The sequence below is a fragment of the Ascaphus truei genome, chromosome 1, assembly GCF_040206685.1.
Source record: "Ascaphus truei isolate aAscTru1 chromosome 1, aAscTru1.hap1, whole genome shotgun sequence".
In the NCBI taxonomy this organism is placed as follows: Eukaryota; Metazoa; Chordata; class Amphibia; order Anura; family Ascaphidae; genus Ascaphus; species Ascaphus truei.
This window is the reverse complement of record NC_134483.1, coordinates 548179779-548323957: the sequence shown is the minus strand read 5'-3', so window position 1 is coordinate 548323957 and position 144179 is coordinate 548179779. Positions and strand designations below refer to the sequence as shown.

The 144179-nt window shown below is 41.4% G+C and overlaps 2 protein-coding genes and 1 long non-coding RNA gene across 4 annotated transcripts; 1 reads left to right on the top strand and 2 right to left on the bottom strand.

Moving 5' to 3' along the window:
• Positions 1-38630: 38630 nt before the first annotated feature.
• On the bottom strand, positions 38631-97673 carry LOC142465907 (vomeronasal type-2 receptor 26-like). The gene is made up of 6 exons (XM_075570386.1): positions 97078-97673; positions 90160-90451; positions 73229-74062; positions 49599-49826; positions 41096-41219; positions 38631-39538 (listed from the first exon to the last, which is right to left on the bottom strand). The coding sequence occupies exons 1-6, from the start codon at positions 97671-97673 to the stop codon at positions 38631-38633; spliced, it is 2982 nt and encodes a 993-aa protein (XP_075426501.1).
• Positions 97674-114474: 16801 nt separating this feature from the next.
• On the top strand, positions 114475-116250 carry LOC142472321 (uncharacterized). Its single transcript, XM_075579357.1, has 2 exons — positions 114475-114786; positions 115150-116250. The coding sequence occupies exons 1-2, from the start codon at positions 114690-114692 to the stop codon at positions 116226-116228; spliced, it is 1176 nt and encodes a 391-aa protein (XP_075435472.1). The 5' UTR covers positions 114475-114689; the 3' UTR covers positions 116229-116250.
• Positions 115093-120838, bottom strand: LOC142472328 (uncharacterized). 2 transcript variants are annotated; one of them, XR_012789656.1, is made up of 5 exons: positions 120737-120838; positions 118265-118419; positions 117183-117238; positions 115519-115689; positions 115094-115373 (listed from the first exon to the last, which is right to left on the bottom strand). It is a non-coding gene; the product is annotated as an uncharacterized LOC142472328 (long non-coding RNA). The 2 variants fall into 2 exon arrangements; XR_012789655.1 differs by having other exon boundaries at positions 115093-115689.
• Between the last annotated feature and the right edge of the window lie 23341 nt (positions 120839-144179).

The following is a 144179-nucleotide window of genomic DNA, read 5'->3' as shown; positions in this document are numbered from 1 at the left end:
CATCTCCTCTCTCAATGAACTACTGTACTGTACACAGAATGAGGAAGAAGATAAAGACGGAAACAATTATATTACTATATATATATTATAAATTATATATTATTAAATAATATTATTTTCAATCTGCATTATTCATGTTTATCCACCGGCCCTCAATTTCCATCTGACAGAAGAACTTAATAAGACTGCATTATGTATTATTCATGATTATTTTTATATTTGTATTTTTTGGTTCCTAATAAAATAAAATAAATATTTATTTACATTCATGCTAATCATAATCATTGACAACAACCTTCCCCCCCACACACCTACAGTACACCAAAGAAAAAGAATGAATGACAAAACAACATGAATCAGTTAATGGTTTTTTAACTCTCAATTCTCACAGTGCTGTGCAAATCAGATTTACATATCAAAATCGAGAAGGGATTTTTCCAAAGCGTTACCGCAAACAAAGCCTCAAAGAGTTGGAGGGGGGGGAGGGGTGGGGTGAGTCATGCGCAGTAATCAGCTAGCTCCCATCTCAAAGAGGATTACACGCAGGCGCAGTGAGGTGACGCTCGGCTAGGGACGGATTAAAAACACAATGACAAGCTTCAGAAACTGAATGACTCTATAGAGGTAAAGAGGAAAAAAGGGGGAGCACAGGTTTGAGAGGTGATAGGAAAATAATACAGATTCAATGTGAATAAATCAAATGTTCCTGAATTGATAGGAGCAGGGATGGTGGTGTGTAAAATATTATAAACACTTACACGGCCTTGTGTAAATGCTGTCACGTAAGAGTCTTTTTCCTCTCCTCCTTCTTCCTTCTTTTTCTTTCTTCTTTTTTCTTCTTTCTGTAGTGCTTCTTCTGCTTTGGTCCGAATAAACGTCTCTTCCGTGTCTCAACGAGTTTCAGTTATGGTGTCACCCTCGGAGCAAGAGATAAGAATTTAGGGACAAAAATTTGTACAATATAACACACCCTATTCAGATGGTTGGAACAATAAATGCAGAAAATACTGCAAACACTCACACGGGCAAGTGTGAGTGTATTCTTAGAGGGGGTATCTTTATCCTCCTCACGGGTGAGAGTTCACACATAGAGCTCTAATCCTCCAGATAATGCACCATTGATGGGGAAAAGGGAAATGAATATAACAAAGTTAAAACAAAGATACTCACACGGCCACGTGTGAGTTCACACTGTCGTTAGGTATCTTTAAAACTCCTTCCTTAAAGTCCAACACTGCTGTCCAGTGGAAATGTTCTGAGTGCACCTGAAAGGTTCATTAAACCAAGAACAGGTTCAGATTAGTCTTATGGCCTAACAAAACAGAATTGCTTTCGACTATGTTTTAGCTTCAAAAGGAGGGGTATGTGCCCTAATTAAAGAACAATGTTGTGTTTTCATTCAAGATCAGTGTAGCAATGTGCAGCATGAACTAGATGAAATAGAAGAGATAAAAAAAAAAGGCTTACAAAGAGAAGTGACAGAATATCACCCATTGGGGTTAGGTGGATGGCTTAGATCACTTGGAGCAAAAACTTGTGAATGCTTTGGTGTGTGTGGGGGTGTTACTTGTTGTCATATATGTGTGTCATGTGTTGCAGAGGTAGGATCCACAAATGTGCTACCGCCTCCTCCAATCTGATGCCTCTCTTTGCAGATGCCAGAAACAGCAGTCCCTTGAAGAAAGAAGATGCCGATCACAGTTATTCAACTCCAAAAGACATGTTGGGGCCACAGCGCCTTACGAGACTATGACAGTGAAGGGCACGCGCCCTTGTCCTCTGAGTTATACCAATGAGCAGTATCAGATGATGGAGCACCCCAGTATACAATACGAGTCTGTCTATGTGTCCCTGGACTAACATCATAACCTTAATTCTCAAAAGCGATGTTTTAAGAATAAAAAAGGAGGGAACTGACACAGTGAGAATATGATGCAAGGAGGGGGGGAGGTCTGACATAACAGCACTGGGATCTAAGCAGCCATTTTAAGTCAGCATCCATCTTAGGTGCCTGATATTGTCATCCATTTTGGGTTTTGTTTGAATGAACGGGGCATGAGAATGGAAGAGATTTTGTTTTGCTTCTAATTTTTAAGTGATAACAAGCTGTCCAGCTAACCACAAAAACCTTGAAGAGGGGAGAAAAGTGCGAATGTTATGAAAATAAAATATAGATAACAAGAACGTCTCGCATTCCGAGGGAGGTTCCCATGAAATCTTGTATATAGAGTAAAGGTCACCGGTCTGTATAAGGAATATTAGCTGAGTCATTTCATTTTTAATATGGATCTCATAGTAATGCTATTAACTCCATGTGTCCATGTTCATATTCTGTTTATCTTATATGCTTACGTAGTGATGCACACGCAACCTCGTATAGGGGGCGTGGGCTTAGTATTTTGGGTATAAATAGGGCCTGTATGCCAGTATTTCGTTGGGGGAGTTTTATTTTGAAACTCCCTTCTATGTGTTGTGACAAACGCCCCTCTTTTGTAGCGCTGACGTCTGTCTGGGTTCTTCCCGACACAGTCTTCTAGGGTTATTTATACAAAAACAGGATCATGCAAAGTATTATGCTGCTTAACTCAGGCTTCTGCCTGCTTTATTTTCATCCAAGTAAGGGACTGCAGCTTTAACATGTGTAGGCAAGAGGCACTCAGATATTTACATTCAGCGGTTTACTCATATCAGTGTTACAGTATTTCCCACACTGTTATTTCAAGTAACAAGAAACCAAATTATATAAACAAAATCCTATCCCTTTCAGGGATCTAACTACACATCATAATCAGCCTCTAACTGCTGCTGAGCCAATTAACCTGGTTCCCCAGTTTAAAACAATGCCCTCTTATTTAGGGTCACCAGATAAAGCATAGAGTCTATTAGATACAGCAGTAAACATGTGTTTGTCTTATCTGTTCGTGGTGGGAACTCGGTCCCAAGTGTCCAGGCAAATCCTCTGGTACTGTGATACTTGAAGGGGCCGTCCACCCCGAACTGGATGCAGGGGAGCAGCGACACCCCCAGCCCCAGGCTCTAAGGAGAGAGAGTGAAATGCAAACTCTCTGCTCTAAATACCTGTGCTAGTGATTAGGAGAGCAGGTGAGGGAGAACTAGACACATTGTAATCTGTGGTCTGGATTTTCCATCCACCAGCCTGAGTTAATGTGAAGCTGTGGAATGGATCATTAACTATTTCTGCACTTTCTGATCTAAAACGTGGCAGAAAGCTGCCTAATATCTTTGGACTATGTCACATATCCCCCTCCCCAGCTCACACCTACTGGGGTGAACGGCCATGGACCTCACTGGGGTGAGCGTCCTACCTGAAATATTTGAGCTAACTCCCCAGTACAATATTAAGCATTCACATGATACGAATATTAATGTTTTCACAGCAATTATGGACAATATGACGAAACCTAAGAGACTATACTTGGCAAACATATTTTGTTGCCCTCTATTAGGGAACTATTTTCAAAAATATATTTCTAGCAACCAATTACTATAACCCAGGATATGATAAACATACTCATAAAACTGGACAGTTTCTATTACCTCCCTGGGTTTTTTTCTTTTCTAGAATAGGAACGTCATTATATATTTACCAACCACAAAGGGCATTTTTTTCCTATATTGTAAGCTACAAATATATATATATATATATTTATTTATTTATTTTAAACTACAGCCTTTCTTAAGGGCCGTCAACCCTGTATATTAATTTGTAGTTTAGCTACATTTTCAACACAGAGAAACAATATAACATTGCAATATTGACAAAATGCTTATTCTAGAGGCCTAATATAGCATAACTACACTAGCTTATTTGCATAGTTAAGTGTCCGTGACATAGTCCACACGTGTAAAAAAAAAAAATCGGTCAGTTCCCCCAACATTTTTTTTCCCCTTGACTTCCAGTCCATTACATCCTCTGACTTTATTTAATAGCCCGCTGCATCCTGCAAATGACTGGTCTGTTTTTTCAGCCACTGATGAGACACTCGGACCGGATTCTCCTTGGCTCCACAGCGTGGTCCAGAGTGGCAAGATCTGGAACTATTCAGGCGCCGTGTTGACCTTCGTTGCTTTTTCTTTTCAATCTTTGATTTCCGTTTTGGGGCCATTACCATGCCTTTGGGTTTTGGAGACCTAGTTGCTTCTGTACAAACGTAGTCCATATTAACAACGTCATCAGGATCTGTCAACAAGTTTGTGTTTTCAGGAACTCTAGGCAAAGTTGAAAGTGAAAGTTGTCCACTTGGCTAAAACATCTTCTGTGTTGGCCTGGGTGTGTTCACTTGTTTGATAATCTTCTGGGCAACGTAAATGAAATTGAGGATCTGGATTTTGAATCCCAGATCAGGGAGTATATTCTCAGGAGGGTGCCTATCTGTTTCTGGAATAACAGCAGCACAATCAAAGTCAATTCTTTCTCCTTCCTCTTTGCCATCAGTGAGGGCATTGACTTTACGTGTATAGGAACGTACAGCTTGCTTGGTTAGGAGGTAGGATTGAAAGCCCGACTGAACCCCTTTAGCAGCTTCTCTCATGTCCTGGTAGCGTCTTTGTTGCTGTCCTTCTTTATTTCTTTTTCCACTCAGTGCGGCTGCTAATTCAACTTCTTTGGAGTTGAGTTGCGACTCCATGTCTGTCATCTGTTTAAGAGCAAGGTTTAACTTTGTTTCATTTTCTCTATTCTTGACCTGCAGCTGCAGGTGCTCCTCCCGGGTCTTGTCCAGCTCCAGCAGCAGCCGGGCCCCCTCATTTGCCGTGTGGTCCAGCTGCTTGTGGATATCGGCCATCTCGCTTTCATAGCGCAATGTCAGGCAGACCACCTGACGGACGGACATCTCCTCCCTTTCGGCGCACTGTATCTCACGCTCAGCCATCTGCTTCTGCAGCTCTTCCTGCATTTATAATTTTTCCTGAATCAATTGCTTCTCCACTTTTCCTGCTTGGTGAAGCTTCTTATCACCTTCACTGATCTGGTCAGTCAAGTCTGAATTTTTTTGTGTAAGAATTACATTCTCTCTCTTTACAGTCTCTAAATTACTCAGGGCATTCTCATAGGTTTCTTTCAATATTCCCAACTCTGTAATCAGCCCGTGGCCCTCCAGGCGTAAGTGTTGCACCTCTGCTGAGCGCGTGAACCTCTTGCAGAACCTTCCCGTATTTCTGTTTTAGGATAGCAATCGATTTGTCAGACTTAATTTGTTTTTCATCCATGGTGGCAATTATGGTGTTGGCCTTTTCCAGACTAGTCGTCACCTCTTCCAGCTCACTCCGTAGAGAGACTCTGTTTTCTTCAAAGCCTCGTGCTCTTGTAAAGCTGGGAGTATACACCTCTGTAACTCTGCGTTCGCTTCTCGCTCCTTCTTGAATCCCTGCCACAGGACTTCATAATCATGGCAGGCAACTTGGAGTGCAGAAACACAAGCCTCTTTGCCCTGGATCAAGGACTCAGCTTCCCTTTGCTCCTCCTTTTCCTTGGCCACTGTTCCCGTGACAATTCTGCCGGTCACTCCGGTCTGCAGCACATCTCGGCGCCTTTCTGATGCATGTCCTGACAGCGCAGGTTCAAGTGGCTCGGTCACTTCCCCTGTGACTTGAGGAACAGTTTTCTTTTTCTTCTTCTTTCTTTTTGCTTTATTAGCTCCAGAGATATCAGTGGTACTGGGCACACACTCACTGGTAGCTTCCACATCTTGCTTGCACTCACAGGGCGTTGCTTGCTTTTGCAGCTGTTTGTCTTTGAAAATTTGGGGGCACACATCTTCCAAGTGACCTACTTCATGACAGGCCCAGCATACTAAATTCATCTGTGGGTACGGCTCTCCTCCAGGGGCCACATACGAGTCGTCATCATCATCGTATGGCCTGAAGGGACACTGTTTTTCATGATTATGTACATTACAAAACAAACATTTCACGTCGGCAATTTTTAGAAACCCGGCAGGGACAATTTGCTAGCTGCAATTTCACTCACTTCAGCAACTTACATACAGCACTTGCTAGATGCAATTTTCACTTTCTTCAGCAAAACATTTTGGTTTTCTGTTTGGGTTCAAGGTGCTATTGCATCCACACTTCACACATTCTCTGTGTATGCTAGAATAGAAGCACAACTGGATATACACAGTGGGACAGACTTCACTCATAGCATCTGTACTTTACTTCAGCTGGGCGGCCATTTTAAACCCCCGCATTTATTTTCAAACCCACAGACGTTTAGTGTCGACCCGCATTCTCCACCATATGCGCCCCTCTTTTGTAGCGCTGACGTCTGTCTGGGTTCTTCCCGACACAGTCTTCTAGGGTTATTTATACAAAAACAGGATCATGCAAAGTATTATGCCGCTTAACGCAGGCTTCTGCCTGCTTTATTTTCATCCAAGTAAGGGACTGCAGCTTTAACATGTGTAGGCAAGAGGCACTCAGATATTTACATTCAGTGGTTTACTCATATCAGTGTTATAGTATTCCCCACGCTGCTATTTCAAGTAACAAGAACCCAAATTATATAAACAAAATCCTATCCCTTTCAGGGATCTAACTACACATCATAATCACCCTCTTATTTAGGGTCACCAGATAAAGCATACAGTCTATTAGATACGGTAGTAAACATGTGTTTGTCTTATCTGTTCATGGTGGGAACTCGGTCCCAAGTGTCCAGGCAAATCCTCGAGTACTGTGATAATTGAAGGGGCCGTCCAACCCGAACTGGATGCAGGGGAGCAGCGACACCCCCAGCCCCCAGGCTCTAAGGAGAAAGAGTGAAATGCAAACCTCTCTGCTCTAAATACCTGTGCTAGTGATTAGGAGAGCAGGTGAGGGAGAACTAGACACATTGTAATCTGTGGTCTGGATTTTCCATCCACCAGCCTGAGTTAATGTGAAGCTGTGGAATGGATCATTTTTAACTACTATCTTTCCTTGCCCCTCTCTCCCTAAGGAACTACCGAAGAAGGTATTTCTACCCATAACCCTTGTGGCTCCTGCGCTCCAACTCGAGGTTAAAGCCTTCATCGACTCCGGGTCTGGTGGCAACTTTCTTGATCACGCCTTTGCTTGCAACAACCAGATTCCTCTAGTCAAAAAGAAGTCACCCATCGGCCTCGAGGCCATTGATGGTCGACCGCTTCAACCAGCATTCATCATTTGGGAGACCATGCCACTTAAATTGACCACCGCGGATGGTCATACCGAGGTAATTGTCCTTGACGTTTTCCACTCCCCTACTGTCCAGGTTATACTGGGATTGCCGTGGCTGCAGCTTCACAACCCGCGTATTGATTGAACCAATGTTTTGATGATCCAATGAACTGACACTCCAGAGAAATTGGTTCCTCCTTCTGTTTTCTCACTCTGCCTTGCCAAAGGTATATCATGAATACTTAGATGTCTTCAATAAAACTCCCGTTGATTTAATTCCTGGAATCATTCTCCCTAAATCTAAATCGAATCCCTTATCTGTGCCCGAGATGGAAGAGATGACAGCCTACATCCAGGAGAATCTTAAGAAAGGGTTCATCCGGAATTCTTCTTCTTCGTTCATCATACCAAATTGGTTCTCTCTCGGCTTCGTGCTAATCGCCTTTACGCGAAAATGGAGAAATGTTTGTTCCATCAATCTTCCACAGCCTTCTTGGGCTATATAATTTCTGACAAAGGCTTTATCATGGACCCCGCGAAATTGAAGACTGTACTTGATTGGCCATTACTGAACTCTCTCAAGGCCGTGCAGTGCTTCCTTGGCTTTGCCAATTACTATCGGAAGCTCATCCGTAACGTCTCCACTATTGCTCTGCCTATCACTGCTCTCACCAAGAAAGGTGCTGATCCGACTGTCTGGTCCCCTGAAGCCATCAAAGCCTTTGACTTTCTAAAAAAAGCCTTTGTGTCCACCCCTATCCTTTGGCATCTGGATACTTCCCTTCCTTTCACTCTCGAAGTAGGTGCCTCGGATGTGGGAGCCAGTGCAGTGCTTTCTCAGAGATCCTCCCCACAGGAGAAACTCTATCCGTGTGGATTCTTTTCCAGAAAATTTTCTTCGGCCGAGAGAAATTATGATGTCGGGAACCGCGAGCTGTTGGCAATCAAATTGGCTCTCCAAGAATGGAGAAATCTCCTCAAAGGTACCAAAGAGCCAGTAGCCATCCTCACCGACCACAAAAACTTATTGTACATCGAGGGGGCTCGTCATTTGGGATCCCGTCAAGCTCATTGGGCCTTGTTCTTTTCAAGGTTCAATAATACTATTTCTTACATTCCGGGCACCAAGAATATCAAGGCCGATGCTCTATCTCGTCAGTTCTCCACCGAGAACGAATCTAACAAATCCTCGGAGTCAATTCTTCCTGCTAAGTGTATTATTGCTGCCAATTACTAATTCAGCTACTCTAGCCGACGTTTTTTCCAAGGAAATTTTCAGGTTACACGGTGTGCCAATTTCCATTGTTTCTGACAGAGGTACTCAATTCATCTCTAAGTTTTGGCGAGCTTTTTCTCAAAGACTTGGCATTTCCCTTCTATTCTCCTCGGGTTATCACCCACAAACCAACGGGCAGACGGAGAGGATGAATCAGACGCTGGAAAAATATCTTAGATGCTTCGTGTCTGAATCATAGTACAATTGGGTTGACCTGTTACCCTGGGCTGAGTTTGCTATCAACTCATTAAAAAACGAATCCACGCAAGAGTCGCCGTTTTTCATTAACTATGGATTCCACTCCAGCAGTCTTCCCCTCTGCTCCCTCCCCTCTGGTGTTCCCGCAGCAGATTCTCACATATCAAGCCTTCAAAATTCCTGGAAAAGGATTATAAAAACCTTGCAAAATTCCGTTCTAAGACAAAAGACGCAAGCGGATCGGCGATGCCAAGTGGGCCCAGAGTTCAAACCCGGAGACAGTCTGTGGCTGTCCTCCAGGAATATTAAACTCAAGACCCCTTCTCAGAAATTGGCTGCAAGATTCTTAGGTCCTTTCAAGATTCTCGAAAGGATCAACCCGGTCGCTTACCGTCTTGCACTTCCTTCCACCATGAAGATCCCTTCGGTGTTCCATGCATCTCTACTGAAACCTGTGATCCAGAACCTTCATTTTCCGGACCGTCCTCGTAGGCCTAATCCTGTCGTTATTCAAGGACAGCAAGAGTTTGAAATTCAATCCTTACTCGATTCTTGTTGGTCCTGGGGTAAACTCCAGTTCCTCGTACACTGGAAAGGATACGGTCCAGAGGAACGCTCTTGGATACCTTCTCACCATGTCCATGCCCCAACTCTCCTCAGGCAGTTCTGTCGGAAGTTCCCTCATAAACCTTGGGAGGATCGTCCGGAGTCCGATCCTCAAGGGGGGGACACTGTAACAGATCGGGGGACTTGCTCTTCCCAGCGTGTCCCCGTCACCTCGGTCCCTCCGGCTAACCCTTTCCTTACCCTTGCGGCCCCTACCCCGCTCCCTTGCGGCGCGCTCGGCGCACTCCCATTCACGGTCCGCACACTCGCGCGGTTCTCCCGCTGTGCGCGAGCGTTCCCGGTCCCTGGTCTCCCGTCAGGGGACTCACACCCCTCGGCGCACCTCCGCTCCTTCCCCCTCTCTTACACTTCAGCCGAGCACCTCCTCCGCGATGCTTCCACCACGCTCTGGCACTCGCGTATTGCGCGCACGTGACCGCGTTACAGAGGGCACGCGCGCACGCGCTCTATTGACCAATTCTCCCCTGATACTGGTTCCGTCCCTCGGAGCTTACAGGCCATTACCCTAGATTACTTCCCTGTCTCCTCCCCTACTCTCACACACCTATCCCTGCAAGCTCCCAGACAAACCCCTGCTCCACCCCTTCCTGCTATTTGTCCTCCCTCCTTTATAACCCCAGTCTGCCCTCTGCTTCCTTGCTCTACATAGCTTTCCTGTAGCTCCTGTGTGTGCAGTGTCTATGCCCAGCTCCCTTGTCTTTTACAGCTCTGGTTCCTGTCCCTGCCCTTGTTTGGATTCGCTTGACTTGAACTTGAACTCTGCTTTGGACTTTTGACTATGCTGCCTTCTCCTGCCCTTGAACCTTGGCTATTGGACATTACTATGCTGTTCCCTCCTATCCATGGACTCTGGCTATTGGACAACTACCTTCCGACCTCTGGCGCCCCGGACTCAGCAAGTATAACGTTAACCCTTTCTCACCAGGCCCGGCAACGCAATTACCACACTCCGGGCACGCCCTCACTGCTGTGGGTGCGTGTTATACCCTTACCCACCTCAGTACTGGGGACTGGCCAGGTCTGCGGGCATACAGGCGTTACACTCCCTATGTCATTTAGAGGGAGGTTTGAGGGGATATTTATAGAACTTGAAGCTCTAATAATAAAAGTTTTTGCTCTTTCACTCTCACTAAAGCCAGATTTCAGGGATTCGGCAATCACCAACGGATTGCAGGCTTTGAAGAATCCGTCGGGTGAACTTTCAATGATAGAAAAGAAACACGAATCTGCTTTTTTGAGATTAATCCGTGGAATTCCGAGGCTGGAAGGAAACGGCCAATCCGCAGTGGAATCGAATTTCGGGGAACATTCTCCCCATCTCTTTATATTACCCCATTAATGATAGAAATACTGCATGGGTTAGAGAGATAACACATGCCTTTCCATTCTTTTCAATTAAACTGCGGCTTTTATTCTGTTGAATCGGTGTAGCGTAAACACGTGGCATTGCTTTAACGGGTGCATTAATGTCTGCTACATCTGTAATTGATCCAAGATGTTTACTTGTCACTGTGTTAATAGAAGGAAATCTATACATCGGCTGACACGTTTTCCATGGCCATTTTTCAGCAAATGTAAATAAAAATAAACCAGGAAACTAAAGTGTGGCAGGGCCTTAACCCCTGTCTAAAGGGGATCCAAATACAAAGCCTGGATCTGTCTGAGGAGCTGGTTAATTGCAGCTACAGTCAATTAGCAAAACTCTGGTTACTGCTGCGACACACTTTATTCGAGCAAATACCCAGTATGTACCTGGCAGATACCTGGAATGCGCCGCTCCTCAACTCTGACAAGCCGCGTTGCGTTTGCCTTCCCAGCCACGGTTCATTTTGGGAAAAAATATATATCAATGTGGCGCTCTAAAATTATATTCCTATATAAACAAGTGCATATAAATAAGGTGATACTAATACAAACATGTGAATGCCATCAGGAAATGTGTTTCTGTTTTACATGACTTTGCGCTTCCCGATGATCTTCCCTTCCAGCAACGGTTCATGCCTTGCTGACGGGCGGCTGATCTGTTAAATGATAATGATCAGGATTTAATAGGCTGCAATGCTTCGCGTGTCCACCAGATGGCATAAATTCATGAATTGTAATGCAGTATATATATACAGTACTGTATATACACAGTATATATATATATATATATATATATATATATATATATATACTGTATAACAACAACCCCTATAACCCCTAACATACAGTACTGTACACATACAGTACTGTATATGCACATACATAAATGATACTATGGGCCGGCGGGGGCGAGATGTGTTTGCAGCAGAGAGAGATCCGCTGCTCTCTCTCTGCGCAAACATCGGCACATTAAAAAATATTTTAAATACATTTTTATTTATAGTGTAGATGTGCAAGGGGTCTCGGGAGCTGAACCGTACTGGTTTCAGGTCAGGGGACCGCCTGCTCCCCGAGATACAGCCCCCTTTATGAGGTGCCGGTATCCCTCTGCGTTTAAAGGTCCCGATCACGTGATCGCGGCCTGTAAACCAAGCAGAGCAGAGGGATACCTGCCCCCCCTAAAGGGGCCTGTATCTCGGGGAGCAGGGGGTCCCCGGACCTAAAACCACAGCGGTTCTGCTCCGGAGACCCTCTGCACATGTACAGTATAAATAAAAAACATATATAAATAAACACTCGTTCTTTACCTTAGCGGCAATGCGCTATGGTAAAGAAGCAGCATTTCTGTATTTTTAATAATATTGTACAGTGAGCAGGGGGTTCCCTGAGCCAGAAATCTAAACTCAGGGGGCCCCCTGCTCCTGCTCAATATTATTAAAAATACAGAAATGCTGCTTCATTACCATAGCGTATAGCCGCTAAGGCAATGAAGGGGTTAACCCACCGTGCCCGCTTTATTGTGGGTAGCGGGGGTGGGTGAAGGGGGTATTTGGCCCTTGGTGTGAGTTTAGGACTTGCGGGGGGGTTGCGGGTGCACTTAACCCCTTCACGACCGTAGCAGTTAATACCGCTACGGTCATGAAGGGGTTAAGCCCTCCCGCTACCCCCCCGCAAGCCCTAAACAAGCACCGTTGGGGCTAATACCCCCTTCACCCACCCCCGCTACCCACAATAAAAAAAACTCACACACAGCAGCCGCCAAAAAAAAATAAAATAAATCGAAATAAATAAATAAATAAATAAATGACTATAAATAAATACATTTGAAATACATTTTTATTTATAGTGTAGATGTGCAGGGGGTCTCCGGAGCTGAACCGCACTGGTTTCAGGTCCGGGGACCCCCTGCTCCCCGAGATACAGCCCCCTTTATGAGGTGCCGGTATCCCTCTGCGTTTAAAGGGCCCGATCACGTGATCGCGGCCTGTAAACCAAGCAGAGCAGAGGGATACCGGCAATCCCTAAAGGGGCCTGTATCTCGGGGAGCAATGAAGGGGCTGCTGTGCGTGAATTTTTTTTATTGTGGGTAGTGGGGGTGGGTGAAGGGGGTATTAGCCCCATCGGTGGTTGTTCAGGGCTTGCGGGGGGGTAGCGGGTGCACTTAACCCTTCACGACTGTAGCGGTATTAACTGCTACGGTTGTGAAGGGGTTAAGTGCACCCGCAACCCCCCCGCAAGTCCTAAACTCACACCAAGGGCCAAACACCCCCTTCACCCATCCCCGCTACGACAATAAAAAAAATTCACGCACAGCAGCCCCACAATTAATAAATAAATCTAAATAAATAAATAAATACATGAAGAGAAATAAATATATACTGTAAATATATACTGTATATATATACAGTATATATATAATAACAATCCCTATACATATACAGTATATACTGTGTATATATATACTGTATATATATATATATATATATATATGTATATACTGTATATATATATATACTGTGTGCATATATATATATGTATATACTGTAGATATATACTGTATATATATACAGTATATATATAATGACAATCCATATACATATACAGTATATACTGTGTATATATATACTGTATATATATATATATACAGTATATATATACACAGTATATATATATATACACACAGTATATACACAGTATATACACACACATGATGAACCAATATACAAATACATGTAGAATGGTTATCAAAATCATACTGTCCTACAAATAACGCTTCTCCATACAGACAATAATAATAATCCATTTAATAATCCTAACTGATCTTACAATATAAAACATAACATTCCAATCCACACAGTACATTGCATTTACATTGTATAAATGATGCATAAAATCTATGCACCATATACATTCTGCAAATGAATGTTAACAATATCATTGCAAGCTACTGTACCAGTAAATACAAACACTTCCAAACAAGTCAACTATTTTAACCAATCAAGTAAACAAAAATCAATATATACTGTAAGTACCAACCAGAAAAAAACAATTTAAAACCAAAGCTAACCCTTACAATACCAAGGATTACATCTATCTAATTGTAAAAAACATTATACTTTATACACACATTGAAGCATTGCAATAAACAACATACAGTACTGTACATCCCCTGTATCTCCCTGCCTTCAGTGTAATCTGTTTAAAGCCCCCTCCCCCCTAATGTTTCTGTTAAACAGATTACACTGAAGGCAGAGAGATTTAAAGCCCCCTCCCCCCTAATGTTTCTGTTAAACAGATTACACTGAAGGCAGAGAGATTTAAAGCCCCCTCCCCCCTAATGTTTCTGTTAAACAGATTACACTGAAGGCAGAGAGATTTAAAGCCCCCTCCCCCGTAATGTTTCTGTTAAACAGATTACACTGAAGGCAGAGAGATTTAACAGAAATATTAGGGGGGAGGGGGCTTTAAACAGATTACACTGAAGGCAGAGAGATTTAAAGCCCCCTCCCCCCTAATGTTTCTGTTAAATCTCCCTCCCTGCCTGCATTGCTGTGAGTGCAGTGTATGTAAATGTGGAGGGGGGGGGGACCCAATGTGCATACTGTGAGGTCTAAACACCCTCACCCCCTACCCACATACCGTTACCCCCCCATCCTGGCCATGGCCCCTCCGCTTCTGCAAAACAGACACAAAAATTAAAACATCCAAAGTAATGTCCCCTAACCCCTTAATCACCATAGCGGTTATTAACCGCTACAGTCATTAAGGGGTTAACCCACCCTCACCCACCACTCGGGATGCCTACATACCCTCCCACACTAACCCCCCCACCCCCGTGAGGCCTAACCACCCAGTCAGTACCCACAAGGGAGGCCTACCCACATACCGTTGGGGAAACACCCCACCCCCAGTACCCACAATAAAAACAGTACAATGACCCACAATAAACAGCATTATATTTATTAAATACATTACCCACCCCCTGTGCCCCCCCCCCCATAAATACAAGATTTATCCTTTTACATACAGGGTTCATAACGCAGCCCCACGCTAGTCCCCGGTGGGCTGGCAGGGCACCTGGACAGACCTACAGTTTACCAGCAGCCCTTTTTACACAGGTTCTGGAGGCCTGCTGGTGGATCTTGCCAGCACCATGGCCCCCAGGTGGTCTCCTTGGGACACCGTGGGCCACAATTGGGTCCCCACGGTAGGCCCGCGGATGTCTGGGAGCCCCAGGACAAACCTACAGGTGTCTGCGGGGCCTCGGGTGGTTCCCTCGGGGGTCTGGGGAACTAACGAGTGCTCACTATGGGTCCACGGTGCCCCCACAGAAGTGGGACCACACACATCATCCCCGCACCTGCGGATCGGCGGTGCCCCCACGCAAGTGGGACCACACATCGTCACCCCCACAGACTACGGGTCGGCGGTTGCACCACAGATGTGAAACCACCGCTTCATCCCCGCATGTGTCACCCGTGGAACCACCAGCCTGATACCCTTGGGATACCCGAGGATACCCACAGGTGGTCTCCAGAGGTCCCACGCAGAACCACGGAACCAACCCTGAATGTAAAAAAATTAAACCTGGCCTATACATTCAATACATACACCCTCCCCCCCAACACCTACAGTACAATAATGTGCAAAATAACTATTATCCAGATATGGATAATAGATTATTTGCCCATTATTAAAAACATTAACTAGCATATTCAAATAAATAAAGTACTACTGACCTCATCAATACGAAGTGTCCGTCGCCAGCGCCTTCCTTCTCTTGCCCACACAATACATAGCCAATACCAAGCCAATACATTGCAAGTACATTCAGATATCTATTAACCCCTTAAACACCTTATCGGATAATAACCGCAAAGGTAATTAAGGGGTTAAGCCACATTGGCCCGATACCCACCCTTCACCCATGAATTTGTACAGTGGCTTCATCATGCAACTATATATATATATATATACTGTATATATATACAGAGAGAGAGAGAGAGAGAGAGAGAGAGAGAGAGAGAGAGAGAGAGAGAGAGAGAGAGATACAGTATATAAATATATATATACACACACACATGATGAGCCAATATACAGTACAAATAAATGTAGAAGGGTTATCAAAACCATACTGTCCTACAACCAAACACTTCTCCATACATACACACTAAATTAAAATCAATTTCCTTTAATATTCATAACTGATCTCAATCTAAATCATCACAAAACCTCTGAAAAGCCATTTAAACAACTCACATTCCAATATAAATGATGCCTAAATATCTATGCACCATCTACATTCTGCAAATTAATCAACCAAGTAAACAAAAATCAATTAGCAATCATTATTTACATCCCTAAACAATTGACACTACATCCCGAACAATGAAACCATTAACAAATTCACGCCTAGAGCAGAACAATTAAGCCTTTGAAAAAATATAAGTACCGACAAAAATACAACCAAGCCTATCCCTGACCTTCCTCAAACACACAATACAATACCAAGGAATACATCTATCTAATTTTAAAATACTTTAAACTCACAATAAAGCATAGCAGCATACACAAAATAATTTAAAACACATCTAATCCAGCTTTTAAAACATCATCATTTCTTACTCTGTATGTACCAGTATATATCTCTCTAGACATATATACATACATACATACAGTGGCAAGAAATGATATACCACAAAAATAAATAAATACACATGTTAAAAAACCTTTTGAAAAAATTAACAAGTTAAATAAAATACATTTCTTTAGTTAACTTACCATTACTTGCCCCCACCGATTCCCGTTGCGCAGCTTACTCACGAACCAATCCACGATCAGGAACCCATAAAATAAAAAACCATAAAATAATAAACATTAAACTAAAAATCCAAATCAATCTACGGGTCTTCTATCTGTAATCCATCTTCATCTGTGTTCTTCTTTCTTCTATCTTCCCCGGAGGTCCTTCCTCCGCGGCGTCTGGCTTCAAAATGAGACGACATAGGCTTTTAAAGGCCTATGACGTCACATTTTGCGTCATGGTTCCCACGCTCCTGATTGGGCCGTGAAAACCATGTGTTTTGGCCGACAAAAAAAAAATGATGACGTCACTTAAAGGGAATGAAAGCACAGCCAATCACAATGGCTTTGCTTCAATTGCCTTTAAGATGACGTCATGAAAAGGCACATGGCCGCCCTCACATGTTATGGTAGCCAATCAGAGCGTGGGAACTTTATCCTTACTCTGATTGGCTCTGGTATACCATGTGTCAGGGGCTTGGGGGAGAAAGGATGTGACATCAATGAAAACCTGTCACGTGGTACAGCAGCCAATCAGAGTATGGATGGAGTTCCCACGCTCTGATTGGCTGCCGTACCACGTGACAGGTTTTCATTGACGTCACATCCTTTCTCCCCCAAGCCCCTGACACATGGTATACCAGAGCCAGTCAGAGTAGGGATAAAGTTCCCACGCTCTGATTGGCTACCATACCATGTGAGGGCGGCCATGTGCCTTTTCATGACGTTAACTTAAAGGCAATTGAATCAAAGCCATTCTGATTGGCTGTGCTTTCATTCCCTTTAAGTGACGTCATCATTTTTTTTTTGTCGGCCAAAACACATCGTTTTCACAGCCCAGTCAGGACCGTGGGAACCATGACGCAAAATGTGACGTCATAGGCCTTTAAAAGCCTATGTCGTCTCATTTTGAAGCCAGACGCCGCGGAGGAAGGACCTCCGGGCAAGAAAGAAGACCAGGGCCTGGCCGCAGACGGGGAGAAGACCCCGCCCCGCCCCGCTGGAAGGAGATAGAAGAAAGAAGAACACAGATGAAGATGGATTACAGATAGAAGACCCGTGGATTGATTTGTATTTTTAGTTTAATGTTTATTATTTTATGGTTTTTTATTTTATGGGTTCCTGATCGTGGATTGGTTCGTGAGTAAGCTGCGCAACGGGAATCGGTGGGGGCAAGTAATGGTAAGTTAACTAAAGAAATGTATTTTATTTAACTTGTTAATTTTTTCAAAAGGTTTTTTAACATGTGTATTTATTTATTTTTGTGGTATATCATTTCTTGCCACTGTATGTATGTATGTATATATGTCTAGAGAGATATATACTGGTACATACAGAGTAAGAAATGATGATGTTTTAAAAGCTGGATTAGATGTGTTTTAAATTATTTTGTGTATGCTGCTATGCTTTATTGTGAGTTTAAAGTATTTTAAAATTAGATAGATGTATTCCTTGGTATTGTATTGTGTGTTTGAGGAAGGTCAGGGATAGGCTTGGTTGTATTTTTGTCGGTACTTATATTTTTTCAAAGGCTTAATTGTTCTGCTCTAGGCGTGAATTTGTTAATGGTTTCATTGTTCGGGATGTAGCGTCAATTGTTTAGGGATGTAAATAATGATTGCTAATTGATTTTTGTTTACTTGGTTGATTAATTTGCAGAATGTAGATGGTGCATAGATATTTAGGCATCATTTATATTGGAATGTGAGTTGTTTAAATGGCTTTTCAGAGGTTTTGTGATGATTTAGATTGAGAGATCAGTTATGAATATTAAAGGAAATTGATTTTAATTTAGTGTGTATGTATGGAGAAGTGTTTGGTTGTAGGACAGTATGGTTTTGATAACCCTTCTACATTTATTTGTACTGTATATTGGCTCATCATGTGTGTGTGTGTATATATATATATATATATATATATATATATATATATATATATATATACTGTATCTCTCTCTCTCTCTCTCTCTCTCTCTCTCTCTCTCTCTGTATATATACACTGGCGACACACTTTATTCGAGCTTGGCTAGTCCCACGAATTCGGGTATACCCGGGTGTATTGAGGTTTATGACTGTTTTCTGCCCGAGTGCATTGAGTTATTTTCCAAGCAGGGATTGAAGCATTTTATTCCCGCTGGCTGCAATACTGCACAGTATATATATATATACTGCATTACAATTCATGAATTTATGCCATCTGGTAGACACGCGAAGCATTGCAGCCTATTAAATCCTAATCATTATCATTTAACAGATCAGCCGCCCGTCAGCCAGGCATGAACCCAGGCTGGGAAGGCAAATGCAACGGGGCTTGTCAGAGGTGAGGAGTGGCGCATTCCAGGTATCTGCCAGGTACATACCGGGTATTTGCTCGAATAAAGTGTGTCGGTGCAGTATACAGTATATATATATATATATATAGTTGCATGATGAAGCCACTGTACAAATTCATGGGTGAAGGGTGGGTATCGGGCCAATGTGGTTTAAACCCTTAATTACCTTTGCGGTTATTATCCGATAAGGTGTTTAAGGGGTTAATAGATATCTGAATGTACTTGCAATGTATTGGCTTGGTATTGGCTATGTATTGTGTGGGCAAGAGAAGGAAGGCGCTGGCGACGGACACTTCGTATTGATGAGGTCAGTAGTACTTTATTTATTTGAATATGCTAGTTAATGTTTTTAATAATGGGCAAATAATCTATTATCCATATCTGGATAATAGTTATTTTGCACATTATTGTACTGTAGGTGTTGGGGGGGAGGGTGTATTTATTGAATGTATAGGCCAGGTTTATTTTTTTTACATTCAGGGTTGGTTCCGTGGTTCTGCGTGGGACCTCTGGAGACCACCTGTGGGTATCCTCGGGTATCCCAAGGGTATCAGGCTGGTGGTTCCACGGGTGACACATGCGGGGATGAAGCGGTGGTTTCACATCTGTGGGGGCACCGCCGACCCGTAGTCTGCGGGGATGACGATGTGTGGTCCCACTTGCGTGGGGGCACCGCCGATCCGCAGGTGCGGGGATGATGTGTGTGGTCCTACTTCTGTGGGGGCACCGTGGACCCATAGTGAGCACTCGTGAGTTCCCCAGACCCCCGAGGGAACCACCCGAGGCCCCGCAGACACCTGTGGGTTTGACCCGGGGCTCCCAGACATCCGCGGGCCTACCGTGGGGACCCAATTGTGGCCCACGGTGTCCCAAGGAGACCACCTGGGGGCCATGGTGCTGGCAGGATCCACCAGCAGGCCTCCAGAACATGTGTAAAAAGGGCTGCTTGTAAACTGTAGGTCTGTCCAGGTGCCCTGCCAGCCCACCGGGGACTAGCGTGGGGCTGCGTTATGAACCCTGTATGTAAAAGGATAAATCTTGTATTTATGGGGGGGGGGCACAGGGGGTGGGTAATGTATTTAATAAATATAATGCTGTTTATTGTGGGTCATTGTACTGTTTTTATTGTGGGTACTGGGGGTGGGGTGTTTCCCCAACGGTATGTGGGTAGGCCTCCCTTGTGGGTACTGACTGGGTGGTTAGGCCTCACGGGGGGGGGGTGGTTAGTGTGGGAGGGTATGTAGGCATCTCGAGTGGTGGTGGAGGGTGGGTTAACCCCTTAATGACTGTAGCGGTTAATAACCGCTATGGTGATTAAGGGGTTAGGGGACATTACTTTGGATGTTTCAATTTTTGTGTCTGTTTTGCAGAAGTGGAGGGGCCATGGCCAGGATGGGGGGGGTAACGGTATGTGGGTAGTGGGTGAGGGTGGTTAGACCTCACAGTATGCACATTGGGTCCCCCCCCCACATTTACATACACTGCACTCACAGCAATGCAGGCAGGAGATTTAACAGAAACATTAGGGGGGAGGGGGCTTTAAATCTCTCTGCCTTTAGTGTAATCTGTTTAAAGCCCCCTCCCCCCTAATATTTCTGTTAAATCTCTCTGCCTTCAGTGTAATCTGTTTAACAGAAACATTAGGGGGGAGGGGGCTTTAAATCTCTCTGCCTTCAGTGTAATCTGTTTAACAGAAACATTAGGGGGGAGGGGGCTTTAAATCTCTCTGCCTTCAGTGTAATCTGTTTAACAGAAACATTAGGGGGGAGGGGGCTTTAAATCTCTCTGCCTTCAGTGTAATCTGTTTAACAGAAACATTAAGGGGGAGGGGGCTTTAAACAGATTACACTGAAGGCAGGGAGATACAGGGGATGTACTGTACTGTATGTTGTTTATTGCAATGCTTCAATGTGTGTATAATGTATAATGTTTTTTACAATTAGATAGATGTAATCCTTGGTATTGTAAGGGTTAGCTTTGGTTTTAAATTGTTTTTTTCTGGTTGGTACTTACAGTATATATTGATTTTTGTTTACTTGATTGGTTAAAATAGTTGACTTGTTTGGAAGTGTTTGTATTTACTGGTACAGTAGCTTGCAATGATATTGTTAACATTCATTTGCAGAATGTATATGGTGCATAGATTTTATGCATCATTTATACAATGTAAATGCAATGTACTGTGTGGATTGGAATGTTATGTTTTATATTGTAAGATCAGTTAGGATTATTAAATGGATTATTATTATTGTCTGTATGGAGAAGAGTTATTTGTAGGACAGTATGACTTTGATAACCATTCTACATGTATTTGTATATTGGTTCATGATGTGTGTGTATATACTGTGTGTATATATATATATATATATATATATATATACTGTGTGTGTGTATATATATATATATACACAGTATATATATACACAGTATATACTGTATATGTATAGGGATTGTTATTATATATATACTGTATATATATATACAGTATATATATACAGTATATATTTATTTCTCTTCATGTATTTATTTATTTATTTAGATTTATTTATTAATTGTGGGGCTGCTGTGCGTGAATTTTTTTTATTGTGGGTAGCGGGGATGGGTGAAGGGGGTGTTTGGCCCTTGGTGTGAGTTTAGGACTTGCGGGGGGGTTGTGGGTGCACTTAACCCCTTCACGACCGTAGCAGTTAATACCGCTACGGTTGTGAAGGGGTTAAGTGCACCTGCTACCCCCCGCAAGCCCTAAACAACCACCGATGGGGCTAATACCCCCTTCACCCACCCCCACTACCCACAATAAAAAAAATTCACACACAGCAGCAGCAGCACAATTAATAAATAAATCTAAATAAATAAATAAATAAATGAATATAAATAAATACATTTAAAATACATTTTTATTGATAGTGTAGATGTGCAGAGGGTCTCCGGAGCTGAACCGCTGTGGTTTTGGGTCTGGGGACCCCCTGCTCCCCGAGATACAGGCCCCTTTAGGGGGTGCCGGTATCCCTCTGCTTGGGTTACAGGTCGCGGTCACGTGATTGGGACCTTTAAACCAAGTAGAGGGATACCGGCACCTCATAAAGGGGTTGTATCTCGGGGAGCAGGGGGTCCCCTGACCTGAAACCAACGCGGTTCAGCTCCGGAGACCCCCTGCACATCTACACTATAAATAAAAATGTATTTTAAATGTATTTATTTATAGTCATTTATTTATTTATTTATTTCGATTTATTTATTTATTTTTTGGCGGCTGCTGTGTGTGTATTTTTTTTATTGTGGGTAGTGGGGGTGGGTGAAGGGGGTATTAGCCCCAACGGTGGCTGTTTAGGGCTTGCGGGGGGGTAGCGGGAGGGCTTAACCCCTTCATGACCGTAGCGGTATTAACTGCTACGGCCGTGAAGGGGTTAAGTGCACCCGCAACCCCCCCGCAAGCCCTAAACTCACACCAAGGGCCAAATACCCCCCTCACCCACCCCGCTACCCACAATAAAGCGGGCACGGTGAGTTAACCCCTTCATTGCCTTAGCGGCTATCCGCTATGGTAATGAAGCAGCATTTCTGTATTTTTAATAATATTGTGCAGGAGCTTGGGGGGTCCCTGAGCATTAATTTCTGGCTCAGGGAACCCTCTGCTCACTGTACAATATTATTAAAATACAGAAATGCTGCTTCGTTACCATAGCACATAGCCGCTAAGGTTAAAAACGATTCTTTATTGATGTGTGTGTTTTATTTATACTGTACATGTTCAGAGGGTCTCCGGAGCAGAACCGCTGTGGTTTTAGGTCCGGGGACCCCCTGCTCCCCAAGATACAGGCCCCTTTAGGGGGTGCCGGTATCCCTCTGTTCTGCTTGGTTTACAGGCCGCGATCACGTGATCGGGCCCTTTAAACGCAGAGGGATACCGGCACCTCATAAAGGGGGCTGTATCTCGTGGAGCATTGGGTCCCCGGACCTGAAACCAGTGCGGTTCAGCTCCGGAGACCCCCTGCACATCTACACTATAAATAAAAATGTATTTCAAATGTATTTATTTATAGTCATTTATTTATTTATTTATTTCGATTTATTTATTTATTTTTTGGCGGCTGCTGTGTGTGAGTTTTTTTTTATTGTGGGTAGCGGGGGTGGGTGAAGGGGGTATTAGCCCCAATGGTGCTTGTTTAGGGCTTGCGGGGGGGGTAGCGGGAGGGCTTAACCCCTTCATGACCGTAGCGGTATTAACTGCTACGGTCGTGAAGGGGCTAAGTGCACCCGCAACCCCCCGCAAGTCCTAAACTCACACCAAGGGCCAAATACCCCCTTCACCCACCCCCGCTACCCACAATAAAGCAGGCACGGTGGGTTAACCCCTTCATTGCCTTAGCGGCTATACGCTATGGTAATGAAGCAGCATTTCTGTATTTTTAATAATATTGAGCAGGAGCAGGGGGCCCCCTGAGTTTAGATTTCTGGCTCAGGGAACCCTCTGCTCACTGTACAATATTATTAAAAATACAGAAATGCTGCTTCTTTACCATAGCGCATAGACGCTAAGGTAAAGAACGAGTGTTTATTTATATATGTGTTTTATTTATACTGTACATGTGCAGAGGGTCTCCGGAGCAGAACCGCTGTGGTTTTAGGTCCGGGGATCCCCTGCTCCCCGAGATACAGGCCCCTTTAGGGGGTGCCGGTATCCCTCTGCTCTGCTTGGTTTACAGGCCGCGATCACGTGATCGGGACTTTTAAACTCAGAGGGATACCGGCACCTCATAAAGGGGGCTGTATCTCGGGGATCAGAGGGTCCCCGGACCTGAAACCAGTGCGGTTCAGCTCCCGAGACCCCCTGCACATCTACACTATAAATAAAAATGTATTTAAAATAATTTTTAATGTGCCGATGTTTGCGCAGAGAGAGAGCAGCGGATCTCTCTCTGCTGCAAACACATCTCGCCCCCGCCGGCCCATAGTATCATTTATGTATGTGCATATACAGTACTGTATGTGTACAGTACTGTATGTTAGGGGTTATAGGGGTTGTTGTTATACAGTATATATATTTATATATATACAGTATACAATATATACTGCATTACAATTCATTATAGGGGACGGCTTCAAAGAGAACAGCTCGCAAGCACCCCCATGTGTTTTTACACGGCATTGCAGTATTGCAGCCAGCCGGAATAAAATGCTTCAAAACCTGCCGGGAAAATAACGCTATACACTCCGGCAGAAAACGATCACAAACCTCAATACACCCGAGTATACCCAAATTCGCGGGACTAGCCGAGCGAGAATAAAGTGTGTCGCCACTGTACAGTCAATTAGCAAAACTCCACCTGTCTCATCAGTCAGGTAGAAAGCCTCCTGCATAAACTGCCGGGGATCCCTAGCTCTGAGGAAGTGACGCTGAAGGAGATCCGTAGGAACCAGACCCTCTATTCACAGACATAGCGGTCCCTGGAACCCGCCAGAGGGTTCACCCTATGGACATCAATCCAGACCTGGACTGAGGCAAAGAGCCCTTGATAACAGGTACCTCTTTGTACTTTTGGGTCAGGGGTTGGCAAGAGGACTAGCCTCCCAGCCATGTAGATTTTGACTGGGAAGTGTGAGTCAGCCCTTATAATAGATAGGCCTGTTTGTTTAGTTTCGTTTATTTGTATGCTGCCTTAAAGCAGTGTTGTTTTTGGAAGCTACAGGCTGAATAAAAGCCCAGGTTTATTTTCCACATTATATGTCTCCCTGGTAAAACCTCTGCATTCGTCTCCTACATGTGTTGTTTGAAGTGGGATGAGAGGTGGCCCTTGAATTTCAAAGGGGCCCCGGAGACTGTCTGAAAAATGGTTGGGCTTTTGTGTCCCACAACAGCATGAGAAACAAAACCAAGACCTACAGCGTCAAGTGCAATAGTGACCAGAATAAAAGGGCTACACTTCCAGGCACAAAAGCTACGCTGCGCTGGAGAAAGCTACAATGCCACAGTCTGTCTGACTGTGGGGACCACAACAAGGAATCTCGACCCCCTATACCAAAAGCAGAATCGTAGTGATAAATGCATTAGCGGGTATGTTAATAGCGCAGGGACATGTTAAGCAATACAAGAAATGTATCAATATGTTATTTCAGTGGATAACTCTAGGATACCACAACGTTATTCTCTGTAGTGCACAGGTGCTAGGATTAATATAACGTTAATATATGTTCACTCCTTGAGCACAGACATGCCATTCTAACAGAGGCCCTCACACGTAGTGTTCCGAGACACTACTTATCCAAAACACTCCAAGGATCCGGTGAGTCTCAGTATTATGGAGCTTATGTCCAAGCTGGGAGGGGACAGTTTTAGGTCCCTTTATGTCAGGGAATCATTCTGTGTCTCTAACACAGGAACATTTGCACCTCTAGGTTTGAATGAGTGTGTAGATATAAGCACTCTGGTTTAATTCAGTCTTTACCCATTGTTGCTTTGTGCTCTGGACTCATTGTTCTTTACATTGTGTCATCATCTTAGATTAAACATTTTTAGCCTCCATCTTTGATCTCGTCATTCCCCTTTTCATTAGTATAGTGGTATTATTTAGTAATACAATTTATAGTCATTTTATTTATTTACAATTTGTATACTTTATATTCATTATATATGTTGCACACATTACTATATTAGCTTCCAGTTATCATATCTTAGTTATTTTCCTCAACTCACTATTCCACATCACTTTATTAGTTTTTCATTTTTCTTATGGGTTTTTATTTAATTTTCTTTACATGACTTTAATATATTCTGTTTATTATATTTGTCTGTCATTGTTCTCTATGTATTCTTACTCTCTGTATTGTTATCTGATTGCATTGGGGTGTAAAAGCTGTAAAAATGTTACAACAAAGATTCAGTTATCAAATGAGTTTATTTCAGGTGCACACAGCGGAGACAGCTTCAAAACAAAAAGCTCTCCCCCAGATAACACAGTGTGCCATATATTTATACACTAAAACCTAAAGCTCCACCCCTTTATGGGGGGTGGGCTTGCACGTCACTAAATATTACCTCATTTTGTAATACATAACAATACTAAAGCTGATGTCATTTTGTAATACATAATAAATATATGTAAGCTAAAAATCATTATGGGGTTAAATGTGATGTCAGTTCTGCCACTTGGCACATTGTATGAGAAACTGAGCTTATCTTAGACTACTAACAAGGCTTTCTCATAACTTCTGGCCTGTTTACACTTTCATTTGGAGCTGATTGGATGAGGAAAGATCAATAAAGTCAGCTAGGAGCGAAAACATTCCATTCTCTCTTTCACACAGATTTCTTCACATAGAAAGATGACATTAAAACTCACAAAGACAAGACAAGATGGCGGACTAAAATAATCAAACAAAATGGCTTCTTTAACCCTCATGCTGTTACGTCAGACCCCATAATGTCTCAACTTCGTCAGTCCCTCCTCTTATTCTTTAAAACATTGTTTTTTTGAGAATTATTGGTATGATTTTAGTCCAGAAACACGTTGGAAGGCACAGGGGTGCTCCATCATCTCATAATGCTGCTTGAGGGTATAGGACAGTGCACGAGGGTGCCTGCCATATGTAGTCATAGTCTCGTATGGCGTTGCGGCCAAATTCTTTTCCAGAGTTAGAACACTGTACTTGGCATCTTCATTCTTCAAGGGACTGCTGTAAATTGGTTCTGCAAACAATGGCATCATGTCTGCAGAGGGGGTAGCACATTTGTGGATCATGCCTTTGACAAACATAACACAAACATAGAAGACAACGAGTATCACAATCACACACATTACCGCATTCAAAAATGTTGCTCCTAGTGTTCCTACCAATCCACCCAGCCCCAAAGGGTCCCAGTCTGTGTCACCTTCCTTCCTAAATCTTTCTTGAATTTCTTCTATCTTATCTAACTCATGCCGTACCTTGCCACTCTGATCTTGGATGAAAACAAAACATTGTTCTTTAACTAGGGCACATAAACCTCCTGTTGATGCTAAAATGTAATCTAAAGCCATTCTGTTTTGTAAGGCCATAAGCCTGATCTGGACCTGTTCTTGGTTTAGTGATGCAATAGCTGTAGTGGTGAGATTGAGGACATCATCTAACACATCTGTTAATGTATTAAGCCTGTCATATTGTAACCCAACTCCTACATTTGGGACTAAACTAGCACAAAATTGTTCTTTCCATAAAGTACTTTTGAGCCCTGAAATATTTGGTGTTTTTCTCTTGTTTCTGGTTGTTGGAGGCACTTGATCCATAAATGATTGGTGTTGCTAGTGTGTAAAAATGGATACAAAAATGCTAAAAACCTAATTTTAGGCATGTGACCTTTCTGCTGCTTGCTAAAGAAAATGGCATCTATCTCTACCATCATATATTTTGAGAATTTGCACAACATTCTATTACTGAGAGTTGAAGGGGGTTGGTGTCAGTGGAAGTGAATGCATGATCATCACTCCTGCACGCATTATATACATCATTCACTCAGAAAAACAGAACAAAAAAATGTCTGCTATGGTCAAAAATGGCTGACTTATGATCCTTTCCTTGTGGCTGACACATGCCCCTGGGTGACCCCCTCCTCTCAGTGGGGGTGCAACACACTTCTGGATCAAAGTTTTGCTGCACATGACACATACATAGAGAGTGATGAGTACTGTCAAAACACATACTAGAGCATTCACAAGTCTCACTTCCAGGGAACCAATGAACTTTGTGATGTTTGTGGGTGAGATGGTGAATTAGTGTAGTGTTACCTTGACCATGGTGATAGATATCAGCGATGTATAAGGAACACAGGCAGATGAGTATTGTTGACAAAGCTCTGTAGAGCATCATCATGACAAGCCTGTCATCTCTCTGTGGGTTATACCTTTGCAGACCCAATGGTGCATACATCTTAAAATTCTAACTTAAACACACTATAAAAATTAAAATATTGAAAAAATGAAATGTTCTGATAAGATCAGGCCTCAGCCTGGTGTCTTATTTTCCTCGTTGGTTAACGGTCAAAGTTTATGTCTCGTCAAAACGTTAACTTGATGCGGCTGTGCTTTAGATGACTCTGGTCTTTGGTGGAGCTGAAATGAGCCACGTGGATCCAGGAAGAAATCTCTGACACTTTAATTGCTGTATTGGTGGTTAGTATCGGCCTTTTCATCTGGGATGAAGAGCATGCTTGTGTAGGAACTACTTGACCTTTAACTCTGTGAGACTCAAAAAATATATTAGTGGCATACAATACTTATTAATTGTTTTATTACCAATAGATGGTCCTTAACTTGTTCCTTTGAACCACTGATAGTCATAAGTCATCCCATAAGTGTCTCATTGGGAGATAATTTATACCTAGGAATAAATTCTTGTGTCGATGTGTTTACTACTGTCTTAACATCCGCATATAGACAGAGGTATCTCCTATTAATGCTCCTCATATTTAAAACTAAGCAGCTAATGTGGACTTGACTGTACTACAATCTAAGTTCCTAAGACTTTGGGCCTCAGCCATTGTCAAACCAATTGCTTCCATAATCAACTCTATCCTTTCTGCAGGCCATATCCCTAAGACCTGGAAAACTACCAGAGCTGTCCCAATCTTCAAAAGTGGGGACAAAAACACTGTCTCAAACTACAGACCAATCTCTTCTCTCCATACACACTTGCTCTCATTCATGCCTCACTGTCATCTCCTCCGATGCAAATGGTATTAACCTTTTCATTAAATACTAACTAACCTTAAAACTTGTCCCACAAATCAAGCATCCCAATAGCCTGCACTCATGGCTATTATTCCACACACAGTCACTCCTACCACACCCATTGTGGCCAAGCACTGCCATCCACAGCACTTATTCCCTCACCTGCTATCTCTGTAAATTCCACTCAAACCTTAGATTGTAAGCTCTTAAGGGCAGGGATTTCCTTTCCTATTGTCTGATTTTGCTGCACTTACTATTCTATTCTTTGTGAAGTGCTGAGTACATTTTTGACGCTATATATAAATAAAGTCATACACTACAATACAATACTATCCAAAGTCATGGACAAAAATGTGTTTACTCCCAATTAAACAATTACTATACTAAGACAAATGCCCCTAGCCAATTCCAGTCTGGCCTCCACCCCAAACACTCCCTTGTAACTATTCTGCTAAAAATGTGAAATGCCTTGCATATAATGTATACCCTGCTCACTTATGTAACTGCATTTGCAACTATGTATCACCTGTCCTTTAACTCTATACCTAGAACATATCCAAAAAACGTGAGGTGACTCCCAATGCACCACTTCGTGGCAAAACATTCTACAAATAAATAATAAATGAGCACCTAGGATGTTGTTTGCTTAATCAGCAGAATTAGAATTATATATTATACAGTGATTTTACCAGTAACTACTGCTTATAATAAAATAGAACACCTATGGAAAAAATAAATGGTTAAAAGTTATAAAATACATCACATATTCAGATAATAGTCAAATGCTTTTGTATAGGACTTCACATTAAATTTCTTGTAATATAATCTCTTTGCACAGTGCCGAACACACTGACAGCGTTATTTTTTTTAAAGATACTCAGAGAAAAATTTCAGAGCTTGTTTATCTTGGGCAATTAGCCAGCCCGGGCGTTTCGCCAAAAAGACCTTGAGAGTGCCGAGCAGATAACAAAACAGCTTCTCAGTCTTCTAAATATTAATTACTGAATTGAAACTTCCGCTCAAAGTTAAAAATGGAGCTCTCTCCACAGCAATAAAAACGAAAAAATTTATGGCCTCTCAAAAAATAAAAATATGGCCTCTTAAAAATAAAAATGTGGCCTCTCAAAAATAAAAATATGGACTCTCAAAAATAAAAATATGGGTTCTCAAAAATAAAAATATGGCCTCTCAAACATAAAAATATGGCCTCTCAAAAATAAAAATGGGACAATTAACTAAACTGAGGTTAGATACACATCATATATAATTTAAACAATACGTGTGAGCTTAAAATATTTCCAACATATCCTTATCCTATAGAAATGCAATTGACATGTTTTTACTGGTTTACACATACAGAAACCACAATACAGACACACAAAGAACATAGACACAAACTTTTCTCCTACACAGCTAATCAACTTCTCATAAATAACCTGCTTTTAAAACTAAATTTTTTTTTATGCTCCGGAGCTTTTGAGTTAACTTTTCGTATATCTTTTGCACATTCCTTTTGGAGAAAAGGGGGGGTTTTGTCGCGGTCTGTGCTGCTGTCATTCTGATTCTCTTTCTAGTTGCCATTAGAACAGAAGGAAAAATAATATTTTCTGGTTTAAAAGACCTATTCGTGTGGCCAGTATGAACAAACCTTTTAAATTCCATTCTTTTTCTTCTATTCTCTCTCTTAGGGCAGCTCTGCAATTACTGGCAACATGTCCTACCTTTTTACACTTATAACACTTTCTGTCCCTTCCAAACAATATACACAGTCTCTAATTGTATGCCAATTTCATAAAAATAACCCTCAATACCTACTTCCTCAACACCATCATATGCCTTGAATATCTATCGGCAAATTCACTTGCTATTTCTTTCCTATTCACTTTCTATTTCACTTGTTATTATATTAACTTCTGTCCTGGCAATGGTTAAAATAAATGCAGCGTGACCCTCCTGTCCCTCAACAGAATTCTTTTGCCCCTTATTAACGTAAGGTATGTTTCCCTGCTTATCAATCCCACAGAAAAAGACCCCTCTTTCATTTAAACATCTGCGCAAATTGTTGATAATAGTACAAACAGTGCCATTCACTGGCCAACAAAATATATTTATATTGTCTCTTTTCGTTCTCTGTATTCATTCTTTATTATTTTTGTCTGCAGACACACAATCCTTTGAGAATTTTTGTTTTCCCATTATTCCCCTGTTACAGCAATCAAATGTAATTGACCTGTACAATACTCCTGATACAATAATCAAATTTAATTGACCTGTACAATACTCCTGATACAAAAATCAAATTTAATTGACCTGTACTATACTCCTGATACAATAATACAATTTAATTGACCTGTACTATTTAGCGTTACAATAATCAGCGCAAGCTGATTGCGTACAACTCTTTTGGCGTGTTATTGTTCTGAATAGTGTAAATATGCAAATAAGGACCTGTCACGAGACTGTTCCCCAATCACATTTTTTCACCATAACTATACCAAAGAAAAACTCGAATCACTTCAGCGGGTCCAACCCAGTCCTGATAAACCTTATACTTTTATAACATGGATACAGATAAGACCTTCTAAATAGATATCCATGAATAACTCACTTGGTATGTTAATGACAAGACAGAGCAAATGTACAATCAGGGACCCGTCCTGCTCAGACAACAAAAATATTTATCACAACCCAGACCGGTCTGAAAACAATCCCTTAAGAATACAAATACTCCCTCTCTTCACCAAAATCACCAAAGCTTTTAACGGGACTCTTACCTTAGGCCCTAACATCTCTTAACAACTCTTACACTTTAAAATGAATACAGGAACAGAGAATAATAAACTCACTTGATAAAGCTGGTTTCCGTCACTCAGAGAAACACCCTTTAAGGACCAGCTCTCTACACAGCACTCAAACAATTTTAAACTCAGGCTTTCCTCAAAAGGTGCCATTTACCATAATTCTTATGAGTGCTCAGGTTTGAGTGTCCAAGGAGAGGCCTGTCCAGGTGCTCTGCATCCGAGATATTGGAAACCATCCTCTGCTACCATATGTAAAAGCTGTAAAAATGTTACAACAAAGATTCAGTTATCAAATGAGTTTATTTCAGGTGCACACAGTGGAGACAGCTTCAAAACAAAAAGCTCTCCCCCAGATAACACGGTGTGCCAAATATTTATACCCTAAAACCTAAAGCTCCACCCCTTTATGGGGGGGCTTGCACGTCACTAAATATTACCTCATTTTGTAATACATAACAATACTAAAGCCGATGTCATTTTGTAATACATAATAAATGTATGTAAGCTAAAAATCATTATGGGGTTAAATGGGATGTCAGTTCTGCCACTTGGCACATTGTATGAGAAACTGACCTTATTTTAGACTACTAATGAGGCTTTCTCATAACTTCTGGCCTGTTTACACTTTCATTTGGAGCTGATTGGATGAGGAAAGATCAATAAAGTCAGCTAGGAGCGAAAACATTCCATTCTCTCTTTCACACAGATTTCTTCACATAGAAAGATGACATTAAAACTCACAAAGACAAGACAAGATGGTGGACTAAAATAGTCAAACAAAATGGCTTCTTTGACCCTCATGCTGTTACGTCAGACCCCCTAATGTCTCAACTTCATCAGGGGTCACCATTATAATGCTGTATTATGTATTATTTGTGAGACTTTTACCCTTCTCGGTCAGTCTAACACGTTCTGTCACTTTATTGCTTGATTGTAGCAGACTACTGATTGCACAGTCTGTGTGTACTGTTGCTTAGCAACAGGGGGTATTTAAACCCATGCTACGCTTTAGCCAACCACCTCCTGATGAAGTCACGTAAGTGATGAAATGCACAGGGTTACGTGCAACGACGCCCTGAGCTGGCTGATACGGAGGTGAACACTCTGGGTGGTGGACACTAAATGAACCTTCTGGCAAATCTTTTCCCTCAGTAGAGACCTCACAGGCGTGTTCTGTGTGTGACCCGATACCTCTGCGGGCACCATTGTCACTGCTGGTGAGGAAAAAAGCCTGAACTGTGTGGGACCTGCCTCGCTGACCTCCCCTGTGTCTGTGAGCTTGTTGACTTGTGCAGTAGAGTAAAACACTTACATATGTGATCATTCCTGCTTCACTTGTGATGGAAAGTCCATAGGACGGTTTTATTTTTGATGAAATAATTTTTATACAACATTACGATTTGGAGCTTGTGCATCTTGTTCTTTTTCAGATAATGTTAATTTTGGTTAACGTTGCGTTAAATTGTCTAAGGGAGCTTCATGCATCTTAGTGTTAGTGTGTCGTCATTGCAGCCACATACACAGGTTACAAGTGTAACCACACAAGAGATAGCTATAAATCTATATAGAATACAAATGAATTTACAGTACATTGTAAACATTTATACTTTAAGTATAGTTTATTTCTTTATTTCCAAGTGCTCACAGACTATTGATAAAGCTGTACCTGAATAAATCACTGTAACGGGAGACCAGGACTAACACACCAGGAATCAACTCGCCAGACAGAACTACAGAGTTAATAAAAGTGAATTTATTGGAAAATAATATCCACGACTGTCAAAGACATGAGACATACACTCACCCACTGGGATAACTGGGAAATACCCTGCAGGCCTAGGCGCGGGTAGCTTCGTGAGGAGACTTTCCCCGTTCTGCTCCTATGCAGTGTCTACAGGAACTTGACTTCAGGCTCGGAACCGGCACTGGAACCCACTCTAAGGTAGACACCGGCACAAATGCCTAAGTCTCTGACGGGAATTCTAACCTGGAACTCTACATAACAGGGACCTCCCAACCTCTTATACCCCATGGCACAACATGGATATATTTAGGCAGGGACATTGGCAGGTGCGTCCAATATTATTTAGCCCCCTGATTGGTGGGCTAACTGCAACATAACTTTGGTTACATAAAAAGAGTTACATGGAAAAGGTCAACCTGAACTAGCAACATTTCTCCTGAGTACAGGGTTAACCCCTAGTCCCTGAAGTGCTGGAACCGGGCTGCTCAACACCTAGATATATTCATACAGTAGTGTGGACAGGTAGGGGTAAAGGCAGGCTTATCCTTTATTCAAAGGACCCAAATCTACCCGTATCGGCACAACCACTTCTAGAGAAAATGATCAACAGGATTTTTATTAGGTTCAGCTTCAACTTAAACTTCTCATGTCAAAAAAAGGTAATGGGGACACGTTATAAATAAAAGTTACTTTAACCTCCCATTTACAGGCAAATATCGCAGATGTACATGACCTATAAATCAAAATATTTAAAGCAAACAATTGTAACACAACGTCATTGGTTTAACAGGATCAATTTCTCTTGGTTGAGTAACAGTTGCAGTAAATTGCATTAAAATACATTTCTGTCCTGCTAAATATCCTTATTGATGTTGATGTTTGCCTACAAACTTGGAACTCCAAAGTGATAATGTTTTGATTTCCCCCCGTCTTTCTTTGTTCTGTACCCCAAAATGAAAATCTTAATAAAAAATCTGTGAAAAAAACAAAATACATTTCCAGGGACAGGACTCTTGGACGGGGCATCACCCGCTCCAAGCCAACCCCGGACTACTGGAACAGAGTTCGGAAACCTAAAGGAAAAGATCTCGACGGAAGGACGATCTCGTCAAGACGTCGAGAAAGTATATGCTGTGAAAGGTGTTATGTGTTGTCTATGTCCCCCCCGGTTTCCCCTTTTGTGTGCCCCTCCCTTTTTTTCCCCCCAGGCGAGAGAGTGCCGAACCAGAATAAGTGGAAGAAACACCGCTCCAGAAGTAAGCCCCACAACCAAGGGCATAGTGAGGCATCACAACGAGAGACGGAAAGAAGAATAGAGTTCGGGCCCAGAGAATCAGCAGCTCCATCATCTCACTCCTTCAAATGAATAAAGAACTCAGGCTCGTATCACACAACACTAAGGGGTTCAATAATCCGACCAAACGCAGGATCGCCTTCAGGGATTATAAGCGTAAAGGGGCAGAAATCCTGTTCCTACAAGAAACCCACTTTTCCAAAGATAATTTCCCCAAATTCTTAGATAGAGACTTCCCGACGTACTTCTTGTCCTCCGCAAAGGTCAAGAAAAGAGGGGTAGCTATACTAATTCACAGAGGAATACCGTTCTTACATGACAGGACCTTTATAGATAAGGAGGGACGTTACCTTATAGTGAGAGGGACAATTCAAGGGTTTCCAATTACCTTAGCAACAATCTACGCCCCGAACGAGATAGCTCCGGGTTTTTTTTCTTCCTTCTTTGGAAAACTCAGCAGAGTAGCCAGAGGCAATATCATTGTCGCGGGGGATCTGAATAGAACGTTACGGGAAGACCTTGACAGATGTACAGCTACTAAAAATACACACAGACCCGACGTACTAACACTCAAACAGGGAATACGCGACTGTCAGCTACTCGATATCTGGAGAGAACAACATCAGAGACAGAAAGAATACACCTTCTACTCACACCCACACGACACATATAGTAGGATAGATTACTTCCTTGTATCTAACAGAATGGTCCCTGGGGTCTCTCATACCGAGATCCATGATATTTCATGGTCTGACCATGCATCTATAGAGCTGCGATGCACACTAATCCCACTAGACAGACCCAGAGCGAACTGGAAACTAAACGAAATTCTGCTGAAAATCCCAGCTCTACAGCTAGAAATTGAGCAAAAAATTTCACAATATTTTGAGGAAAATGAGGGGAGCGTGGCCACACACTCTACACTGTGGGAGGCCCATAAGGCTACCCTCAGGGGGGTCATTATGAACCTGGCCGCTAGACGAAAAAAGGAAAGAGAGAGTAAAATCTTGAAGCTAGAGGACCAGCTAGCGAAGCTTTCCTCTCTTCACAAAAAAGACAAAAAAGCCCACACATTGACTCAAATACTAGCCACCAAAACAAGTCTTAACCTCCTCCTCTCCGCCCAGGCTGAGAAGGAATTGGCCTGGTCTAAGCGGAAATTTTTTGAAAAAGCCAACAAGCCTGACACACTACTTGCCAATAAGCTAAAAAATAAGCCCCCAAATAACCACATTCACGCGATTCGGAACCAAAATGGGGACCTTACATCCATCCCAGCAAACATTGCGGGAGAATTTAAAAAATATTACGAAGCACTATATAACGGAGATAAGGTGACCCATAACCCCAAAACAAAAGAAGACCTTAAGACCTTCTTGAAAGAGGCACATTTACCCAGTCTGAAGAGAGGCGATAGGGAGGCACTCCAGTCGGATTTCACGATGGAGGAACTCTCTGGGGTCATAAAAGCGCTAAAACCAGCTAAAGCCCCAGGGCCAGATGGCTTCTCGAATTTATATTATAAGAAATATTTAAAAATCCTAGCTCCTCATATGTTGAAGCTATTCAACGAAATCTTAGCAGGGGCCTCATTCCCAGCACAAATGCTCCAAGCTTCAATAACAGTGATCCATAAACCCGGAAAGGACCCGGCAGACTGTAAGAGCTACCGGCCCATTTCACTGATTAATTCAGACCTCAAAATATATTCTAAACTTATAGCCAACAGGGTGGGTAGCGTTCTTCCCGGGTTAATACACACAGATCAAGTAGGGTTTATCGGAGGTAGACAAGCGGCAGATAACACCAGGAGAATCATTGACCTAATTGATCTGGCCCAAAAAAGAAAAATTCACTCCATGGTGTTAAGTCTAGACGCTGAGAAAGCCTTCGATAGAATAGACTGGCCCTACTTAGCGGAAACACTAAGAGCATTTGGCTTTGAAGGACGCCTCCTGCAGGCCATCTTGGCGCTATACAAAAACCCCACGGCAAGAGTGAGATATCAAGGGTCCCCATCAGAACAATTCGAAATTAAAAGCGGAACTCGTCAGGGATGCCCGCTGTCACCTTTATTGTTCGCTTTATGTATTGAGCCTTTGGCGGCACATATCAGAAATAGCCCAGATATCTCTGGTATCCCACTGGGAGACCAAATGCACAAAGCCGCTCTTTATGCGGATGATGTCATACTCACACTAACCAAACCCCTCACCTCTCTCCCTAATGTATTTAACATACTGGGTAAATTCAACCAAATTTCGGGATTTAAAATCAATCAGTCCAAATCTGAAGCCCTCAATATTAATTTACCAAAAGAAGTCGAAAAACTGATTGACCTCAATTTTCAATTCAAATGGCAACCCTCCGCCATCAAATATTTAGGGGTGTATCTCACAAGGGAGTACAAAACACTATATAATGCAAATTTCCCCAAGATCATAAAGACGCTGGGGGAGGATCTACGAACCTGGATGAAAGGGAGCATATCATGGATTGGGAGGATACATAGCGTGAAAATGAATCTCCTCCCAAAGATGTTATATCTCTTCCAGAGCCTCCCTATTCCTTTAGTACAGGCAGACATCCTCTCCCTCCAGTCAAAAATTATGAAATTTATCTGGAACGGGAAAAACCCAAGAATCAAGAAAGGAATATTAAAACGTCCTACAACAGGCGGAGGATTAGCGGTGCCCTGCTTGTTGGCCTACTATAAAGCAGCCCAATTAGGGCAGATTTTCCAATGGCACACAGACCCAAGCTTACGGAGATGGGTCGAATTGGAGAAAAGTTGTTGTGCACCAATTGAACTCCACAATTTAATCTGGCTACCCAATACCGGGGTACGCAAGATGAACAACCTAACACAGACCATGGTCAATTCGTTAAAAGTCTGGGGGGCCACGAAATTCAAATATAATCTGACCACCAAAACATCGCTAATGACACCAATAGTGGGTAACGCAGATTTCGCTCCGGGCCTGAATAGCAAAAACTTTCTAAAATGGACACAAAATGGATTGTCCCGACTACTAGATCTGGAGAGCAGAAAGACCATACAATCATTTGAGCAAATTAAATCCTCTAAGAATATCCCAAACAGCGAATTTTTTAGGTACCTCCAGATCAGAAATTTCTACAATAAGACGCCAATTCGACCGGCGCGAACAAATTTTGAGCAGCTGTGTTCTAGAGCTACGGACACAAGGGGACTCACATCTAGAATGTACAGGGAAGTGGTCTGTCAGAAGTCGCCTCTAGACAACAGACTGAGTTATATGAGACACTGGGAATCCGATCTAGGCGAGACTTTAGAGGACGATGAATGGGACGAAATTATTAAGGCGGCAGCAAAAAGCTCAATCTGCACCACATTAAAGGAGAACGCATATAAAGTCCTTATGAGATGGTACTACACTCCGACGCGCCTAGCGAAATTTGTAAAAGGCTACTCCCCTCTCTGCCCTAAACAGTGTGGGGAGCCTGCAGATCTCCGACATATGCTGTGGTCTTGCACTAAAGTGGCCCCTATTTGGGAACAAATCAGAGACTGGATTCAGCGGATTCACGATTTAGAGATCCCCTTGGACCCGTGGCTGTTCCTCTTGGGCAGGCGGATCCAGGGTATATCGAATGCGTCGCATAAATTAATCGCGCATTTCGCCACTGCCACAAGATGCGAGATCGCAGCACTATGGAAACAGCAGGAGGTACCAATTATCCCAAAGATCAAAAACAGAATTTGGCACGTCTGCCGGATGGAACAATTAACGAGTTTAGTTAATGACACCGGCACAAACTTTCTAAAAGTCTGGGATCCATGGTTGACCCAGGCAGACATCCCCGGAGTGGAGGCCACCTCAATCCTGCACTAATTAAAATAAATGCGTTCTCCTTTGAGGTCAGATTAGACAAAAAGACATAGTGACGCGCGGAGAACAGACCTTTACACGGCCCCAAGATAAGATAACTCTAATACTAAAAAGAACCCATAGGAGGACCCGCCACATATAAACTCCTTGGTTTTGGCCTATCATTAGGGCCGAGACACAAAGAAAAAGACACGATTTTGCCTGGCCATCCACCCCCCCCCTCCCCCACCCTCTTCCCCTGTTTCCCTGTCTAGTTTGTCTAGTCCTGTATGTACAGCCTCAAATGGTTGAGTCTCAGAGGCAATATGTTATATGTTTACTAAATTTGGAAAGACGATAATGGGCTGTGGAATAATGGCTGTATATGTATTTTTCCAATAAAAAATTTAAAGTTGAAAAAAAAAAAAAATACATTTCCATTACTACCTTTCAACACATATAAGTAGCAGCAATAATTTTAGATGTTAGCCTTTCTAAATAAATAACTTTTTGTGTTTAAATCCGGTCTCAGCAACATAATGTAGCACTTTGGAAAGAATATACAGGACAAAATTCCTGCACTTGATGATAATATGGCAAAAATCTCTACAATAACCATGTTCTTCCCCATAACACTCAAATATGCTGGTATAACAGAGACCCACACACTGCAGAACACCAGCATGCTGAAGGTGATGTACTTGGCTTCATTAAAACTGTCAGGTAATTTCCTAGCGAGGAAAGCTACAATGAAACTCGCAGCTGCAAGGAATCCCAGGTAACCCAGGACAGTGTAAAAGGCAACAACAGAGCCTTCATTACACTGAATAATGATCTTTCCAGGATAAGAGTGTGTGTTAAGCTCCTGGAAGGGGGGAGAAATAGCCAACCAACTAACACTAATTAAAACTTGAATAAACGAACAAATAAAGACCACACAGTTGGATATTTTGACTCCCATCCATTTTTTCCAGGTGTTACCAGGTTTGGTGGCTTTGAAAGCAATGCAAACCATGATAGTCTTGGCCAGCACAGAAGAGACCGCTATGGAGAAGATAATTCCAAAAGAGGTTTGTCTCAGCATGCAGGTTATATCCACAGGACGACCAAGGAACAAGAACACACAGAGGAAGCTCAGCATGATGGAGACGAGGAGGATTAAACTGAGGTTGTGATTATTGGCTTTGACAATGGGAGTGTCCCGGAGTAAAATGAAGATGCGCAAGATAATAGCAGTTATAATAGAAAATAAAACAGAAATAACAGAGAAGATCGCAGCTTTCGGATCCCTTTTGTAGGATAGAAATTCAGTGCTTTTCAGAACACATTTGTTCTTCTTCTCATTTGGCCACTGATCATCTGGACACTTCTGGCAAGATTCACTGTCTGTTGTAAAAGGTAAAAAAGGAGGAACGTTAAAATGCATCTGTAATATTATTATATAAAAAATTTGGGATGACCATCGGGCCTCGGATTTATCTTTATGGGTTGTTTTTTTATAGTTGGGCATTGTCCATTGGATTTCCTCCGAGAGACTTCAGCCCTGAAGATGAGAATGGCCATAATTCTCAGTGGGGTAAGTAGCACAATTTTTTTTACAGGTCATCATTTATTGCCAATGTGTGTATCTACTGTAGGTCCCCATTAAGAAGGTATAGGTAGCCCCAGTGATAATCAATGGCTTTATGGTTGCAATGCATTTTTTAATACAGTACATCTTTTTTCTTATTTGGATTGGCCAAAATTAACATTTGACTAATATGACTATTGGTCATTAGTCTAGAGGGGTGCGGGATTTAGGTTTGTTGGGGGGGGGGGGGGGTCTGGGAGTATATGCCACAAGGGTGATGGTAGAGGTTAACCCCTTAATTGCCTTAATGGTAAAACTTTGCTAGCCATTGAGATAGCGAAGGGGGTAGGTAGTATAGTTGAATATTAATATATTTGTAGGTGATAAAAAAATAGTTATACATATCTGAACTGGATATATAGAATTTAGTCATTTTGATGCCTATCTCGATATTTTTAAAGTCGTGGTAAAGAATAATGGTGTTGCAACGTTGATGTATTGCACCATAAAAATAATACATTTATTTGGCAAATAATACCGAATGTTGATGTATCCAGGCTATAGTGCTCCTAAGTGTTAACCCCTTAGGCTTTGAATACATGCCCCGCATCTCGTACTACTGACGATATCGTTGTTTTCTTCCTCTAATCTCTATGCTGTGGAGAAAATACAAAGGACACAGTGTAGCATTGGTAGTGTAGGAACCTGATGATGGTGTAGGATCCTGATGAGGGGGAAGGACCCTGATGAGGGGATAGGAACATGATGAGGGGGTATGACCCTGATGAGGGGTAAGGAACCTGATGAGAGGGTAGGAACCTGATGAGGGGGTAGGACCCTGATGAGGGGGTAGAAACCTGATGAGGGGGTAGGAACCTGATGAGGGGGTACGAACCTGATGAGGGGGCAGGAACCTGATGAGGGGGATGGTACCTTCACGTTGTTGAAGATTTGACAAATGTGGGCCAAAATATTGAACTAAATGACCCATACTTATGAGAAGAAAAAAACCCATATAGACATTAACGAAATAATTTGACATATTGGATGTGCATTGGGGCTCCTTTTTCTACCTTGGCCACAACATATGAACAAGTTGCTTTCTTCAAAATGAATACTATTTTACAACTACAGATGCAGCGGACATTATTGCAACCCATAGTGCACTTCAGCGGGACATACATGATGTGCCATTGGAAGAAGTGGCCATTGTTTTGAATCAGTGGCACGTGAGCAGGAGGTGGGGCTGTGGCACCATTAAACCTACGGATGTGCACCACAGTTTGCAATACCACTTGCTACATCTGTATATTCTACAGGAGGACCAGCTGCGTCTCCCCATGCAGTATTAAGTACATAGAAAGCTTGTGCACCAGATTGATTGGAAATCTCTCCCATTGAGCATCTTATGCAGTCATAGCAGCAGGCTGGCTGTCCTCTCCGCGAGACTTTTCTATAGCCAGGAAAGCAGTTTTCCGAACATTGAGAGCGAGGAATCTATAACAAATGTGAAAATAAACAAATGTTTTGCAAATACAATTATATGATCAGAATATATTCCCAAATGCACAAGTCGATACTTATCTGTCTGTGTGTTTAGGAGCCTGTGCGAACAGCATCCTCTTCATTTAAAAATAACCAATGGGTTTGTGTTGGTATTTATCATTATTTTTTTAGTAACAGAATCATGACTATATTTGAAGATGTGAATGAAGGAATATACCTATGTTAGAACCCATCTAGCTATTACATTTGTCTTGTCTAAGTATATATTTTTCCTGTGGGTAGGAAATTAAATTGCACAGCCTAATGAATTTTAAGATTTACGATTGTATCTGCTATGATCTCAAGAGTCAGATCTATTCTTTGCTTTTCAGACATGTACAGTACTATCCACAAATATATACAGAAAAGGACTGCGCTTGGGTATGGTGTGACAGCAATAGTATAATAATAAATGATCAGAAAATGTATAAATATATAAAAATCCTAAATGACAATAATAATATTTAACTGTGCAATCAATACGTTCACCAAATGCATATATAGTTATAAAAAGATGTGCTGTGGACCCAATAACAAACTTTTGTCACAAATCCTTTGAAGTCCAAATGAAGTCCAAAAAATGCAAGAAACAGAAAAGCACTGACAGGAAAAAGGCTGCTTCTTTAAAGGGCACAACGACCTCCCTCTCCACCTGCATAGAAAATAGAAGAAAAAAGCACCCAATCCTAGTGCATTACTGTGCAAAAAATGGTTTAATTCCCAATAAAAGGCTCATAAAATGAACTCACAAACATAAAAGATAAAAAAGCATTGTATGAGTAATACTCATGCTCCAAAGGATCTGTAAGCGCTGCTGCTCTGCTACTCTGCTCCGTGACACCACCGCATCCAGTACAGCCCTCGTGTGTCTCTGCAGGAGAATGTCAGGCAGAACTCATAAATCAACGCTGAAGGAATCCACAGCACACCTGGCAGGGGATGAAAACAGTTTAGCTGTTGAAACGCGTAGGGCCAGGCATGATGTGGATTCCTGCAGCGTTTATTTATGAGTTCTGCCTGACATTCTCCGGCTTGCCATTTCCGTGCACGGCGTGACGTCATCTGTTCGTTCCGCCGCAAACACTGTCCCCGGTGGGAACCTAAACTATCTGGAGGTGTGTTCCCGGGGAAAGAATACTGTGAGGAGCCTGATGACGTGCGTTCCTGCTGGCAGAGATACACGAGGGCTGTACTGGATGCAGTGGTGTCACGGAGCAGAGTAGCAGAGCAGCAGCGCTTACAGATCCTTTGGAGCATGAGTATTACTCATACAATGCTTTTTTATCTTTTATGTTTGTGAGTTCATTTTATGAGCCTTTTATTGGGAATTAAACCATTTTTTGCAGAGTAATGCACTAGGATTGGGCGCTTTTTTCTTCTATTTTCTATGTACAGTACTATGTATGATTCCAGGTTCTCCAGTCCATAAAACCAGGGCTATCCAGAGTTATGAGATTAAAGTAATGCAATGTTAATGCCACAATGTGTAAAAATGATTGGGATTAAAGTTAGTTAAACAAACTTGCTCCCTTTATAGAAGGATTTGTGGTTCAGCATAGGGAGGTTCTTTGGGCTTGCTCCCTTTATAGAAGGATTTGTGACTCAGCATAGGGAGGTTCCTTGGGTTTGCTCCCTTTATAGAAGATTTGTGACTCGGCATAGGGAGGTTCCTTGGTTTGCTCCCTTTATAGAAGGATTTGTGGCTCAGCGTAGGGAGGTTCCTTGGGCTTGCTGCCTTTATAGTAGGATTTGTGGCTCAGCATAGGAAGGTTCCTTGGGCTTGCTCCCTTTATAGAAGGATTTGTGACTCGGCATAGGGAGGTTCCTTGGGCTTGCTCCCTTTATAGAAGGATTTGTGGCTCAGCATAGGGAGGTTCCTTGGGGTTGCTCCCTTTATAGAAGGATTTGTGACTCAGCATAGGGAGGTTCCTTGGGTTTGCTCCCTTTATAGAAGGATTTGTGGCTCAGCATAGGGAGGTTCCTTGGGGTTGCTCCCTTTATAGAAGGATTTCTGGCTCAGCATAGGGAGGTTCCTTGGGTTTGCTCCCTTTATAGAAGGATTTGTGGCTCAGCATAGGGAGGTTACTTGGATTTGCTCCCTTTATAGAAGGATTTCTGGCTCAGCATAGGGAGGTTCCTTGGGCTTGCTCCCTTATAGAAGGATTTGTGACTCAGCATAGGGAGGTTCCTTGGGCTTGCTCCCTTTATAGAAGGATTTGTGGCTCAGCATAGAGAGGATCCTTGGGCTTTCTCCCTTTATAGAAGGATTTGTGGTTCAGCATAGGGAGGTTCCTTGGGTTTGCTCCCTTTATAGTAGGATTTGTGACTCAGCATAGGGAGGTTCGTTGGGCTTTCTCCCTTTATAGAAGGAGTTGTGGCTCAGCATAGGGAGGTTCCTTGGGCTTGCTCCCTTTATAGAATGATGTGTGACTCAGCATAGGGAGGTTCCTTGGGCTTGCTCCCTTTATAGAAGGATTTGTGGCTCAGCATAGGGAGGTTCCTTGGGTTTGCTCCCTTATAGAAGGATTTGTGGCTCAGCATAGGAAGGTACCTTGGGTTTGCTCCCTTTATAGAAGGATTTCTGGCTCAGCATAGGGAGGTTCCTTGGGCTTGCTCCCTTTATAGAAGGATTTCCTTCTCAGCATAGGGAGGTTCCTTGGGCTTGCTCCCTTATAGAAGGATTTGTGGTTCAGCATAGGGAGGTTCCTTGGGTTTGCTCCCTTATTGAAGGATTTGTGACTCAGCATATGTCGGTTCCTTTGGCTTGCTCCCTTTATAGAAGGATTTGTGGTTCAGTATAGGGAGGTTCCTTGGGTTTGCTCCCTTATAGAAGGATTTGTGACTCAGCATAGGTAGGTTCCTTGGGGTTGCTCCCTTTATAGAAGGATTTGTGGCTCAGCATAGGGAGGTTCCTTGGGGTTGCTCCCTTTATAGAAGGATTTGTGGCTCAGCATAGGGAGGTTCCTTGGGTTTTCTCCCTTTATAGAAGGATTTGTGGCTCAGCATAGGGAGGTTACTTGGGTTTGCTCCCTTTATAGAAGGATTTGTGGTTCAGCATAGGGAGGTTCCTTGGGCTTGCTCCCTTTATAGAAGGATTTGCGGCTCAGCATAGAGAGGTTCCGTGGGCTTGCTCCCTTTATAGAAGGATTTGTGGCTCAGCATAGGGAGGTTCCTTGGGCTTGCTCCCTTATAGAAGGATTTGTGGCTCAGCATAGGGAGGTTCCATGGGTTTGCTCCCTTATAGAAGGATTTGTGGCTCAGCATAGGGAGGTTCCTTGGGCTTGCTCCCTTTATAGAAGGATTTGTGGCTCAGCATAGGGAGGTTCCTTGGGTTTGCTCCCTTATAGAAGGATTTGTGGCTCAGCATAGGGAGGTTCCGTGGGTTTGCTCCCTTTATAGAAGGATTTCTGGCTCAGCATAGGGAGGTTCCTTGGGATTGCTCCCTTTATAGAAGGATTTGTGACTCAGCATAGGGAGGTTCCTTGCGTTTGCTCTCTTTATAGAAGGATTTCTGGCTCAGCATAGGGAGGTTCCTTGGGCTTGCTCCCTTTATAGAAGGATTTCCTTCTCAGCATATGGAGGTTCCTTGGGCTTGCTCCCTTATTGAAGGATTTGTGGTTCAGCATAGGGAGGTTCCTTGGGCTTGCTCCCTTTATAGAAGGATTTCCTTCTCAGCATAGGGAGGTTCCTTGGGCTTGCTCCCTTATAGAAGGATTTGTGGTTCAGCATAGGGAGGTTCCTTGGGTTTGCTCCCTTATTGAAGGATTTGTGACTCAGCATATGTCGGTTCCTTTGGCTTGCTCCCTTTATAGAAGGATTTGTGGTTCAGTATAGGGAGGTTCCTTGGGTTTGCTCCCTTATAGAAGGATTTGTGACTCAGCATAGGTAGGTTCCTTGGGGTTGCTCCCTTTATAGAAGGATTTGTGGCTCAGCATAGGGAGGTTCCTTGGGGTTGCTCCCTTTATAGAAGGATTTGTGGCTCAGCATAGGGAGGTTCCTTGGGTTTTCTCCCTTTATAGAAGGATTTGTGGCTCAGCATAGGGAGGTTACTTGGGTTTGCTCCCTTTATAGAAGGATTTGTGGTTCAGCATAGGGAGGTTCCTTGGGCTTGCTCCCTTTATAGAAGGATTTGTGGCTCAGCATAGAGAGGTTCCGTGGGCTTGCTCCCTTTATAGAAGGATTTGTGGCTCAGCATAGGGAGGTTCCTTGGGCTTGCTCCCTTATAGAAGGATTTGTGGCTCAGCATAGGGAGGTTCCATGGGTTTGCTCCCTTATAGAAGGATTTGTGGCTCAGCATAGGGAGGTTCCTTGGGCTTGCTCCCTTTATAGAAGGATTTGTGGCTCAGCATAGGGAGGTTCCTTGGGTTTGCTCCCTTATAGAAGGATTTGTGGCTCAGCATAGGGAGGTTCCGTGGGTTTGCTCCCTTTATAGAAGGATTTCTGGCTCAGCATAGGGAGGTTCCTTGGGATTGCTCCCTTTATAGAAGGATTTGTGACTCAGCATAGGGAGGTTCCTTGCGTTTGCTCTCTTTATAGAAGGATTTCTGGCTCAGCATAGGGAGGTTCCTTGGGCTTGCTCCCTTTATAGAAGGATTTCCTTCTCAGCATATGGAGGTTCCTTGGGCTTGCTCCCTTATTGAAGGATTTGTGGTTCAGCATAGGGAGGTTCCTTGGGTTTGCTCCCTTATAGAAGGATTTGTGACTCAGCATAGTGAGGTTCCTTGGGCTTGCTCCCTTTATAGAAGGATTTGTGGCTCAGCATAGGGAGGTTCCTTGGGCTTGCTCCCTTATAGAAGGATTTGTGGCTCAGCATAGGGAGGTTCCTTGGGTTTGCTCCCTTATAGAATGATTTGTGGTTCAGCATAGGGAGGTTCCTTGGGTTTGCTCCCTTATAGAAGGATTTGTGGCTCAGCATAGGGAGGTTCCTTGGGTTTGCTCCCTTATAGAAGGATTTGTGACTCAGCATAGGGAGGTTCCTTGGGCTTGCTCCCTTTATAGAAGGATTTGTGGCTCAGCATAGGGAGGTTCCTTGGGTTTGCTCCCTTTATAGAATGATTTCTGACTTAGCATAGGGAGGTTCCTTGGGTTTTCTCCCTTATAGAAGGATTTGTGACTCAGCATAGGGAGGTTCCTTGGGTTTTCTCCCTTATAGAAGGATTTGTGGTTCAGCATAGGGAGGTTCCTTGGGTTTGCTCCCGTATAGACAGATTTGTGACTCAGTATAGGGAGGTTCCTTGGGTTTGCTCCCTTTATAGAAGGGTTTGTGGCTCAGCATAGGGAGATTCCTTGGGCTTGCTCCCTTTATAGAAGGATTTGTGATTCAGCATAGGGAGGTTCCTTGGGTTTGCTCTCTTTATAGAAGGATTTGTGGCTCAGCATAGGGAGGTTCCTTGGGTTTTCTCCCTTTATAGAAGGATTTGTGACTTAGCATAGGGAGGTTCCTTGGGTTTGCTCCCTTATAGAAGGATTTGTGACTCAGCATAGAGAGGTTCCTTGGGTTTGCTCCCTTTATAGAAGGATTTGTGGCTCAGCATAGGGAGGTTCCTTGGGCTTGCTGCCGTTATAGAAGGATTTGTGGCTCAGCATAGGGAGGTTCCTTGGGCTTGCTCTCTTTATAGAAGGATTTGTGGCTCAGCATAGGGAGGTTCCTTGGGTTTGCTCCCTTATATAGAAGGATTTGTGACTCAGCATAGGGAGGTTCCTTGGGCTTGCTCCCTTTATAGAAGGATTTGTGGCTCAGCATAGGGAGGTTCCTTGGGTTTGCTCCCTTTATAGAAGGATTTGTGACTTAGCATAGGGAGGTTCCTTGGGTTTGCTCCCTTATAGAAGGATTTGTGACTCAGCATAGGGAGGTTCCTTGGGTTTGCTCCCTTTATAGAAGGATTTGTGGCTCAGCATAGGGAGGTTCCTTGGGCTTGCTCCTTTTATAGAAGGATTTGTGGTTCAGCATAGGGAGGTTCCTTGGGTTTGCTCCCTTTATTGAAAAATTTGTGACTCAGCATAGTGAGGTTCCTTGGGCTTGCTCCCTTATAGAAGGATTTGTGGTTCAGCATAGGGAGGTTCCTTGGGCTTGCTCCCTTATAGAAGGATTTGTGACTCAGCATAGGGAGGTTCCTTGGGCTTGCTCCCTTTATAGAAGGATTTGTTGTTCAGCATAGGGAGGTTCCTTGGGCTTGCTCCCTTATAGATGGATTTGTGACTCAGCATAGGAAGGTTCCTTGGGCTTGCTCCCTTTATAGAAGGATTTCTGGCTCAGCATACGGAGGTTCCTTGGGCTTGCTCCCTTATAGAAGGTTTTGTGGCTCAGCATAGGGAGGTTCCTTGGGTTTGCTCCCTTATAGAAGGATTTGTGACTCAGCATTGAGAGGTTCCTTGGGTTTGCTCCCTTATAGAAGGATTTGTGACTTAGCATAGGGAGGTTCCTTGGGTTTGCTCCCTTATAGAAGGATTTGTGACTCGGCATAGAGAGGTTCCTTGGGTTTGCTCCCTTATAGAAGGATTTATGACTTAGCATAGGGAGGTTCCTTGGGCTTGCTCCCTTTATAGAAGGATTTGTGACTCGGCATAGGGAGGTTCCTTGGGTTTGCTCCCTTTATAGAAGGATTTGTGGCTCAGCATAGGGAGGTTCCTTTGGCTTGCTCCCTTTATAGAAGGATTTGTGGCTCAGCATAGGGAGCTCCCTTGGGTTTGCTCCCTTATAGAAGGATTTGTGGTTCAGCATAGGGAGGTTCCATGGGTTTGCTCCCTTTATAGAAGGATTTGTGGTTCAGCATAGGGAGGTTCCGTGGGCTTGCTCCCTTTATAGAAGGATTTGTGGTTCAGCATAGGGAGGTTCCTTGGGTTTGCTCCCTTATAGAAGGATTTGTGGCTCAGCATAGGGAGGTTCCTTGGGTTTGCTCCCTTTATAGAAGGATTTGTGGCTCAGCATAGGGAGGTTCCTTGTGTTTGCTGCCTTATAGAAGGATTTGTGGCTCAGCATAGGGAGGTTCCTTGGGTTTGCTCCCTTATAAAAGGATTTTTGGCTCAGCATAGGGAGGTTCCTTGGGTTTTCTCCCTTATAAAAGGATTTGTGGCTCAGCATAGGGAGGTTCCTTGGGTTTGCTCCCTTTATAGAAGGATTTGTGGCTCAGCATAGGGAGGTTCCTTGGGTTTGCTCCCTTATAAAAGAATTTGTGGCTCAGCATAGGGAGGTTCCTTGGGTTTGCTCCCTTATAGAAGGATTTGTGGCTCAGCATAGGGAGGTTCCTTGGGCTTGCTCCCTTATAAAAGGATTTGTGGCTCAGAATTCTGTAAATCTTTGTTGACTGCGTAATCACTTTACCTTTTAATATTGTTTTATAATATTGTGTGTCATTACTATAAATGAAGAATAACTATGTTGAAGGAGATTTGAATGAAATGATATCATTAACCCTTCCTGTGACTGTATATGGAATACGATCACAGATTTTGTGAGAGCAGCTGCCAGGATATTGATAGAGAAGGTGGTGATTTAGCATTGGCATTTATAGTTCCAAACTCCGGCATTCTCACAGTATAGTCGAATGATTGAATCATCAACATTGCATATCTCCAGCTTTTCTACTAGAAAGTTAGCAATAATCTGGACAGTTTCTAATCTTAATATATTAAACACACACACCAAACACGCACACGCACAAGCACACACACGTACACAGGCACACACATACACAGACACACACACAGACCTACACAAAAACACGCACACTCACACAGAGACACACACACAGAGACAAACACACACGCACAAGCACACACACGCACACACGCACACGCACACAGGCACACAGACACAGAGACACAGAGACACACAGACACAGAGATACAGAGACACTGAGACACTGAGACACTGAGATAAACACACACAAAGAGACAAACACACACACAGAGACAAACACACACACAGAGACAAACACACACACACACAGAGACATAAACACACACAGAGACAAACACACACACACACAGAGACACACACACACACACACACACACACACACAGAGACAAACACACAGACACAGAGACACACACACAGAGACACACACTCACACACACTCACACACACTCACACACTCACACACACTCACACACAACACACACACAGAGACAAACACACACACAGATACAAACAACACACAGAGACAAAAACACACACAGAGACAAACACACACACACAGACACACACTCACACACACTCACACACACTCACACACAACACACACACTATAATATATCATTATTACATACTAGGAGAATGGGGGAATTTCCTGAGTTGAAGATGGTTGGTTACAGTTTATGTGGTGACTGACCTGACTGAGGTTATGCTTCCACATGATGTCACTCTGATTGATGATGAGCTGCTCTCCTTCAGGAGCTGATGTATTGAAGCTTCCAACATGTCTCACCAAGAAGGTCCCATTGGCTAAAACAAACCGGTTTATAATGTGATACAGTGTGGCCATTTCTCCATTCTCATTGAAATATACATCCTCCCCAGTGGGATCCTTGAATCGAACTCCTCGTATAAAATTCTGTACCTATCAGATTGGCAGATTTGTTAATAACAGGTTCATTTATAAGTTGTTATAAACCCATCAGAAAACCCAATTCCTTCTGATTATTGTACTATAGGATATGAGAGAACAGCCTTGATCAAGAATGCAGTAGTAAAGACTTTATGGAGCTTGTTTTTGTAGCTATTCTAGTAGCTCAGATGAGATAATATCAGCTCTGGAATTGCGGGTTTATCAAAGATTCATCTCGCCGGCACTAAAGTGGCGAGATGGGATCTGAGAGCAGGACTTAGAATAAAAAATGCATTTTTCCTGCATCGGATTGAAGCCAGGAGTCTCCGGAGCTGATACCCATTAATTCTATCCGATGCAATAAAAATGCATTTACAGGCTGCTTCATTATATTAGCGGCTAACTGCTAAGGCAATGAATGGGTTAACTACCAGTGTCTGGTTTATTGTGGCTAGCGGGGGTGGGTGAAGGTGGTATTTGGCCCATGGTTGGTGTTTAGGCATAGCGGGGGGGTTGCAGAAGGAACTAACCTCTTAATTACCTTAGCGGTTACTACCGGTAAGGTAATGAAGGGGTTAACCCCTCACGTTACCCACCCAGTAGGTATAAACACCCACCACAGTCCAAATACCACCTTTGCCCATCCCCGCTACCCACAATACACATAAAAACAAATACAAACACAATACTAAGCAATACGCCTATTCATTGTAGAGAAAGGAAATACAAGACGCGCTATCCCAAATGTTCATTAAATCCTTTAACAAATAGCTGTTACAGTATCTCCCTGGAGCTCCTGTTCTCCGGTAATCAGCTGGGTCACTGAAGGAAACAGTCAAACAAAAAAAGGGCGCAAAAGAGGAAACAAAAACAGAATCAGTAACAGTATAATCACATTTATGTAAAAAACACAGGTGATATTCACATCAATGAAAAATCACATTACAAAATAATCACATGGTCCTCAGCCATCCAATATCCGTCACTGTGGTATCACATGCTGCGCAATGACGTCCCCACAACGAGTTTTGCGCCTTTTGCCTTGCTCGCAGTTTGCGGGTATAGCCAGGTATCTTCTCCGTGGAAGGTACCGTGAACTTTCTTAACGTGGAGCGGTCAGGGTAAGCCTTCCGAAGCAGGTACCCTGCACCTAGTTGAGGCAAGAGTCTCCCCCCAGACCTCCAGTTAAGTATTTTGTGTATCATTGGTATATCTGCTGGTCTCACTAGAATAAACCTCATTTTATTCCACTGCGCACCTTGTTCTGCCTTGTGATCTCAGAAGGTAAAAGTGTTAAAAGTACTGGTCTTCCGTGACAGCACTTTTGCCCATTATTGTATTGTACTGTATGGTTGTTGGGGGTAGAGGGGGTGCCCATTCATTCCCATTGAGGTTATTATTGCTCCGATTGAGGGCATACGGTAGGTAACCACAATAGCAATGAATAGGTGTGTGCTAAGAACTTAGCTTCTAGTCTGCGTCCTCGTGGGATAACATAACTGCTAAACAAAAAACAAAGCAGATAAATAAAAAGAAACACTTGTAAACACTTGTATACTTAATTCGCAGGGTGTTGAGGCTATCACACTTTTTTTGCATGCAGATAACACTCTCATTTTGCACAGCAACAATTTATAATTGATAGTATCCTTTTTATATTGAATCACAATTGTGTTTTATTTGAGGGTCAGTTCTATCTCCAGACCACTAAGACAGCCATGGGGACACGTTTTGCACCAAATTATGCGGGACTTTTTATGGAAAACGGGAGCTCGATTTCATCTGCAATATTAATGAATTTAACAAACACCTTAAATATTATCGAAGATATATAGATGATATATTGATTGTTTGGGCAGGGACGTTGGAAGATCTCAATAACTTTATCAGCTATTTGAATCGAAATGGTAGAAATCTTGTACTGATTGGTACAAACCACAGTACTGAGATTAACTTTTTGGATCTCAACTTGAAAATTTAGAACAACAATATCGTTACAAAATACATACTTTAAATAAGTTGATGTAAACTCATACTGTACCTGGATTTCCAGAGCAGTCATTCCAAATGATGGTTGAACAACATCCCATACGGTCAAATGCTACGGGCCAGGAGAAATTGCTCCCAGGTATCAGATTTTGACGAACAATCTGGAGTTTTATCCCAAAAATGTGCTGATTAGGGTTATGATTCAACACTTGTTAATAGGTCCATTCAGAAAAGCAAAGATTATCTTAGACATCAACTGCTGATCTCCAAGAAACAAAAACCACAGTAAATGAGTTTGGTGATACACCATTATTCATTTCAGGGTTTTGTAAGCATGATAACAGAATAATAAAGATCCTAAAGAAGCATTGGGGTGTCCTCCAAATGGACCCTATTCTGCAAGATAAAATCACAAGGAAACCTAAAATAGGATTTAGAAAAGCCAGAAACATTACAAACATTTTGGCTCCCAGTGCATTTAAAAAGGTAACCGTAAATGCACCTTTAAATGAGAACTTCCAATTTAAACCAGTAGGGAACTTCATATGCGGAAAGTGTGTTAAGTGTAAATACATGGTGTTTGATAGAAGCTTATGTGATATTAGACTGGAAAATATCACAGTATTACACAATTTAATTGTCTGACAACGTTTTGTTGTGTATATCATAGATTGTCCATGCAATTTATGGCATGTTGGTAAGACAATTAGGCCACTCAAACCAAGTATTGGAGAACATGTCAATGGAATAAAAAATGCCCAAAGTAATTTGGATAAAGATAAAAAAATTACATAACCTGGATGTTTCATTCCTGAAATAGAATTTGCCTTATCTATAACTGTATGACATCCAGATCCTGTGTTCAGAGTGTTTACTATTTCACATTTTCTTTGCTGTCTATGTTAATGGAGAATAGTTCTGATATTGATTGATTATTATTTATCAAGATTTTATCAATTTTTTTTATCACATCCTTTATTGTGGATGCTTCCATAATAATTATATTTTAATTTATTTTAGATTTATTCAATGGTTATATTTATTATTTTTATATCTGTTTCATTATTCAATATAATATTTGTTGTATTATTAATCATTATTAGTTGAGTGTATTTGTGACAGTGCATATTCTATATATATATATTTACTTTTATATTCTATTGCAGCGCTCCCCCCCCCTTACCTCGGCTCCGGCGTCATGATGTCACATTGCCATGGCAATTTAAAGGGGGTTATGCTGCACTCCACAATGATAAATTAATGTATACAGTTTACCGGTGCTGCTGGTTCAAGGAGGTACCTGTCAGGTATGTTCCAAGGCAATACTCAGGAAGGAAGGATCCAACGCTCCACGGTTTTTTAAATAAAGTTCATTTATTGTGCCACACAACGTTTCGACCAATAGGTCTTTCTCAAGTGAATAGGCATGCACCAATTGAGGAAAAACCCATGGCACCATGACGTTACATGACCTTGCGGCATCATTTAACACAGCGTTTCAATGGCGACGCCCCTCCAGGAACCACCGGAGCCAAGGTAAGTGCAGTTTACAGAGGCCTTCGCCGCTTCCTAGGCACTTAATTTAAGTGCCTTCAGGAAGTGCATGGGGCCTCTGTAAACCCTGCACCCCCCAGTTTGCACACCGCTATTCTATTGTGTCTTTTATATATATTTTTGTATAGTGTCAGCAATTATGTTTTTCTTTCATGGTTTTTTTGCAATATTTGTATTGCTATGTACGTAACCTTTTCTTTTTATTTATGTGCTTTGTTTTTTGTTTAGTAGTTATGCTATGTTTCATGTACTATTTGTATTGCCTTGTATGTAGCCTTAGTAATGCAATGTTCTGATTGGCTGGCTTATTAACTATATCCTGATGCGATCTGGATTTGCATGAAGGTACAAGCCTTCTGGTATTTAAACCCCGCCTTAGAATCATTTAGACTAACCCCTGATGAAGCATCATGAAGGCGCAAAACATGCTGTGGTGACATCATTGCGCAGCACGTGATACCGTGATGACGGCTATTGGACGGCTGCCAATCATCCGCTCTCACGAGCATGCCTACTAGAAGCTAAGTTCTTTGAACACACCTGTTCATTGCTATTGAGGTTACCTATACCCTCAATGGGAGCAATGATAAACTCAATGGGAATGAATGGGCACCCCCTCTACCCCCAACAACCATTCAGTACAGCACAATACAATAATAGGCAAAATTACTGAATTAATGTCATGGGAGGCCAGTACATTTAACACTTTTAACATTTTTACCTTCGTACTAGGCAGAACAAGGTACTTAGTGAAATAAATGAGGTTTATTCTAGTGAGACCAGCAGATATACAAATTATACACAAAATAAAGTAGAATACACACTTAACTTGGGTGTGGGGGGAGTCTATAGCCTCAATTGGGTGCAGGGTGCCTGCTTCGGAAGGCTCCATGTCCAGAAACTTCACGGTACCTTCCTCGGGGAAGATACCTGGCTATACCCGCTAACTGCAAGCAAGGCAAAGCTGGAAATTGGCCGCAAATGCAGAACTTGGTCTCAACTAGGAAGGCTTCTCCGGCAACTCTGTGCTGAGTGCTTTGCTATTCGGAGCAAAGCACTTTTGAAAAACCTGCCAGCGCCTCACCGACCCAAGTTCCAAGACGGATCACGGGCATATCTCGAGAATCCATTTAGAGATTTGTTCGAATAACAGCCGCTGCATCTGTATCACAAAAGGAAACATCATGTTAACTATAATCTATCCCTAGAAGAGAAAAAGCTTCCAAAGGGATGGTGGACAACAAAGACTAGGGGCCTCATGCAGTAAGCGACGATAAGCCCTATCTCGCCAAAAAAGCCTACTGATATTCAGTAAGCCCTGAGAAGTTGTCGAGATAAGGAAAACTCGCCTTTTTTTTGGCGGAATAAAAATCCGCTGACAGCTTGGCGAGAAGCCCTATCTCGCCGCTCATCGACAGTTTTTCAAACTCGCTGTATTCTATTTGCCCCAATCAGCATCTCGCAGCAGATAACAGCTCAAAAATGATGAATTTATCGCCAAATCGCCTCTGCACAAACAGTTTGCAAGAAGCTGGGGACGAGCGGCGAGGAGCGGCGAGACGAGACTTAGAAATAATCAGGCCTTTATTTGATCATAGCTTTAAAGTATGGAGACTATGAAGCTGTGCCATATTATTTAGGATTTGTGATGCCGTGGCCTTAACCCTTTCCGGTCCAATATCGGAATACATCCGATAAAAAAATTTGCCACTTGCGGTCCAATGTTGGATCGGGAGGAGGAGGGAGGAGGGAGGAGGGGGGAAGTTGTGGAGTGAGGCACCGGCAGCAGCACAAGTCCCCTGCATTCCCTTCTCTCAGCAGCCACACTGATCCCCCTCCTCCCCCCCAGCCTTGCACCGATCCGCCCCCCCCCAAACCCTGCACCGATCCGCTCCCCACCCCACAGTGCCGCACCAATCCCCACAGGCAGACAAAGCAGCTGACATCGGAGGTAGGGGCGGGGGGTGTGTGAGCGAATTGTGCGGTGAGTGTGCGCAGTGTGTGGTGATTGTGCGCTGTGAGTGTGTGCAGTGTGCTGTGAGTGTGCACAGTGTTTGCAGTGTGCTGTGAGTGTGTGTAGTGTGCTGTGAGTGTGCGCAGTGTGCTTTGAGTGTGCGCAGTGTACGCTGTGAGTGTGTGCAGTGTGTGCAGTGTGTGCAGTGTGTGCAGTGTGTGCAGTGTACGCAGTGTGCACTGTGAGTGTGTGCAGTGTGTGTGCAGTAAAAAACAGCTGTATGTGTTTTTTTTCCCAAAAAATAAATTAGACTTGCTGGCGCACTTAGTGAAAATTAATTGGACCGCAAAGGGTTAAAAAGAACTATTTTTTATCAATATAAGCGTTTCACTTATTGAACTAATAGTGTCCCGCACAAGTTATTAATGTGTTGAGATATGACTTGCTGATGTTATGATTCTTTACGTGGTACATTAATGTTTACGTTCGCAGGATAGTGCTATCGTAACCTCTTAAAGGTACAGTTCTTACAATAACAAAAATACATGCAGGCATACCCCGCATTAACGTATGCATATATACATACATACCCCGCGTTAACGTACGCAATGGGACCGGAGCACGTATGTAAAGCGAAAATGTACTTAAAGTGAAGCACTCCCTTTTTCCAGTTATTGATGCATGTACTGCACTGCAATCATTATATACGTGCATAACTGGTGTAAATAATGCATGTGTAACAGGCTCTATAGTCTCCCCGCTTGCGCACAGCTTCGGTACAGGTAGGGAGCCGGTATTGCTGTTCAGGACGTGCTGACAGGCGCATGCGTGAGCTGCCGTTTTCCTATTGGTCGATATGTCCTTACTCGCGAGTGTACTTAAAGTGAGTGTCCTCAAACCGGGGTATGCCTGTATATATTAAACTTTGGCATAACTGTTATTACTATCACAAATAAGCAGGCCCTACTTTTGGCATGTCATTTGACAATGTTTTTAATGTATTACGCATTTTCAAAGTTACATCCCCTTCCTCTTCTGATTTGTTTTTTTTTTCATCTCCACCCTCTCTCTATTAGGGTACCAATTGTATCTAGTAACTGGCCACACATACAGATGCAAGGACTACATTTCCCACAATGCTGTGCAATAATGTGATGTAATAATCCTGATCAAGTGACTGATTACAGAACGGATCGCTCATCAGTGTACCAATTCTGTTTCAATTGTGCATATTTAATTTATGCACATAAATAATAATTTTTATTATAAAATTTTATAAACAAATAGAACATTTCAAAATCGGCTTAACAAATCAACATACGTAAATGATTTGGTAACAATGGTCACTAATTAAAAAAAAACTACCCCCATTGCTGACTGTTGCGTACGTTCCAATTATTATTGTTTTTTTTAAATGTAGTTATTAACCAAGGTATATGAAGATTGACGTCACGTGTAAAAAATATGTCATATTGTAATATATTTGAATAGCTAATTAATACATATTCAGATTTTCTAGACACACATTGAACTTATATATTACTGTTTTTTAATTACTTTTGTAACTAATTGAAATTAATTAAGACACGTGACCTACACACATACAGTAGCTACTTAAATTAAATTAATTGCACACTTACTTCGAGGTAGAGATGGCGTTTTCTGAGATGGAGATAGAGGAGATAATGTTGAGAAGGAGAAGACTAGTTTTGGAGGAGAGACAGGGGAGAGAGGAGATGAGAGGAGAGGGCGCGGATAGGAGAGGGCAAGGGAGAGGGAGAGGGGACAGGAGAGACGTGGTGCCCCGTCCATGTCTACATCGTGATTTAACTAGTTTGGACGGGCTTACGGATGAGGAGATAATTAGTCGATATCGCTTTAGCTGCGCAGCAATCTTATCTCTTTATGACAAGATAAGAGAAGATTTAGATTTTGTAACAGCCAGAGGTCGTGCAGTCCCTGGGCTTGTTAAAATGCTGTGCTCATTACATTTTATTGCTTCTGCATCTTTTCAGACAACTGTGGGAACAATAGGCGGGGTCTCGCAGTCATCATTCTCGCGGGCCCTTAGCCAGTTTCTATGTGCACTAACTAGATGCGCTAGGCATTATATACATTTTCCTAGAGAGCAGACAGAGTGGCTGGAAATCAGGAATGGCTTTTACACCATAGCCGGGCTTCCATGCGTGATGGGTGCAATCGATTGCACACATGTTGCTTTGACTCCACCGACTGTAGATGAGCATGTGTACCGTAATAGGAAACTGTAACGCTTGTGCTACCCATGAGCAAGACTGGACCCCGGTACTGAGGTTTGGAAGTAGCAAACCACGCACCCACAACAGCGGGAGCTTGCCTGGCAGGTGGATTGTCAAATGTAGCCGGGTCTGGGTTGGAGAGAGTGGGTTATTCAATACTTGCCAAGGTCTTGGAGTGGAGATTTCAGACTAGTCAAAGTCTGTTAGCCATGGTCTGGGATTGGAGAGATCAGAATCATGGAAGTCCATATAGCCGTGGTCTGGGGTTGAAGAGGTTAGAATATTGAGGTCTGTATAGCCGTGGTCTGGGTTGGAGATTCCCACAAGGTCGAGGGCAAGCTAGGGTCAGTATCCAGAGAGATTCCAAGGTAATGCCGGGTCGGTACACGAAGGGTTAAACTGCAAGGTAAACACAAGGCAAGGAGCAGGTCACAATGGACATAGGCGCTCAAGGCTAGAGGAAGTTATGCTCAGCAATGACTGGGAGTGAGAGCAGGTGTACTTATGGGAAACAGGAACCAGTAGCTAGGGAGGTGGAGTAGAGGCACGGCCTCTGCGGAGGCAAGGATTGGCTGCAGGAGACAAGTGGGCTAATGAATACTTGGCACGTAGCTGGGGAGCGGTGCACGTCGTGATGTGTGCGTGCCACACATGAGAGAAGCGCGTCACATCTTAGGGGGCAGAGCTAAGCTACATGGCACACTAGAAGAGCTGCGCGTGCGTGCGCATGCGCTGGTGCCAGAGCGGAGGTCTGAGATGAGACAGATAAGGAGGGAACCCGTTGCAAAGGACGTGTTCCCCGATACCTTACAGAAGCACTTTCACTCCATGAATGTGCAGGTCGTATGCGATGCCTACATGAAAATTCTGAACGTGGTAGCCAGATTTCCAGGTTCCGGCCACGATTCCTCTATCCTGAGGAACTCATCTGTCTTCCATGCATTTGAAACAGGTCATTTTGGGCATGGTTGGCTGGTGTGTGAGTATAAATAATTAATTTCACTGTTAGGCAACATTTTGTGGTAATGTTGTTTGTTTTATAAGTTTAGTTATTTTAATTATCACATCCATTTTGTCAAATACTCAAAAGTACATAAATATTTTTAAAACTTAATTGTTAGAATGTAGATTAGATTTTTGTTAATAAAAAATCCATGTGTATTTGACATACAATACATCTGTTATGTTAAAAAATAAGATGAGCCATATTTGAATACTACCTATCTAACATCCAAACCTGCCATTTATTATTAAATTTACTATGGATGTTTAATGTCATTAAATAATATGATTTATTAAGGTTTCAAATACAGATATCTGAATGTTTTATGATCTTCTCAGATATGGATAAACACCTCATAAGTTAGATATACAATATGTTTGACATCATAGAACTAGTGTGTCAAAAACAATATATAAGTAGAAATATTTTTACATTGTACTATGTTTTTTAATTATTTGAATATGATGTTTTATAGGTGACCCAGGATATGGGCTCTGACCATGGCTCTTAATCCCACTGGCTAACCCTCAAGTCCCAGCAGAGGAAAGATATAATGTGGCACACGTAACCACTAGGTCTGTTATAGAGAAGACATTTGGACTGTTGAAAAGTCGGTTTAAATGTCTGGATCACTCAGGTGGTGCCCTATAGTACAGGCCTAAAAAGGTGTCTGACACAGTGATTTGTTGGTGCATTCTGCACAATGTTGCACTGCGTCATAGTCTTCAAGACGACATAAGGGAGGGTCTGGAGGAGGACCCTCCTGTCCATGCTGCAGGGGATCAGGAGCAAACAGCCAGTGGGGTGGAGACACGTCTGAATGTGATAAACAACTATTTTTCAGGTAAGCAACAATGTATATGTTAACATGAATATATACATTCATTCATGTTTATTACAATGACATTTTACAAATATTATTATCTTAGGATAGGGATGCCTATAAGCAACTTCTTTGCCCGAGTGTACAAACACATCTGGCTAAGGTATGTGAAGCTCAATGATCTTGTATAAAAACATGTAATAACATGAGTAACATGTGTGCATGAGAGGACTATGTTGAGCATGTACAAGTGTTATGTTCATTTTTGTGTTGTGTATGTGTTAACATTTGGTGTTTCTTAATTTTCAGTCATATTAAACGAATCATCATTGAAGACATCTCTAAAAATGTACGTACATTAAAGTTTAACATTAAATCTATTTTGTTTAACATTATGTACTTTGTGTTAATATCTAAAGAAAATGTTTGGATGAAATATTAACATATGTACCTGACAATTAGATACATTATAACGAACAGAGATAACAAAACATGTATGTCCTTTCTCTAGCAGAAATGGCTTCATTATTATTGACGGCAAAAAACAGGAGATGACGATGAACCTGGGAATAGAAGCTTATAGGTATTTACAGATTTCTTGAAGTGCTTTAAATGTGCTAATTGAACATTTTTTTGCGTTGCCAAAGTCCATTAGTCTCATGTGTCCATGCTCTTTGGGGAGAGGGGGAGGAGAGGGACTTAAACTTAAACGACTCTGTGTAGAATTGTTATGGAACATATTTGTTGACGCGTATGCATGATAAGATTTTACATTAAACCCCAGCACATGCACGAATAGAACACTCTGAACGCACATGCACTACATCACACAGCACCAATTTTTAACACCATCACTTGCCTGGCACAATATGTTGAATGTTTGCCTGTATTTTGATATGCTTCTTAGTAACGCAGTTTACATGTATACATGTTGACATTAATTATTGTCACGGGAGACCAAGACTTATGCACACATTAATACCGGGATTCTGGACTGAGTACACAAGATGAGTAAAATAAATTGTAATTTATTTATTTTCAGACAAACATACAGAATCTTCACAATATACACTTAATAAAACACTGGGATGGGGGAACAAAAACTTATGTCCTTGGAACGAAACAAAGTCGCTGGACACCCCTGCACGCATGCAAGTGGATGCGCAAAAGGATCCGTGTAGCAATTCCTGGCTAGGGGCACAAGTTGCCAGCCCTCTCTCTCAGCCAAATGGACAAAGTTCATTCAGTCCTTACAGGGTTTGTTCGTGAACCCTTAGCTCTAACGAATTCCCGAAGAGGGCATCAATCTTCGTTGCAATGTAGTTTAACCCGTCACACTCTGGAACCGCTGATGCTAACCTTGGATTTTTCTTCATAGTGGAATCAGGTGAATCTCCTAAGGAGAAGCAGGCATTTTTGTGGGGTTCAGGGTCCCATACCTAAGATGCATAACCAATACGCCCGTGGGAACATTTCTCCCACCTATTCCCGACATGCCAGAACTTTGCATAAAGGGCAGAAGTTGCATCCTGAATCGCACGGAGCAGGCGCTAACCTCAAACCTGGGCTCCTTAGCATACCGCGGAGATTTTAAACTAGGATGGAGGGGGGAGGGGAATGAAACAGATAATGAACTAAATGGAATAGATGAGGATACAATGTGGTATGGAGGTAGAATGGGGGCAAGTGCAAGTTTGACAAGCAGTGAGACACCCATAGTAATTACAGATAATACTAGAAAACTTCTAAAGATTAAACCAAGTGGGAGCAGAAAGAAAGGAGCAGATAATAGTACAGGCTGAAAAAAACATAAATGCATGCTTGCTAATGCATGAAGCCTGACAGATAAAATGGGAGAGCTTGAATTAATAGCTGCAAGGGAGCAGTATGATATCATAGACATTACTGAAACATGGTGGGATGAAACTCATGACTGGACTGTTAATTTAGAGGGTTATTCTCTTTTTCGGAAGGATCGAACAAATAGAAGGGGAGGTGGAGTATGTTTATATGTTAAACCGGATCTAAAACCTATTATAAGGGATGATGTTTATGAAGGGAATGATGAAAATGTAGAGACTTTGTGGATAGAAATTAGCAGTGGAGATAAATGTATAAAGAAAATGTTTGTGGGAATATGCTATAAACCACCAAAAATCTGTGAGATTGAGGAAGCTAAAATACTTTTGCAAATGGAGAAGGCATCAAAACTGGGTCATGTTTGCATAATGGGGGATTTTAATTATCCAGACAAAGCCTGGGGCAATAAGATTAGCGTTACAACAAAAGGAAACAGGTTTTTGGGGGTGCTTAAAGACAATTATATGACCCAAATTATTGAGGAACCAACCAGGAGAGGGGCAGTTCTGGATTTGGTCATATCAAACAATGTAGAAGTAATAACAAATATTCAAGTCCTGGAACATTTGGGTAACAGTGATCATAACATGGTCTCATTTGAAATAAATGATCAAAAAACAGATTACTTGGGTTCAACAAAGACCTTAAACTTTAGAAAGGCAGATTTTAATAAACTGAGGTCTAATCTAGTAGTAATACAATGGGATGATGTTTTTGCAGGGAAAAATGTAGAAGATAAATGGGCAGTCTTTAAAACATTTTTAGAAAAGCACACTTATCAGTGTATACCCTTGGGTAATAAGTATAAAAGAAATAACTCAAAACCAATGTGGCTAAATAAACAAGTAGAGGAGGAAAGGGACAAGAAGAGGAAGGCGTTTAGATTCTTTAAGTCAGAAGGGACAGAGACATCGTATCAGAATTATAAGGAATGTTACAAAAATTGCAAAAGGGCAATAAAATTAGCAAAAATGGATAATAAAAAAAGGATTGCAATAGAAAGTAAGGTCAACCCTAAAAAGTTCTTTAAGTACCTTAATAACAAAAAAATGAGAAAAGAAAATATAGAACCCTTTCCGTGTGAGATGGGTAGGCAGATTATTGGAGATAAGGAAAAAGCTGAGGTATTAAATAAATTCTTTGCCTCTGTGTTTACCAGGGAAGAATCAAGTTCAATACTAGTGCCGCAGGAAGAAGCCACAACCTCCATATTAATGAACAATTGGTTAACTGAGGAAGAAGTTCATAAGCGACTTGAAAAAATTAAAGTTAATAAGGCACCTGGCCCCGATGGCATACATCCAAGAGTTCTCAAGGAGTTAAGCTCAGTAATAGCAAAACCATTATATTTAATATTCAAGGACTCCATTTCCACAGGCTCAGTACCACAAGATTGGCGTAAAGCAGATGTGGTGCCTATATTTAAAAAGGGAGCTAGATCACAACCGGGAAATTACAGACCTGTAAGCCTGACTTCAATAGTAGGGAAACTACTTGAAGGTTTAATACGGGATAATATTCAGGAATACCTAATGGAAAAAAAAATTATTAGTAATAGTCAGCATGGATTTATGAAGGATAGATCTTGCCAAATTAAACTTATTTGTTTCTTTGAGGAGGTAAGTAGGAATTTAGACCAGGGTAATGCAGTTGATGTGGTCTACTTAGATTTTGCAAAGGCTTTTGATATGGTTTTACACAAGAGGTTGGTGTACAAAATAAAGAAAATTGGACTCAGTAATAATATATGCACCTGGATTGAAAACTGGTTAAAGGACAGACAACAGAGGGTTGTCATAAATGGAACTTTTTCAGGTTGGGCTAAAGTTGTCAGTGGAGTACCTCAGGGATCGGTACTGGGACCCCTGCTTTTTAACTTGTTTATTAATGACCTTGAGGTTGGGATCGAGAGCAAAGTCTCCATCTTTGCTGATGATACTAAATTGTGTAAGGTACTGTAATAGAATCAGAGCAGGATGTAATTTCTCTTCAGAAGGACTTGGAGAGACTGGAAACGTGGGCAGGTAAATTGCAGATGAGGTTTAATACAGATAAATGTAATGTTATGCATTTGGGATGCAAGAATAAAAAGGCGACTTACAAATGAAATGGAGATATATTGGGGGAATCCTTGATTAGAAAATGCAGCTACTGCATGACATTGGGCACTATTGCTAAGCCTGCTGTCTACAAGCACTCCTAAATCCTTCTTCATCCATAACGACTTTGTTCTTTTGTTGTTAAGATTTGTACTCACCAAAAATGTATTTTTATTTGATAAGAAAATCTATCATCAGATCCAGGGCACGGCCATATGCACCACATGCGCTCCCACCTTCGCCAATCTATATCTGGGCTGGTGGGAGGAGGCTGTGGTGTTCGTGGAGGCCAACGCTAAGTATACAGATCATATTGATCTCAGGATCAGATTCATTGATGACGTGCTGATGCTCTGGTCAGGCACTGAGGAACTATTGAGAAGTTTTATTGACATACTTAACAACAACCCCTTTAACCTTAGACTCACGTTTGAGGTCCATTGGTCCAAAATCAATTTCCTTGACATCACGGTCCATAGGAAGGCTGATGGTAAACTACTGCACCGACACACTTTATTCGAGCAAATACCCAGTATGTACCTGGCAGATACCTGGAATGCGCCGCTCCTCACCTCTGACAAGCCCCGTTGCGTTTGCCTTCCCAGCCTGGGTTCATGCCTGGCTGACGGGCGGCTGATCTGTTAAATGATAATGATTAGGATTTAATAGGCTGCAATGCTTCGCGTGTCTACCAGATGGCATAAATTCATGAATTGTAATGCAGTATATATATATATACTGTGCAGTATTGCAGCCAGCGGGAATAAAATGCTTCAATCCCTGCCTGGAAAATACCTCAATGCACTCGGGCAGAAAACAGTCACAAACCTCAATACACCCGGGTATACCCGAATTCGTGGGACTAGCCGAGCTCGAATAAAGTGTGTCGCCAGTGTAACTACCACGATTTATCGCAAATCAACATCCACCAATAGCCTGGTCATGGCAGATAGTCACCATCCATCCTACATGATTAACAGCATTGCCCTGGGGCAGTTTTTGCATCTCAGACGTAATTGCTCAGAGATCAGTGAGTTTAGGATACAGGCCAAGGACATGATGAGTTGATTTGTCGAAAGGGGGTATAGGAAGAAAATCATCAAGCAAGCCTTCCATCGAGCCCTACATACCCCAAGACCATCACTCCTCACTGATCATGCTAAAACGAATGAAACTGACTAAGGTGTGATACGCTTCATAGGCACTTACAGCAATCAGTGGTCTACACTACACCACATCCTCAGTAAACATTGGCATCTATTGGTGGAGGATCATGATTTTTCGCATGTTTTAAATTCTACACCCACGGTGGTATGCCGCCGTGCAAAAGCCTGAAGGACAGACTGTTCCACAGCCATTACCAGACTCAACCAGCTAGGACATAGCTGGGACCAAAACCCCGTGGCACTTATACGTGTGGCCGCTGTAAGGCATGCCCATTTATTAGGCTTGGCAAGGAGTTTATGGACTCGGAGTCTAAGATCACTTACCAGGTCAATTCCTTCATCAACTGCCTCACCACTGGGGTAGTGTACTTGATTACTTGCAAGTGCGGTATGCAATATGAAGGTGAGACTCATAGGGCCTTCAAAGTGCATTTACTTGAGCATTTGTGCTCAATCTATAACCTACAAGATACACCTGTCGCGAGACATGTCAACGGTACACACAAAGGAGATGCAACTACCCTATGTTTTATGGGTATTGCACATGTCCCTTGGGGCCCACGCAAGAGCAAATAGGACTGTAAATTGCTGAAATGCGAATGCAAATGGATTCACACATTGAACACTTTATCTCCTCATGGTCTTAATGAGGGTTTTCTTTTTTCATCATTTCTTTAAGTCCACATTTTTTTCATGGTATAACATTAATTTGGTTTATTGTACTCAATAAGGTTCTGTGTATCAATATGAGCTTAGTGGGATCCAGGTATACAGTATTGTGAAGATTGAGATAATGTGTGTGGCTATCATCACCTCCATTTTGGCCTAACCGCCATTTTGAGTGTTTGCTTGTATGTAAGCTTATTTGTTCCTGTGAATCTTTGATTCTGCAGAGTATCGGTCCTGGATGTAACTCACCCTTGTGTAATTCCTACAAGGCATGCACAAATTGAAATAGCATTCGTAAGAGGTTTTTCCTGCCTTAGATAATTCTGCTGACCTTGGGTTCTGTTATCTGACAGCTACAGTACACACACAGGGCTGGACACAGTAACTCCCTTATGTCACAAGGTTAAGGGCGGCCCATATTATGGTGATAAGAGGATAATAATATAGCAATGTAAAGCATACACAGGCGGCACACTTTATTCGACTGCGGCTCATTCCGCAAGTCGGGATATGTCCCGGCTTGCGAGCCGCAGCCCCTCGGCGTGCCGCGCATCACCGATGCGCAGTCACGCGTCATCGGGTGCCTGTGCCGCCTGTACGCGTGCCCAGGGCTCCCCGAGGGAGCCCTGGTGTCCGCGGATGTGGGGGACGGCGGTGGGACGTTCCGGGGGACCCGGCAGACCCAGAGAGGAGAGGGGGAAGCCCCGATTGGCGGGCCTCTCCTCCGAGGCTTCGGCGCTCGCCCGAGACATCCCGGCGCGCGCCAGGTTACTGTCGCGGCTGAGACCGGGCAAATGCTCGAATAAACTCGGCCGCGACAGTATTTATATATCAATATGTATTTTTGTATAAGTCATCATATATTATTTATCTCTAAGCCAGCACCCTTAAGGGGCGTATTACTAATTTTTAAATGTATAAAAATGTGATATCAAGCAATATGTTGGCAGAGGCCTGAGTTCCTTGTTGGAATTCTTTTCTCTCAATTGTGCCTTGGTACAGATAAACTCATGTTGTTACTTTTTGAACCCTTGACACATTGATTTTATTTCTACGCTTTGACAGTATGCTATTAACTATTAGAAGGATCCGTTTTGACTTTAATTAGGCGGTTCCGACAGTGTAGCACATTTCTACATCATTATACCTGTTACCCACTGGCCTATCCCATTACGTATTCATGGTGAATAAATAATATATTTTTACAGTATCATCTATATTGACATTTGTGTTCCTCGCAGCCTACTATAATATTACATCATATTATCTCCTTGTACTTGTTGACATGACTCTGACTTTTGCTAGCTCCTCCTACCCCTATGTGTAATTTTGCAGTGCTGGTACTGTTTCTTTCTTTTGTGCTACATGGTAGCCTACAGCTGTTCAGCTATCATTACTTTGTGAGTTGGGAAGCATACCCCTCCCCTCCACACACACCCATGCAACTATTGGTTGCTGACACCCCAGTTAAACTTGCCCTCCGGGCATTTAAACTCCCACATACCATCTGTACATGAATCCTCCTCCCCCTGTGAAGAAGCATGGGAGACGCGCAAAACGGTTGTTGGGGCATAGTGATGTCATCACACTGACGGTCACGGCGGCCGAAACGGAGCGTACACATACAGCTATTCCTTCTAACTGGTGTTTTTGGTATCAGGCTATTGGAACATTGCTCCCATCCACTCGGCGGTCAGGTTGCATACTTCCTGCTCACCATAGTCCATGGGATGTGGCAAATTGCAGCCCTTATAACATACTGTGTACACTATATTTACACCAATGTCTGGTTTACACTATATGTGGTTATGTACTTTACCATTCTTTGCCTGATCACTGGGATATTGAATAGCATCTAGTTGTGACATACTATCACTCAGTCACCATTGCTATCCCCTACTCTTAGCAGGATGAGATCATTTGTTATCTAGCTGTTGCTCTATTGCATGATATTGTAGTGAGGTTATAACCAAGTTATTATATTCTGGTTTCTACATTACTGCAACTCCTGTGTAGTACATTTCTAGTAATATACCAGTACTTATTTCCACTATATCTCCGTTTCGCCCCTAAGGGGACCTTTTTAAATTTAAATTGATATTATAGTTGTCATTTTACATTTTTCATCTGGTTTTATTTTGTATTAAAGGTTACATAATTTTTGTCGTGTTATATTTGGGGTTGTGGGACCTTACAATTGGTCTGTTTCTACTTTGGAATTTGTGGTATCAGTTATTTAACTGTTACTTTATGTACAATATACTATACTATACCTAGAGTGCAACATTAAGGGAGTTTTAGTGACCCCTTGTGCACCAGTTATTGTTTTTCTCTTATGTCTGGTGAGCAAGGTGCTTTTGTGTGATCTTTATCCCTACTTTAGCACAGCTGGCTCAATTAGTGGCTCAGTATGACTGACTCACTAATTGAGCCAGCTGTGCTCAAGTAGGGAAATCCTGAAAATCTGGCCTGTTTGCGGCCCTTGAGGCACTGCTGGTGAATTTAGAGAAGGGAACATCAATTTGAATTTGCTTACAGGAAACCTTTCTAAACTTTTAAACCGAATGCCATTAGTAAATGAGTTTCCAGTAGGTGGATTTTACATAAATTACACTGGGAACAACAATAAATTTATGGGTCATGTGCCTCCACCAACTAATGAAATATGTATAAAAATGTATTTACAGCCCGGAGCAAAAAATTTACAGGGAGGATGTAGCCTTAATTTTACAGTTTTAATTAGTATATTAAAAAATGCTTGCAAAGATTCTTCTTTACCCTGCGGACTCTATTGGCTCTGTGGTAGCAAGGTCCCCTTATTTCACTTCACTTACATGTGAGTATCTGTACTGGTATATACCAGTTTTTAATTGCACTATGTTATATAAGCATATGCTTTGATATTTTAACCCCTTCTGGGCTTATTTCACATAACACTAGTATGCATTTTGCGTAGGGACCTGCTAATGAGATTTACCTTGACGTGTTTAGCAGGCTTGGCATTATTTGATCAAAGGATGTATACCAAAAGTCTCCTTTTTTCTTATAGGTATTTACACCATACATATATTTATATTAACCATTGATTGCTATCCCAAAGGGAGAAGCGCAGGGATTCACTTTCTGTTTTGCACATTTGTATGGCCATTTCCTTCACTAGCTGCATGCTCTTTACATGGAGAAGCGCAGTGATTATATATTTGTCCTCCACCAACTAATGAAATCTGTGTAAAAATGTATTTACAGCCCAGAGCAAAAAATTTACAGGGAGGATGTAGCCTTAATTTTACAGTTTTAATTAGTATATTAAAAAATGCTTGCAAAGATTTTTCTTTACCCTGCGGACTCTATTGGCTCTGTGGTAGGTGGGCCTATAGAGTCTTGCAAAGCGGATGGACAGGCTCTTGTTACTTAGGAAAAGTGGTCCCTGCTTTCACAATCACCAAATAATTATCTACAGGCCATTTCAGAAACAAGAGAGAAACACCCAATACTTCAGGGCTGAAAAGTAGTTGATGGAAAGAAGAGTTTTGTGCTAGTTTATTTTCAGATGTAGGGTTTGGGTTACTATATGACAGGCTCAATGCATCAGCAGATGTATTAGATGATGTTCTCAATCACACAACTACAGCCATTGCATCATTAAACCAAGAACAGGGTCTGATTAGGCATATGGTCTTACAAAACAGAATGGCTTTAGACTATGTTTCAGCTTCAAGAGGAGGTGTATGTGCCCTAATTAAAGAACAATGCTGTGTTTTCATCCAAGATCAGAGTGGCAATTTACAGCATGAACTAGATGAAATAGAAGAGATTCAAGAAAGACTTAGAAAGGGAAGTGATAGAATGGGATCATTTGGGACTAGGCGGATGGCTTGGATCACTGGGAGCGAAACTGATGAATGCTTTGTAGTGTATGTTAATGGTACTTGTTATCATATATGTGTGTGTCACATGTTGCAAAGATATGATCCACAAAGGTGCTACCCCCTCTTCCAATCTTATGCTACTCTTTGCAGATACTAGAAACAGCAGTCCCCTGAAGAAAGAAGATGCCAATCACAATGATCTAAATGGCTTGTGCGTCATTACATATGCGTATAAGATAAACAAAATATGAATATGAGAACATTAGTTTAATAACAGAAATTTGCAAAAATTAATTGAGTCCGCTAAAAAATAATTATGCAAGCTCGCAACCTTTATTATATATACGCAACTTTTCAGTGTCTCCTGTGTTTATGGATTTCTTACAGGGGTACATTTGACCGTGAGACCCTCCCTCTGTATTTCTACCACTTTAAATGTGAGAAATGACTGTTATCTTTATTTCAGTTTCACAACGGCTTATCTCCGTCTCAAGGTTTGCAGCTAGCTAGATGGCTTAATATAAACAAAATGTTCTGAGAGCGAGAGGAAGAAAACATCTTTCTTTCAAACTCAAACTTCCATGCAGACAAACATTAAGTTGGATGACACACAGAAATGAGAATACAGACAGGGACAAAATGCCTGCCAAGATCAGGCAACCAAGATGGATGCTGAGCAAAATGGCTGCTTAGTGCTTTTTACGTCAGACCCCCCTCCTTATATCACATTCTCAACTTTCTCTGTATCCATCTTTCCTGATGACACTAAATTGTGTAAGGTACTGTAGTAGAATCAAAACAGGATGTAATTTCTCTCTACAAAGACTTGGATAGACTGTTAACTTGGGCAGGTAAATGGCAGATACGTTTTAATACAGATAAATGTAAGGTTCTAATAAACACTCAACTTACAATTTAAATGGGGATACATTAGGAGAGTCCTTGATGGTGAAGGATTTAGGAATGTTTGTAGACAGCAGACTTAGCAATAGTGCCCAAAGTTATGCAGTAGCTGCAAAGGCAAACAAGATAGGTTGCAATGGATGGAAGGGAAGTAAACATAATTATGCACCTTTATAAAGCATTAGTAAGGCCACACCTTGAATAGGGAGTACAATTTTGGGCACCACTCCTTAGAAGAGACATTATGGAACTAAAGAAAGTGCAAAGAAGTGCCACCAAATGAATAAAGGGGATGGATAATCTGATTTATGCTATGAAGACAGGCTAGCGAATTTAGATTTGTTTACATTAGGAAAGAGCAGTGTAAGAGGGCATATGATAACTATATATAAATATAATTGGGGACAATAGAAGAGCTTTCAAAATAACTATTTATCCCAAAGACAGTACAAAGGACTCGGAGGCATCCCTTTAGTTTGGAGAAAGGAGATTTCACCAGCAACAAAGGAAAGGGTTCTTTACAGTAAGGGCAATGACAGTGTGGAATTCATTACCCATGGAGACTGTGATGGCAGATACAATAGATTTGTTCAAAAAAAGTTTGGACATCTTATTAGAAAGGAAAGGTATACAGGGATATAACATGGGAAATATGCTGATCCTGGGAGTAATCTGATTGCCAATATTTGGAGTCAGGAAGGAATTTATTTTTCACCTTATGAGATATCATTAGATGATATGTCCCTGGTTTTTTATTTGCCTTCTTCTGGATCAATATACTGTAAGTACGGATATAGGATAATGTATCTGTCATCTAAATGTAGCATCTAAAAGACGTATGTCTTTTTTCAACCTCTTCTACTATGTAACTATGTATTACAAATGGGGTGTGCGGAATATTCCTTCCTATTATTTAATGTGTAATGATAGGCAGTACAAATGGTTATACATTCAAAGGGCCTCATGCAGTAAGCATTCATAAGCCACTTATTGACCACTTATCAGCCAAAATGCCTACTCTGATTCAGTAAACGTCGATAAGTGGGCGATAAATGCCTGATTTGCCAAAAAAACTTTGAACAAAACCAAATCGCCGACTGAGCGGTGATAAGCCACTTATTGACGCTTTTCGGAATGTTCATCAACTCGTGCAATTCTAGTAGTAACGAGTAGGTTATCGACGCCTAGCGCCGCTCTAGAATGGCGATTTTCTCCCCAAATCCAAACGCCAGGAAAAGTTGGCAAGTTGGTGGGGAGAAGCTGGCGATAAGCAGAGAGACAGGACTTAGAAAAAATCAGGCCTTTTTCCTGCATGGATGCTGTTTCATGCCTTCCTGGTGCGTGAGCTTCCTGTTTCCCCGGGAGTCGGAGGGCCAGCGCTTCTAATGGTAAGTAAAATATTGCATGTTTGTAAATGTATTTTTTTTACAGGTTTTACATTTTTTTTTTTTTTGACATTGACTGATAATGTATTAATCTGTACCACTTTAGGGTACAAATCAATACACTAATTATGATTTTTTTTGGCATTTCTCACTTTGTATTGATGGTGATTTTTGCTATGTCAGTTTATTATGTGGATGTAATTGTTTGGTATTTTGATGCTTTATTTAAATTAATTGTTGGCGATTGATTTTCGCTTTTAATTAATGATGTGTTGGCTAATGCTTTTAGATATTTTTTAATAATTAATTTCTTTGTAGATTAATGTTTCAATTAATTAATTGCTATTGTATTAATTAATTGTTATGATTGGTTTCTGGTACAATTAATTTATTGTTGTTTTATTAATTAATTGGTTTGATTGGTTACTGGTTTAATTAATTCATTGTTGATCTGGTTACTGCTTGTATTAATTGCATTAGCTGGCTAGTGTTTCTATTTAGTGATTTTTTGTTGTTGGAGTTTTGTAATGTTTTATTATTGAGTGCTGTAGAGGCTTATCATGCCCATATTATTATATGGATATGATGTACCACTATACTACTCACTGGGTACAGTGTGGGTGATTAGGCCTCCCCGGTGGGTAGTAGGCAGGGTGGGTTAACCCCTTAATTACTATAGCGGTTATTAACCGCTAAGGTGATTAAGGGGTTAGGGGCCATTAGAATATACATATTATGTATGTATGCGTTCTGGCGACGTAGGACAGGGACCTTTAGTATCCTGATGAGGATGCCCTTCATATTACTGTGGTAAGTAGAACTGTATTTTATTTAGTGTATTTATGCTGGTTAATGTTGTGTTTAATAATGGGCAAATAATCTATTATCCATATCTGGATAATAGTTATTTTCCCCATTACTGTACTGTATGTATGTGGTGGTGGTTGAGGTGGTGGTGGTGGTGGGGGGGGGGGGCGTGGGGGGTATTGATTTATTTAATGTAGGCCCATGTTTTATTTGTTGACATATAGGGTTGGTACCTTTGGTCTGCGGGGACCTATGGAGACCACCAGAGGACCCCCGGACACCCCCAGAGACTAATGGCCCATCGTATTAACAGAGCAGGGGTCCCAGGGACTGCCAGGGACCCCCACAGAAAATCCAATGGGCCATTAGTCTGTCTGCAGCATGATCCTAGCATGTACCTGGGTCTTGTTGGTGATTGCCCCAGATTTGTTTTAGAATAATCGTTTGCACTACAGTAGATGTGCAGGGGGTTTCCGGAGTAGAACCACGGACCCCCTGCTTCCCGAGATACTGGCCACGTTATGGGGTGCCGGTATCTCCTATGCATTGGATTCCCACGTCACGTCACCGGGACATTTAAATGCATAGGAGATACCAGCACTCCCTAACAGGGTCTGTATCTCGGGAAGCAGGGGGTCCCCAGACCTCCAACCAACGTGGTTCTGCTCCAGAGAACCCCAGCTCATCTACACTTGGAAGAAAATGTATACTAAAAATCATAAATTTCGGTTGAGATTTTCTCACGGAGAGGCGATCCTATCGCCGGCGGCAACTCGCCGGTTTTGGAAATTTTCCTGTGAGAGGTAATGAAGCTTTTCGGAATACTGTGATACCAACGCTCCAAAAAACGGCGATATAAATGGCCGGGCGATATTTATTTTTAACCTTTACGGCATAGGCCCCTGAGACTTAAAGCTACATACTTGATACTTTCATATAAAACAGACATTAAAGGAAGTTCAGCTCTTAGCTACTTGTTATGTTTAATAATGTTAATATTTTGAGTAAAGCAGAATGTGTTACAGGAGCGCAACCAAAGGGTTTGCTGGGAAGTGTCTGCAATTTGTATATTTACCTGCTGTTTGTATTCATAGTTTTGTTGATGCTTTTTAGCAGGATTCCTAGAGATGGATAAGTGCATTTTGTGCAGAGCATGAGCCATGGCATACACTGCCACGTACACATGGTAAGTGGTTCCAAATCTATGAGTATTGTACACATGATTGCCAGTATCAGTAAGACGTTCCTTCCCGGTGCAGTTGTAGAGATGGACATTGTAAACACTTTCAATGAGCCTGTTCCTATCTTGATTTGATGATAAACATTTCAAATACATTGTCCACATATGTTCAAGTAACTGGTCATGTGGGCGACTTACAGGGTTAACGTTCTCTAAGAAGTTCTTCATGCCTGGGATAATTTTCCTGGGATGTGTAAATGACAGACTGCCATTAAATGGTGTTATGGAGATATTGTTATTATCTCTGTGAAACGTCCAAGTAGCAGGAACAATAAGAGTCTTTTCGGTAATGGCGGCACACTCTTTTCCTACGGAATAAATACAGGACAAGGAAACTGCGCCACAAAGTACAACAACCTGCGAGGTTGAGGTTTGGAGAATTGCAGTGTTTCTAGCATTAAGCTCTCTTCTATTTGTGCTTTGGAGACGAGCTATCTTCAGGATGAACTCAATGCAGATGCCATGATTGGTGGCCTCTTTTTCCAGCTCCTGACTCTGTGTTTCTCCATCCTCATCATCCGATGCAATAATTCCAACCCAGGTCCAGCCAAAATGTCTCAGTAACTTGGAAATTGCTTTGTATTGGATCTGGTCATTTTGATGGGTTTGGAAAAAGGATGGGTAGAAAAGTTTGTTGCCTAGAAGATGGTCTGTTGCACCATAGCTGATCTAAAAAAAATGAAAATGCATCAGTAATCAGAGATGCTAATAACCATCTCAGCTAGTTTGCAGTCACAGTCTATACAGCTGCATGTGCTTAATTTTAACAGTAAAGTAACTCTGAACTAAGAATTTTCTAAACTGGCATCAAGGCCAAAGACAAAGGTCTGGAGGAGGGGTGACCAACTCCAGTCCTTAAGGCAGGTCAGGTTACTCAGTTACTGCATTGACTGAATGGGGACAGTTGCTTGGTGGAAATGCATCCTCTCCCTTCTATCCATCACAGTCATTGCCTGGGCCACTGATTGAGCTACCTGTGCTAAAGCCGGAATATCCTTTAAACCTGACCTGGCTGGTGGCCCTTGAGGATGGAAGTCGGCCACCCCTGGTCTAGATACTGTAAAAGATACTACGCTCTAGCACACCTCATTCATTCATTCATTCATTCATTCATATACATAGGAGTAAAATGTAGCACCCATTGTAAATCTGGGCCAAATACTGTATTCCTGGCACAAGAACTGGTTTTATAACAATAAGAAGAAAAAGGAATGGAAACATGACAACAGTAACACATATTTAATAACAGTTTGTAGGACTTAGTGTGACGTGAGGGGGTAACCAGGCTCTTAATAAAGGTTAAGCCAATTTTTGGATGCCCCTGATCCAAAATTAGGGTTCAAGAAGAGTCAGCTATTGAGCCCATTAGCGTTATATGCATAACCTGTAATTTGCGGTAATAAATAATTGTTATCTTTTTGCCTTTTCAGGGATGCCAGCGAGCGGGTATTGCTAGGGCATGAGTTTCAAGGGGGGTTTTGAGGAGAAATTGTTGTCAGAATGTGCCTAGGTAGTTGGGGTCCAGAGTTGTCGCTTCCCCTAAAAATGTATCCAGGAATCATGCCTGATTCTCGTATATATGTAGGCACATTGTCCTGGCAATATCTCCCCTTGAAAAGGTAACCGAGACTCACCACTAGGGTTCCTTTCTTCAGAACAGCTGTGACGGTGAGGGGGTAACCAGGCTCACTAATAAAGGTCAAGTCCACTTTGTTGCCCCTGATCCATGTTTTGGGGTCCAAGAGTGTTAGCTCTTGGCCTAACTGTTGTATATGTTCTGCCATGCATTGTATGTAAGATATGCGACAAGTTAATAGAAGGTTGAGGAGCGCTCAATGCCAGGTAGAATGTTAAATAACACCAAACCACCATCCAAGGAAAATGATGTCAGAATTAATAAGACGTGTAAGTAATATAGCCAGCAATTGTGGGTAAACACCCCCTGAAGAAGGGTGGTGGGAAGCAAGAAAAAGCCCCCACCATCAATCTCATTGGGGGGTATCCCTGTAGAAAAAATAAAATAATTACTCACAATTCCTGGTGTGGCTGGATGGATATGCTGCTTCCAAATGAAGTCCTTAGACTGCTTCTGACGTCTTGCTTGCTCGCACTTGCGCGGTTGCACATGCCCGGACGTCATGACATCATGACGCATGTTCTTTCGGCGTGAACGGGTAACAGGTAAGAAGGGTATTTATAAGGACTGGTTTTCATTGTATGCTTATCCTTGATAAAGAACGCTAACACGTTCGAAACGTGTTGGATTTTAATGTCTTGATGACTCAATAAATGTATACTTTTGTTACCTGGATCCTCTCTTTGCTCCTACCGGATTGTGCGCTCCTTATATCATCTGCATACCATATACTTCATTTGGAAGCAGTTAGAAAACAGAGATTAGGTAGCGCTAACTAGAAAGATAAAACAATTAATATTGTGCAACCTTAAATGGGGATAATAGTCCACATATAAGGGGCTGCCTGAAATACAATTTCTGACCCCCTTGTCAGGATGATAGCATAGAAAAAAGGATATGTATAACAAGGCGCCTGTAGTTAAAAGGATATATATCCAACCAGTAGGATAGCCAGGGATAGGCTCCAGACGTAGTGATGTGCTTAAAATAAGAGAAAAACACAATACATAGCGTGATACTGTTTGACAAAAAAGGGGGGGGACTACATGCAAACACACAGATATATAACTAATAAGTATCAGCTGAGATACCAGGTGATTGTAAATTTAAAACATTTAATATACATATAATGATATACAGGACATATAGAAAATAAAAAACTGGGTAAAAGGACAATGAAATGCCGATTGGACACATTGCTGCAATGGGTGAACTGCCCACTCACTGGACGGCAGATGTAAACAGGCGGTGGATAAATCTGAGAGTATCCCCTCTCTGCTGCTCAGACAGCTGCTGCAACCGATCCGGTCTGTAGATAGAGCGTAGCACACGCCCGCCGGCGTGTGTGAGTGGAACTTCTCTCAGCTGGCGGTGCAGGACGTGCAAATAGCTTCAGAACGGCTACAGCAGATTCGCCTGGTGTATGAGAATAAACGTCTGCCTGAAACAGCTGATTCATCACCGGATCCGTTCGGGAAGAGGGAAAGCACCCCAGTGCGACAGTGGGAGTCCAAAAATGCCACCCTACACGTTTCGAAAGCGTGCTGCTTTCTTCCTCAGGGGTTCTGTCATTGTGTCCATAATTGTCCGTTATATACGAGTCCATAATTAATCCTAATTCACCTGGCAAGTGTTGCACATGCGCAATGGGCTCTCAGTATAGTTAGTGTTTGTGCTCTGATTAGAGGCACATGCGCATGTGCAATTGGATATTCAAATGGTATGTTACTACATAGTAACTCTCAGCTGAAACAAATAAACACTCTACAACATACTCACATAAAAACAAACAAAAAACAAAAAAAACAAATTGAAAATAAAAGTGATATTTATATCACAATATGGGCCATATGAGGATAAGCCTATAAAAATATGTGTTACATAAACGTATTAAATTATTATATATTATTAATGTGTAAAAAAACTATATGTGTGCAATATAAATATACGCTAAGAAGGTGAGAATATATGTGTTAAATGTACCACGTCTTTATAATGGTGCTCATCCATAGAACTTATACCCCTATACAACAATGTGTAAACAAATGTAAAATATATAGAAAACACCTACAGTGAATATTTAAACTTATTAGTGGTTATACCATACCTCAAAACTTGTGTGTAAATAAGACATACATGACATAATAAACTCAATAAACATTTACATAATATAACGAAATATGCATATTTAAAAAGCAGATAATATCTATCTTTGCACAGAGAACCAGATAACAGTTAATACCTTTATTTATGCACCTAACTTCGATGCAATTTTTGCATGATAGGCCCTATGAGTCATATATATTGGTTATTACAAACCTGGTCATGCAAGAATTTTAAGAGCAAAATGGATACAGTACATCAAATATTAGTTTACCAGAAAAGCTTTTAAATCGAAGTCAACGTTCAGGCCCAGTGGGGATAGAGTGAGAAGTTCATAGATCCAAAAGGATTCTCTCCTCCCCAGTAGGCTCACAACGTTTCCTCCTCTCCAGTTAGGTGTAACATTTTCTATCGCCAAACACTTTAGTCCTGTTGGATTTTGACCATGCACTTGAAGAAAATGATTTGATACGTTATGCGTACAGTAGTTAGCCCTCTTTTTATGTTGTACACATGTTCATATAAGCGTCGCTTGACCGATCTAGTGGTCATGCCCACATACTGCAGACCGCAGGGACATTCAAGTAGATAAATTACGTATGTGCTTTTACATGTGATATGATTTTTAATATTATAATTTTTTGAGGTGTTGTTTGATGTGAAATTGTTTTTTTTTACACTATATTTGCACGCAGTACACCTATTACATGGAAAATATCCTTTATGTGTGATGGTATTGCTTGGAATACTTTGCAATGGGGGACAGCTCAGAGCCAGCTTCTGTCCTATATTTGGTGCTCCAGTAAATACAATCTGGGGATGTTCTGGCAATATACCCTCAAGTTCTTTATCTTTTTTAAGAATAGGCCAATATTTCCTAAAAATTCTTCGTATATTGTGTGCCATTTGGTTGTATTGCGTTACAAAAGCTAAATTTACAGGTTTTGTAGTGTTCTTATTCTTATATTTCAGGAGACTTGACCTCTCCATTGCTGCAACCTCACTTATTATATTATCCAAATTTGAAGAAGAATATTTTCTTTCTATAAATTTTTGTTTTAAATCTTCAGCTTGTGTATGGAACATTTCAACACTTGAACAATTGCGTTTTAATCGAATGAATTGGCCTTTGGGTATATTTTTAACCCATGTAGGGTTATGGTGACTGTGTGCATGTAAGTAATTATTAGCTTGTACTGGTTTAAAGTATGTGCTGGTTTCTATACAGTTATTTTTAGCCGAAATTATAAGATCCAAATACTCTATTGATATAGCACTTGAATTAAATGTGAATGACAGGTTAAGAGTGTTATTATTCATATATTTTTTGAAATCTTCTAGTTGTGACAAAGTGCCCGACCAAATAAAAATAATATCATCGATGTAGCGCCGCCATAGGACCAAACTTGCTCCATAGGGACAGCTGGACCAAATATGATGTTCCTCCCAGCTGCCCATAAATAAATTAGCATAGCTAGGAGCAAATTTGGTACCCATGGCGGTGCCACATACCTGTAGATAATACGTGTTATTGAAATTAAAAAAATTGGGAGATAAAATAAATTTAATACCTGAAATTAAAAATGACTTAAATTCTGTGGAAATAGATTGATCTTTATTTAATGTTTCCAAGATGGCTATGCACCCTTTTTCGTGGTTTATAACTGTGTATAGTGAATTAACATCTGCAGTGACAAAATAATAATGTGATTGCCACTGAATGTCCTTAAGGGTCTGCAGTATGTGGGTTGTGTCCCTTACATAGGAGGGCAACTGCATAACGTATGGTTGTAGTTTACTGTCAATATACTGGGATAAATGGGAGGTAAGGGACTGAATTCCTGATATTATAGGACGGCCGGGGGGAAATTCTAAATTTTTGTGGATTTTGGGTATTATGTAAAATAATGGTATACGTGGATATAAATTATAAAGAAAATCAAACTCTTGTTTGGTGATAATTTGCTTGTCTAGTCCTATAGTGAGAAAATTAAAAGTAATTTTTGATATTGGATAGTTGGCTCAGAGGGGAGGAGTTGGTAAGTGGATTTATCTCCCAAGATTCGTAATGATTCCTTGATATAATAGGATTTATCCATAATTACCAACCCTCCCCCCTTGTCAGCAGGTTTTATAATAATTTGGTCATTTTCTTCAAGTGCACGTCGTGTGTTTTTCTCATCAATACTAAGGTTATCATTTTTAATTTTAAATGTACGACTTTGAGTTTCAATGTCGTCAGTCACCATTTTGGCAAAAGTGTCCACAAATGGACCATTGACAAACTTCGGGGAAAAAGTGGATGGATTCCTGAATGTTACACTAGTTTGGGGTGTGGGCGATATTGGCGAATTGCTATTCATATCTACTTTTGACAAAGCATCCCTGAGATAGTACTTCTTTAAACACAATTTTCGCACATATCTTTGCACGTCTATGTATAGTTTAAAGCTGTCGGGGCCTGTAACTGGAGCGAAGGATAGGCCTTTGGATAGTAATTTACCTTCTTTGGAAGAAATGGGGTATTTACTGATATTGAAAATATTTTTATATGCAGACATTGATTTTACTGTTTTAATACCTTTTCCATTCTTTCGCCCTCCTCTCTTTCCTCTAATGTGTTTTGTCGTTTTTTGTTGTGTAGGTCCCTTGTAGGGCCATCTTTCCCCAGTAGATCCCTTATTGCTTCCTTCACATGTATTGGGTCCCTGGATTGTCTCCAATCTAAAAAAGAGAACGTAGTTTTCTCTTCTTCTCGACTGGAGCGGGAGTGGTTGCGTTCCTTATCTAAATCAATTTAGTTCCTCAAACATCAAGACCCAATACTTTAGTTCCGCCACCATTATCACTAAATAAATTGGAAAGAGATATGGACAATATTTTTGAACAATATTACCATCAGAACAAGTATCAACCTCTAATTGATTTAGATAAGGAACGCCACCACTCCCGCTCCAGTCGAGAAGAAGAGAAAACTACGTTCTCTTTTTTAGATTGGAGACAATCCAGGGACCCAATACATGCGAAGGAAGCAATAAGTGATCTACTGGGGAAAGATAGCCCTACAAGAGACCTACACAACAAAAAACGACAAAACACATTAGAGGAAAGAGAGGAGGGCGAAAGAATGGAAAAGGTATTAAAACAGTAAAATCAATGTCTGCATATAAAAATATTTTCAATACCAGTAAATACCCCATTTCTTCCAAAGAAGGTAAATTGCTATCCAAAGGCCTATCCTTCGCTCCAGTTACAGGCCCCGACAGCTTTAAACTACAGTATACATAGACGTGCAAAGATATGTGCGAAAATTGTGTTTAAAGAAGTACTATCTCAGGGATGCTTTGTCAAAAGTAGATATGAATAGCAATTTGCCAATATCGACCACACCCCAAACTAGTGTAACATTCAGGAATCCATCCACTTTTTTCCCGAAGTTTGTCAGTGGTCCATTTGTGGACACTTTTGCCAAAATGGTGACTGACGACATTGAAACTCAAAGTCGTACATTTAAAATTAAAAATGATAACCTTAGTATTGATGAGAAAAACACACTACATGCACTTGAAGAAAATGACCAAATTATTATAAAACCTGCTGACAAGGGGGGAGGGTTGGTAATTATGGATAAATCCTATTATATCAAGGAATCATTACGAATCTTGGGAGATAAATCCACTTACCAACTCCTCCCCTCTGACCCAACTATCCAATATCAAAAATTACTTTTAATTTTCTCACTATAGGACTAGACAAGCAAATTATCACCAAACAAGAGTTTGATTTTCTTTATAATTTATATCCACGTATACCATTATTTTACATAATACCCAAAATCCACAAAAATTTAGAATTTCCCCCCGGCCGTCCTATAATATCAGGAATTCAGTCCCTTACCTCCCATTTATCCCAGTATATTGACAGTAAACTACAACCATACGTTATGCAGTTGCCCTCCTATGAAAGGGACACAACCCACATACTGCAGACCCTTAAGGACATTCAGTGGCAATCACATTATTATTTTGTCACTGCAGACGTTAATTCACTATACACAGTTATAAACCACGAAAAAGGGTGTATAGCCATCTTGGAAACATTAAATAAAGATCAATCTATTTCCACAGAGTTTAAGTCATTTTTAATTTCAGGTATTAAATTTATTTTATCTCACAATTTTTTTAATTTCAATAACACGTATTATCTACATGTATGTGGCACCGCCATGGGTACCAAATTTGCTCCTAGCTATGCTAATTTATTTATGGGCAGCTGGGAGGAACATCATATTTGGTCCAGCTGTCCCTATGGAGCAAGTTTGGTCCTATGGCGGCGCTACATCGATGATATTATTTTTATTTGGTCGGGCACTTTGTCACAACTAGAAGATTTCAAAAAATATATGAATAATAACACTCTTAACCTGTCATTCACATTTAATTCAAGTGCTATATCAATAGAGTATTTGGATCTTATAATTTCGGCTAAAAATAACTGTATAGAAACCAGCACATACTTTAAACCAGTACAAGCTAATAATTACTTACATGCACACAGTCACCATAACCCTACATGGGTTAAAAATATACCCAAAGGCCAATTAATTCGATTAAAACGCAATTGTTCAAGTGTTGAAATGTTCCATACACAAGCTGAAGATTTAAAACAAAAATTTATAGAAAGAAAATATTCTTCTTCAAATTTGGATAATATAATAAGTGAGGTTGCAGCAATGGAGAGGTCAAGTCTCCTGAAATATAAGAATAAGAACACTACAAAACCTGTAAATTTAGCTTTTGTAACGCAATACAACCAAATGGCACCCAATATACGAAGAATTTTTAGGAAATATTGGCCTATTCTTAAAAAAGATAAAGAACTTGAGGGTATATTGCCAGAACATCCCCAGATTGTATTTACTGGAGCACCAAATATAGGACAGAAGCTGGCTCTGAGCTGTCCCCCATTGCAAAGTATTCCAAGCAATACCATCACACATAAAGGATATTTTCCATGTAATAGGTGTACTGCGTGCAAATATAGTGTAAAAAAAAACAATTTCACATCAAACAACACCTCAAAAAATTATAATATTAAAAATCATATCACATGTAAAAGCACATACGTAATTTATCTACTTGAATGTCCCTGCGGTCTGCAGTATGTGGGCATGACCACTAGATCGGTCAAGCGACGCTTATATGAACATGTGTACAACATAAAAAGAGGGCTAACTACTGTACGCATAACGTATCAAATCATTTTCTTCAAGTGCATGGTCAAAATCCAACAGGACTAAAGTGTTTGGCGATAGAAAATGTTACACCTAACTGGAGAGGAGGAAACGTTGTGAGCCTACTGGGGAGGAGAGAATCCTTTTGGATCTATGAACTTCGCACTCTATCCCCACTGGGCCTGAACGTTGACTTCGATTTAAAAGCTTTTCTGGTAAACTAATATTTGATGTACTGTATCCATTTTGCTCTTAAAATTCTTGCATGACCAGGTTTGTAATAACCAATATATATGACTCATAGGGCCTATCATGCAAAAATTGCATCGAAGTTAGGTGCATAAATAAAGGTATTAACTGTTATCTGGTTCTCTGTGCAAAGATAGATATTATCTGCTTTTTAAATATGCATATTTCGTTATATTATGTAAATGTTTATTGAGTTTATTATGTCATGTATGTCTTATTTACACACAAGTTTTGAGGTATGGTATAACCACTAATAAGTTTAAATATTCACTGTAGGTGTTTTCTATATATTTTACATTTGTTTACACATTGTTGTATAGGGGTATAAGTTCTATGGATGAGCACCATTATAAAGACTTGGTACATTTAACACATATATTCTCACCTTCTTAGCGTATATTTATATTGCACACATATAGTTTTTTTTACACATTAATAATATATAATAATTTAATACGTTTATGTAACACATATTTTTATAGGCTTATCCTCATATGGCCCATATTGTGATATAAATATCACTTTTATTTTCAATTTGTTTTTTTTTTGTTTTGTTTTTTGTTTGTTTTTATGTGAGTATGTTGTAGAGTGTTTATTTGTTTCAGCTGAGAGTTACTATGTAGTAACATACCATTTGAATATCCAATTGCACACAGCGCATGTGCCTCTAATCAGAGCACAAACACTAACTATACTGAGAGCCCATTGCGCATGTGCAACACTTGCCAGGTGAATTAGGATTAATTATGGACTCGTATATAACGGACAATTATGGACACAATGACTGAACCCCTGAGGAAGAAAGCAGCACGCTTTCGAAACGCGTAGGGTGGCATTTTTGGACTCCCACTGTCGCACTGGGGTGCTTTCCCTCTTCCCGAACGGATCCGGTGACGAATCAGCTGTTTCAGGCAGACGTTTATTCTCATACACCAGGCGAATCTGCTGTGGCCGTTCTGAATCTATTTGCACGTCCTGCACCGCCAGCTGAGAGAAGCTCCAGTCACACACGCCGGCGGGCGTGTGCTACGCTCTATCTACAGACCGGATCGGTTGCAGTAGCTGTCTGAGCAGCAGAGAGGGGATACTCTCAGATTTATCCACCGCCTGTTTACATCTGCCGTCCGGTGAGTGGGCAGTTCACCCATTGCGGCAGTGTGTCCAATCGGCATTTCATTGTCCTTTTACCCAGTTTTTTATTTTCTATACAGTATGTCCTTTATATCATTATATGTATATTAAGAGTTTTAAATTTACAATCACCTGGTATCTCAGCTGATACTTATTAGTTATATATCTGTGTGTTTGCATGTAGTCCCCCCCCCCTTTTTGTCAAACAGTATCACGCTATGTATTGTGTTTTTGTCTTATTTTAAGCACATCACTACGTCTGGAGCCTATCCCTGGCTATCCTACTGGTTGGATATATATCCTTTTAACTACAGGCGCCTTGTTATACATATCCTTTTTTCTATGCTATCATCCTGACCAGGGGGTCAGAAATTGTATTTCAGGCAGCCCCTTATATGTGGACTATTATCCCCATTTAAGGTTGCACAATATTAATTGTTTTATCTTTCTAGTTAGCGCTACCTAATCTCTGTTTTTTAACTGCTTCCAAATGAAGTATATGGTATGCAGATGATATAAGGAGCGCACAATCCGGTAGGAGCAAAGAGAGGATCCAGGTAACAAAAGTATACATTTATTGAGTCATCAAGACATTAAAATCCAACACGTTTCGAATGTGTTAGCGTTCTTTATCAAGGATAAGCATACAATGAAAACCAGTCCTTATAAATACCCTTCTTACCTGTTACCCGTTCACGCCGAAAGAACATGCGTCATGATGTCATGACGTCCGGGCATGCGCAACCGCGCAAGTGCGAGCAACCATGATGTCAGAAGCAGTCTATGGACGGAAGTGGCTGCAAGAAAGGGCAATGAAACGAAAATAACCAAAGGCGAACCAACGGAAAGCATAGAGGAACAAAAAAAACATAACAACATAATAAATCTTAAATGTCTTCAAACTAAAAACAAAAAGAGAAAAAGAAAGACAGGGGGAGAGAGAGGAAAAGAGAAAACAAAAAAGAGAAAGAGAAGAAAAGAGGGAGAAGGGAAAAAGGGGAAAAAAGGGGAAAAAAGAAGAAAAAAAGGATGATAACAAATAATGACAATTAAAATCAATAACAAGAACTGTAAAGGAAGCACAAAAAAAGGAGAAAAAAGAATATATGAAGAGAAACAAAATTGACAAATAACAATAGTCATAATAAAATACCTAAATAAATAAATATGTAAAAACATAAACATATAAACCATGGTGCTATAATCCCAACAAACTATTAGCAGCTTGATAAATGGTGATAAATCAGCATACCATGTTATAACATTCTTTAAAATACGTATGTAATCATGAAATCACAAGTTACTGTATCATGATAAATATGTTTACGGACTCAAAGGACATAATTTTGCATATTATATAGTGGATACTGAAATATACAAACGGCCCAGGGCATATGACAATCAGAGGAAGTGGCCCATATGCCATTCAATATTTAAACCAAGGGGGTAACGTGTTCTAAGAATAAAAATCCAATATGCCTCCCTTTGGTTTAACAAATTGACATGATCACCATCTCTCAATTTATTGTGAACTAATTCAATACCCAAGAATGAAATATTTCTAACACCTCCCTGTCGACATTCAGAGAAGTGCTTGGACACTGGGTGGTTAAGGTCCCATAATCTTATCAGTCTTAAGTGCTCTAAAATTCTGATTTTAAGTGCACCCACCTCGCACACAGTCTTACTACAGTAACAAGACAACGGTAATGCAACCACTTATCAACACGCCCTCCCCCCCGCCCCCCTGGGCCATTCAGGAAAATTCTTGTAGCCTTCTTGAAGGAACCATTATGTGAAATGTTATACGGTACTTACTGTATGTTTTATAAAAGGTGACACAATGAAACAATGAAACAATTTAAAAAAATCAACTTTTTACATTTTTTGGGAGTAAAAACATTATTTTATAACTTTTGAACAACAGAACAATCAAGCAGCAGCAAAGTCGATCCCCAATGGTCTGTCCTTCCAGGGACGAGCCCTTATAGGCCTCAAAAGGCCATTGATGGTGTCTCTCACGTTCTCATTAAATTATCGGTAACAGTAAAATAACGCTGCACTTCCTCCAATATTGTTCTCCTTAAATTTTCTGGCAGAGCCTTCTTGATTCTATTCCTTTCATAATTAACGTTGGGTCCACCCGCTGTACATCTCATAGCTGACGTGGTGTTTAAAGATGTACAGGGCATATTTCTGGGCTACATCAGCACTTCCGATCTTGTATTCTCCCGGACTTGCTGGGGCAGGTCGCGCAAGATGATGTCTGGCAGCGTTTCAATGCAAGCGTGTGTGCTTCTGGGAGCGGGTGTGCTTCTGGCAGAGGGTGAGGGTAGGTGGTCTGGGAAGATGCATTCCTCCTGTTGTAGTGGGATACTTTCCTCCTGTCGCAGTGGCCTTATCGGGGTTGACATTTTCTGTTGTGGTCTTACCGGGTTGTTCATCACATCCTCATCGATGGCATACAGGTACACGTCCAGGCCACCCTCCTGCTCCTGCGTCCCACATACAGGGCCAGGAACTCCAAGCAAAGAATTTATCCCCGCTATGTTACTCTCGAACTTCCCCATGTTCCTCTCCATCTTCTCCATGTTCCTCTCCATCTTCTCCATACGCCTATCCCTATTTAACATGGTCTCCAAAATATGATCAATCTTTTGCACCACAGAATTGTCAGGGATATCGACACAACTTAAACCATTCAGCATGCGGGCAAAGGAGCTGGATCTGGTGCGAGGAGTGCTGTTGACATCTGCGTGGATGGGTGCTGGAGTGGATGAAATAGGGGTTCCCAGCAGAGCATCGTAGGGGATGGGTGCTGGAACAGTTAATCTCTGCTTCAAATATAAATTTTCAAATTACAATTACTGTACACACACACGCACACAGACTTGCAGAACTGTATGGCTGTACAGTAGGTTGAATTGCTACTAGACTTTTAAGACAACAGCGTCACGATGGACGGAACTTATCAATAATTTTTATATTTTGGGGATTCTCAATTGAGCAAACAAATTAAGCAAAATAAATTGTCATTTATTTCCTTACTAGACAAACACACGACAACTTCAAAATACACTTAATAAAACACTTACTTAAATGGGGGAAAGGGATAAATGGTCCACTGAACGAGAAACACAGAAATAAAGTCTTTTAAATTGCAGTCCTTTTGCAAGGGGCGCAAGTTGCCAGCCCGTTATTTCCATGTAATGTAAAAAGTCTGTTCTGGTTCTTTGGGGTTCGTTCTGGAATCCCCAGGGCTAACGAAATCCTGAAGCAGGGCTAGTTTCCTTGTTGCGATGTTTTTAACCCCTTGCGTTCTGGAATCGCAGCCGCTGTACTTAGATCTTATCCGATTGAAGAAAGCAGGTGACAACCACAGGAATGAGATTTACAGGCCTTTTTAATTACAGGGGTGCTTGGAGTTTTTCATTAGCCTCATCCGATTGGCAAGGAATTATCTTCCTCCTATCAGAGTCTGCCCTGTAACGTGGGAAAATCCTAAGGCCAGCCCGGGTAGCTCTGAGCATGCTCAGTGAGCAGCTTGGTAGCACTGCTGAGTAAAAAGAGGCCTCTCATTTCTGGGGATGCAACATCTGGAGTTTGGTCCCAAGGTGTGAAATATCCAGGATGAGGAACAGGATCTGCTACTCAGAAACATCCCGGTTAAGGCACACTTTAAGACTCTGGGTCCTTTCATCTCCCTCACATCTCTAGACCCATAGGCATTGCCTCAACAGGGGGCTTTTGAAGCTGCAGTGGGAAATACCCCTCAGCTCATGTATGCATAATATTTGTTCCTTAATGCATTCACTTACAAAGGCGGACAGGAAAAAGTTTCCTGTCCTGACTTTTAAAATTGCACACAGTAATACACTTTAATAAAAACATCTGTTCCACTTGACTTTCAGTTATATTTTTAATATGTGTGTGCTTGGGGGGATACACTGAGGCTGCACACCAAAAATCAGGGTGCTGGCTCACTCCGTTCCTGAGTTAGCAGTCTTAATGGAACGGCTCCTGTTATTCAGCACTGCAGGTAGAGACTAGCCTGCAAAAAGGGGACAACAATGCATAGAAGGGAAAATACTACTTGTGTGGTGCACATAAATTTAACCCCTTCAGTCCCAACGCGAATTAGGATTAATCAGCCGAGCATACTGCCTTTATTAATGCGCTGATTAATCCTATTTTCGCCACAAACAGCTCGCGATCGCCCACTTGAGTTTCTAGACGGTATTGCAGACAACGCTAAAATGCAATTTTCTGCGCCCGATAGAAACCTGAGAGAAACCAGAGTCAATTGCTATACGATTGAAAAACATAGCGCGTCATGACCTTGTATTCAGAGCGGTATGCCTAGTGAGGTTTTAGAATAAAGGCTGGCGCCTCTGTACTGAGCCAAATACCAAAATAAATCAACACTGGAAAGAATGTTGATCCAGGGAGAAATCTGATTGCCAATATTTGGAGTCAGGAAGGAATTTATTTTCCCCTTATGAGACATGCAAAAGGAAAGGGGAGTGGAAACACCCACTTGTGATGCTAACCAGTAGCAGACAATTGCCTTATTCATGATATATAAACATATTCATTGCATGAGACAGTTCATGAGACCCAGGAATCCAAATAGTCCAATAATAAATACACTCCCATACACTTACCACTAGCCTGTATAGGTAGATCTTATGTGGTAGTCTGAGCAATGTGTAGGACTGATCACATAAATGAAGTAAATAAATTATTCACTGCTGACCTTGGGGATATCCTGGTCCTGTCTAGCGGGCTCCTACCAAAAGATGAATGGAGAAACTGCAGGAAAAGGGGCGGTGCATCTGCTGCTGCTGAAGATGGATTTGAAACCACAAACTGCAAACTACAAAAGCTTGGTGCAAAAATGTATTTGGGGCATGATAAAAACAGCCAAAAGGACACTCTAACGCGTTTCACATGGTATCCCACGCTTTATCAAAGAGATAATATAACAACACGATCGCATACTTAAATACCCACAATTCCCTGTCCAATCCTATGACGCTACGTTACTAGGGCCAATCGGAAGCTCGGGGGGCGTCACACCCCTGTAACTAGTGTGGGGCACGTAAGCCTGAAACACAGCCAGCTGAACTTCACTGTGTTATTGCAAGGGAGGTAATGTGTCCTCCCAGCTATGACGTGACGGCCCATCCGGCCAATCAGGTGCCTATTAGGACGGGGAGTCCTGAAAGTAAACAAATCACTTTTAGAAATCTTTACTAGGGGGAGAGGGGAATGGTGGGTATATTAGTAAAAACATAGAACATACTGGGTCACTGCTATAATGCATATTTCATTAATTTAGCTTGTAATACTTAATGTAGCAATAATTAAAGAAACAATGACCCACATATTGACGTGAAAAAATGAAAAACCACTATCAACACTATAGTGGAACAATATATAAAAACACACAAATAGCTGTACATTACCCTCACAATACACAAATATATGTAACAATATATAATTATGCTCTCCATGCAACCATGTTCTGTTAAAGAGACAATGTTCTTTTGAAAAATTCTTTGAAATTTATTGCAATCAAATAATATGACTTTGGCATTATATGTATGATCAATACCACTAAAAGGGTTTTTTATTGTTACATATATTTGTGTATTGTGAGGGTAATGTACAGCTATTTGTGTGTTTTTATATATTGTTCCACTATAGTGTTGATAGTGGTTTTTCATTTTTTCACGTCAATATGTGGGTCATTGTTTCTTTAATTATTGCTACATTAAGTATTACAAGCTCAATTAAGGAAATATGCATTATAGCAGTGACCCAGTATGTTCTATGTTTTTACTAATATACCCACCATTCCCCTCTCCCCCTAGTAAAGATTTCTAAAAGTGCTTTGTTTACTTTCAGGACTCCCCGTCCTAATAGGCACCTGATTGGCCGGATGGGCCGTCACGTCATAGCTGGGAGGACACATTACCTCCCTTGCAATCACACAGGGAAGTTCAGCTGGCTGTGTTTCAGGCTTACGTGCCCCACACTAGTTACAGGGGTGTGACGCCCCCCGAGCTTCCGATTGGCCCTAGTAACGTAGCGTCATAGGATTGGACAGGGAATTGTGGGTATTTAAGTATGCGATCGTGTTGTTATATTATCTCTTTGATAAAGCGTGGGATACCACGTGAAACGCGTTAGAGTGTCCTTTTGGCTGTTTTTATCATGCCCCAAATACATTTTTGCACCTAGCTTTTGTAGTTTGCAGTTTGTGGTTTCAAATCCATCTTCAGCAGCAGCAGATGCACCGCCCCTTTTCCTGCAGTTTCCCCTTATGAGATATCATTGAATGATATTTTACTGTTTTTTTTTGTGTGCAACAGAGGTGATACTACAACTTGTAATAGAAACATCACCTACCTGTGAGTACCCGTATATCCTCAGTGTTTGTGCTATCGGTAAAGATGTGAGTGAGGACAGATCTCCAATAAAACCTGCCAGTTTGCCGTGCTGCATGCAGGAGTAATTAGGGGCTGTCTTCCCGGGCCCCGATAATATCTGTATCACACTCTCTATAGCTTTGTTCACATCTGCACAAGAATCGTATGCATGGTATCCCAGAGTGACATTGGGCAAAATGTCAGGATTCCTGTTTATCTCATCAATGGCAAAAATAAAAGCCAGGAGATGCCTGTAATTTTTGGGAATGGGTCTGTGAGGAGATAGGGAACAGGGTTACACCATTATTCAGATATTCAATGGTCACGTCAGCATATTAATATATCTCTGATCCATCCAGGAATTAATAACGTCACTTTTCTGATAATGTTTTATAAACAATTGAATGTGAAAATATAACTGAGCCCTATTCATAGTGTTCTGTCACCAGGATTCACTCAGTGCCAATGTCGAGTATCGCACTGTGAGACGTGTTAATTGCCCCAGAAATTAAAAGCACACAATCCACGCTCGTGCTGTCCTATGTATTCTACTGGAAATGTCCCCTTGCAGCTGTGTATGCTGGAGCAACTTCCCAAGCGCTCCTAAATGTAGGTCCACCAGAGGGGACCTCAAAAAGACAAAAATAAATACACACAAGCCTGTCTCGCGAGACCAGGCAGTTTACACCTGTAGCCCTTGTACCCCCACCCTAAGTGATATTGGGGGGAGGGTACACTGGCGACACGTTTAATTCGAGTAGGGCTAGTACCGCAAGCCGGGACATGTCCCGGCTTGCTAGCCCCACTCCCTCGGCGTGCCGCGCGTCACCGACGCGCGGTCACGCGTCACCGACGCGCGGTCACGCGTCATCGGGAGCCTGCGCCCCCTGCACGTGCGTCCAGGGCTCCCCGAGGGAGCCCTGGTGTCCCGTGATGTGGGGGACGGCGGCAGGGGGTTCCGGGGGACCCGGCGGACCTGGCAGAGGGGAGGAGAAAGCCCCGATCGGAGGGCGCTCCTCCGCGGCTTCGGCGCGCGCCCGGCACCCTGCGGCGCGCGCCAGGTTACTTCTGCGGTCAAGACCGGGCAAATGCTCGAATAAACTCGGCCGCAGCAGTATACTTCATCTCTGGCTACTACTTAGTGTGTTGTGCTGTGACCTGTTGGTAAACAGGAGGGCTGAGTGCTCCGCGATGGTGTGGGGAGAGCCAGAACAGAGGTGCAGGTTACTTTTATTCTTCATTGGTGCAGCGCCTCCAGTCAGCACAGATTCTCTGCAGGGGCAGGGGATGTCCCATGCTGACACCTTGTCTTCCTTCACAGCAGCAGACAGTAATCACATTGTTTCTGATACAACTGGCTTTATTGCCGGCAGATGGTAATAATACAGCAAGCACAGAGGTATCCCTTTTCTCTCATCTCCCATGCTGGTCAGAGCCTTGACTCAGGCATTTGGCCCCTTTCAGGCCTGTTACACTTTCCTCCCACCCCCTGGCGGGATGGAGGAAGAGGCTCCTCGTTCCACAAGTGGAGGAGAAAGGATCAAACAGGATCACACTACAGACTCTTCTCCCTCAATTTAGGAGAGTGTCAGAATTTATAACCTGAGATTGGGGTTTAAAACCTTGCCCCATAACAGAACAGGTTGAATAATGATTGGTTCATCCAAAAGTAGTGATCACCAATCAGTATCCTTCTCTCCGACTGACACTCTCTGGTAGTTGCTAGGCCTGTCCTTGGATACCTGAAATGTATCCAAATCTGGAATACACACACAGAGCCTAAAGAAGGAATAAACCCCTCCACTGCCTGCACCTAACAGGACTTACACTGGAAAGGTCAAGGCAGAGAAGTAGCGGCCGGGAGGCTATGCTATACACAATTTACCGGGATCATTCACTGAGCAAAACAAGTTGGTAAAACAAATGATAATTTATTCACTTAAAATAGGCGTAAACACAAAGGGACACAAAATACATAATAAAGACACACTTACTGGGGGTCTGGGCTACAAAACCAGACTTTCGTACACTGGCGACACACTTTATTCGAGCTTGGCTAATCCCACGAATTCGGGTATACCCGGGTGTATTGAGGTTTGTGACTGTTTTCTGCCCGAGTACATTGAGTTATTTTCCAAGCAGGGATTGAAGCATTTTATTCCCGCTGGCTGCAATACTGCACAGTATATATATATAAACTGCATTACAATTCATGAATTTATGCCATCTGGTAGACACGCGAAGCATTGCAGCCTATTAAATCCTAATCATTATCATTTAACAGATCAGCCGCCCATCAGCCAGGCATGAACCCAGGCTGGGAAGGCAAATGCAACGGGGCTTGTCAGAGGTTAGTAGTGGCTTATTCCAGGTATCTGCCAGGTACATACCGGGTATTTGCTCGAATAAAGTGTGTCGGTGCAGTAGCTTAAATAGAACGTAGAACAAAGGTTTTAGTTGACCGGAACTTAGCCAGAAATGTCCTGGAACTCAAATCGGCGTGAGGTTCCTGACGGCGCCACTGTATCTGCTCCGGATGACTTGTAATAACTTGACCGCAACTTAGCTCCAAATGTCCTGGAACTAACATCGGCATAAAATCCCAACCGCGACCACTACGTTTAATTCACAGAACTTGGGAGCAAAAACTGGGGTGCCGGTATCCCCTGCACTTTCAAAGCTTCCGTGTCACGTGACGAGGACATTTATATTCTGCAGGGGATACCGGCACCCCTTAATGGGGCCTGTATCTCCTGAAGTAGGGGGTTCCCGAGGCTGAAACCAATGCAGTTCAGCACTGGAGACCCCCTACACATCTACACTAGTATTAAAACACACATAACAATAAATAATAATTCCTTACCTTTGCGGCTATCTGCAATGGTAATGAAGCTGCATTAATGTACATTTTAATAATAGTGTGCCGGAGCAGGGCATCCCCTGAGCTGAACCGCATTGATTTCTGCCTCAGAGACCCCCTGCTTCCCGAGTTACAGGCCCCGGTATGGGGCATCGGAGGCCAGTGTCGCCGCTATCTTTATAGAGTCCAAGACACGACGTGGACGCTATAAAGATGGCGGCGACACTGGCACTGATGCCCCAAACCGGGGCCTGTAACTCGGGAAGCAGGGTGTCTCTGAGGCAGAAATCAATGCGGTGCAGAACAGGGGACCCCCTGCTCCCGCACACTATTATTAAAAATACATTAAAGCTGCTTCATTACTATAGCGGCTATCCACTAAGGCAATGAAGGGGTTAAGGCACAATAGCATGTTTATTGGGGACAATTGCCCCCAATAAACATAGCAATATACAACACACATCCCCCATGCCCCCTAACACATACAATACTGTAATGGGCAAAATAACTATTATCCACATATGGATAATAGATTATTTGCCCATTATTAAACTTATAAATCAGCATAAATAAATTGAGTTCTACTTACCCCCTGGCAATGATGGGCATCCGGTCACCCACCTTGCCCCCATTCATTTGTACAGTGGGATATATATATATATATATATGTATATATACAGTATATATATGTATATATACATTTAACACCAATATACAAATAAACGGTTAAGAATTATATAAACATGTATACATAAAAACATAAAATCTGAATCTCATAATTATCACATAATAAAATTAAACCAGCACCACATTGCATCTTAAAATTAATCCAGCAGCACTTTTAAAAATAAATGATATCTCCTCTCCCAACAAACCAGCTAGACAAATGTATATCAAATGTCACACAATTGCATTTTAGTGTGTACATGATGCAATTAATCTGTGCATCATGTACAGTAACACTATGCAAAATCAATTTCAAAATAAAATACACTATGAACAACATACAATGCCATACACATATGGTTAGAGAGCTTCCGGTTCCCCTGGATTTCGGCGAGTGGGCCATCTAATGGTAAGTAAACAAAAGAAAAGTATATTATTTTAACTTTTACAAGTTTTTTTTCATGTGTTTTTTTTTTTTTTTCCATTTATTGCCCCTGAATTGATCTATGTCCCTATGGATATACATACATTCAGGGACACTGAATGGGTGTATTGTATGTGATTTTTTTGATGGAAATGCATTGTGTTTTTTATGCTCTTTTATTGGCCCTGTATGTAATGTGTATATATATGGATAGACATATAGGGATAATAAATGATTGATTTGCTAATGTTTATGTTTTTTTCATGTATTTCAAATGTATTTAGCTGCTTGATTTCTACATTGTTGTGTGTGTAATTTAATTTTTTTTTTTAGTTACATGTCATTTGTAATGGTCTTTGCAGAACTATTTTTCAGGGGCTTGCTTTTTAATAATGGCTTATTTCTGGTAGTTAGATTTGTATGATGGTGGTTACTTTGAAGTAGAATTATTTTCCCAACAGTTTGGTTTTAGGAATTGAATAGTGAATTGTATAATTGATTTGGATTGTATTGTAATTGATTTAGGAAAATGATTAATTGATTGATGGTAAATGTATATATGTTTACTTGCTTAGTTTCCATTTGATTTTGTGTATGGCATTGTATGTTGTTGTTCATAGTGTATTTTATTTTGAAATTGATTTTGCATAGTGTTACATGATGCACAGATTAATTGCATCATGTACACACTAAAATGTAATTGTTTGACATTTGATATATATTTGTCTACGTGCTGCTTTGTGGGGAGAGGAGATATCATTTATTTTTTCAAGTGCTGCTGGTTTAATTTCAAGATGCAATGTGGTGATTTTAAGATTAAGATTTCATGTTTTTATTTATACATGTTTATGTTATCATTTAACATGTATTTGTATATTGGTGTTATATATATATATATATATATATATATATATATATATATATATATATATATATATATATATATATATATATATATAATCTATATATTATACCCACTGAACAAATGAATGGGTGAAGGGTTGGTATCTGTGCAGGGTGGGTGTAACCCCTTAATTACTATAGCCGTTATTAACCGCTAAGGTGATTAAGGGGTTAACTGGCCTTAGAAAATATTTGCAATGTTTTTTTTTGCCAACGGAGGACCTTTGATGACCGGACTGTAAGTAGAACTCTATTTATTTACTTTATTTATGCTGTTTTATGTGTTTCATAATGGGCAAATAATCTATTATTATATCTGGATTATAGTTATTTTGCACATTATTGTACAGTATGTGTGTGTGTGTGGGGGGGGTGTGGGGGGTATTTATGTATTTAAATGTATAGGACAGGTTTATTTTTTTTACATACAGGGTTGTATCCTCAGGTCTGCGGGGACCTCTGGAGACCACCTGAGGTCTCTTTGGAGTTTCCACGGGTACCAAGCTGGCGTGTCCACGGGGGACACCTGCGGGGAAGAACCAGTGGCCCCATCTGTGGGGGCACCGCAGACCCGTAGGGACCACCCGAGGGCCACCAGACCCCCATGGGAACCACCCAAGGCCCCTCAGACACCTGTGGGTCTGAACCGGGGCCCCCCAGACACCCACGGGCCTACCCGTGGAGACCCCATTGTGGCCCACGGTGACCCACGGAGACCACCTGGTGGACCACGGCGCCTTGTGGGGACCACCCGTAGGCCTCTAGACCCTGTTTGAAACCTTGTGCTGGCCTACTGTGAGGCTTACGGACATACATCAGGGCCACCGGGGACTTCCGTGGGCCTGGGGTATTAACCCTGTATGTAAAAGAATACATCAGGTATTTATGGGGGGCACAGGGGGTGGGTTATGTAGTGTTTATTAAATCTAGTGCTGTTTATTGTGTTTAATGGGGGTGAGTGAAGTGGGTAATGTCCCCAAGCCAGGCTGGGTAGGCCTCCTTGTGGGTAGTGGGTGGTTAGGCCCCACGGGGTGGGTAGTGGTGGAGGGTGAATAGGCCTCCCGAGTAGTGGGTGAGGGTGGGTTAACCCCTTAATGACTATAGCGGTTAATGACCGCTAAGGTGATTATGGGTAAGGGGACACTACATTGGCTATTTTGATTGTTTTGTATGTTTTGCAGCTTAGGAGGGGACATGGGCAGGATGAAGATGAGGATGAAGACGGCCTTCATCATGGGTGCCTGGAAAAGGTAAGTGTAATATGTATTTACTGCATTTATTGTGATTTATATGTATTTTAAATGGGCAAATGCATTATTATCCATATGTGCATAATAGTAATTTTGCCCATTACTGTATTGTATGTGTTAGGGGGCGGGGGGAGGGGGGTGTATTTAGTTAGAAATATTGTTTATTTTTTTGGAGGCACAACATTGGTACCGCAGGCCCGCGGGGACCCCGGGACTCCCACGGGGACTCCCGCTTGATCAGCTGGGTACATCTGCGGGGACCCCCGGATCCCCACGGGGCAGCCGGGGACACTCGCGGGACCCCCAGCCTCCCTCTGGGACACCCGCCGGCCTGTTGTATGGATATTGCGCCAGCAAAAATGTAAACAAAGACATTTTTCAAAGTCCAGCTTTTTTATCACCTGCCTTTAGCTGGTGAGCTTTGTTCAGCGCAACTTTCGTGTACGATAAGTTTGCGTTGTTTAGTGAATCCCGCAGAAGGGCAGGATTCAGCGCAAATAGCTGATTGTATGAGCAAAGATAGACTTTGAAAAATTTCTTGAAAAAAGTCAGTTTTAGAGCGCAAAGTGCCTGTTTGCGCGGCTCTGTGAATCGCGCTCGGCAGAGCTTCACGTTCTAAGAGCACTTTGCGCTCTTAAAATGACTTATCACTGCTTAGTGCATAGCCCCCTTAGACTTTAAAAACTGCACACAACCTTATATATCGTTGGAGTACCCCAGAACATCTATACCAGGTTCTGGGTGACCTGCGCATTAACTGGGGATCCCCCCTTAACCTAGGGACCCTTTTCTGACCCTTCCCTGGAGAAAGCTAGGTACTCAGCCATCCCGCCCCCAGCAGGATCATCGTCGAACCCAACCCAGTTTCCCCTGTCCTGTGTAGATTTTGCTACCCACTGATTGTCCTGAGTAAGCTTGGTAAAGGCTGTAGGCTCCTCAATGTCTCTGGATGAATCAGTCTTGGCCTGCCTACCACAGCCTGTTACTGCCAACAACTTATGTATTTCAGGGTCCATAGGGGCCTTGCGCCCTCGGCCCTTGGTTCGGTCATGGTGCTGCTGTAATAAATGGTCAAGTGGGGCCTTGCTCATCAGAGCGGGTACAGTAGTGTCCTCCTCCGTCGCGGTGGTCGTCTTTACGATGACGACATCCGGTTGCACCGGAAGGGTGTTGATGTCCTCGGCGTAGGAAGAAGTACCGTCTGGTACCTCTCCGCTGGATCCTTCCACTGGAACATGGAGAGAAGAAGTATCCTCACTGCTTTCTTGACTCCTAGCAGTCACGGGGTTCTCCCAACCGTGAGCAAGCATGCCCAATGCCATCTCTCGAGGAACCGCCAAGGCCTTGGTGCTCCTACGCTTAGGGTACACCGTCGCTCTCGCTGATGTCATGATTACGGGACTCCCGTTCGTCCTTGGGGGTAGGCATCTCCTTGGCTGCCCCACTTGAGTGAAACTCCGTCCGGTGCATCACAACGGAGCGCCTCCCATCTCAGTCATCCAACGTGGCTTGGGACTCGTCCCCAGGGGAAGAGGACCGGGACACCTCGTGATTGCTGGTGGCTGCTTGCAGGTAGTGGTCCCACTCCTGTAAAAAAGGAATAGGTGCAAAACAGCGCTAGGGATACTGATGAATAAATGTTCAGGCAGCCAGGTGAATGACTGGTGTTGCTGCCACCCCTGCAGGCATGCTGGGATGACGCGACCTACCAGCAGAGAGGTGCGGATTGGACCGCAGCCTCGGGAGTGGGCGCTCCAAGGGACCTGTGCGTCCCTGTTCCAGTACCTAGAAAAGACTTACCCAGTAAGGTGACCGCCCAGGAGGAGGCTGAGGCTTTTCCGCTGGTGGCACAGGAGTGGGACCGGATGAAACAAAGGGGTTAACCGGCGCCAAAGAGGGTAAATACCAGTCCTGTTGTGACAGTCCAAATACAGTCCTTGGGATGATGAATGGTGATGATTCTCACCTCAGCAGTGCATATGTGAAAAAAGAGAAAGAGAAATAATAATGCAGTAAATCAACACAGGGAGGGGGGGGGATCACAGATATTGACAAAAAACAACAAACAAGACATACAAACATATAACACTAGCACGGCCTAAATATTAATAAAAAGCATATTTATTGATGTGGAAATGTGCATAAACCGCATCCGGAGGGGTAAAATTGCAACCCTACTCACAAAATGCTGGAAAGGTACAGGCAGATCTGCTGTATGCAGCTGGGCTCTCAAGATGGCGACCGGAGCACTTGTGCTGGCGTCCACACGTGACTAGGAAGCCAGGCAGATGACTCAGATGACGAGGCCTCTGGGCGGACGTGACGTCACCCCCGTTGTGTATTCTCCACCGGCTCACAGGACTCCAGTCCTCCAGTCCTCATCAGCAGCCGCAATATCGCCGTACCTCGGTTCAAAACACTAGTTGGAGACTGCAGAGTTTCTCCTTTGGAACTGCAGACTTCACCACACTGGAACACTCTAAACACTTGAAACTTCCCGACGCGTTTCGTACGCATGCGCGTACTTCTTCAAGGGATGTGCTTGTCTGATAGTCTCTATGGTATATATACCCTCAGTCCAAAGTCCTGGTTGGTTAATTGGATAAGTGGTATTAACCCCAATTAGGGCTAATAGACAACAGCACATAAACAATGGCCTATGCTAATCAACATACATAACAAACATACAACATTAATTGGGATAACAGAAAAGAGAAAAAAAACGTTAAAAACATTTAAAAAGACATTAAAAATATAAACAGTGGCAGAACAAAGAATTAATGACTTAAAAATAAGTGATTATAAAAAGGCTTTGAGTTCAAAGTCGATATTCATTCCCTTAGGGGAGAGGGTTTTAAGTTCATATATCCAGTAAGCCTCACGTATACTGGCCTGCTGGAGTCTACTCCCCCCTCTAGGATTAACATCAACCTGCTCAATTGCCTGACAGATAAGACCCTTGGGATTCTTATCATGGTACAGAGAAAAATGATGTGAGACACTATGTGTCACTAAGCCCCTTCTGATATTGTAAATATGCTCATAGACACGTCTCTGAAAGGCTCTCCCTGTTCTGCCCACATATTGCAAGCCACAAGGGCATTGCAATAAATATATAACATATGTGGAGTGGCAGTTAATGAAATTAATGAAATTATATATAGGGTAACTCCTATTAGTAACATTAGATGTAAATTTTTTTGAATTTTTACTAAATGAACATGCTACGCATTTTACACAGGTGAAGAAACCTGTTAGATTCCCTCCTAGTTTCTGCTTTCTTTGGTTCACCGGACAACTGGGGGCTAGTTTAGATTTTAAGTTATTAGCCCTGGAAAATATAATATTGGCTTTTTTTGGGAGGATATCTGCCAATACTTCATCTTGTAATAAAATAGGCCAATATTTATTTATAATTTGTTTAATTTTTGGCGCCATAAATAAATGATTTTTGCACTTATTTAAATCACAATCACCTTATTTTAAAATTCACATGTAGTTTTAGTACTGAACACATCGATTTTTTGGACCTCCACATATATGTCAAAGATGACACATTGCACACAAAAACCTTTTTTAAGCCTGTGCAGGCAAATAACTATGTGCGCGCGGATAGTCACCCTAATCCGCAGTGGCTGCGAAATATTCCAAAGGGACAACTGGTACGTCTTAAACGTAACTGTTCAGAAGACGAGATTTTTAAAAAACAAGCAGAAGATCTAAAACATAAATTCATTAATAGAAAATACAAAGAGTTTGAATTAAATGAGGCTTTTAATCAGGTCAATGAGATCAATAGGGACACTTTACTTCAATATGAGGTTAAAAAGAAGGAAACAATAAATACACGTCACAACCAGGTAGCGTTCATCACTCAATATAATGAAATGGCGCCAAAAATTAAACAAATTATAAATAAATATTGGCCTATTTTATTACAAGATGAAGTATTGGCAGATATCCTCCCAAAAAAAGCCAATATTATATTTTCCAGGGCTAATAACTTAAAATCTAAACTAGCCCCCAGTTGTCCGGTGAACCAAAGAAAGCAGAAACTAGGAGGGAATCTAAAAGGTTTCTTCACCTGTGTAAAATGCGTAGCATGTTCATTTAGTAAAAATTCAAAAAAATTTACATCTAATGTTACTAATAGGAGTTACCCTATATATAATTTCATTAACTGCCACTCCACATATGTTATATATTTATTGCAATGCCCTTGTGGCTTGCAATATGTGGGCAGAACAGGGAGAGCCTTTCAGAGACGTGTCTATGAGCATATTTACAATATCAGAAGGGGCTTAGTGACACATAGTGTCTCACATCATTTTTCTCTGTACCATGATAAGAATCCCAAGGGTCTTATCTGTCAGGCAATTGAGCAGGTTGATGTTAATCCTAGAGGGGGGAGTAGACTCCAGCAGGCCAGTATACGTGAGGCTTACTGGATATATGAACTTAAAACCCTCTCCCCTAAGGGAATGAATATCGACTTTGAACTCAAAGCCTTTTTATAATCACTTATTTTTAAGTCATTAATTCTTTGTTCTGCCACTGTTTATATTTTTAATGTCTTTTTAAATGTTTTTAACGTTTTTTTTCTCTTTTCTGTTATCCCAATTAATGTTGTATGTTTGTTATGTATGTTGATTAGCATAGGCCATTGTTTATGTGCTGTTGTCTATTAGCCCTAATTGGGGTTAATACCACTTATCCAATTAACCAACCAGGACTTTGGACTGAGGGTATATATACCATAGAGACTATCAGACAAGCACATCCCTTGAAGAAGTACGCGCATGCGTACGAAACGCGTCGGGAAGTTTCAAGTTTTTAGAGTGTTCCAGTGTGGTGAAGTCTGCAGTTCCAAAGGAGAAACTCTGCAGTCTCCAACTAGTGTTTTGAACCGAGGTACGGCGATATTGCGGCTGCTGATGAGGACTGGAGGACTGGAGTCCTGTGAGCCGGTGGAGAATACACAACGGGGGTGACATCACGTCCGCCCAGAGGCCTCGTCATCTGAGTCATCTGCCTGGCTTCCTAGTCACGTGTGGACGCCAGCACAAGTGCTCCGGTCGCCATCTTGAGAGCCCAGCTGCATACAGCAGATCTGCCTGTACCTTTCCAGCATTTTGTGAGTAGGGTTGCAATTTTACCCCTCCGGATGCGGTTTATGCACATTTCCACATCAATAAATATGCTTTTTATTAATATTTAGGCCGTGCTAGTGTTATATGTTTGTATGTCTTGTTTGTTGTTTTTTGTCAATATCTGTGATCCCCCCCCCCTCCCTGTGTTGATTTACTGCATTATTATTTCTCTTTCTCTTTTTTCTCATATGCACTGCTGAGGTGAGAATCATCACCATTCATCATCCCAAGGACTGTATTTGGACTGTCACAACAGGACTGGTATTTACCCTCTTTGGCGCCGGTTAACCCCTTTGTTTCATCCGGTCCCACTCCTGTGCCACCAGCGGAAAAGCCTCAGCCTCCTCCTGGGCGGTCACCTTACTGGGTAAGTCTTTTCTAGGTACTGGAACAGGGACGCACAGGTCCCTTGGAGCGCCCACTCCCGAGGCTGCGGTCCAATCCGCACCTCTCTGCTGGTAGGTCGCGTCATCCCAGCATGCCTGCAGGGGTGGCAGCAACACCTTTAGCTTTAGGTGGGTGGTCCCACACCACTGGCACTTAGACGTTAGGCTCAACCTCTCCGCCTGGGAAATCACAGCAGGGGCAGATACATTTCAAGAAGCTCTCCCCATGGACTTGTACTAACAGGAAGCCTCCTGGTAGTCGATATTGGGACACCCAGCCATTGTAGGGTGTAGCGCGGTAGTATTGTGGAATAGCTCCTGCTTGCTACCTCACCACGAGGAACTGAGGTTGCGATAGCTCGCATTCCAGCTCCATCCCCATTGGTGGCAGTCTCATTGGTAGTACAATGCCTCCTCCCCTGGTGGATCCCGGAGTACAGGCACATTGCAGATGGGTGTAGCTTCGGCGTTCACGCCAAACCACTCACAGTAGATGGGTGTGGCTTCAGCTTTCGCGCCGAATCAAACACTTTTCAGGGCATGACTTTGCTTCACGCCAAGCTCTGCACAGATTTTGCAAATGAAAAGCTTGCTTCTTGCAAACTCCTCCATGCGGTCCTCCCATTTTTGGTGGGAACTGCCATTTTCACGTGCTGCAGCTCCTCTGGCTGGGAAGGTGTTTAGGCAGAACCTCTAATTTCACGCGTTGCAGCCCCTCTCTGGCAGAGAAGGTGCCCCATGCTAGGCAGCCCCCCCCTCCTCAGTACGCTGCACACATGGACAGTTTCATTTAAGCACACTGCGGCTCCCTGTGCTGGGAAAGCTATTAGTATTGTTGTAGCTCTTCAAACTGAGGTTCTGGCCTCCTGACTTTCAAGATCCCCCCCCCCCAGACACTACCCACAAATGCTGTGAAAAACACCGGTTAAACCGTGATACTATAGTTCCCTTCCTGAGGTTTCTGTGTCCCAGACAGTCAAAACACCCCCTCCAGGTGCCCTACATATCAGTCCGCAGGGTGACATGAAACAGAACAATTAGGGTGATACCATTGTCCCTTTACTGAGGTTTCTGGGTCCGAGAAAGCCAAAAAAAAAACCTCCAGTTGCCCTACGTATCAGTTCTTAGAATAGCAGGAACTAGCACAGGTTACCACACATTTGGAAGCAGCACAGGCTACAGTTCCACTGGCGTGGAAGTTGACCCCTTGCTGGGCAAGAGTCCCCTGGACACTACACCTGGCCTAACCCCCCCTTCTTTGTACTTAGAACTGGAGCGTACCACCTTTCTCTAACTTGCTTCGCTGTAAAAGCCTGTCCTGTGGTGAGCAGTGCGGTGACCCTTCGTTTCTCACAAACTATGTGACCAATGCTTGTTTTTATTTTGCACATTGTAAGTGCGCGCTTTAATACCTTTTTACATATAATTTTTGTCTATCATACTGATCGCACTATGTAGTGTTTTCTTATCTCTCCTATAAACATCTACATACTGCTGAGTGTGCCTCTGAGGAAGATCCTGACTGCATTTATTCCACACGGGTAGCAGCCCTAATTGCAAACTGCACATTATCCATCTAAATCTTGTGAGTAGGCTGAACACTCGAGCCAAGATTACATCATATGCCAGATTCTATTTTCCATACATCTGCACTTAAATTGTGTATTTTCTCTTTCTCTTTATCCCATATATGCTCCTCCTGGATTGTTTGAAAAATACCTGCTAAGGATCTCAGCAGCGCCTCCAAATGTAACAGGTTTTCCCCCACCCTCTGGGAGATTTCACTGTTACTCGGATGGCTCACCTGCTGGCTCACAGAATACTGAGCGTCCGCAAAATTTTCATCCCCTTTTCTAAGCCCATCTTGCTCGCTGGCATCTACCGCCCCCCCTAAAGCCCCTCTACAATCCCTGACTGATATCACCCAGTTTCTTGGCTCCATTTCCTCTCTGAATGAGAAGAGTGAGCTGCTAGTTCTTTGGAATTTAAACTTCAATTGGTTTGACCCTAAAAACCAGAAAATCCAGATACATCTCAAGTCACTTAACCTATCACAACTCATTTCCCAACCCACATGGAAAAACCTGAAATTGCATAACCATTCCTTGCTAGACTGGATTCTCTCCTCAAACCCCAGCAGAATCCAATCCTCTGGCATCCTTCCTGATATTTTCAGTGACATGCAATAGTGAACTGTGTAAGGAAAATAAACCGCCCCATTCAAGCCCTAAAGTTCTCCTCACTAGAACATTTAAAAACTTTAACCCACAACAGTTTCTGGATGACCTTACCAACTGCCCATGGCACAGAATCGATTTAATTCCCAACCCTGATTCTGTGCTCGACTATTTCCAATCCGAGTTCTTAAAACTCTGCGATCCCCATGCTCCACTAAACAAAATAAGGGTACAGGGGGCCCACCTTCCATGGGTTACAACTGACCTTATTGCACTCTACCAGCTCAGGGATGCCTTGTGGAAAAGCTACAAAGTAACTGGCACTACCAAGGATCTCAATCACTACAGATGCCTGCGGAACATGTGCACAAGGCAAACAAGGCACGCAAAAGCGCAATATTACTCTGACAATCTCCACCAGAATACATCAAACCCAGCTAACTTCTGGAAGGTTATCAACAATATATTCCAGCCTCCTAACCATCAACAACCAAGTAATATCACTAAGGGGGATATTACTCTGACAAACCCCACTGACATTGCAAATGCATTCAATGATTACTTTGTGGGGTGTGCCACTAACTTATTAGCGAAACGCAGCCCAAACCACAAACCTGAATCTCATCCTGGGAGTACCCAAATAGTCCCACCCCCTCCCAACACTGCCCACAATTTTCAATTTGGCCCAGTAGCTGAAGAGGAGATTACACAAGCGCTCCTCAAACTAAAACTAAGCAGCCAATGCGGACCTGACTTACTATAATCTAGGTTCCTACGACTTGGTGCCCCAGCCATTGCCAAACCAATTGCTTCCATAGTCAACTCTATCCTGTCGGCAGGCCATATCCCTAAGACCTGGAAAACTGCCAGAGTTGTCCCAATCTTCAAAAGTTGGGACAAAAGCACTGTCTCAAACTACAGGCCAATCTCACTTCTCCCAATTCTATCCAAAGTCATGGAAAAATGTGTCCACTCCCAATTAAGCGATTACTATACCAAGACAAATTTCCCTATCCAATTCCAATCTGGCTTTCATCCCAAACATTCCACCGTAACTACCCTGCTAAAAGTTTGCAATGGAATCCAGTGTGGAATGGAACGGGGACAACTCACTGGTGCAGTATTCCTAGATTTTACAAAGGCTTTTGATACAGTTGATCATGCTTTCCTGCTTAACAAACTCCAGAGCTCTGGAATATGGAAGCATGCTTTAAACTGGTTTCAGTCCTACCTATCAGGAAGATCCCAACATGTGTCCATCTCAGGCTCTAAGTCCAACCCCCTGGATATCACCTGTAGTGATCCGCAAGGCTCTGTTCTGGGGCCCCTACTCTTCTCAGTGTTCATTAATGATCTTCCCACAGCTTGTTAGGAAACCTCAATACACATGTATGCAGATGACACAATCCTATATGCACACAGCCTCTCTGACCTTCAACACATACTTCAGTCTGACTTTTTCAGACTCGAAAACTGGATTTCCCAAAACAAACTGTTTTTAAACACTGACAAGACTGTAACAATGGTATTTGGGACTAAGACTAAATTTTTAAAGCTTCCAGTGACTGAGCTCCTGATTAGAACAAACGCTAACACCACCCTAACCCCTGTCACTAGTTTTAAATACCTGGGTTTATGGTTTGACTCCCACTCAACATTCGGAATGCACATTGATACCCTGACAACCAAGACCTATGCCAAACTAGGGGTACTTTACAGGAACAAATCCTCCCTAAGTCTTCTGGTCAGAAAGCATATCGCACAGCAGATGCTAATGCCAATTATTGACTATGGAGACATAGTATATGGCTCAGCACCCCAAACCCACCTTAGCAAACTTGACAACCTCTACAATTCAATTTGTCATTTTGTTCTCCAATGCAACTACAACATACATCACTGCGAAATGCTCAAAGAACTAGATTGGTCATCACTAGAGTCTAGGCGCTATGTTCACCTTTCCTGTCTTGCCTTTAAATTCTTTATGGGCAAGCTACCCAGCTATCTGAACAAGCTCCTCACCCCTACCACATGCAGCAGTTATCACCTGAGATCAGACTCCAAAAGACTGTTCATGGTCCCAAAGCTCGACAAAGTATACGGCCGTTTCTCCTTCTCTTACCGTGCACCCCAAAACTGGAACAACCTACCAGAGACTCTCACATCCACCACCAGTTTATGTTATTTCAAATCTATGGCTGTCTCACATTTTAATCTGGTTTGTAACTGTTTCATACGCCCATAATATATATTTTCTCTAACTGTGCACGCAATGTCTTGTATATAATGTATACCTGTTCATTTATGTAACTGTATTTGTACCCATGTATTATTTGTCTTAACTCTGTGCCCAGGACATACTTGAAAACGAGAGGTAACTCTCAATGTATTACTTCTTGGTAAAAATATTTTATAAATAAATAGTGGGGACAAACAGGACAGGCTTTAGGGTTCTTTCTAACTTCTTCACTCGGTGCAGCGCCTCCATTCCCTGCAGGCCCCAGTAAGAACTGGGTGCAGTCCCTTCTTAGTATCCCTCAACACAGGGAGCTTGAGGCCTTAAAAGTCTATCCTTTGCTCTTCCCCTATACCCTGGTGGAATATAGGGTAGTTGTCCCACTCCCCTAATGTAGGGGAAGGAAGGTTGGCTGGCCCTTACTCCACACTTCCTAGAACTCAGCATGGAACTCTGTACAGAACAGACTAAATTTAGGCTCTGCAGCTCCTTTTGTGCCCAGGAGGAGGGTCCAAGGTCCGAGCCCCTGATTGAGCAGTACACAGGCCTTAGCCCACCCCCTTGTCACTCAAGGAAGCTGCTTACTGCAGTGGAAAAACAAGAATAAAAACCGGGCGCTTCTTAAACTAAAAATGAAACAATATCTGGTCTATATAGTGCAAGTGACAGTGATATGTAAATTTTAAATATATGTCATATAATATGATAAATGACCTCCACCAATAAAAGTGAATACAAAAGTGAATACAATAGTGGTGTGAAATACAACAAATAAAAAGCAGCTCTACACCCTTTAAACGGACTGTCCAGGTCCAGGTAGATCTTTGGTAGGTTGGTAATTTGAGCGGAGCGCTGTGTGTCTCGTGAACATGAAAGAAAAAAGTATATAATGGTGCAGATAGTATAAACAAATGAAGTCTCAAGGTAACTCTGCAATGGTGGTACTCACAATTGACAATGTCAATATAAGGCGTATCAGAGACACTTCTCTCTCTGATAGGAGCCCTTTAATGGATTCCCCCTCAGAGTGGTGTCTTGATAACGTGTCAGGAAGCTTGTTTGTGGTCAGGGTTTTTACTCCCAAGGTTTATATAGAAAAGAGAGAACGCACAATAGTACAGTATGGTCTAAATAATGTATTAGCAGCAATGAATAGACATATGCATAATGCACTCACATTTCCAATATGTTTTGCGTTCGAGGGAGAGGACAGCTGGTTGTAGAGAGTGCCGGTATCTCCAGGAGCGGTGGAACACTTCCGCATGCGTCACATGTATCCGCGTCACGTCCTGTGACGTCTCGGGTTGGGGCGGAAGAAGCTGCCCTGTGTGTCCGTCTCCGTGCCAGCACCTAGCTCCAAGGATCTCCCCAGCTCAGTCACCTCCCACAGCAGATCGATTCTACGCGTTTCGCTGTGGCTTCTTCAGGAATCGGATTAGTGAACCCCATGTGTCCCTCCTTATATTTATAGTCCATGATCAAATACAGATGGCCAATCAGGGGGTACAATACAATAATTGCCAATCAGTATGTGTTTTATAGCATTTAGCTAAGGAGGTATATTACAATAACACAATACAATAATAGATATAATAAATACAAACAGGCTTTCATTTGCTAATACAATCAAAAAATCATTATAATATGTACACTCAAATAACTTAATATACTTTAATATGGTTTAATCAAATATAGAATAATAAGAATAAATAAAAATATATATATGATAATATAATATAATATAAGCGGCGCAGGAGGAGGTGGAAGTCTGAATGGGATGAGGAAGATAAACAAAATTAGATACACATATATTACACTAAAATTAACAATTCATTGTTAAAATTGCTATACTAAAATATTCAGAGCACTAAAAACAACTGAGATGTGTTAAAAATGAAACTTATTAAGAAATTTATATCAAGAAGGCACCAATGTCTATATCAACATTAAGACCCTTTGGATTGAGGGTCTGCATTTTATGAATCCAAAAGGTTTCCCTTTTTGCTAATGTATTTAATCTATTGCCCCCTCTCCAATGTATCGGGACATGCTCTATACCTTTAAAAGTTAAAAATTTGGGATTGGATTGGTGATATAAATTAAAATGCTTAGAGACATTGTGTGTTAATATACCCTTCTTGATATTTAAAAGATGCTCTAAAATCCGTACTTTAAGAGGCCTTGAGGTACGACCTATATATTGGAGACCGCAAGGACACTCTAAAATATAGATAACGAAATCTGTTTTACAATTTATATACCCCTCAATTTTAAAAATTTCACCAGTGATATTTGATTTGAAACTGATTTTGTCTTTATCTTTATTAATACATGCTTTGCATGTATAACAGCCATAGAAGCCTTTGGGTTTATCTAGCCATGAGTGTGTCTCTTCAGATTTCTTTCTAAAGAATGTGGTTGGTGCTAGCCTACTCTTAAGATTGGGTGCTTTTTTAAAAATGACAACAGGTTTATCTGGTATATGGTCTTTTAAAACTACGTCATTCTTTAAAATATGCCAGTGTCTTCCTATAATCTGCTTGATTTGTGATGCTTCTCTATTGTATTGTGTGAGGAAAGCCACATTAAAATTTGTGTTTTGTGTTGTATTTTTTCTTTCTTTTGTACTTAATATTTCTTTACGGTCTATATCTTCCGCTCTCATGACAGCTTTATTTATAGTCTTCTGATTGTATTTTCTTTCTTTAAATTTATTTAGAAGGATCTCTGATTGTTCGTGATATATATTATCTTCTGTGCAATTTCTTTTGATTCGTCTTAGCTGTCCATATGGGATATTACGAATCCATTCTGGATTGTGGCAGCTGCTCTCTAGTATGAAGTTATTACTATCTACCTTTTTAAAAAAGGTTTTGGTTTTTATTGTATCATTTTCCACATAGATTGATAGATCTAGAAATTCTAACTCTTCTTTACTCCAATTGGTAGTAAATTTGAGATTTCTTGTATTTTCTCCCATATGTGTGAAAAAAACTTCAAGTTCCTCTATGCTGCCTCTCCATATGAACAGGATATCATCTATGAAACGATTCCATGAGACCAAGTTTGCACCAAATTTCTGGTTGGACCAGATGTAATCGTCCTCCCAGACTCCCATAAAGAGGTTCGCATAACTTGGTGCAAACTTGGTCCCCATTGCGGTTCCTTGTTTTTGCAAATAATATCTATTATTAAACCAGAAATAATTTTTCTCCAGGATGAAGGATATAGATTCAAGCAAAAAGTTGATCTGTTCATCCTTCATCTCAATATCCTTTCTTAATATACTGTCAATAGCTTTTAACCCATCTGAGTGTACAATGGAAGTGTAAAGGGATGTGACATCCGCTGTTACTAAAATGTATTCCTCACTCCATTTGATATTATCTAAAATGTTTATCACATCTGTTGTATCTTTTATATAGGATTTAAGAGAACTGACATATTTTTGTAGATGACAGTCAATATAGTGTGATAAATTACTTGTTAAAGACTCTATACCTGATATAATTGGTCGGCCTGGTGGGTTTATTGGATCCTTATGTATCTTAGGGAGAAGGTAGAATAACGGGAGTTTTGCATTTTCATTCCAGATGGAATGAACTGACATATGGACTGACATATTTTTGTAGATGACAGTCAATATAGTGTGATAAATTACTTGTTAAAGACTCTATACCTGATATAATTGGTCGGCCTGGTGGGTTTATTGGATCCTTATGTATCTTAGGGAGAAGGTAGAATAACGGGAGTTTTGCATTTTCATTCCAGATGGAATGAAAATGCAAAACTCCCGTTATTCTACCTTCTCCCTAAGATACATAAGGATCCAATAAACCCACCAGGCCGACCAATTATATCAGGTATAGAGTCTTTAACAAGTAATTTATCACACTATATTGACTGTCATCTACAAAAATATGTCAGTTCTCTTAAATCCTATATAAAAGATACAACAGATGTGATAAACATTTTAGATAATATCAAATGGAGTGAGGAATACATTTTAGTAACAGCGGATGTCACATCCCTTTACACTTCCATTGTACACTCAGATGGGTTAAAAGCTATTGACAGTATATTAAGAAAGGATATTGAGATGAAGGATGAACAGATCAACTTTTTGCTTGAATCTATATCCTTCATCCTGGAGAAAAATTATTTCTGGTTTAATAATAGATATTATTTGCAAAAACAAGGAACCGCAATGGGGACCAAGTTTGCACCAAGTTATGCGAACCTCTTTATGGGAGTCTGGGAGGACGATTACATCTGGTCCAACCAGAAATTTGGTGCAAACTTGGTCTCATGGAATCGTTTCATAGATGATATCCTGTTCATATGGAGAGGCAGCATAGAGGAACTTGAAGTTTTTTTCACACATATGGGAGAAAATACAAGAAATCTCAAATTTACTACCAATTGGAGTAAAGAAGAGTTAGAATTTCTAGATCTATCAATCTATGTGGAAAATGATACAATAAAAACCAAAACCTTTTTTAAAAAGGTAGATAGTAATAACTTCATACTAGAGAGCAGCTGCCACAATCCAGAATGGATTCGTAATATCCCATATGGACAGCTAAGACGAATCAAAAGAAATTGCACAGAAGATAATATATATCACGAACAATCAGAGATCCTTCTAAATAAATTTAAAGAAAGAAAATACAATCAGAAGACTATAAATAAAGCTGTCATGAGAGCGGAAGATATAGACCGTAAAGAAATATTAAGTACAAAAGAAAGAAAAAATACAACACAAAACACAAATTTTAATGTGGCTTTCCTCACACAATACAATAGAGAAGCATCACAAATCAAGCAGATTATAGGAAGACACTGGCATATTTTAAAGAATGACGTAGTTTTAAAAGACCATATACCAGATAAACCTGTTGTCATTTTTAAAAAAGCACCCAATCTTAAGAGTAGGCTAGCACCAACCACATTCTTTAGAAAGAAATCTGAAGAGACACACTCATGGCTAGATAAACCCAAAGGCTTCTATGGCTGTTATACATGCAAAGCATGTATTAATAAAGATAAAGACAAAATCAGTTTCAAATCAAATATCACTGGTGAAATTTTTAAAATTGAGGGGTATATAAATTGTAAAACAGATTTCGTTATCTATATTTTAGAGTGTCCTTGCGGTCTCCAATATATAGGTCGTACCTCAAGGCCTCTTAAAGTACGGATTTTAGAGCATCTTTTAAATATCAAGAAGGGTATATTAACACACTATGGGCCTCATGCAGTAAGCGACGATTATGTGAAATCGGCAAGCTTATCGATTAGTCATGTTATTGGCGTTTTTCCCTCTCCGTATGCAGTAAGTGCCGAATACATTCAAAATCAACCAGAAAACAAATCCGCCCACTCTCACGATGATGAGCCGATCACACACAGGTGTATCGGCGTGCGTGGCGGGGTGCTGTTAGGTTGCACAATCACAAATCTTGCTGAATCAGGCGAAACAAGCATGTTTTTGATTGCGCGCCATATTTAAAGGCAACGTGTACTGCTAATCATTCTCTGTGTTGTTGGGAGTGAGAGAGAGAGAGAGACGCACAGAGCTGGACGATTGAACATTTGCATATTGACTGAGAGACTTGTTGTGTATTGGGAGAGCTTTGTCCTTTGTTGTTTTGTTTACATCTTTGTCTTGTTTTATATGTGGAAGTGTTTCGTGTGATTGCCTGTACATTTCTTGTCTGTTTTTTGTGAGTGCTGGAAGTATGCCCGCAAAGCGTGGGAAGAGTGATGCTGGTGGGAGTGGGAGTGCTACTCGTGCGAGTACGCGTCGGAGTGAACGTTCTGTTCAGGGGAGTGATGTTGCTGGTGCACCGAGTGGTGTTGCTGGGAGTGGGAGTGCTGTTGCTGGGAGTGGGAGTGCTGTTGCTGGGAGTGGGAGTGCTGTTGCTGGGAGTGGGAGTGCTGTTGCTGGGAATGGGAGTGCTGTTGCTGGGAGTGGGAGTGCTGTTGCTGGGAGTGGGAGTGCTGTTGCTGGGAGTGGGAGTGCTGTTGCTGGGAGTGGGAGTGCTGTTGCTGGGAGTGGGAGTGCTGGTGCTAGGAGTGTGAGTGCTGGTGCTAGGAGTGGGAGTGCTGGTGCTAGGAGTGTGAGTGCTGGTGCTAGGAGTGTGAGTGCTGGTGCTAGGAGTGGGAGTGCTGGTGCTGGGAGTGCTGCTGGTGGCGCAGTTGCTGATGGGGTGGATGGTGGTGGCGTGCTTGCTGGTGGCCAGCTTTTGGAGGCTCTTCCATTGGAAGAAGGAGAGTCCAGTCAGCACCAGCCAAGCTCTGACCCTAAACCTGCTCGGAAAAAACGTGTGGAGAAGCCACGTAATCCTCGCTTCAATGACCAGGAAAATAGGGCTCTTGTCACTGGCATTCTGGAGCACTATGACAGTATATATGGACATTTAGTAGGTAAGTGTAACTTTACATTTATTATTCAAATACATGTGATCCTAGGTCATCTGAGTTTTGTTCATATGCAAATATGGGTACACAATATCTTTCTATGTTCATTAGTGTGGAAACACAGCTTTTTATCATGCCTTACAAGGACAAATAAACACAGGCGGTCAATTTGCCAGAACTGCATACAATATGAATGCAACCTTGCTTACATGTATAGGTTTAGTAGTGAATGCTCATGTGCTGCACATATTACACATAAAACAGCATGTTTGCTATCACTTGGAACAGCTAGCAGTGTAGGAAACTGGTGCTTATATTATTATTCATTTACCTCATATCTTTTATATGTTTTTCAAGGGCGGACAAGTGCAGCAAGCAAAAAAGAAATGTGGGACACAATAGTCATTGGTGTCAATGCCTGTGGGAATCGTGTCAGGGACAAGTATCATTGTCGGAAAAGATTTGATGATATTAGGTCCAAATTGAAAAAGAAAATACAAGACCAACGCGTGCATGCTACTGGCACTGGAGGTGGGCCCACACCACAACGTCTCATATTGACTCCATTGGAGGAGCTGCTTCGGCCAAAATTACTTACCGTCGTCGTGGAAGGCTTGGCTGGTGACCGTGACATTGGAATTTATCCGTCACAATTTCCAGCAGGTGATAAATATTACTGTACTAGGCGTGTCGTTGCTTACAGTTATTTTGCATAGTTACACTGCTTTTTATACTGTCTTCACAATATAAGCATACCTGCATCTATATATGTATATGTCTGATTCTGTATATATATATCTCAAAATAGACATATATGTAGTAGTCCTACTAAAAGCAGTAACTAATATAGCACGTGCCATTGCGTGCTCATTTACATGTGAATTCCCAAAATGCATAGCTGCAGTGGAAGCAATTGATGGTGGGCGAAGATGGGGAACAACAGGGTAGTACACGTGTAACACATGTTCATGAGAAATTATTAGTAGCTACAGGTACAGAACAGAAATATGTATCATATTATTGTGTATTTTATTGATTTTACTCCGACAAACATGACATTACTGCCTATTTTAAGCATGCATCAAAGAAATTGCATGTAACGGCCTACAAACATCACTGGCACTAACACATCTATAGTTGCTTATGAAAAGGTCCATTTTTGCTTTATGTCATATACAGACAGCATAATGAGGCACACGTATCATATGTTATGTCATTGTTTTCATAACTTAAACACTGCAGATGACTACTTAGCTCATCTACCATTGTGTTAAAGCAGCTGCAATTAATATCTCATCACAGCATACACTTCAACAGAGGGGGTGGGGTTCAGCACACACACTAATTACAGCCTCATTTCACGGTCAACTTAGTTCACACCATTTGCACCTGTTTCAAGTCATTGAAAGGTGTGGCTGATTAGGCTTTTTGGGGAAGGGAATACCTTTCTTACAACCTGAATAGCACAACTGAAGTTAATCACACTCATTGGAAAGCTTAACTCTAGCTACTAAATGCCCCAACAACTCATTACTTATCAAAGCGTACGTCACACATTAGTTCACTCATATCTATAGTTGAACTACTATGAAAGACACATTATCACACACTGCATGTGTTGTCTTGTTGAGTCACAGCCACATTCAGGTGTGCCACATCTTCGATTAATGTACCACACATATCCTCTACCAAAAATAACACTTTTTGCAATATGACCACCTTCATGATAACCATTGTGAATGGTCATCTCATGATAGTTATGTACATTATGATACTGATATCACTACACAACATATGATTTTTATGTACTCATTTAATCTATTTATCCTCACGCATTACTGCAGAAACATAGTATGTTGTATGTTAGGGAACTCAAAACTTCTAAGTACACAGGCATGTACATTGTTATTACAACTATTTATGTTCACTTTCACACACACATTTTCGGTTAAGGAACTGATGTTGTTAGTTAATCATAAATACAGAACATACAATAAGTGTTTGTTCAATATTTACACATGTAAATGTAAAACTTATGTTATTGTTATATATAGTTGCCCCTGGAGGACATGTGTCACCTGAGATGGAACAAGTGTCTTCACCTGGGTCAGCCAGCTCAACACTACTAGAAGGTGAGTGTATCATTTGCTGGCCATATAATATGTGCTCTTCTATATGTTATGTTGTCATGTGCATTATTTGTTTTGCACATCTTCTTTAAATAGGATTACTTAGTGTCAGTGAAAATTAAGTGTAAGGCAACATGTATTGTGTTAGTGATGTTAATTATCATGTAGGACTTCTGAGTTTAGAGCAACTTTTCATTCATTCATATTTCATACTGAGTCCAAACATTATTCGTAAGTCAAGGTAGTTTTTAATGAGGTTATAAAACGTATGCTAACATGTTAGGTGTTACTTAGGACACAGTACAATTACATAGTAACACAGCATACATTAACATGCCATTTAATAATGTGTACATTTCTTTTTAGAACATCATGGTGATGAGGATGATGAGTATGATGAGGATGACGCCACAGAAGAGACTGAAATACAATCATGTGACCATGAAGAGGTGCCAATAGAAACTGTTGTACCGCCAAATCGTCCATCAACTTCCACATACGATGCAATTGTAGCTTCAGAGGGAAAAATAGTGGACGCAGAAAATCGTCGCCATTCAGACATGATGACAGTGCTGGAAAGGATGATTGGACTGCAGGAAGAAACAGTATCACAATTGGCACATCTCCACAGAGTCTTCATTGAAGTGCCTAAACAGTTGCAAAAAATCAACACCTCATTTGAAGCATTAGTTGTTCAGCAAACACAAGCTAATTACTGGAGAATGACTAATGTACCACAATTCAACACCTCCCAGCCAGGATCTGTTCATGCAGGTCAGTTTTCACCACAATCATCTGAGATTCATTCACCAGGCCCAAATGTTACCGGTCAAGTAGCAGACATTGCTGTGCAGGTTCCTGATGACATCCTACCGCTGCCATCTCTACAAATTCAGCAGCAGACACCTACAAAGGAGGCGACAAAAACAAAACAAGACACACATGAAACAGACCAACCATCACTTGTGCAGTGTCTACCAACTTGCTCACATGTGTCACTGGGCACAAGCCCTGTCCGTGAACAGTCACTACCCAAAAGCCCTGTAGGTGAGTCGCTGCCCAAAAGCCCTGTAGGTGAATCGCTGCCCAAAAGCCCTGTAGGTGAATCACTGCCCACAAGCCCTGTAGGTGAGTCACTGGCCACAAGCCCTGTAGGTGAATCACTGCCCACAAGCCCTGTAGGTGAGTCACTGGCCACAAGCCCTGTAGGTGAATCACTGCCCACAAGCCCTGTAGGTGAGTCACTGGCCACAAGCCCTGTAGGTGAATCACTGCCCACAAGCCCTGTAGGTGAACTGTCACTGGCCACAAGCCCTGCCCGTGAAGTGCCAGAGGCCACTCAAAGTGGCTCTGTTGTGCCTAAAGTTGGTGGCAAAAGAAAAAGGAAAATTCAAGAGACAACAAGCAGGCCTGTTACTCGCTCGCAAAAGGAACAAAAAAAATAAATGTTATAATTCAGAAAATATGTCTTTGGCCTTGTTTTGTTGACTTCAGATTATCTAATTACTATTGTATGTATGCTGAAGACTGTGTTGTTTCCAAACTTTCAACTATGTTCTTGTACACGTGAAGGTTTGGAAATGTTAACACTCATAATTAATTGTGTTATAAATATTTATGTTGTAATCGTCTGTTCAGTAATGGTCCACCAGGAGCCAGTTGCTAAGTTTAGAGAAGCTGCCATTGACTTTGCATCAAAACATTGCATTTGGGTGTGTTAATTGATGTAAGAATTGCATATGCATATTAGTCACATGCAATTATTAAAACACCTAAGTAAGTGCAAACATCTTTCTTGTACGTGTACAGCAGGATTATGTGTAAATTATTACTTACCTTTGCCTTGCTTGGCCATTGTAATTTTGTCCTTTAATCAGTTGTGTGTTCGTTTCTATAACATCTCAGAATGTATAATAATATATATACACACACACACACTGAGTGTGAGTGTGAGTGTGAGTATATATATATATATATGTATATATGTGTATATATATATATGTATATATGTGTATATATATATATGTATATATGTGTATATATATATGTGTATATATATATATGTATATATGTGTATATATATATGTGTATATATATATATGTATATATGTGTATATATATATGTGTATATATATGTATATATATGTGTGTGTGTATATATATATATATATATATATATATATATATATATATATATATATATATATATATATATATATATATATATATATAGTACTATATAAACTGGTATACACAAACTAATACACTTCATGCTTCCTTGTGAAAGCACACTATTTTAATAATACAGGCCTAATGTTTGAGAAATATCCTAAGTATGAGACTCTAACAGTATTGTGCTTAAACAAATGTTTATTACTTAATTCAATCATGTTTCTCACCATTTAAATAGGTTTCATACAAGGTATACTTAATGCCATCAATGTTGTGTGTACTCCTGCAATATAAAAAAAAAAAAATATTATATATAAATATATATATATTTTTATAAGAGATATATTTATATATATATATATATATATATATATATATATACACACGTATTTAAACTCATGCAGACAGGGAGTTAACCAGACTTTCACATACACACAGAAATGTAAGCGGGGAAAAAACATTTCTTTTTGCAGGTGTGTTTTTACTGATATGCCTGGCTAAGAAATATTTTCACACACTGGCCTTTGTTAGTTTTCAAAAAAACACTATGTGAACGCATTCACAGTCTAGGGATGTTTTTCACAAACGAGATAAAAGAAGGAGAAATGTTTCTCCCACAGTCCCATATCACGAACCACAACTGTTAACCCAATTAGACAACCAAATCCAATTGGCGTTTGAAATAAGGAGTCAAAGTAGTTACTTTTGTTGACCTTGACAAGGAAAAACAGGAGTTTGTTAGCCATTCAGCACATTCATTTTGATGAGCAAATAACACAGACCTGCACACAGCTTTTGTGCTACTCAGACATGGCTGATGAATTCGTTAACAATATTAATCCCCTTTTAGGGTATAAGTACATGATCTGTGAAGCCATCTTGAACAGTCGCGGACAGAAAGCAAGCACACGCCAAATCGATGATTTCATTCGAGCAAAATATCCTTATTACCAAGACCGTAAGCATGCACGGAATTTTAATTCCTCAATAAGATTCACTTTATCAAGTAATGACTTTTTTGAACGTGACCAGGATAAGCTACAACACACCTATGGTTTCTGGAAGATTGCCCCGGAAAAACAATTTATCCTGAAAGACGGCACTTATATTGTCGTGAAAGGCATATTTATTCCTAATGGCAATAGCAATGTATCCGCTACTACTGATCCGTTTGAATCGATACGTGCTGCAATATCTGCAGCCTCCATTCCTGAAACCCACATTGTACAAGAACAAAAGTACTATGATTATGTACCAAGCCTTTCAGCTGAAATTGCATTGGAATGGGAACCGGAAGAAATGAACCTACCTCCCGACCAATTATTTGAAGAAAGCAGTGGCGATTCCTATGAGCGCATCCTGGAGGAGATATGTGCCATACTGGATTCAGCGGTTGGGTTAAGCGTGGATGAAAATGGCTTGCATTTCTGGAGCGACCAGTTGCAGCCAGGCGAAGAGTTAATTCTAGAAGAATGGTAAATATAACAATCGTTATGCGTTGACTCTGCGTTTAAATTTTTTTTTTTTTTGTAACCACCATTTTCACTTTCAATGCGTGGATACAGCGTAACATTGCAGACTGCATAACATGTAGCGATCACAAACAAATTGTTTCCTAATACAATATAGTAGGACCTGAAAGAGTAGTACACATTGCTGACGGAATAAATATACGTACTTTCCTATCCCTTTAAACATATTAGCAACATTTTACCATTACTCTAACACATACCTGTTTTGTTATCATGCAACATCTACAACATTGAAAACCGGGTCCACCACGTATGACGTGGGACCCTTGTCATGGGCCAAGGCGTCCTTAAAAAGGATTACTGATGTAAGCCCCGCCCCCAAGCGACGTGCGCGCCTCAAAGCCTATTGGCTGTCATGTTTTGTTATAGTAACGGTAACTGCAGTGTGTGATGCGTGCGGCTCAGTGTTTGTAGGCGTACCCTGGGCGTTAGCCGAATGTTAATTGAGTGGGAGGAGTGTTAGCGTGCGTTTCACGCTGGCTTAACATGACGTCACACGTATTGCATTTGCGCATTGTGTTATCGGCCGTGCTTTCTGTTCAAACACGTCTGTTTAAAAAGAATACAGATGTACTCGTTTAGAACGAATGTAGTTTCGTCTTCATTGTATTTGAAATAAAGATGTTATGTTTACTGGTATTTTCAACATGTATTGAACGCACAACGTACGCTTTGTTTTGCGCATGCGCTAACAGTTAGTGGAGCCAAGCGTGAAGTGCGTGCGCACACAAAGATGTGCGCGCACATCTTTCAGTATACAGGCAACGTTCACTTCTTATACATAGTTATGCCTGCTACAAATTTAAAGAAACATTACATACTGATGAACAGTTTTACTTCTAACATATAAGTGACTGACGTGTGTATCTACACAATCATATAGAGCTGCGTAACGCGTTGTCACGGATGCATATCTAGTAAGGTGCCATCTTTGACCATCATGTGTTTGCTGTATTTCAGAGATGTCGGGGAAGATACAATCGGATCAATGTATGATTTCAGAAGAGTCTACCTTTATATGAGATGATTGTGAGGAGGAGCCACCGACTACTATACTACATATGGAACTAATTTTATATTGCTTGCAGCGCTTATTAACAAACAATTAAAAATGTGATACCCTTATGCCTATATTGCATAAGCACTTAATTAACATAATGATGTTGCAAAAGAGTGCCTCATGAATTTTTATTGAGTGTTCTTTAATGACTACTAACATTTTATGACATGGTGTGTTTTATATATAACAACCATTCCCACTCTGCTAACACATTTGTGTATTCTAATATGTAATGGAACGTATGACTGTCGAAACTATGTAACAATAATAATAATAATATGAGCATGTTCATGTATAGGGCTGCTAGTTGTACGCAGCGATTTACAGACACATGTTTCAGCCTGAGGTCCCTGGCCCGTGGAACGTACAAATGTTTTTTTGCCGCATGAGGCACAGGGAGATAAAGTGACTTGGCCAAGGTCACAAGGAGCCCACACCGGGAATTGAACCAGACTCCCCTGCTTCAAACTATCAGTGCCAGTGTGTGTCTTTACTCACTGAGCCACTCCTTCTCCCAATGTAAAGGACACTTACAACCAAGTAGCCATTTATTTTTAAAATCTCTTGTTACATGGGTATGTAGATAAAATGGTTTGGGACTGTAGCAAATAATGTTAGTGGCCAGATGTTATGGTCCCCTCCAATGCATGATGTTCTGAATATGACATCACCATCATGTTATGAAGTACGTTTCTGTGTATATTTCATTAACCTAACTAACTATAGTTTACTGTGTTTATTAATCGTTTAGAAATACATAGTATAGTCAATATGATGATATAAGCTACCATAATAAAGCTGGTGTTATCATTTGTCGGTGTTATACATGGATCCTACACCAATTGATAGAGACACAAACAGTTGTCTTAAAAAGTGTGTCTATGCTAGTGATGAATGTGCTCCCGTAAGTAAACAAATAAGTACAGTTATCCCCTTTTCTCCAACCACCTCTATATTACATTAATGGAAATTATAAGGAAACATACATAAAATGTGATGAAATGTGAGTAATCATTTTGTAATACAATGCACATGAAAGCTCAAGAGTAGCTAAATGCATATACATGATACAGAAAGTACATATATGTAACATTTGTGTTTAAACCAATATGTTGGGTTTTTAGTTCCAATAATTATAGGAAGATTGAGGTAGCCACATCTTATGAGAGATGTCAGCAAATATACATACCATGATCAGTCATACTGGAGATATACCTATAATGCAAAGGAACAATATATAAATTGCAAACATTGACATGCCATCTTCAGTACCGTAAACAACACAGCAAAGTGTGTATTTGGTGTTAAATGTACAACACCATGTATATTTCATGACATTCAAAATGTAAATCAGCCTGGTGTACACATCATATGGATGTACATGTTACACTGCACCAATAACATTGTATGTAAGCATACTAGAAGCATGAATGATTATGGGCATAATATGTGTTTTGTCTTAGCATAAGGAATAACACAATGCTAAAATATTATTGCTTTGTTACCCAAGTTGTATTCACATACACACAACTAAAGTACAATTGAAGAGGGATTATATAACCTGTGCAACAATAACATACCGGTGCCACATCCCTTTGTGCACACAGCAGAGAAAAGAAAGGTGTGCAACCCATATTCATCTGTGTCCTAACAGAAGGTTATATAAAGAAACATTATTGTTAATATAACATAATTAAACTATAAAAGTAGTACTAGGAACATATGAGTTTGTACTTACAAGAAAAAAATGAATTGATGAGATTCTGTCGTGTCTGGCCACCACTGGCTGTTTGTTCATTTTCAGCAGCTACATGGGTGGGATGCTCGTCTACCAAAGCCTCAGCTAGGTCTGACTGTACATTGTGCCTGAGTGCAACATTGTGCAAAATGCAACAGGCAAGGATAATATCAGACACTTTTTGAGGCTTGTATAGAAGAGCCCCACCAGTTCTGTCCAGACACCTAAACCTGGTCTTGAGTAGGCCAAATGTCCTCTCTATAACAGATCTTGTAGATATATGGGCTGCATTGTACCTGTCCTCTGCTTCAGTTTGAGGGTTTAGCACCGGAGTCAAGAGCCACGGCCTAATTCCGTATCCTGAGTCACCTATAATGAATGGAGCACACATAAGCTGACATTAGTGATCAAATTGTACAATGCCAACATTCCTAAATCAACATGTGTTTTGTGTTAGAACATGTAAATATGTACTCACCCAGCAGCCAACCAGGTTCAAAATGTCCCTCTTCGAACGCATGGAAGACTGAAGAGTTCCTCAGGATAGAGGAATCGTGACTGGAACCAGGGAACTTGGGTACCACATGCATTATCCTCATCGTGGCATCACATACCACCTGTACATTGAGTGAATGGTAGTGCTTCCGATTGCGGTACACATGCTCACTCTGACTAGGTGCAATCAAAGCAACATGTGTGCAATCGATTGCACCCAGCACACATGGTATCCCTGCTATATTATAAAAGCCAGTCCTGACTTCCAGCCACTCTGTCGCCTCTGTAGGAAAATGAATATAATTCCTAGCGCGTCTATTGAGTGCATAGAGAAACTGGGTCAAGGCCCGCGAGAATGTAGATTGCGAGACCCCGCCCACTATGCCCACAGTTGTCTGGTATGACGCGGAAGCAAGATAATGTAATGAGCACAGCATTTTAACAAGCCCAGGGACTGCACGACCTCTGGCTGTGAAAAAATCTAAATCCCCCCTTATCTCCTCATAAAGAGCTAAGATTGCTGCTGAACTCAAACGATAGCGACTTACAATCTCCTCCTCACTCATCCCATCTAACAGGGTTCTCTCCCTGTACAGACGCGGACGAGGCACAAGTTGTCTCCTCTGTCTTCTCCTCTGATCTCCTGTCCCTCTACCTGTCCCTCGGCCTGTCCCTCTCCCTGTCCCTGTCGTATCCGCGTCACTGTCACTGTCCCTCGGTGTGTCCCTCCCTTGCACTATATGATTGTCTTCATCATCAAGCATGTCATAGAAAAGAATGTTCCTCCGTCTCCTAAACATTCGCAACATTTTGAAATGAGTAGCTGTGAATGAGCAGGTAATGTGCGTCCTTTAAATAGGTATGTGATGATGTCAGGTGACATAGTAAAATGCAAGGTGTTACATTAACATAATAAAGTACTTCTGTGGCAAGCTGTGTGCACTTGTTGTTCTAAGTATTTGTTGTGTGTATTCTGCAGGGAATGATGATATTTGGCAATGATGTGACGTGAAGCTTTGTACAAAGATTGCTTGCAAATAAATAGTTGCATGTGCAATGCATGTAACACTTGTGAACGCAAGAGTCAGTCATGTAATGAGACAAAAAGGCTGAGATTGACGTGGGAAAAGTTTTGTGTAACATGTGTAATTATCCATGTTATTGTGACATGTTGGCAACAATGAATAGTCGTGTGCATATGCATGCATTTGTGTAAGGAGGATAGTTGGTATAGAATGAGTTTACAAGGTGTCCCAATGATGAATTACTGTACATGTGTGTATAAGTTAGGTTGAAGTGCTTGTAATGCAACGGTTACAATGTAAACATGCAATGTGATTGAGCGTCCAATAAGTGACGTCATGAAAATAGGGAGGACCCAAAAGTATATGTAAACATGAGAATACAGATGTACATGAACGTTTAAAGATGCGTGTCACATTACAAGCATTGTGTAATGTAAAGGAAGATGAATATACTGTGTATGTGTGACATGTGTGACATGTGTGACATCATGTAAATAATTGTCGCTGAGTTGAGTAAAATGTGTGATATGATGTGAGGTTCTCCTTTAAGAGTGTAGTATAGTATTTTCCCTTGCCACATCATCACATGATGAGTAATGTGACCCGCAAATGCTGCAAACATGTAAAAGTCGAATGTTATGCAAATAAGACACATCAGCTGTGACACAATGCAGGGAATGCCCCCACACTGTAATGCAAATCCCCCTTGTATTGTGAGCAATGAAACGTAAACAGTACTATACTGTTATACGTCCCCGCTCCATTGACTCCATTGATGTACAGAAGATTTTTTTTTTCTAAGTGCCGTTCCGGCAGCCTTAGCGATCGTTCTCCCGTCCAAAATGCCAACTTTAGTTGGCGGGAGAAATCGGCCATAACATCTCAATTTCGTAGTGCCGATCAGCCCCGATAAGCTGTTTTTTTTTGTTGAATCCAGCCGATTTAAAAAAGTGGCGATCAGTGTCGAAAACAGGCTTATCGGCAGGCGACTGGCCATAACCAAATTATCGGCTCCGAAACCTGGCGATATGAAGCACTTATCGGCGCTTACTGAATCTCAAACCCAATTTTGGCTATAACATGGCCATATTTCCCTTATCAACGCTTACTGCATGAGGCCCAATGTCTCTAAGCATTTTAATTTATATCACCAATCCAATCCCAAATTTTTAACTTTTAAAGGTATAGAGCATGTCCCGATACATTGGAGAGGGGGCAATAGATTAAATACATTAGCAAAAAGGGAAACCTTTTGGATTCATAAAATGCAGACCCTCAATCCAAAGGGTCTTAATGTTGATATAGACATTGGTGCCTTCTTGATATAAATTTCTTAATAAGTTTCATTTTTAACACATCTCAGTTGTTTTTAGTGCTCTGAATATTTTAGTATAGCAATTTTAACAATGAATTGTTAATTTTAGTGTAATATATGTGTATCTAATTTTGTTTATCTTCCTCATCCCATTCAGACTTCCACCTCCTCCTGCGCCGCTTATATTATATTATATTATCATATATATATTTTTATTTATTCTTATTATTCTATATTTGATTAAACCATATTAAAGTATATTAAGTTATTTGAGTGTACATATTATAATGATTTTTTGATTGTATTAGCAAATGAAAGCCTGTTTGTATTTATTATATCTATTATTGTATTGTGTTATTGTAATATACCTCCTTAGCTAAATGCTATAAAACACATACTGATTGGCAATTATTGTATTGTACCCCCTGATTGGCCATCTGTATTTGATCATGGACTATAAATATAAGGAGGGACACATGGGGTTCACTAATCCGATTCCTGAAGAAGCCACAGCGAAACGCGTAGAATCGATCTGCTGTGGGAGGTGACTGAGCTGGGGAGATCCTTGGAGCTAGGTGCTGGCACGGAGACGGACACACAGGGCAGCTTCTTCCGCCCCAACCCGAGACGTCACAGGACGTGACGCGGATACATGTGACGCATGCGGAAGTGTTCCACCGCTCCTGGAGATACCGGCACTCTCTACAACCAGCTGTCCTCTCCCTCGAACGCAAAACATATTGGAAATGTGAGTGCATTATGCATATGTCTATTCATTGCTGCTAATACATTATTTAGACCATACTGTACTATTGTGCGTTCTCTCTTTTCTATATAAACCTTGGGAGTAAAAACCCTGACCACAAACAAGCTTCCTGACACGTTATCAAGACACCACTCTGAGGGGGAATCCATTAAAGGGCTCCTATCAGAGAGAGAAGTGTCTCTGATACGCCTTATATTGACATTGTCAATTGTGAGTACCACCATTGCAGAGTTACCTTGAGACTTCATTTGTTTATACTATCTGCACCATTATATACTTTTTTCTTTCATGTTCACGAGACACACAGCGCTCCGCTCAAATTACCAACCTACTGCAGTGGAAAGCCTGGAATAACCCTAACACTGCCTGCGCTGGTACCAGGGCTTATATGTTAGGCAGGGCAGATTAGTAGCCAAGAGGATACATGGCTACATTTGAAATTGTGCTATTCAGTTGTATATTGGTTATTATGTGTGTGGTCATTTGACCAGATATTAAATTGTTATTTTTAACTCTGATCCCTGATGTGCTGAGTGTGGATTTCTTTCTGCCCCAGAATTGCACCACGTTTGCCTTAATACTAAAGGCTAAAAGAGGCAAAGTATAAAGTGTTTGCACTGTCTGTTCCAGCAGCAAAGTGACATTAAATAGCACAGTGTACTTCCCAGGTTAGTTGTATTAAATGCAGTTGCCTCTTTTTAGTCTCACCTGTGTCACACAAGGATAAGGGGGGTAGTTACACAGAGAAAGGTTTGGTGTAATATTGTAATAATGATCCCAGTGCTGGTCAGGACGGAGCAGGCAGAAGCACAGAAGTAATACAGGAACCCACGGGCAGACACAGGGAGGTGCAGTCCTATTCAGTTTAGTATCGGAACAAAGTAATGCAGATTACACGTCATTCTCTGGCCAGTGCATCATTTCATTGACTGGGTGTATGCAGCCAGAGGAAGAGCTGACATTAACCTCATCTTCCTAGCAATTTAGGTTAAATTCACCAGAATTACACATGCTAAATAATTATATATTAATCAATGAGAAATGTGCAGTGCATATGTCTGATACAGCTCGAGTTAAGCACAGAACATACGTGTAATAGTACAGTATGTCATGGGATCCCCAATTTATGGAATATGTGTTCTGCATGTTACCCCAGAACACCCACAGACAATAATGTGACCTATTTTACAATCTTAGTACTTGCAGCAATACAGGCCATATTTACTAAACCGTGCTACGGTATAAGACAGGTATAGCACTGTTTAGTAATATGGCCTAAAACTGTTAATTTATGTGCAGGGTTGTTGCTATAGGATGCGGTAGGGTTATTGCTATAAGATGCATAGCTACTGAAACCCATGGTGTGAAACATGTAAGGATGTAACGTATAAACCCCGCACACAGCGCTCTGCTAAATCCTTACATGGGCAGGAAGGTCCCTGGTATCCAGCACAGTGTGCAACGGGAAATTACATAACAACTGTATATTATAAATAGGCTTATGCTAGAAATATATATCACACCTGTTTATGCATGTACAGCGCTGAGCATGAGAGCATCAACATGCCACAAACCTGCTGAAATCCTGCGTCCTCATTCACATAATATTATACACATCTTTTTTATATAAGCAGAGGAGAAATAACTGTAATTCTGCATCATTCAAGATATTAGATATGTATAAGATGATTTGTTACCATAACTTTTTTATAATAAATAATTTGCGTTATAAGATAAAATACAGTTTAATATGTAAAAAATACTTACACCAAACAAAAATAGCGAGGGATACTTCTGTGGTTATGTATCATTTCTATCATTATATTGCTCACTGTGAATATCCCCCCAATAATGATGTCTCCGTCCTGAGTATATTTGGGTTGAAATAAAGATCCTCTGGGAGAGAGATCACATCCAGATGCTGAGTCCTGAAGTCTGCATTGTGTCACCAGTAAGACACTTACAGATAATATTACTGTGAGCCGAGGAGACCTGCTAGAGGCCAGAACACACTGAATGTGCCTCATTGTAGTCTCTCCTCACAGGGAAGCACAGAGTGGTGTGCGGGGCGAGGTCCTGGAATAGAATGTTCCTGGGTATTGCTGCACTGGTTGCGATCCGTCTGAGCTGATTTGTGATTTGCATTTAGTGGGAAGGAAGGAGTGAGGTTTAAATAGAAAATGAACTCGATGTGATGGAAACAGAGAGAGAAGCTGTTTCTATTTTATTCCACTTATGTGACTTTGAATAATTTCTAAAATAGATTCTGTCTATCCATAACTTCTCCCAATAGTGAAGCAACGTGATTGGTTCTGTGTCTAATCCCCTAAAGCCTCTTGTTAACTCCCCTCTAGGACTCAATGCAATTAAGAACTTTGTGTAATACTATAATTTATATCTGCGGTAGGAGCAAGAATAATACAAGTTGTGTAGGGGTGTAAATATGTAACAGCAGGGTGAATCCTGGTCACACTTTGGGATCTATGGGGCTTATACAATAAGGTGTGATAGTGCTGATTTTGCAATACTACACAAAAAGTCCCATTTAAGTCAACATTGCCTAAATAATAGCGCAGAATGCTCTATTGTTGCAAGTTTTGGGATGAAAGGGAGAGCGATACAATGCAACCTGTTTTATTAGAGTCTCAAGTTCTATATACAGTATATCCCCTCAAACTTCCCTCCAAATAAACCCAGGTAGAGACACCCCTGTGCACCTGAGAGATATGAAAGTATATTTAAATGATTCACATCTATTTTGCTTTGACATGTGAGGCACCTTGTGAGAAATAGAACAGGATTACAATCCACAAAAACTCCTAATAGTAGCTCTAGCAGTGTGAGCTAAACTGGCTGCTCGGTAGCACCACTATCACACATACTGCTCCACTGCTCACACCTGCTATTAGCATACCTCCCAGGTATTTCAGGTGTGCTGATTTATGTGCACAATGAACATATAACTGGCAATGGCACCCAGGAAATTTAAGTGGCCTGCTTTTAATGGATGTCAGGGACACAGGGTTACAGGTGTGAGCAGTGAGCAGCTTAAAAGTATGCTGTGACACTGGTGCTATCCAACAGCTGGTTTAGCTCACACTGCTGGAGCTGCTGCCCAGAAAAGCAGCGTTTGTGTGGGTTCTTCTAATCATGTTCTATTCCCACAACGTACCGTATCTTAGATGTCAACTCAATATAGCTCTTACAGAAATCCTTTTAGGAAGTGTGGGATATGAGTTATTTAAATATACTTTGCATATCTCATTAGCATATCTCCCACGTACCTCATGAGTGATCCTTTTTTTTTTTTTTTTTAAAGGACAGGTGTCTCTCCCTGTAACGGATCGGGGGACTCTCTCTTCCCAGTGTGTCCCCGTCACCTCGGTCCTCCCGGCTAACCCTTCCCTTTCCTTACCCTTGCGGCCCCTACCCCTTGCAGCGTGCGCCTGTTCTTTGTCCGCACACTCGTGCGGTTCTCCCGCTGTGCGCGCGCCATTACCCTAGATTACTTCCCTGTCTCCTCCCCTACTCTCACCAGGCCCGGCAACGCAATTACCACACTCCGGGCACGCCCTCACTGTTGTGGGTGCGTGTGACACAGTGAGAATATGATGCAAGGAGTGGGGGGGAGGTCTGACATAACAGCACTGGGATCTAAGCAGCCATTTTAAGTCAGCATCCATCTTAGGTGCCTGATATTGTCATCCATTTTGGGTTTTGTTTGAATGAACGGGGCATGAGAATGGAAGTTTGAAAGTGATTTTATTTTGCTTCTAATTTTTAAGTGATAATAAGCTGTCCAGCTAACCACAAAAACCTTGAAGAGGGGAGAAAAGTGCGAATGTTATGAAAATAAAATATAGATAACAAGCACGTCTCGCATTCCGAGGGGGGTTCCCATAAAATCTTGTACATAGAGTAAAGGTCACCGGTCTGTACAGTATAAGGAATATTAGCTGAGTCATTTCATTTTTAATATGAATCTCATAGTAATGGTATTAACTCAATGTGTTCATGTTCATATTTTGTTTATCTTATATGCTTACGTAATGACGCACACGCAACCTCGTATAGGGGGCGTAAGGTTAGTATTTTGGGTATAAATAGGGCATGTATGCCAGTATTTCGTTGGGGGAGTTTTATTTTGAAACTCGTGTGCACACGTACACTGAAATAAACTTATTTGTTATTCTGCAATAAACCTCAGATTGTGACTCTTTTATTCACACTTTTCACAGATGGCGCTCTGAATAGGAACACAAATATACCGGAAGCTGAGCACCTGAAAAAAACACTCCTCGGTCACTCAAATCTGAGCACTCATAAGAATCAATGTAAAAGGCACCTTTTGAGGAAAGTCTGAGTTTAAAAAAGTTGTTTTGAGTGATGTGCAGAGAGATGTGTATTGGAGGGTGTCTCAATCTGGGTTGACGGGGTTACCTAGCAGTTTCAAATAAGTTTATTTGTCTGTTCCTGTATCCATTTTATAGTGTAAGAGTTGTAATGTTTTGTTAGGGACTAAGGTGAGAGTCCCGTTAATAGTTTTGTTGTTTTGGTGATGAAGGTGAGTGTTTGTATGCTTAAGGGATTGTTTTCAGACCGTCCTGGGTTGTAATAAATATTTTTTGTTGTCTGAGCAGGAAGGGTCCCTGATTGTACATTTGCTCTGTCTTGTCATTAACATACCAAGTGAGTCTATTTATGGATATCTGTTTAGAAGGTCTTATCTGTATCCATGTTATAAAGTTATAAGGTTTATCAGGACTGGGTTGGACCCGCTGAAGTAATTCAAGGTTTTTTCTTGGGTATGGTTATGGTGAAAATATATGATTGGGGAACAGTCTCGTGACAGGTCCTTATTTGCATATTTACACTATTCAGAACAATAACATGCCAAAAGAGTTGTACGCAATCAGCTTGCGCTGATTATTGTATAAGGAGTATTGTACAGGTCAATTAAATGTGATTACTGTAGCAGGAGAATAATGGTAAACCAAAGTTCTCAAAATTTGCCGTTAGAGGTTGTGTGTCTGCAGACAAAAATAATAAAGAATGGATACAGAGAACAAGAAGAGACAATGTAAATATGTTTTGTTGGCCAATGAAAGTATACATGCAAGGCCAATGAAAATATACATGCAAGTTCAAGTGAAAAAACACATGCAAGTCCCAGTGAAAAACACGCCACCCCAAGGTAAAAAAGTTTGTTTGCAATAAATTACTATGGAAAGAAGCGTGAACCTATGAGCAGCCGCACCGGTTTTCTTATTCATAAGAATGCGAACGCAAGGGCTCATAGTGGAACCTTCTAACTTTCAGTAATCCCTGTGTGTCTGTGGCAGTATAAACCTTTGGATTTTATGAGGTTTTTGTGGCTAAAGTCAAGCATGGCAGGACCGGCTGACGGAAGCGGCGGAAATCAGGTGTGCACGTATCAGCTTTTCCTTCCATTTCCCCACAAGCAATAAGTGGTTATAAATCATTTCCTGATATAAACTCAAGTTTCGGTGCCGGCAAGTAAAATTGTTGCGCCCTTAATGGAGAGTTGCCAGATGGATTTGATACCCTAATGAATTTTTCCTGAATGATTATCTGTGTGAAAGATAAACCATGCTAAATATCACGTATACACAAATCACCATCCAAGAACTTGCAAGTACTTACAAAAACATGAGTATTATTTGCTCACAATGAATTCAAATGTCTGAAAGAAAAAGAATCAGAATAACAGCAGCACAGATCGTGCCCCCACCTTTTTCTCCAGCTCGAGGAATGTGCAAAGATAAGAAAGTTAACTCAAAAACTCCGGAGCATCAGAGTAGTTTTAAATTCAGGTTATTTATGAGAATAAAGAAAGAGAAGGGAACTTTTATTAATATAGTTGCAGGATGAAATTGTTTGGTAAGAGGGGAGAAATGTTTTTCTTTTATTTGTTCGTTATTTTTGTGATGTTGTTTGGCTGTGTATGAGAGAAGTTCTTGTATTGTGGTGTTCTGTATTGTGTGTAACCAGTAAAAATACCTTTCAATTTTATTTCTATAGTATTAGGATATAATTGGGAATATTTGTGTTTAAATATGCGGGTAAAAGCTCACAAGCATTGTGTGAATTATATATTGTATTGTATGTTTTTATGTATATAACACCATTAATATGCATAGCGCTTCACAGGAGTGGTGCACGTCGTAATCATATAGGTAGCAAATGGTAAAGGTAATAGGTCATGAAATAAGTGATCCAAACATAAAAGTAACATTAAGGAAGAGAAGTCCCTGCACTGAGGAGCTTACAATCAAATTGGTAGGTAGGGAGAGCGTACAGAAGCAGTAGGATTTGATTAGAAGCCAGGAGAGGAATTTCAGGAGGGGAAACGTAGAATCAGAGTTTAAAGAGTAGAGTGATTCTGGCAGCAGCGTTTAGGATAGATTGTAGGGAAGACAGGTGAAAGTCAGGAAGACAGGATAGCAGGGGATTACAGTAATCAAGATGGAAGAGAATGAGGGCCTGAATCAGAGTTTTAATAGTTGAGCAACAGAGGAACAGGTGTATCTTTGTGATATTGTGGAGGAAAAAAGCGACAGTTATAGAAATGTTTTGAATGAGAGAGGAGAATAGGAGAGAGGAGTTGGGAGTGACCCCTAAGCAGCGTGCTTGGGCTACTGGATGAAAGATTGTACTTCAAGGGTAATGTGGAAGGAGATAATAGGGCCAGGTTTGGGAGGAAGTATGAGGAACTCTGTTTTTGCCATGTTAAGTCTAAGGCAAAGGAGGGCCGTCCAGGATGAGATAACAGAAAGACATTCAGAAACTGTGGTTTGTACAGCAGGTGTAAGGAAAGGGGTTGAAAAGTAAATGTGTGTGTTGTCAGCATAGGGGTGATATTTAAACCCAAGAGATGTTATTAGGTCACCTAGAGAAAGTGTGTATAGAGAAAGGAGAAGAGTGTGGTCTACAGAGGCAAATGCTTCAGAGAGATTGTGAGTAATATGAGCAGAGTGTAATGACCTCTGTCTTTGGCAACATATAGGTCATCAGTTATTTTAGTGAGTATTGTCTCCATGGAGGGAGCAGTGCAGAAGTCAGATTCTAGAGGGTTAAGGAGAGAATGGGTGTTGAGAAAAATGGCGCAAGCAAGAGAATACAAGACAAGTCAGTAGTTAGAAAGACAGGTAGGATCAAGCTTAATATTTTTGAGTCATGGTATAACTGTTGCATGTTTGAAGGAGAATGGAAAGGTATCAGAGTAGAGGGAGAAGAGGAGATCAACAGGGATGGTGACATTCTCTTCTAAGACAGTGGAAAAAGAGTCAAGGAAAGCAGGAAGCGGTGTAGGATAGGAGGAAAAAGAGCACATGGTCTTATGTATGGATTTCACCTTTTTTCTTAAAATAGTCATCAAAGTCCTGAGATGAGATGAAGGAAGAATCAGTGTGGGTTAGACTTGTGAGTGTTGATTAATGGAGAGAAGTAGGTTTGTTTAGCGTGAGAAAGGACAGAAGTGAAACAGGATAGCATAAATTTGTAGTGAAGGAAGTCTGTGAAAGTATGTGAGTTCAACCAGAAGGCATTAAAAAGAACTGAGTGGAGGGAAATAGCATGAGCGTGTGGGAGCTATTTGTGTGTTAAGAAGTTATATAACCTCAGCTATATAAAAGCCCGCTATTTAATTTTTGAGAGGCCATAAAAAATGTAGTTCTTAGGGCTCTGGATAAAGCTCCATGTATTTAACTTTAAGCAAAAGTTCCAATCCAATAATTATTATTTTGTGTAGGAAGAAGCCGTTGTGCCGTTATCTTATCTGGTCAGGGTCAATTGGCGAAACGCCCAGACACAAGATGACTTTTTGCTTTTTGCCCGGGAACAAGCTTTGAAAATATTTTTATTCTTTAGTCAGATGAATATGCAGAGTGTCTTTAAAAATATAAAGCTGACCGTGTGCTCAGCACTGTGCAAAGAGATTATATACAGCCGCGGCCCCTTTTATTCTAAAACATCACCGCATTTTTCCGGGATTTTTTTTCGAATGCTACGCACTTCACCGGGTGCATGCCGCATTCATGTTGCGTTCTCAGCCGTGGTTCATGCACGGTTCACGCACGGTTGATGCGCGGTTCATGGGTTTATTGAGAATGTTTCGGATTTAATAGGTTGCAATTCTTCGCATGTCCGCCAGATGGCAGATATTCATGAATTGTAATGCGCATGCGCTTCAGTAATGTGTCGACTTGCAGGTGTTTCGTTTAAAAAAGATACCACAGTGGGCTATTGTAAATTGGTCTTGGGAATGAAGGAAGAGGTTACAATAATGTATCAATTTAGGCTTTTCATATTAAAGAAAGACAAACTCCAGTTTCTGTTATTCTCCAGAGTCCCGCCGCCATGAGTGTTCAAGTGCAGCCCGTGTTCCAAAAACCCAACAGAACTTACGCGTATTTAATATGGGCCGCGATTAATGTAACAGATGATAAGATGGCAAGAATTGTTCAAATTGATCAGTATTTTATCGAAAACTATGACTTTTACAAATTTTTGCCAGTTCCTCATGTGTGGAAGCGTGCAATAAGGAAAAAGTTATGTAGCGATCCATGTTTTTATCGTATTGATCCCGAATTTATTGGAGGGTATTGGTGCGTATCACCGGGTTTTTCCTGTATCTATGATCATGCAGATGGCAAAAGACGAAAGACTGTGTTAAAACCAACTAAGAAACGACAGTCGCTGGCAAGCAATGCGCCAGCACCAGCACCAGCTTCCAATAACGGTCCCACCATCAGTGGCAACCCTTGCTGTCTGTCGGATACCTGCAGCCTGAGCCGGATTTCGCATGCAGTGCATTCATGGCAGTACTCATCAGTCTGTATTTATGGGTCATGTGCGTATCAAAACTTTGATCCAGAAGTGTGTTGCACCTCCACCGAAAGGAGTGGGTCAACCAGGGGCGTGTGTCAGCCACACGGAAAGGATCATGTCAGCCATTTTGACCATCGCAGACATTGTCTGTTCTGATATTCTGAGTGAATGATGTGTATAGTGCGTGCAGGGGTGAGGATCATGCATTCGCTTCCACAGATACCAACCCCCTTCAATTCTCAGTAATAGAATGTTTTGATGATTCTGAAAATATATGATGATAGAGATAGATGCCATTTCCTTTATCTAGCAAATGCATACCCAAAGAAAGGTTGCTTGCATAAAAAAAGGTTTTTAGTATTATGTGTATAATTTCTGTATTTTCCCATTTTTAAGCCAGCCTCTTTAAAGGGTGTATCACACACTAGGAACAAGAATCAATTTATGGGTCAAGTGTCTCCACCAACCAATGAAACCTGTGTAAAAATGTATGTTCAGTCAGATAACAATTTACAGGAAGGATGTGGCCTTAATTTTTCAGTTTTTAATTTCGTCATTAAACCAAGAACAGGTTCAGATTAGGCTTATGGCCTAACAAAACAGAATTGCTTTCGACTATGTTTTAGCTTCAAAAGGAGGGGTATGTGCCCTAATTAAAGAACAATGTTGTGTTTTCATTCAAGATCAGTGTAGCAATGTGCAGCATGAACTAGATGAAATAGAAGAGATAAAAAAAAGGCTTACAAAGAGAAGTGACAGAATATCACCCATTGGGGTTAGGTGGATGTCTTAGATCACTTGGAGCAAAAACTTGTGAATGCTTTGGTGTGTGTGGGGGTGTTACTTGTTGTCATATATGTGTGTGTCACGTGTTGCAGAGGTAGGATCCACAAATGTGCTACCGCCTCCTCCAATCTGATGCCTCTCTTTGCAGATGCCAGAATCAGCAGTCCCTTGAAGAAAGAAGATGCCGATCACAGTTATTCAATTCCAAAAGACATGTTGGGGCCACAGCGCCTTACGAGACTATGACAGTGAAGGGCACGCGCCCTTGTCCTCTGAGTTATACCAATGAGCAGTATCAGATGATGGAGCACCCCAGTATACAATACGAGTCTGTCTATGTGTCCCTGGACTAACATCATAACCTTAATTCTCAAAAGCGAGGTTTTAAGAATAAAAAAGGAGGGAACTGACACAGTGAGAATATGATGCAAGGAGGGGGGGAGGTCTGACATAACAGCACTGGGATCTCAGTAGAAATTTTAAGTCAGCATCCATCTTAGGTGCCTGATATTGTCATCCATTTTGGGTTTTGTTTGAATGAAAGGGGCATGAGAATGGAAGTTTGAAAGAGATTTTGTTTTGCTTCTAATTTTTAAGTGATAATAAGCTGTCCAGCTAACCACAAAAACCTTGAAGAGGGGAGAAAAGTGCGAATGTTATGAAAATAAAATATAGATAACAAGCACGTCTCACATTCCGAGGGAGGTTCCCATGAAATCTTGTATATAGATTAAAGGTCAACGGTCTGTATAAGGAATATTAGCTGAGTCATTTCATTTTTAATATGAATCTCATAGTAATGCTATTAACTCAATGTGTCCATGTTCATATTTTGTTTATCTTATATGCTTACGTAGTGATGCACACGCAACCTCGTATAGGGGGAGTGGGCTTAATATTTTGGGTATAAATAGGGCCTGTATGCCAGTATTTAATTGGGGGAGTTTTATTTTGAAACTCCCTTCTATGTGTGCACACGTACACTGAAATAAACTCATTTGTTATTCTGCAAATGATCCTCAGATTGTGACTCTTTTATTCACACTTTTCACATGTGTTATACCCTTACCCACCTCAGTACTGGGGACTGGCCAGGTCTGCGGGCATACAGGCGTTACATTATGCAGAGCCCAACAAATATAGACCCACCTGAGGTGGGCCAAGTTGTTACTATGGAACACTGGCAATTCCTGAGCAATCAACTCACTGATGTCACTGAGAAACGTTCTACCTTATCTCTCCGGGAATCTCCTGTGACACCACCTACCCCGGCCCCTCTACCTCTAAGCAATCCGGGCCCACTTCTTCCACCCCCCAACCTGTATGACGGGACCCCCTCATCTGTCGTGGTTTCCTGAACCAGTGCGAGGTCCAATTCGAAATATCCCCGTCCCACTTCCCTACTGGTCATTCCAAGGTGGCCTATGTATATGCCCTACTCACTGGCGACGCCCTTGCTTGGGCCTCTCCCCTCTGGGAACACAGATCAGACCTAACTCAGGATTATCTCAAATTCCGGCATGAGTTCCAACTAGTTTTTGTTACACCAGCACATAGGGAGACTGCTGCTTTGTATTTATTTCACCTTTCTCAAGCTCGTAGGTCGGCCGCAAGATACGTGGTGGAGTTCCGCACCATCGCTGCAGAGACACGGTGGAACGATGAAGCCCTTGCTACAGCATACTGTACAGCATACTGGCATGGATTATCCGAATCTCTCAAGGATGATCTTGCAGCCCACGCCCGGCCTTCATCTCTCGAGGAACTCATCGCTCTCAGTATCTGGATGGATCAGCGCACTCAAGAACGACGCCATGAGCGTCATCATTCTCGTTCTCTCTCCTCCGTGTCTGATTCTCCTAGGTATCCACCACTGCCCTTTCCCGCGTTGGATGCTCCCGAACCGATGCAAACTTTTAGCCAACAATTACGGGCCGCTGATAAAGCACGACGTCGGGAGAAGGGTCTCTGCTATTACTGCGGCTCCCGTGAGCACCAACTTCGTCTGTGCCGCCTGAATGCCCAGTAAAGGTAGAGGGGCTTCTACTGGCTACTATCTCTCCTTGCCCCTCTCTCCCTATGGAACTACCGAAGAAGGTATTTCTCCCCATAACCCTTGTGGCTCCTGAGCTCCAAATCGAGGTTAAAGCCTTCATCGACTTCGGGTCTGGTGGCAACTTTCTTGATCACGCCTTCACTTGCATCAACCAGATTCCTCTAGTCAAAAAGAAGTCACCCATCGGCCTCGAGGCCATTGATGGTCGACCGCCTCAACCAGCATTCATCATTTGGGAGACCATGCCACTTACATTGACCACCGTGGATGATCATACTGAGGTAATAGTCCTTGATGTTTTCCACTCCCCTACTGTCCAGGTTATACTGGGATTGCCGTGGCTGCAGCTTCACAACCCGCGTATTGATTGGACCAATGTTTTGCCGATCCAATGGACTGACACTCCAGAGAAATTGGTTCCTCCTTCTGTTGCTGTGCTTGCGGGCCTCGACACCACCTCATTTTCTCACTCTGCCTTGCCGAAGGTATATCATGAATACTTAGATGTCTGCAATAAAACTCAGGCCGAAGTACTTTCTCCTCATCGCCCTTACGACTGTCCCGTTGATTTAATTCCTGGAATCATGTGTTATACCCTTACCCACCTCAGTACTGGGGACTGGCCAGGTCTGCGGGCATACAGGCGTTACACTCCCTATGTCATTTAGAGGGAGGTTTGAGGGGATATTTATAGAACTTGAAGCACTAATAATAAATGTTTTTGCTTTTTCACTCTAACTAAAGCCAGATTTCAGGGATTCGGCAATCACCGACGGATTGCAGGCTTTGAAGAATCCGTCGGGTGAACTTTCAATGATAGAAAAGAAACACGAATCTGCTTTTTTGAGATGAATCTAAGGCTGGAAGGAAACGGCCAATCCGCAGTGGAATTGAATTCCAGGGAACATTTTCCCCATCTCTATATATTACCCCATTAATGATAGAAATACTGCATGGGTTAGAGAGATAACGCATGCCTTTCCATTCTTTTCAATTAAACTGCGGCTTTTATTCTGTTGAATCGGTGTAGCGTAAACACGTGACATTGCTTTAACGGGTGCATTAATGTCTGCTACATCTGTAATTGATCCAAGATGTTTACTTGTCACTGTGTTAATAGAAGGAAATCTATACAGCGGCTGACACATTTTCCATGGCCATGTTTCAGCAAAAGTAAATAAAAATAAACCAGGAAACTAAAGTGTGGCAGGGCCTTAACCCCTGTCTAAAGGGGATCCAAATACAAAGCCTGGATCTGTCTGAGGAGTCCAGCAGGGAGCTGGTTAATTGCAGCTACAGTCAATTTGCAAAACTCCACCTGTCTCATCAGTCAGGTAGAAAGCCTCCTGCATAAACTGCCGGGGATCCCTAGCCCTAAGGAAGTGACACTGAAGGGGATCCTTAGGAACCAGACCCTCTATTCACAGACATAGCGGTCCCTGGAACCTGCCAGAGGGTGCACCCTATGGACATCAATCCAGACCTGGACTGAGGGAAAGAGCCCCTGATAACAGGTACCTTTTTGTACTTTTGGGTCAGGGGTTGGCAAGAGGACTAGCCTCCAAGCCCTGTAGATTGGGACTGGGAAGTTTGAGTCAGCCCTTATAAAAAGAAAGGCCTGTTTGTTTAGTTTAGTTTATTTGTATGCTGCCTTATAGCAGTGTTGTTTTTGGAAGCTACAGGCTGAATAAAAGCCCAGGTTTGTTTTCCACATTATATGTCTCCCTGGTAAAACCTCTGCATTCGTCTCCTACATGTGGTGTTTGAAGTGGGATGAGAGGTGGCCCTTGAATTTCAAAGGGGCCCCGGAGACTGTCTGAAAAATGGTTGGGCTTTTGTGTCCCACAACAGCATGAGAAACAAAACCAAGACCTACAGAGTCAAGTGCAATAGTGACCAGAATAAAAGGGCTACACTTCCAGGCACAAAAGCTATGCTGCGCTGGAGAAAGCTACAATGCCACAGTCTGCCTGACTGTGGGGACCACAACAAGGAATCTCGACCCCCTATACCAAAAGCAGTATCGTAGTGATAAATGCATTAGCGGGAGTGTTAATAGCGCAGGGACATGTTAAGCAATACAAGAAATGTATCAATATGTTATTTCAGTGGATAACTCTAGGATATCACAACGTTATTCTCTGTATTGCACAGGTGCTAGGATTAATATAACGTTAATATATGTTATTTCCTCGAGCACAGACGTGCCCTTCTAACAGAGGCCCTCACACGTAGTGTTCCGAGACACTACTTATCCAAAACACTCCAAGGATCCGGCGAGTCTCAGTATTATGGAGCTTATGTCCAAGCTGGGAGGGGACAGTTTTAGGTCCCTTTGTGTCAGGGAATCATTCTGTATCTCTAGCACGGGAACATTTGCACCTCTAGGTTTGAATGAGTGTGTAGATATCAGCACTCTGGTTTAAGTCAGTCTTTTCCCATTGTTGCTTTGTGCTCTGGACTCATTGTTCTTTTCATTGTGTCATCATCTTAGATTAAACATTTTTAGCCTCCATCTTTGATCTCGTCATTCCCCTTTTTCATTAGTATAGCGGTATATTTTACAAATACAATTTATAGTTATTTTATTTATTTACAATTTGTATACTTTATATTCATTATATATGTTGCACACATTACTATATAAGCTTCCATTTATCATATCTTAGTTATTTTCCTCAACTCACTATTCCACATCACTTTATTAGTTTTTCATTTTTCTTATGGGTTTTTATTTCATTTTCTTTACATTACTTTAATATATTCTGTTTATTATATTTGTCTGTCATTGTTCTCTATGTATTCTTACTCTTTGTATTGTTATCTGATTGCATTGGGATGTAAAAGCTGTAAAAATGTTACAACAAAGATTCAGTTATCAAATTAGTTTATTTCAGGTGCACACAGCGGAGACAGCTTCATAACAAAAAGCTCTCCCCCAGATAACACGGTATGCCATATATTTATACCCTAAAACCTAAAGCGCCACCCCTTTATGGGGGGGGGGGCTTGCACATCACTAAATATTACCTCATTTTGTAATACATAACAATACTAAAGCTGATGTCATTTTGTAATACATAATACATGTATGTAAGCTAAAAATCATTATGGGGTTAAATGTGATGTCAGTTCTGCCACTTGGCACATTGTATGAGAAACTGACCTTATCTTAGACTACTAATGAGGCTTTCTCATAACTTCTGGCCTGTTTACACTTTCATTGGGAGCTGATTGGATGAGGAAAGATCAATAAAGTCAGCTAGGAGCGAAAACATTCCATTCTCTGTTTCACACAGATTTCTTCACATAGAAAGATGACATTAAAAATCACAAAGACAAGACAAGATGGCGGACTAAAATAATCAAACAAAATGGCTTCTTTAACCCTCATGCTGTTACGTCAAACCCCCTAATGTCTCAACTTCGTCAGTCCCTCCTCTTATTCTTTAAAACATTGTTTTTTGAGAATTATTGGTATGATTTTAGTCCAGAAACACATTGGGAGGCACAGGGGTGCTCCATCATCTCATAATGCTGCTTGAGGGTATAGGACAGTGCACGAGGGTGCCTGCCAAATGTAGTCATAGTCTCGTATGGTGTTGCGGCCAAATTCTTTTCCAGAGTTAGAACACTGTACTTGGCATCTTCATTCTTCAAGGGACTGCTGTAGATTGGTTCTGCAAACAATGGCATTATGTCTGCAGAGTTGGTAGCACATTTGTGGATCATGCCTTTGACAAACGTGACACAAACATAGATGACAACGAGTATCACAATCACACACATTACCGCATTCAAAAATGTTGCTCCTAGTGTTCCTACCAATCCACCCAGCCCCAAAGGGTCCCAGTCTGTGTCACATTCCTTCCTAAATCTTTCTTGAATTTCTTCTATCTTGTCTAACTCATGCTGTACCTTGCCACTCTGATCTTGGATGAAAACAAAACATTGTTCTTTAACTAGGGCACATAAACCTCCTGTTGATGCTAAAATGTAATCTAAAGCCATTCTGTTTTGTAAGGCCATAAGCCTGATCTGGACCTGTTCTTGGGTTAGTAATGCAATAGCTGTAGTGGTGAGATTGAGGACATCATCTAACACATCTGTTAATGTATTAAGCCTGTCATATAGTAACCCAACTCCTACATTTGGGACTAAACTAGCCCCAAATTGTTCTTTCCATAAAGTACTTTTGAGCCCTGAAATATTTGGTGTTTTTCTCTTGTTTCTGGTTGTTGGAGGCCCTTGATCCATAAATGATTGGTGTTGCTAGTGTGTAAAAATGGATACAAAAATGCTAAAAACCTAATTTTAGGCATGTGGCCTTTCTGCTGCTTGCTAAAGAAAATGGCATCTATCTCTACCATCATATATTTTGAGAATTTGCACAACATTCTATTACTGAGAGTTGAAGGGGGTTGGTGTCAGTGGAAGTGAATGCATGATCATCACTCCTGCACGCATTATATACATCATTCACTCAGAAAAACAGAACAAAAAAATGTCTGCTATGGTCAAAAATGGCTGACTTATGATCCTTTCCTTGTGGCTGACACATGCCCCTGGGTGACACCCTCCTCTCAGTGGGGGTGCAACACACTTCTGGATCAAAGTTTTGCTGCACATGACACATACATAGAGAGTGATGAGTACTGTCAAAACACATACTAGAGCATTCACAAGTCTCACTTCCAGGGAACCAATGAACTTTGTGATGTTTGTGGGTGAGATGGTGAATTAGTGTAGTGTTACCTTGACCATGGTGATAGATATCAGCGATTTATAAGGAACACAGGCAGATGAGTATTGTTGACAAAGCTCTGAAGAGCATCATCATGACAATCCTGTCATCTCTCTGTGGGTTATACCTTTGCAGACCCAATGGTGCATACATCTTAAAATTCTAACTTAAACACACTATAAAAATAAAAATATTGAAAAAATGAAATGTTCTGATAAGATCAGGCCTCAGCCTGGTGTCTTATTTTCCTCGTTGGTTAACGGTCAAAGTTTATGTCTCGTCAAAACGTTAACTTGATGCGGCTGTGCTTTAGATGACTCTGGTCTTTGGTGGAGCTGAAATGAGCCACGTGGATCCAGGAAGAAATCTCTGACACTTTAATTGCTGTATTGGTGGTTAGTATTGGCCTTTTCATCTGGGATGAAGAGCATGCTTGTGTAGGAACTACTTGACCTTTAACTCCGTCTCGCATAGGTGCACTTTTATCATACCTTATGTCTAGAGAGACTCAAAAAATATATTAGTGGCATACAATACTTATTAATTGTTTTATTACCAATAGATGGTCCTTAACTTGTTCCTTTGAACCACTGATAGTCATAAGTCATCCCATAAGTGTCTCATTGGGAGATAATTTATACCTAGGAATAAATTCTTGTGTCGATGTGTTTACTACTGTCTTAACATCCGCATATAGACAGAGGTATCTCCTATTAATGCTCCTCATATTTAAAACTAAGCAGCTAATGTGGACTTTACTGTACTACAATCTAAGTTCCTAAGACTTTGGGCCTCAGCCATTGTCAAACCAATTGCTTCCATAATCAACTCTATCCTTTCTGCAGGCCATATCCCTAAGACCTGGAAAACTACCAGAGCTGTCCCAATCTTCAAAAGTGGGGACAAAAACACTGTCTCAAACTACAGACCAATCTCTTCTCCCCATACACACTTGCTCTCATTCATGCCTCACTGTCATCTCCTCCGATGCAAATGGTATTAACCTTTTCATTAAATACTAACTAACCTTAAAACTTGTCCCACAAATCAAGCATCCCAATAGCCTGCACTCATGGCTATTATTCCACACACAGTCACTCCTACCACACCCATTGTGGCCAAGCACTGCCATCCACAGCACTTATTCCCTCACCTGCTATCTCTGTAAATTCCACTCAAACCTTAGATTGTAAGCTCTTAAGGGCAGGGATTTCCTTTCCTATTGTCTGATTTTGCTGCACTTACTATTCTATTCTTTGTGAAGTGCTGAGTACATTTTTGACGCTATATATAAATAAAGTCATACACTACACTACAATACTATCCAAAGTCATGGACAAAAATGTGTTTACTCCCAATTAAACAATTACTATACTAAGACAAATGCCCCTAGCCAATTCCAGTCTGGCCTCCACCCCAAACACTCCCTTGTAACTATTCTGCTAAAAATGTGAAATGCCTTGCATATAATGTATACCCTGCTCACTTATGTTACTGCATTTGCAACTATGTATCACCTGTCCTTTAACTCTATACCTAGAACATATCCAAAAAATGTGAGGTGACTCCCAATGCACCACTTCGTGGCAAAACATTCTACAAATAAATAATAAATGAGCACCTAGGATGTTGTTTGCTTAATCAGCAGAATTAGAATTATATATTATACAGTGATTTTACCAGTAACTACTGCTTATAATAAAATAGAACACCTATGGAAAAAATAAATGGTTAAAAGTTATAAAATACATCACATATTCAGATAATAGTCAAATGCTTTTGTATAGGACTTCACACTAAATTTCTTGTAATATAATCTCTTTGCACAGTGCCGAACACACTGACAGCGTTATTTTTTTAAAGATACTCAGAGAAAAATTTCAGAGCTTGTTTATCTTGGGCAATTTGCCAGCCGGGGCGTTTCGCCAAAAAGACCCTGAGAGTGCCGCGCAGATAACAAAACAGCTTCTCTGTCTTCTAAATATTGATTACTGAATTGAAACTTCAGCTCAAAGTTAAAAATGGAGCTCTCTCCACAGCAATAAAAACGAAAAAATTTATGGCCTCTCAAATAATAAAAATATGGCCTCTTAAAAATAAAAATGTGGCCTCTCAAAAATAAAAATATGGCCTCTCAAAAATAAAAATATGGGTTCTCAAAAATTAAAATATGGCCTCTCAAACATAAAAATATGGCCTCTCAAAAATAAAAATGGGAGAATTAACTAAACTGAGGTTAGATACACATCATATATAATTTAAACAATACGTGTGAGCTTAAAATATTTCCAACATATCCTTATCCTATAGAAATGCAATTGACATGTTTTTACTGGTTTACACATACAGAAACCACAATACAGACACACAAAGAACATAGACACAAACTTTTCTCCTACACAGCTAATCAACTTCGCATAAATAACCTGCTTTTAAAACTAAATTTTTTTTTATGCTTCGGAGCTTTTGAGTTAACTTTTCGTATATCTTTTGCACATTCCTTTTGGAGAAAAGGGGGGGTTTTGTCGCGGTCTGTGCTGCTGTCATTCTGATTCTCTTTCTAGTTGCCATTAGAACAGAAGGAAAAATAATATTTTCTGGTTTAAAAGACCTATTCGTGTGGCCAGTATGAACAAACCTTTTAAATTCCATTCTTTTTCTTCTATTCTCTCTCTTAGGGCTGCTCTGCAATTACTGGCAACATGTCCTACCTTTTTACACTTATAACACTTTCTGTCCCTTCCAAACAATATACAGAGTCTCTAATTGTATGCCAATTTCTGCATAAAAACCTTTCATAAAAATAACCCTCAATACCTACTTCCTCAACACCATCATATGCCTTGATTATCTATCG

Excerpts from the sequence above, each read along its gene's own strand:
- LOC142472321 (XM_075579357.1), top strand. The coding sequence starts at position 114,690 with ATGTTATTGTTATATATAGTTGCCCCTGGAGGACATGTGTCACCTGAG. Across the intron at positions 114,787-115,149 it reads CAGCTCAACACTACTAGAAG|AACATCATGGTGATGAGGAT; the intron begins GTGAGTGTATCA and ends ATTTCTTTTTAG.
- LOC142465907 (XM_075570386.1), bottom strand. The coding sequence starts at position 97,673 with ATGACATCAGCGAGAGCGACGGTGTACCCTAAGCGTAGGAGCACCAAG. Across the intron at positions 41,220-49,598 it reads GGAAGCATAACCTCAGTCAG|ATTCCTCGCTCTCAATGTTC; the intron begins GTCAGTCACCAC and ends CATTTGTTATAG. Across the intron at positions 39,539-41,095 it reads AGAGATTTCCAATCAATCTG|ACAGTGAATCTTGCCAGAAG; the intron begins GTGCACAAGCTT and ends CTTTTACAACAG.